Source organism: Phodopus roborovskii, unplaced genomic scaffold (genome assembly GCF_943737965.1).
Source record: "Phodopus roborovskii unplaced genomic scaffold, PHOROB, whole genome shotgun sequence".
NCBI classification, from domain to species: domain Eukaryota; kingdom Metazoa; phylum Chordata; class Mammalia; order Rodentia; family Cricetidae; genus Phodopus; species Phodopus roborovskii.
Genome location: NW_026126567.1, coordinates 32,614,798 through 32,758,976, shown reverse-complemented (window position 1 = coordinate 32,758,976; position 144,179 = coordinate 32,614,798). Strand labels below are relative to the sequence as shown.

The 144,179-nt window shown below is 44.3% G+C and overlaps 2 protein-coding genes across 2 annotated transcripts; both read right to left on the bottom strand.

Moving 5' to 3' along the window:
* Positions 1–22,390: 22,390 nt before the first annotated feature.
* On the bottom strand, positions 22,391–49,832 carry Drgx (dorsal root ganglia homeobox). The gene is made up of 6 exons (XM_051202501.1): positions 49,719–49,832; positions 45,844–45,941; positions 44,482–44,583; positions 41,651–41,829; positions 41,453–41,565; positions 22,391–22,919 (listed from the first exon to the last, which is right to left on the bottom strand). Exons 1-6 carry the CDS (start codon positions 49,750–49,752, stop codon positions 22,654–22,656), a joined length of 792 nt encoding a protein of 263 aa, XP_051058458.1. The 5' UTR covers positions 49,753–49,832; the 3' UTR covers positions 22,391–22,653.
* Positions 49,833–76,966: 27,134 nt separating this feature from the next.
* On the bottom strand, positions 76,967–139,462 carry Ercc6 (ERCC excision repair 6, chromatin remodeling factor). The gene is made up of 20 exons (XM_051202459.1): positions 139,036–139,462; positions 138,330–138,450; positions 136,157–136,268; positions 130,964–131,690; positions 115,501–115,629; positions 109,692–109,850; positions 104,098–104,233; positions 97,427–97,597; positions 96,830–97,006; positions 92,867–92,983; positions 90,453–90,548; positions 88,168–88,383; positions 87,686–87,796; positions 86,985–87,104; positions 86,493–86,587; positions 84,960–85,105; positions 84,199–84,879; positions 79,035–79,239; positions 78,397–78,472; positions 76,967–77,446 (listed from the first exon to the last, which is right to left on the bottom strand). Exons 1-20 carry the CDS (start codon positions 139,452–139,454, stop codon positions 77,030–77,032), a joined length of 4,431 nt encoding a protein of 1,476 aa, XP_051058416.1. The 5' UTR covers positions 139,455–139,462; the 3' UTR covers positions 76,967–77,029.
* Positions 139,463–144,179: the final 4,717 nt, after the last annotated feature.

The window sequence follows — 144,179 nt, the reverse complement described above, 5'->3', positions numbered from 1 at the left end:
AGGCCATTGGTTTCTAGCCTGTGGTGAAAGTGAGAGAATGTTCAGTCTTTAGGATATGCAATTAACTATCCTGGAAGAAATAGGTTGGAAGAAATTGGTTGTTGTGTGGTGTGGCCTTGAGGGGGCTATGGGGACCAACTCCTCCTCCCTCCTCTCCCCGCATCCTGACCTCCATGAGATGAGCAGTTTCCTCTGTCACATGCTCCTACCACCATAGTCTGCCTCACCACAGTTTTGAAAGCATTGAGGTTGGTGACCATGAATAGATACCTCTAAAACCATGAGCCAAAATAAACTTTTCCTCCTTTAGTCTTGTTTCTCTCGGGTGTTTTTGTCATGACAGCACACAGCTGACTAACACAAATAATGAGACCGTTAGGCAAAACAGTGTGGTTTTCCTCTGAAGTTTGAAGATATAGTTACTGGGTGGTTCAATAATTCCACTGTTGGCTATCTGCACAATGAAATAAAATGGACTCAAACAGATACCTGACCACTCGTGTTTATGGCAGTATTGTTGACAAGAGCCAAAAGACAACAGCAACTCAAGTGTCCATTGATCAATGAGAAGACACAAAAATATGGTATGCCCATACAGTAGAATAGTATTAAACCTGCAAAATGGAAGAAATTCTGATACACACTCTAAAACAGAACAACCTCAAGAACCTTCTCTGACCTGTGAAATAAGTCAGCCATAAAGGAACAAATGGGTGAGATTCCCCACTTACATGAGAGACCTAAGACAGGGACACTCACAGATAGGGAAAGCAGAATGTTGTTTGCCAGGTCCAGGAGAGAAAGTAGATGAAAGTTGAAATAGGTAGATAATTTCATTAGGGAATATGAGAAATGTTTGGGGGAAGGATGCATATAGTTAATGATATCTAATTTGCACCAAAATATGGTAAAATAGTAAATCTTAGACTATATACATTTTAGCATTTTGTTAAGAACAATAACACACACACACACACACACACACACACACACACACACCTGTGAGAATGGATAAAGTCCTTTGCCCTTTGTAATGCTTTCCATTCACTCATGTGAAACATCCCAGCACAGGCTAGACCCTCAAGGAAACACCCTTCCCTCCCCCACCTCATCTCCACTTCTCCCCCAGATAAAGGTGCAAGTTGCCAGAGCCATCCTAGATTCAGGTCTCTGAGCCAAAGATAAAGTGGGAGAACCCACTCAGTGCCACACTCCTGTGACAGTGAGGATGGATGCCAGGTAACTGACCCAACTCTGCAGAGCAAATGCAGGAAGAAGCCCTTCTTCCACACCAGGCCCTCCTCTTCTTGACCCCCATGTTCTGCAGCTGCACTTCCTGGTGGTCCAGCTGCCTCCTGATGCTCTTTCCAGCACTCCCAGCCCAATGCAGCCCCAAAGCTATCACTTCTGCCTATGAATATCTTCATCCATCTGCACTTCACTCCTTCCTCCAACTGCTGGGACTCCTCGCTGCCCCTACTTACCATGTGTGCCTTCTCAAATGTTCCACAGGGTATCCCAAGGTCCAAACTAGCACAGTACTCTGATCTCCAAAATTCCAGAATGTTCATGCTTACCTCAAGAAAGAATGGAACTCTTTGACACCTATCTGTCACCGCAGCTATCCCAAACACCAGCTTCCCTGAGCTTCTTTGGACTGACTATATAAACACACACACACACACACACACACACACACATATATATATATACATATACATTATACATAAGCACACACATATATACATATACATATATACATATACATATACATATCATATACATATACATACACATACACACACACACATATATATAGATATATAGATATATATATACTGCACATGCAGAATTCTTCTTGTTGAAATGTTAATATGTGTCCCCACATTTTTGGCCCCTCTATGAGAAAGGGTAAAGTACCACACCACTCCCTTGGCCCTCAAAAACTTTTCAGCTGCCACCAAGACAATCCACAGTCCAAGGTCACTCATCTATAAAGAAGCCCACTAGCCTTTGTGGAGAAATTACCTTGAGACACCCTGAGACCATATAGTGAAAGACAGAAGAGTGTTTAGCCTCCTGCCCAGCTCCATCTAGAGGTAATCAAATCCTCAGAGTCCACAGTCACAAAACCATGAGAGATAATAAAGTGAGGTGGTTTTAAATAATTCTTTTTTAAAGGTTTATCTGTTTATTTGTTTACTGTATGTGTGTGTACCTGTGTAAATATATGTGCATCACAAAATTGCATCTGCAGGCAATATGTACTTCCCACACATTGCAAATATTATTATAATAATGCATGTGGTAAGTGTTTACACTGCCTACTCAGCTGTCACTTTTGAAGGGAGGAAACTGTCCGTCACAGGGATAGATTCATCTGCCACAAGGGAGCCTGTCAGGAAACCTCACTGAAGCCAGTGGGATTCTTCTTTTAAATCATTGGGTTGAAGCTAGGGGAAAGAATCCTTTAGAAAAGTATCCATGGGCATTTCATGTTATCTATCCCTTTTTCCAGCTATGGGATACCATATAGACAGCCCTAGACCCATGACAAAGCAAGCACTCTATTGAATAACAATGATAACAATACATCCTGTACCCCAGAAATAGGGTCTCAGTGACCCAAAGCCCATGAACAGATGTCCCATAATGTAACTTAGAAGAGAAATCTAGACCTGCCAATGAAAGGAGGCCAAAAAGTCTGCCCAGCAACCAGATGACATCCAAAACCCAAATTAGAACCAAATAATTATTTGGCTTTGTGTTAGTGGACTAATGAGGACATTAGGTAAATTGTATTATGTGAAAGTGTTAAATTTGCCTGAGTTTTGTGTTTATTACCATGGGAAACCTCTGCATCAGAATTCAGTCTTCTAAAGTATTTCTCATATTGGTTGCCAAGCATTTGGAGGCCAGTTAATGCAGGTGGGTTCCAACTTTCATGTCATCTAAGAAGATCCAAGGTGCCATCCTTCAGAATCAGGAAGGTAACTCTTTCTTCTCATTTTCCTTCAACCCATTCCAGTGAGTCCATGAGGGGTGGGGGATGTTCTCACAGATGTGAATGGCTCTGAAAGGTAAGTCATGCCCTCCTCACACATCCAGAATTAAATTGGGGTAGTGTTGGAGCCTTACTAGGCACAGGGGAGCTCAAGGAGCATCTTTACAATGCTGGTCACCTATACATCCTAGGCCATTTTTCTGAGTTTTTGAAACATGTGCTTCTGAAGGTTGCTAGAAACTAAACCAGCACTGGGAGATGTCCCAGTGTCCCCAGGTCCTAGGGGACCCAGATGTCCTAAAAGGTCCAGAAACTTCCTTTGAGTATGTTACTTTGTTCCTGTTTGTTTGTCCATTTGTTTGTTTTTCTGAAACAAGGTTTTACAATGTATCCCAGGTTGCCCTTGTACTACAGTTTTTCCACCCCCCTCACCCCTCCATCCCACCCCCCACCCTCTCCCCCACCCTCCGCTTCCTAAGGACTAGGTTACAAGTGTGTACCAAAATACCTAAAACCTGCTCTCAGGCTTCCAACCATTTGAAACCATTTGACACAATTGGGCACATTTGTTGTTAAAGAGGCCCCAGCCATGCTGTCACCCTATAGCATTTTACTTCTTCTGAAAGACCTTTGCCCCCCCATCCACGCTTCACACAAGAAGGTAGGGTAAAAGCCACCAACGCCAGAGAAAGGAAGAAAAGGAGAGAAGAAAGGAGTGAGAGAAAAAAATAACATCAAAATTATCATCACATTTTCATCTAATCTAATTCCTGGAGGCTGTTGATAGGAGATACTAAATGCATATCTTTTATTTGTTTGTTTGTTTTGTTTTTTCAAGACTGATGTTCTCTATATTTCTTTAGAGCCTGTCCTGAAACTAGCTCTGTAGACCAAGCTGGCCTCCAACTCACAAAGATCCGCCTGCCTCTGCTTCCCAAGTGCTAGGATTAATTAAAGGTGTGTGCCACCACTGCCCTGCCTAAATGCATATCTTCTAAGTAAATCCAAGCACTGGGTAGATGGCCTTAGAACAGAATTATCAGGTCCCATGTAGCTGAGTGAGACTCTTCCTTTCTGTCACTCCGGCAAGGATTCCAGCAAAGCAGATGAAATGTGAGTATTTTAATGGCATCTGTAAGTCCATCCATTCACTCTATTCTGAGTAAACCAAAGCTTTCTGGACCTTTAGGGGAAACTCATTATCAAAGGGAAAATGCTTATAAATAATTTTACTATAGCCTATTGTACTGGGCGGTTTTGTGTGTCAACTTGACACAAGCTAGAGTCAGCAGAGGAAGGAACCTCAGGCGAGGAAATACCTCCTTGAGGAAATCCAGCTGTAAGGCATTTTCTCATTTACTCATCAACTTGGGATGGCCCAGTAGCTGATGGAAACAGAAGCAGACACCCACAGCTAACCACTGAGCCAAACTCCTGGAATCCTGCAGAGAGGGAGGAGTGATGAGCAAAGGAGTCAAGACCGGGCTGTAGAAACCCACAGAGACAGCTGACCTGAACAAGAGTGAGCTCATGAACCCCAGACTAATAGCTGGGAAACCAGCATTGGACCAACCCAGACCCCCTGAACGTGGGTCTCACTTAGAAAGCCTGGGCAGTCTAAGGGACCTCTGACAGTGGAACCAGGATGTATCCTTGGTGCATGAAAGGACTTTGGGAGCACATTCCCCATGGAGGGATACTCCTTTAGCCTAGAGATAGGAGGGAGGGCCTAGGCCCTACCCCAAATGACTTGACAGATTCTGATGATCCCTTCTGGAAGGCATCACCCTCCCTATGGAGTGGTGGGGAATGGGACAAGGGAGAAGTGGGGGGGGGCATGGGAGGATGGGAGGGAGAGAGAACTGGGATCAATATGTAAAATAAGAAGATGGGGTATAAAGATAGTTAAGAGCCAGGGGATGTGGGCATCTATAGTAAAACAATATTGCTGGACATGACAGTGCTCATGCACACATGAATTCACAAAGGTGGGGGCTGACGCACAAGACCTGCACACAATTCAAGCCACAAAAATCCCACCATGAATGGGGGATGGGTTCGTGAGTCCCACCTCAATCTGAGGAGCTATTGGTAACTAATGGATGCTGGGGGAAAGGAAAGTCAGTTTTCATCAGGAATACAGTCCCCAAGAGGCAACCCTTGTTTCAGTAGATGGCCCCACACCCATGCACACATAGGCAACACTAAGTGAACTCAGTATATTGTGTAAAAAATAGGGCAGAGGCAGGAGGCACGTGAGCCAGGACAGGCATCCCTGATGGAATGAAGAGAAACAGGAGACACCTGAACCAGGCCAGGTGGGCCCTGACTGACTCAAGAGAAGCAGGAGACACATGAGCTGGGCTGGGTGTCCCTGAGAAGAAAAAGGCAACATGAGCCTAGCCAGGGAGAGGCAGGAGGCAAGTGAACTGGGCCAGGCAGCCCTGACCGAGACCGACCAAGGAGAGGAGTGGTGAGAGCTGAGTAGCCCAGAAGCAACAGCAGCAGCTGCTGCCAGAAACTATAATAAGAAGTTCCTCTGGGAAAGAACACCTGTGTCCCAGCCACCACCACCACCCCCAGTACCAGCAGCATCAGCGACCTCTGGAGCATCATAACCACCTGCACCTAGGAGAGCAATCACCAGAGACATAGCACAGCCTGCACCTGGAGGACTGATCACCGGAGCCACAGCCCCCAACTACATCAATTGGAGAAAGAGGGACCCCCCCAAAAAACACAGGCTCCACCTGTTCTGATCAGAGGAAGAGATGGGTAAACAACAAGGTAAGAATACACTCAACACAGCACCTTCAGAAAGTGCTGGCTCTACAACAGCAAGACCCGAGCATCCCAATACAGAAGAAGAAGAAGAAGAAAATGACCTTAAAAATAACTTTATGAAGATGATAGAGGCCCTTAAAAGTGGAAATGAAAAACTCCCTTAAAGAAATGAAGGAAAAGAAAAACAAAAAAAAAATTGGAAGAAATCAACAAATCCCTAAAAGAAAACCAAGAAAAAGCAATCATACAGGCAAAGATAATGATTCAAGACTTAAAAAGAAATAAAGAGAGGCAATAAATAAAATACAGACAGAGAAAATTCTGGAAATGGAAAATCTGGGTAAATAATCAGGATCTATGGATGTAAACATAAACAACAGAATATAAGAGAGAATCTTGGGCATTAAAGACACTATAGAGGTATTAGTCAAAGAAAATGTTAAATCCAACAAATTTTTAACATGAAATATCCAAGAAATCTGGGTCACCATGGAAAGACCAAACCTAAGAATAATAGGGATAGAAGAAGGAGAAGAAATATAGCTCAAACGCGCAGAAAATATATTCAACAAAATCACAGAAGGAAACTTTCCCAACCTAAAGAAGAACATGCCTATGAAAGTACAAGAAACTTATAGAACACCAAATAAATTGAACCAAAAAAAGGGTTCCCCTTCCTACATAATAATAAAAACACTAAACATACAGAATAAAGAAAGGATATTAAAAGCTGCAAAGGAAAAAAGGCAGACAGGCCTATTAAAATTACACCCTATTTCTCAATGGAAATAATGAAAGCCAGAAGGTCATGAACAAGTGTTATGCAGATGCCAGAGAAGATTACTATATCCAGCAAAGCTATCAAATACACAGCCATAGAAAACAAAATATTCTACAACAAAACCAGATTTAAACAATACCTATCAACAAAGAAGGAGAATTACAGACCTATTTCCCTCATGAACATTGGTGCAAAAATACTCAATAAAATACTGGCAAACACATCAGTAGAGTCACAACTGGATATTGACATGTAGAAAACTCAAGTCCAAATGGATCAAGACCTCAACATAAAACCAACTGAACCTAATAGAAGAGAAAGTGGGAAGTATTGGCACAGGAAACCACTTCCTAAATATAACACCAGTAGCACAGACACTGAGAACAACAACTAATAAATGAGACCCTGAAGCTGATAAGCATCTGTAAAGCAAAAGACACCGTCAATAAGATAAAACGGCAGCCAACAGAATGGGAACAGATCTTCACTAACCCCATACCTGAGGGCTGACCTCCAAATTATACAAAGAACTCAAGAAACTAGACCTCAAAAGACAAAATAATCCAATTTTTTAAATGGGGTACAGATATAAACAGAGAAATATCAACAGAGGAATCTTAAATGGCCAAAAGACACTTAAGGAATTGTCCAACATCCTTAGTCATCAGAGAAACACAAATCAAAACTCTGAGATGCCATCTTACACCTGTCAGAACAGGGAAAATCAGAAACATTGACGACAGCTTATGCTGGACAGGATGTGGAGAAAGGGGAGCACTTCTCCACTGCTGATGGAAGTGCAAACTTGTACAGCTGCTTTGGATATCAGTATGGCGGTTCCTCAGGAAAATGGGAATCAGGCTACACCCAGGATCATCGAGGCCATTCACACAGACTCCACCAGGATGAAAGGACCTGGGGAGGAGTTCTGAAAGGAGGGACTTTAGAACCGCTCCAGAGCCAGACTTGGCTGGGTTGGCATCCTGCATGGAGGGCTGAACTACAATGCTGTCATCTAACCTTCTTCATAAGCAGAGTAACTCCATCTTCTTGCCTCCCAAACCCCATGGCCAGTCTTCCTCATTCTGAAGCTCTCCACACACTGTCCACACCTTCACCAATGGACCAGATGTCTTGTGTCTAGGTCAGTTAGGATGCAAGCCTTGCACTTAGCCTTGAGTCCTGCAGACTTTGATTTCTAGAATCATCACTGTCACTGAGGGCCACTTCAAATGAAGAACATAGTCACTGGAAGTAAGAAAGATTCATCCCAGGCTCATGAGTAGTCACAGCAATGAAGGGACAAGCAATGGGTATTCTTGGTTGGTTTGGTAACAAAGACAAACTTCTCACCCCAGATCTATATCAGGAGCATCTTCCCAGAACAGAACTCTGAAGAGTTTGATATTAGCAGATAGTGCCAGAGAAAGCAAGAAGGCAAACTCAGAGGGTCAGGTGTCCAGTTCTTTAGGGTCTACAGAAGAAAGAAAATGTGTCTACTGATGCCTCCTGGTAGGCGTGAGACAGAAGCCAGCCTGGGAGACATCTAAGCCCAGCCAGGAGGACAGGGATGAGTCTTGACATGAGTAGTCCCTAGTTTGGGAAGCACTGTGATGATAAGGGAAGTCTGTGAGGGGCCAACTCTACCCCAGCAAGCTCCCTTACTCCAAAAGCATCCCACTGAGTAAACAGAGATGAATCTTCCCATAAAGAGGAACTCCGACTGATGCCATTACTAATTGCTGGCAATAAAACTGCTAAATAAAGAACAGAGACGAAATGATGCATCTACGGGAGGCACGCCGACAGAACAATTAGACTTGAGAGATGAACCCGTGCTCACAGGCTGCACAGCCAGGCATGTATTATTAATAAAACAGACAGTGATCCCAAGTCCATAGCAAAGGAAAGGGGACCCCAGCCTCTCTACCCATGGAAGCCATCAACTTCTCTTAACCATGGCACACAGTGGTGTGCTAAAAGGTGGCTGCTGGGCAATGTCTGCCACCAGGAGGCTCTAGACCCTGGCCCCACGCCAGGACCCTGATGATCCCTCCTGCTCCCTCCCAGGTCCAGTCCCTCTACTCTGAGAATTCGATGTTAGGAGATGGTGCTAGTGAGAGCAGTGAGGGTAGCTCCCGCTGTGATTCAACATGGAGAGGTGCTAGTATCGATCTCTCCATGGCAAGTCATCACTCAGCAGCCACTTCCAGTTAGCTCTGTGACAAGGTTAAAAGGCGCTTGGTGGAAGTGGCCCCACCCAGCTATTGCATAAGGAATTAATCTGAAGCTCCTGAGCTCAGACTGATGTGGTGCCAAACAGGGTGCTTCTAGCCTCACCCAAATGGGCTCCCATTCTTGTAGGACTGTGGGCCCTGAGTTCCTGCCTGGTGGCACGCAGCTGTTTCTCCCTCCTCTATCCCTACTGAGCTGTCCAAGACAGAGCAATAGCCTGCATCCAATAGGGGAGCTGCCATCTTCTCCCAGCACGTATTCGAAGCAGCATCCCAAAATCTTGAATAGATCAATCCGGTGTACACTCAAAAGGAAGGGATTATGCAGGAGGTTGGGATCACTGGGGTCACCTTAGAGGCTATCTGCCACAGCCCTGTAGGAGCTGGGGTGATGTGGGGGTAACAGACGATAAAAGATAAGGTGAATGGGATCACCAAGTCCAAGAGTCCTAGAGTCCAGGAAAGTTAAATCAAGGGACAGAAAGATAGAAGGGAGGGGAAGAGGAAGAGGAGTGGGGAAAGTATGAATAAGGAGTCTCCTAGCATATGTTATTAGACAGCTTTACCTGACTATGAGAAAATACCCGGCACAGACTGCTCACTAAGTAGAGAGGTTTATTTTGACACGTGGTCCTAGAGATTCAAATCCACAATGCAATAGCCCCATTGTTCTGACAAAGGCCATATACCTTTGCAGAAGTGTGTGTCTGAGAGTAAGCAGGTTCATCAGGAGCAGGTGGCAGAAACTCTGGAGTCTGGGGTCCCATAATGTCCTTTAAGGAAACACTGTCAGTGAGTGAGCTAATGATGTCCCACCAGGCCCCACTTTACTAAGCCTTTAAGCAAATGAACTATAGCATCGGGACACCTACCAGACCTTCTAGGTGTAGCATCACCCAGCAGCTCCTGAGATGCAGAGAGGGAGACATGACCCTCTGTGAGTGCGGTCCCCTCACTTCTCCCTCAGTGGGTCTGGGCTGCATGGTCTCAGCAGCCTCCGTACCTTCAACACTGTTCTTTAAACCAACGCTATTTCTTTCGCAGATCAAATATTCTACAAGGGAACTACCTTGAAGGCTTGCCATAGAGTTACTCATTTCTTGCACCTTTGGCTGACACACACCTGCATGGCAGCGATAATGCCACAGCAATTGCCAGATATTTCTGGGGCAGTAATGCACTGCAGCCCACACACAGCCCAGGAAGTTCTGCCCAGGCTCCATGCAGGGGACAGCAACCTGCTATCAATGAAGCTCAGGGGCAACCCTGGAGGGGTGGGAAGTAGGGCTCACAGGGAGCCAGCCATCTACTTCAGAATGGGCCAGGATGAGATCCCTGTGCTCCAAGCAGACTCTGTTCCCTCTGCACAGCAGATTGCAGAAACTTCTCTCCACTCCTAAGGCAGGAGGGTTCCTAGCAGGGTCCTGTCATGAGCTGTCTTCCCTGCAGGCCAGCAGTAGCAGGAAGGAGGGGAGTTGGAGTTTGGGTACTACATGCTCCAAGCGGGCGGGAATTCTGGCTGTTGGGCTCGGGATATGTCCCTCAAAGCTGTGAGCCCATTTCCACCGAAGAAAGTAAAATAAAACTCATTCCTCTGACCTGCATGTGTGTCACAATCCTCCTGTGTTGGGAACTTAATCTCCCTTGCAATGGGGAGGGGATGGGGGCTTTAAGAGATGGTGAGAGGGGCCTTGTGGGTACATTTATGTCCTTATTACAAGAGAGGGCTTGTTAAGAAACAACCCTGACTCACTCACATATGGTGTGAGGCTTTCAGACTTGATAAAGCCAGACCAGGCGCCCTGATCCTGAACCTACCCTCCCAGTTTGGGCAATCGTGAGCCAATAAATTGCTGTTATTGATAAATGACTCAGTCTCAGACTGAGCCATTACAGCAGTGCAGAGTAAACTGGTACACCAGCCTCACAGGCACATCATGACCGGCACGTAAAGAGGACCTGGCACTGAGCCAGCAGGTGAACGACACCATGGATAGCTCTGTTTCACAGTCACAGCATCCTTGAAACCCCCAACACTTCTGCCTCCCCTCATAGATTTTTTTCAAGGCTCACAAGCCATCGTCACGTGCCCCAGCCTGTGTTGTCCGCTTCTGCCTTCCCTCTGGCATCCACCCAACCCCTTTGTTCCCTTCACTCAGCAATACTGACTACTTTTAAAGTTAGTATCGTTTCTCTTATGTTAATTTTAATGACACATATTGATTACACATATTTATGGGAACCATATTTCCATACATGATACCAAATGTGAGGGTGAGATTGGGGGTGATGGACTTATCTGTCACCTCTGACAATTTTGTGTCTGGATATAATGACTCTCCACATATAGACATCAGCCTTTCCACAAAGTAAAGCTTCCATACATTGTACAGGTACCCCTAAATCAACTTTTTGAATCAAAGTTAGACTTTGAAACTTTGGTCAATTAATAGACATTTTAAAGAAAGCATTGTTTTAGTAGATTTGTATATGGATGCTCTACCACACTACCAGATTTCATTCTCTCTCTCTCTCTCTCTCTCTCTCTCTCTCTCTCCCTCTCTCTCTCTTTCTCATACACACACACACACAGAGAGAGAGAGAGAGAGAGAGAGAGAGAGAGAGAGAGAGAGAGAGAGAGAATCCCAGTACTGTGGAGATGGAGATAGAAAAATCCCTGAACTTCACTGGTCAGCCAGTGAGCTCTAGGTTCAATGAGCTCTAGACTCAATGGGGAAAGGACTCAGTGAGTAAAAGCATGAGGATCTAAGGTCAAATGCCAAAATTTACATTAAAAGCTGGACGTCTAAATCCAGGGCTGTTGGAGGGCAGAGGCAGGGGGATCACTGGGGCTTGCTGGCCTCTAGCTTAGCTCAAGTTCAATGGGAGACCCTGTCTCAGAGAACTAAGGCAGAGAGTGATAGTTCAGGATTCTTTGTGCCATTCTCTGGCCTCCTTGTACACACATGGGCACACAGACACATATGCATGCGAACACACACACACACAATTAATTAAAGTAGAGAAAGATTGAGGACAACATCCAACCTCTGGCCTCCACACACGTGTGCACACACATGAACACACACATGCACACTCATGGAGAGAGTCATTGGGCATACTGTTACAAACTGCTGCGCTATCGCCAGGGCTCAGTGTAGAGAGAACGCCAGGCTCATCAGTGAGTAATGAACAGTGAAAGAGTCCACATCACAACTTAGAAGAAGTTTCTAGAGGTATAATGTACCAGTAGAGGGAACAGAGTCACATTAATTATGAATGAGCAGCCAAAGAACCACAGATGAGGACAGGGAACTCTTCCCAAATTATATGCTTCAGAGGGGGAAGAGTAAAGACCAACGAGTATGGAAGGCATGCTAATTTTTTCTTGAAAGGAGAACATGTACATACACACACACACACACACACACACACACACACACACTCACACACACACACACACACACACACACACACACACACACACACACACACACATCTCTGCCAGCACACAGATTCTGAGGAAGAGGAGCAGAGAATAGAAGCCTGGCAATGCCCTTCTTACTGTGCTAGTCACCGGGAGCAGGACCCAGTTCAAAGAAAGTTCACAAGGCTTTATTTTAAGCTTCCAAAACACTACAGATCACTTTGCCAAGGCAAGCAGGCTGGCATTCTATCTCCTCTTGATAAATTGTTCCAAAATGTTAATAAGACATCCCCACAGTCAATTTTGCATTCTTCTGCTTCACACTTTCAGGATCCCCATTAGCTAAGCCTTTTCCACATTGAAAATAATTTCCTCCAATCAACATCACTAATCATTATGGAAATACCAATCAAAGTCACACCCATTAGCATGGCCACTTTAAAAATAAAACAAATGCCAAGTGTGATAAGCATACTGAGAAACTGGAACCCTTGCCCACTGCTCGGAGGGGGTGGCCAAAATGGAATGTGATATGGTGCCCCCTACATGAGTAAATGGAGAGCTATCATGATATTAGCAATCCTACTTACAGATGTACATCCAAGATGTCAAAGCAAGAACTTGAACAAATATTTGTACAACTGTGTTTCTAACAGTGCTATACACAAAAGGCAGAGACAACCCAGTACCCAGCAGCAGGTGAATTCATAAGCTAAATCTGGCACATACCTATAGTAAAATATTCTTACATGCTTATCTCATCAAAAAAAAATGCATGTTAAAGTCCTAACCCCCGAGTCTAGCTGCATTGAGAGATGGGGTTATAAGAGAGAAATTAAGATCAAATAGGGCCCAGATCTGATAGAATTAACATCCCCACAAAAGACAGAGGAGATAAAGCTCTTTCCACCCTCTCTCTGCCCTCTCCTCACTCATCATACATGCACAAGGAGGGCAGGTCACATGGAGACCTAAGAAGTCATTTACAAGCTGTAAAGGGATCAATCCACTGGGACTCTCATCTTAGTCTTCCACACCCATACTGATAAAATATAGCTCTGTTGCTTAAGCCATCCAGTTTGTGATGGTATGTGATAGCAACCTGAACTAGTAAATGTCTGGTATGGTTAATGCCAACTTGCTGTATTTGATGTCTTAAATCACCATGAGTAACAAATCATACTTAACTCTTTTTAATACTAGATGATAGCTGCTTCAGAGTTCCTTGTATAAAACAGTCTCAAAACAAAACAGATTGATGAGGAACAGGCCTAGTTGCTAGGAGTTGGGTTGGTATGGAGCAGTTCTGTGCCACAGCTGAAGGGCAGTGAGTGTGAACCTGCACACGCAAGTGGTACCTCATCCAGCTGTTGCCTGACCCATACAGTAAGCTCATGTAAAACTGGTGACACCCCGGAAGATGTGTAGATCACCAGTGCCAGTGTCAGCTTCCTGCCAAAGCCTGTGCAGTCTGCTTTGAGGGGAGATGGGTGAAAAGAATGCAGGAACACTGTTCTGTTTCTGCAAATTTTATATGAGTCTAAAATTATTCCCAAATAAAAACCCTTTTATTCTATTCACTTTATCTCCGGGAATTCCTTGCCTGAGACTATGTTTTGAAATACTGTCTGTTTTTCCTCTAGCAGCTGCAGAGTCTTGGGTCTTATGAAGGTGGGATTTATGCCACTACAGTCTTGCATGAAGGTTTGTGGTTCCTTTTGTCAAAATCAGTTAACCACAGCTGTGTGGCCTCTAGTCTGATAAGATCAGGTGTGTTCAAGGTGACACAGCCAAATACAGGCCCTCTATTCCAGTGACCTAAATGTCTGTTTTTGTGTAGGTGCTATGCTGGTTTTTCTACCTTAGCTCTGGAGGGGGGGAGATAATCTCAAGAGTTTATTAAAATATAAAGCTTCTGCATAGTAAAGATAACCCATTACCACATAGAAGAGGGAGCCTAAAGAACAGGGGAAATCACTTTGCCAACTACATAGCAGACATGTGCGGATGAGCTGTTTTTCAAAAACTAAACATACAATAGAAAACAAAAACAGCTCATCTGTCCAGTATGTGGGCTAATGAACTCAATAGATGGCTCTCAAAAGAAGAAATGAAATGGCCAGTAAATATTTGCAAAAGCATTCACTGACCTTCACTACTGGGGAAATGCAAAGTAAACTGGTTTTCAGGTTTTCTCTCATCTCAGCAAAACAGTTATCAAGAAACAAATGACAGATTGGAGAGATAGCTTGGCCTTTAAAAGCTGAATTTCCCAACCCAAATAACAGCAAATGCTGGAGAGGATATGGGGGAAAAGAAGCCCTTATTCTCTGCAAATAAGAGTTCAACTTGTGTAGCCACTGTGGAAGTCTGTGTAGGGATTCCTCAAGAGACTAAAAATAAAGCTAACATATAACCCAGCTCTGTGGGTAGATAGCTGTAGTGACTCTAAGTCAAGATACCACACACCTGCATATCCATGTTTATTGCTCCACGTTCCACCATAGTCAGGAACTGGACTAGCCATGATGCCCATCAACATATGAATGGATAATGACAATGTGGCATCTGTGCCTGATGCAGCAATAAGAAAAAATGAAATCAGGAAAATGGATGCAACTGAAAAGCATTATGACAAGCAAAATAAGCCAGACTCAGGAAGATAAATACCATTTTTTGTCAGTTGGTCAATCAGTTGGTTGATTGGTTGGAAGAACCTTGATTTTAAATTAATGCACAGGGACTATGATACAGAGGTTAAGAGCATGTGCTGTTCTTACAGAGGACCCAAGTCCAGTTCCCACCACTCACACTGGGCAGCTCACAACTGCTTGTAATTCCAATGCCAGGGGATTTGATGCCTCTGACCTCCAAGAACACATAATGCACATATCTTTGCACAGATACACATAATTATTTAAAGTGTGTGTGTGGTTGAGTGAGTGTATGTGTGTGTAAATGTGTGTATAGTTGAGTGAGTGTGTGGGTGATTGTGTGTAAATGCGTGTGTGACTGAGTGAGTGTGTAGATTATGAAACTAGACAGGACTATGGGCAGGGATGAAGAGATCTTAAGGGCGGTGAGAATGCATGCATTAGAAGAACAGGAAAGGGAAGAGAGGAGCTGTGGGGAGAAGAAACCAGCCGGAGGGGAGAGAGAGCATGGAGGAGGAAGGAGAAGGAATGAAAACGTATGAAGATGCATGACGACACCCATTACTCTCACGCTAGCCTAAAAGGTCATTCTAAAGGAGAAAGGAAATCATGACATTTGCAGGAAAATGGTTGTAACTGGAAATCTTCTTATTAAATAGACTCAAAAAGACAAACAGCAAGTTGTCTTTTATATGTAGAACTTAGATTTTAAATAGTGTGTGTTCATATGTTTATGTGCATTGGTTCTAAAACCGGAAGAGAAGAAGCATTCCTAAGGGACTGGGAATGGAATGAGCAAAGCAGAGGAGGTACTATCAGGGAAAGGGGGGAACCCGCAGATTGGGGGAGCTTAGAGGAGCACAGTAGGGGCGGGATATTTAAGGAAAAGTCTAATAGAGCATACATATGAAAATGCCATAATGAAACCAGTTCTTCGCATGCTATCCCCAAAATCTATTAAATATCGGGCGCAGTAGGTAAAGGGACATGATATGCTACCAAGTCTGAGGACCCCAGTTCAATCCCCAGAACTCCTGTAAATTGTCCTTTGCACTCATGCATGAACAGAGGCACGTGTGTGCACGCACACAAAATAAAATTAAAGCTTAAAAAACTATGAAATGAATAAAGTTTTGTCTTAGTGCATTCAATCCTTGGGAAAGTAGCAGAGGTTTTTTTTTTTTTTTTTTTTTTGTTATTGTTGATTTGTTTTGTTTTGTTTTGTTTTTTGCAATCCTTGAAGACAGAACCCACTGCATAGAGTGTTGGCATGCTGTTCCCATGCACAGAGTTTGCACACCTCCACATGCATTTCAGGAGAACACTCAGTGGATCCATCTCACAGATGGGGAAACTGAGACTTGGAGAGGCCAAGGGACTTGCCAAAGACACACAGCCAAGGGGCAAGCTCAGGCCATCCCAGCTATGCTACTCATCACCCCTTACTAGCCACCTTGACTGCCACCTGCAGTCTGGCCTCTGGCTGCAGGTGTGAGAGGAGCTGACAGGAACAAGGAGCTAATTCCAGGCTGTGGGCAGAGCAGCTGTTCCGAAGTCACAGAGCCTGGGGCCATGCTGCTGCTCTACTGTTCTTGTAGATAAAGTGCCCCACTTAGGAGAAGCGATCACCCGCTCTCCTGCTGCAGAGTCATTAGCTCACTGACTCCTGGAAAAACCATTTGGCCCTTGCTGACAGATGCGGCCATTACAGAATCACTTAGCCCCTCTCCCTGCCCCTCCCGACCTTGGGGGAGGGGGGAGCTCAAGATAGGCAAAGCCCGGGGGACAGTCCAGGCCATTCACTTCCTGGCTCTGCCTCCTCTCCAATCCTAGGCTGGCTGCATTTCAACAGGCCACACCGAAGAAGCAAGAGGCAGCTTCAGACAGTGTAGTAAGCTGCCAATGACCTTGTCCTCCTGAGACCCATTCGGAGGCTGCATCACCTCCTTGGCTCCTCACAACAGTATATGCTGGGAATGAGGATTGTAACAGTCACTCCACAGGTATGAAGAGGAACAGAGGATTGAGTTGCCCAAAATCACGCAGGAAGTACAGATTCCCAAACCTGACCTACTTCCCCAGCCCTGCACTGCCACAGTCCTGTGGGGATGCTAATATCTATGGGAACTCCAGTGTGTGTGGGGGGGGGGGGTCCTGGTCTAGGGCTGGGGCAAGGGCCATTTCTCTGAATCAAGAAAATGGAATGACCTGGTTCTGTAGGGAGACCAGCTCATACTGGGAGGTACGATGGGGCCACCGCTCAGGACAGAGTAAATGACACACGATTTCTATGTCTGTTGGTGGTGCTGTGGCTCCATAGGTCCACCCTCCCATGCAAGAGCTTTGTTGTCACTGGTAGGGCCATCTGGATGCAGGTGAGAGCTGAGAACAGCTGGGTGTTGTGTGACCACAGAATCCATGAGCCTTTTATGGATTTGTAGCAGTGACCAAGTCCTGCTATGAAAAAGTCCCAAGTGCCAAATTCTGAGGAAGTAGATTTCCTGTGTCATGGAGTGGAGCCTGGGTTGGGGTTATGCTGTCTTTTTTTTTTTTTTTTTTTTTTTTTTTTTTAACTGGGGGCGGATCAAATAGCCCAGGCTGGCTTTGAACTTGCTGCGTAGTAGAGGACAACCCTGAAGCCCTGACCCTTTGCTGGCCTTCTCATGCACTACCATACCTACTTTTATGTGGTACCAGGAACCACACCCAGGGCTTCGTGCATTTGAGGCAAGCACTCTGGGCTTCATCTGAAACCCTCAGCTTCCATTTTATAAATAAATCTCTCATCTCTTTAAGGAATGTATCCTTGTGGTGGTTCCTTCCACCACAACTCTACCTTCCCCTGTCTCTAATGCAGCCTGCCCTAAGAGGCACACTCTTTGTCTCCATCTAGATTCCTAGGAACTGCCCTCCGGTAGGGTGGAAGGAACCTGGGCAGCCCTAATTGGCCATATTCCACTGGACCAGGCTGATCTTCTGGGCCCTGGCTGGATTGATCAGTTCCACTCACTACCCAGGTGGTCCTGGTGAAGCTCGAAAACTACCATGGACCAGTCAATGCCCACATGAATAAGACAGATGAGGGGAGAAACAGAGGGGCTGTGAGGCCCAGGGTGGATATCAGAGGCCTCTGCAGAGAGTCACAAAAAGGAGTAGGAAGACCCCCCCCAACTGCCTGATTCTTGATACCTGCCCCCCTGAAATCCAGGGTGAGTCTGAGCCATATGAAGCCACCTATTATCTATCCTTTTACTGGTTTCAACTTAACACCAAACTAAGAGTGAAAGACCTAAAAAGTAATGTTAATGATGGACTAACCTGGAAACCAATATCTGTTCCTTGGAATTTGCTAGCTTCCTCTCACAAGGCCCTGAGATAAGAAGAATTCACACTGCCCCTCCTTTCCTGTGAGTCAACAGGTGGTAAATAGGGTCAAGAGATAGCTGTAACTCTGGTTTGCCCAGACAAGATTAATTAGCACACCTGAGGCCCTAAGGTCTGCTGACCCTAAGAGCAGACCATCCGGCCTCCAAGGGTCACGTACTCAATGGACAAAGGGTCCCACCCCCTCTCTAAGCTTGTGGGTTTGCCTTTAAAAACATCTGGGCCCAGGGGAGGGGGCTTCTCCCTAGCCTGCGTGCTGGAGGAGCCCGTTTGAGCAAACGTTTCCTGTTCATTAAAGCCTCTTGCGTTTTGCAGCAACTGGACTGGACATTGAGTTCTTGAGTTATCTACCGAACCTGGAAGACTCCTCATTCTGAGGGTCTTACAAGAGCATGGTCTAGAGCATCCTCATTCCTCCCAGAATCCTGCTCCCAACCCTCTCAGTGCTGAGGGGCAGGTGCAAGCCTGAGCTTGCAGCTCCTTCTGGAAGTCCTGCCCCTCCATTAATTCCACTAGAAAAGGGGTCTGGTGAGCTCCTTCATCCCCTTTTCCTCCTTTCCTTCCTGCCATGAGACTCTGATACCTATAAGGCATGGTATTGAGAGAACCAGCCTTCACACTGTGCTGTCTCCATTCCAGGCTTCAGGCAGAAATGGATCCAACCATTGCCTTCAAAATACCGCAAAAGCTTGTTGCTATGGTTACATCAGAGCTAAAGTACAGAGAGGTTAGATGACTTCTCAGGGACACACAGCCAAAAGAGCTGGGATTTCAAACACGTAAAATGTGTACCTTGACAAGACTCTGAACTGACAAAAGTTTTACTTTTTCCTGTAAAGCCAGAAAGTTTCATCTCATATATTGGTTGAGTTCCAGTGTAATTTGTGGTAATCACCCTAGAAAAGCCATCTGAGGGGCCCAGGAGCTCTCACTCCCTGGGGCTAGGAATCCCCACTGGGCCTATCCACAGACAGACTTGTACACACCAGGAGGCCAGTGCACTGGCCCAGAGGCAAACCAAGAATTTGCAGGCCTCTGCTCTGGAAAGCTGAACCCAGAAGGGCCTCCACCCTTCCCACAAGCCTTCGGGCCAGAGACCACAGTCAGCAAGCAAAGCAACAAAGCTGCTCTACTTGCCATCTGTCCATCTCTGCCATTCACCTGCTCTCACAGGCCACCTGTGCCCTAGGGACAGGGGCAGAGGCAGGGCCATTAAACACTGCTGTGTGCTCTGCAAAGAGCCCCTGTTCCTGCCACCAAACATCACCGGGCAAGGTCACTTTAGAGAAGCTGTCCAACCTTCCTGCCCTTGGTCTTCACATCCATTAAATGGGAATAGGAATGGAATTTCAGATACTTGTGGCCAGAAGCGTTTGAGATTCAAGATGTTTTCAGATATTGGATTTTTTTTTTCATAAATGTAACGAGATGCTTTGGGGAAAGGAGCCAAACAAAAGCACAGGGTGGTGTTGAGTAAACACTTTACATTGCCCATACATAGTTGTTTCCGTGATTTTCTGTGAGGTATGAAATGGAATTTTCCACTTCTGCAGTGTCAGAGCTTTGGGGTTTTGGAACATCTTGAACTTCGGATTTTCAGCTAGGGCTATACTTATTAAGCAGTACTTACCTTATGAGTAGATTGTGATGGTGTAATGTGTTAACCCCTGTCAAGTTCCCGCCCAATGGGACAGTGGTGTCTAACAGAGCTCTTGCTACCCAGGTGAAAGACCCCTGCCCTGGATACTCCTAAATAAAATGCAAACTGAAGGAGTGAGGAAGCCTCCTGGGAATGGCCCAGTGTCTTGTACCCAGGTCACCCATCACGACTTCCTGTGGCCCAGCTACACTTCCCAGGACCACGGCGTGCTGACCAAGGCTGACCACTCACTGCCCCTGTCATGACTGCAGTGGCTTCTAAGTTCTATTACTATAACTTGCAGTGCCTTGTGATATGCTCTTGGAATGTCTCAACTAATAAATTAATAATAGTCATTAATCAATCATCAATCAATCCCTGGGGCCTGAACCTCCTTCCCTGATCAAAGCTGGATGTCTTTTAGAGTCATATTAGGAACTTTGCAGACAGGGCAGCCCACAAGGGTTCCCGTTATAACTGCCCCAAAGAGCACTTCACCAATGATGGCCCTGATTAGGACAAGGTGGGGCACATGGCCAGAGTCCTGAAGACCTGAGGGAGAGCTCTAGATGCACAGAGGCCTCCAATCTGCCACAGTATCTGCTAAAAGGTTCTTGTGCCTGAGGCTTCCAAGTCCTCCTCCTACAAGCTTTAAGAACATTTCCATTTGCACACTGGCCAAAATGGAGTGTTAGGGAGCACAGACTCCACCCAGCCTGGAAATGTAGGGCCCAGGAGCCAGGAAGGGGAAAGAGAAGTCAAGGGAGGTCTTTAAACTCTAAATTTATTCAGGTGTTTAAACGAACAGAAACAATATCATGCATTGGTTACTTTTTCCCTTTGTACAACAAAACTAAGTGCTCAGATATCTCTGCAGAGGTTTGGCGCTCGCTTTTCTTTCCTTTCTTTCCAGAACGTCAGGCAGACTTTTCAATGTTATCCAGTTTTGCACAGTCACTGGAGTGTCGCGTCATGAATTATTAAATCAGTGCTTCGTGGTAATACATAATTTCTTATCAATTATTCATGCTAATGTGTGTGTAGTTTACTTAATTGTGTTATTGACGATCAAAAGTAATTTCCTGAAAGTCCTCAAGGACACAAAATTTAATCAGCATAACTACTTTTCGGATGCAATGCTGTTAAGTATTCTTAATTTGCCCAACAGTTCACTTATTTATGCACCTTTCTGGAGGAAATACGAGTTTAATCAAACAATTAGATTGAAGAGTTAGTGCGCATAAGGGCTGGAGCATACATTGCTCAACCAAACCTTCGTAATTACAGGGAAATGGAAGCGACTTGGCCGCTTTTTGGCAAATCACTTCATCTTTGTACTCAACAAGCAAAATACAGCAGGAACAAGGATCCGCTTTTTTTTTTTTTTCTTTTTTCTTTTTTCTTTTTTTTCTTTTTTTTGTAAGGAGACAGTGTGTTCTATCCACCGTGTTGCAGTAATCGTAAAGTGAGGCACAATACACTTAGGAGTATTACAGGGGCAGGGGCTCCTGAAGAGTTAAGGGAGAGGCAAAGGGCTTGAAAGCAAAGCCTTTCGACTATCAGAACTGAAATGAAAACAGCCGTCATGAAAGCATGGAAACATCAGCAGCAAAAGCTGCCAAAGACCACCACCCTTCTAGCACCGGGGGACAGGCAGGGCTCACACTATTACACTCTCCCCCAAGATCTCCTCGAGATCACCATCCCCGTGAAAGAGCACAGCCACACTAGACTGAGGCAGAAATCTCTATGAAATTTGGCCCTTTGGAATCCATTCTCTTCCACCACAGGGAGCCATCATCCTGGGTTTCCTGACTGCACATTCACACATGGGCCAGTCCTGTCTCATCGATGGCCCTGCAGATCCCCCTCCACATGACAGGGACATGAAGAAGGGCAGTTCGCTTGTGCATAAGTTACTTCAGGGACCTTCCTGGGGATCTTCCTCCCTCTCTGGGGGCTCTTGTCCTTTTATAGGCCACAAAGCTACTTTCTGATTGGTGACCTTCCCATCATTCTTCACCCTTCTTCTGTAGAGATACAGGGCCTGTAAGTGGACACTCGAGTTGCAGGGGCCCACATTTGTTCCACACCACAGTATCAAAATAGCAGTCCTGGGTCACAGCCCTGACAGGCTATCTGACTGGGACCAGCCAAATGTGCCCAGGGAAATCCACCAGCATCAGGACCACTGTGTACTCACCCAACCAAAACCTCAGCTAATACCTTTAAACAAGAGAAAGGGAGTTGTTGCCAGTCTTGGCTGTGGGGAATGGGAACTGATAGATATTCTACCAGTTCTGCGGTTCATAAACAATATGAGAGCAACTGTCTCATTTTTGTTGAGAGATGTCACCTCTTGGTATCTTTCAGAGGTGATCCATGCCACCGTCCTTGAAGTGACAAGACCTCCCCAGATAGCTCAAGAAGGGTGGTGGGGTGAACAAATATGCTTTCCCCAATGCTGCTTGGCCTGGAAAACAAAACAAAAAAGCCCAAGGGCCTCACCACAGAGCAGTTTCCAACGCCACTAAGAGCCACTGGGAACTGTCACCAAGAAAAGCCAGAACAACCAGAGCCCGCCGGCAGAATTCTAGAGTGACTCTCCAGGCGTCAAATGGCTGCAGGTCTCACTTTCCCTGCCAGATCCAGGAGGAGGTGGCCACTCCCTGTGGTTCAGAGTTGCAGGGCGGAGGCTGAGAGAAGCAGGGGCGGGGAGGGCTCCAGGCTGGGTCACTTTGGACTCTCATACGTTCTTCTCGCCCTCACTCTGTTCCTTGGTCGGGGAGGTCTTATCCTGGCTGCCTTCCGGAGGCGCCTGCTTGGAAGCGGGGCTGGGGCTGCTGCTGGTGGAGGGCAGGAGGTTGGCTGACTGCAGGACAGCTTCGGAATGCTCTCGGGCCTTCATGCGCAGGGCAGCCACGCTGGCAGTGCGGTTACTCTGGCAGCCGTAAGTGGGGAGGAAGGAGAGCCCCATGGGGTCTGGGACACAGCAAGAGCACAGTGGGCCCCCTAGAGGGAGGAAAACAATAGGCTCATCATTGTCCATATCCTGTTTCTTAGGGCTGGGGAGGGGCTGGGCCCCTTTGGTTCCAGATACTAGACTGAGGACAAAACCCAAGATGTCCAAGGATCCAAGGCTCTAGGCAACCATTGGTCATCCAAAGAGCTATCAAGACCTGGTCAGTCTTGACCCTCCCTCTCTCTCACCAGCCATCTGAGTTGTCTCAGTCCAACATTTGTCTCACTGAACCTTGACTTCTTGGGTGAAATGGAACGATACACACACAACAGAGTTGTCATAAGGGTCTGATGAAGTCATCCCACACTCCCAAACTGTGTTGCCAAGCCACCCTTAACAGCTCACTGTGCAGCTCTGCTGGGTGCCCAGCCACTCTGCCAGCTGCCACTCGAAACCACTCACAGCTTGTATGTGAGACCAGAACACATCCCATTCAAGATCAAATCTTTGTGAAGGGGACTGACTGAGCAGAAACCACACGATGGGGAAAGAAATCCCTCGTGGGTTATAAAATGAAAGTGGTGGTGTGATCTCCCTGCGGTGCTGGAGAAGCTGAGCAAGCCTCACCTTTGTGCACCAGCTCAATACAGGTGTTAGCTACTTAAACCGGTTATCTTTCCAGTTGTAAGAATCCCTTTCCAAATGCCCGAGAAGACATAGTGCTTGATAAGTCATTTTGGACCTGATCATTTAATGAAAAGGACTGTTGGCTACTGTTGATGACCCCAGAGCTGAAAGATCTGAGGTTTGGGGCTCTGAAGTAGTTGTTGGAAACACATTTAGCACACACCCAATGCCATGAATTATTATTCTTACTCACTTGTGGACTCTGGCTGGCAAGCCAAAGCTGAGCACCGTGGAGAGAACAGAGTCTCCTGTGTCTCTGATTCCCTACCATCCTGGACATGCCTATTAGCTCATGAGCTGATTTTCTGCTGTCTGGCATGGCTTGAAGTCCCCCTCTTCAGACCACTGAAGAGCAATAATCCAGATATAATGCCCCTTTGTTTTCAAAGCCATGAAGGCCGTTGTCTCACAGAGACCAGCCTCTGGGGGTAATGTCAGCAATGTCGGGTATGTAGGCAGCTGGAAGACCTACATAGTTTTGCTCTCAGTGCTGGGGCTGGGCAACCCTCCTCCTCTTCAGCATATTCAAGGATATTGCCCTTCTTTGCCCATCCTGCTCAAAAGCAACAAGAAGATCCCCTTAGCCCATTCATCATTACCTCTCCTCACCAGTATGACCCTGATAGGGGTGAATATCCCTCCTCGCCCTCTCCTAATTAGGGGTCAGAGGTTCCATGCCTTACACAGGTGGGAGCAACTGCTTCTGGCATCTTCCTTCCTTGGTTTTTAAACGAGGACCTGCTATCTATATACAGGTAGGAGATGGGAGATGTCATTCTGTATATATGTTCCCCTTATTGATTAGTGAATAATGCACTATTGGCAAATAGGAAGGCAAGAAAGGTGGGATTAGGAGACAAGGAGGATTCTGGGAGAGGTAGTAAAGAGGAGTCAAAAATGTAGGACCAAGAGGAGTAAGAGGTCTGGACCCTCTCTCCGGTAAGATAAGACCACATGGAGACATTTATATTGATAGAAATGGATTAATAGCTGAGACAGAGCTAGCCAATAAGAATCTCTAGCCATTGGCTAATAGTTTCATAGCTAATACAGTGTCTCTGTGTGTCATTTGGGGCTGTTGGACCAGGCTGGCAGGAAAGTGCACGTAACAGGTAGGATCTACCAAGACGATGCGGAGACGTACCAACAAGGCCAAGTGCACAAGGGAATTCTGAGAACCCTGACTGCCTGGCTGGCACCTGACCTGAGGTGCATTTGCTCAGGCTCTGAGTCCTGTGTGTTCCTTGTTCCCAGCAGCTTCACATAGACAAGATAGGATGCTAATACAAGTCACAGAGAGATGTCCCTATAGAGACTCAGTTTTTGCCGGGAAGGATGTCTGTGCTGGCACCATGATTTGGGGACCATCCCTAGGAGGTCTCCTCCATACAACTCTCCTTCCAAACAAGGCAGTTGTCTACGAAAACCAAAGGTGTGAAGAAACCAAAATATTGGGGAGAAGGATAGCAAAGAACTTGTGGTTTTCTCAGTTTGGATTGTTTACACTTTTCTGTAATAATCATGAATTTCATTTAAACCTAGAAACCTTCTTTGTTAATGAATGGTTAAAAGAGAGGAGACTGGAGATGACCCAGCACACCTAAGAGAAAGCCAAGTGGCAGGGAACCCAGGGCCACACACAAGCTGAAAGTCCCAGAGAGTGGGCTGGGGACCTGGAAGGAGCCATAGGCTCAGGCTCCACAGGCTCATCCCTGGCAGTCACTGTGTTGAGCTACTTAAGGAAGGCTAGTTTTGCCGCAGAATATGACTTGTTCCAGTGTGTACTGTGAGTTAGATGCTCTGTGGCTCGGGTGACAGGTACCTTCTGTAGAATACAGGAGTGAGAAAGCCACAGCCAACAGTGACCCCAACAAAGTCTCCAGTAACTTCAGTCCCGGCCCTCAAACACCAGGTTTAGAGGCAAACAAGAAATGTTTCAGAATCCAGTTTGTGGCCTGGCTCTCACTCACCCCATCCTAGACAGATGGAGAAACTGAGGACCAAATGAAGTCAAAGTCTCTAAAGGACCCTACGATTAAAACTGCTTTACACACCATAGAGTGGCAGTCTTCTTTGGAAGGAGACACTGACCCATGTTACAAGAAGGGACCCCAAGGGCTTGCTAAGTGAAATTAGCCATTAGGAAGACAGTACTGCAGGATTCCAGTCAAGATAGTAGAAAAATCTATAGGGACAGAAAGTAGATTGTCAGCCCTAGGGGCTTGGGACAAGTAGGAACAAGAAGCTGTGCAACTTTAGTCTTCTGAGAGGAAAAGCATTCAAATATTTCACTAAGTGAACAGTCATCCCTCAGCATTCTTGTAGGACTACCTGCAACACCAAAACCTAATGATGCCTTAGTCCCTTATAAGAGAATGGTAGTGTTGCACAGAAACCATGAGCATCCTCTTACATTCTTTCACCTCTGGGCTATACAAGCTTTGGGCAAGTAGCTGTCATACTGCATTGTTTAGGCAATAATCACAAGAAAAAAAAATCGTATGCCTGGGTTGTTGAATTGAGGAATGGAGAACCCTGCACATCCAGGGATGACTGCACATTTAACAACATTGAAATGTACACTTAACAGTGGTTAAGGGCTTGGAGAGTTACTCCACAGTTAAAACCACAAAATGCTCTTGCAGAGGACCCAGTTCAGTTCCCAGAATCCACATCGGGTGGCTGACAACCACCTGAAACTCCAACTCCACGAGACCTGGCACCCTCTGACCTCCAAGAACATAGCACTCAAATGCATGAACCCTTCCTGTAGACATATATGCACATACTTAAATTAATTAAATACATATTTTGTTTGTTTGTTTTTCAAGACAGGGTTTCTCTGTGTAGCTTTAGACCCTGTCCTGGAACTTGCTCTGTAAACCAAGCTGGCCTTGAACTCACAGAGACCCACCTGCCTCTGCCTCTCGAGTACTGGGATTAAAGGCATGCACCACCATTGCCCAGTCAAAATAAATCTTTTATTTTTTTAATGTGGCTAAGATAATAAATTAGTTAAGTGCACTTTGCCATGATTAAAAATAAATTTTTAAAACTAACACAGGGTCAAAGGATGGGTCCAACTGGTCCAGGATGATATGGACCACATGAGGCTGCTAAGACTCTTTTCCAGTTCTTACAGTGACTGAGGGCCTTCAGAGTTCCTGGGGCCACCCTTCCTGCTTAGCCAGGCAGCTTCACACCCACAGGCTGATTCCCTCCACCCTGCTGGCGTGGTGCATCTCTGACTAAGGCAGCATTGCAGGATTCTAAGAAGGACACCGACTCTGAGATGAACACTGACCACTGAGGTCCTGAGGCATTCATCAGTGGTCAAGGTGACTAAATGAACTCACACATGCCGGAACTACCCATCCAGGAAAGCTGGGAGATGAAACCTCACAGAGTGAAGGATGTCTGATGTGGTACCTTAAAGGGCCATCCCCTCATTCTTCCCTACTCTGCCCTGAATATAAGCATGGAAGATGTGACTAGCCAGGATGGAAATGTGTATGAGACAGACAGGAGACACGCTGTCTATGTGATAGCATCGAAGCAAGCAGAACACAATGGAGACAGTGTGAGATTAACAGGGAGAAGTGTGGAATCTGTGACCTGTACCCAGTGATCCAATCTTTTGCCGTGAAACCTGCTTTGTCCATGAGCACAATGTCAATGTGACTTTATGGGAGACTTGTTGTGACCCCATAATGTCATAAGCTGCCTTAATAGAGGCAAAACCCACATGAATGAGGAGGACAGAATCTTATTCCTCTCAGGTGGCAAACCATGCCTTTAGACCTCCATCAGCTAAAACTTAGATCAAAATCTATACAGTGCCCAAGAAGTCATTTACCAAGTGCTTTGGGGTTCTTGTACATGTGTTTCTAGCAGCTAAAATTGTCTGGTTTAGAAGGTTGTCACAGAAAAAAAATGTGACTGTTGATAGCAAACACGTTAGTGAGTAATAAAGAGGAGACAAAATTACATAAACAACCCTTTACAAAACACAGAGTAACCTAGGGCTGTTTAATACGGGGAAAGCCATGCAAAAGGTTACCTGAGGACTAGACAGGGAGCCCATGGGTAACCTGCTTGCTGAGTAAGAATAGGAACCTGAGTTCAGATTCCCAGAACCCACGAAACAGCTTGGTTCAGTGATACATGCCTGTAACAAAGACAGGCAGATTCTGGGGCCTTGCTTGCCAGTTGAAATGGGAAGTTCCAGGTGCAGTTAGAGACCCAGTCTCAAAAAGTATGGTAAAATGATGGAGGAAGGTAACCTATGACTTCCACTCACTCTTGAATAAGTGAGTATGCACACATATATGGACAAACATATACATATGTGTGTATACATATATGTGTATATACACATTTTTTTTAATTTTAGAAAAAGATGGCTTGAAGATGTCATAACAGAGATTGGAAAACCACACAGAATGAAGTGTGAAGCGTTGAAATCCACACCACACTTGTGACAATTAGTGACAATGACATCAAGTGGGCTGGGAGAGAGGCTCAGCATCCTTCTCTAGAGCATCACATCTGAAAATGCATACAGCAAAATCAAGTCATTGTTGAGTTCAGAAACTCAGAGGGTGAAAGGGCATCTCTTGCTCTGGTGAATTGGCTGCAGGTAATTTTTGAGGTATGACGCTGGCCCAGTGATCCAGGCCAGGACTGCAAATGTTCTTCTGTTTGTGATGGGTTCACACCCCCAATGAACTCAATGCCAGCCAAAAACATTACAGATCGAAAATGCACCTAATAGAGTCAACCCATCCAATGTCCGAGCTAAGCCTGACCACCTGCATACACTGAGAACACTTACATTAGCCCATAGTTGGGCAACAACATTCAGCAGGCAGCCTACAAGACAATTCTGTGAATACCCTACAGAAGGTGAGAATGAAAGTGAGGGCACAGTGTGCCTTTCAGTCAACCATCATCAGGTCCAGATCTAAGCCCAACGCCATCATGACTCTAAGACCTTCCCTCATTCAAGCTTCTTCATTCACGTCCACTTCACGTCGTAAGTTACTGCTGAGGTCTATTCTAGAAAGTAGGGCTCTAAGTCCTCAAACAACTGTAACTTCCACAATCCTGAGAAAAATAGAGAGCAATTGAAAGTCCCAGCTCATGGCTTCCTCCAATTCCTCGTTCTAATCGGCCCGCCTTGTTCTAGTGTCCCAGGGGTTGACCCTGAGAATAGGAGATGGCCATCAAGATGCTGCACTGGAGTGACATTCCCATCTGTACTGCCCCTACCCTGCAATGGGGATAATTCTTGCACCCTGTCACTGCCATGTTCATCCCTCCACCAAATTGTCCATCTGACCCAGAAGCAGAATGTCCATTCTGTTATGAGGGTTTTGAGAAGTAAGACAAAACTAATCCTCAAAGCTCTTCTTGATTTCTAGACCCTGGGAGCCAGAAGGGATTAGCTGGAGAGATTATCATTCAGTCTTTTTGTTTCTTCTTTCCATCTTATTTTGTTATTGATTTAATAAAATCTATCATTGTGATTGGGTCAAAATTAAATTCTCTACAAAAGAAGGTGTTCTGGTGTGGCACATGGCAGTGAGAACTGTAAGTGGCCTACTAGTCAATATTTTATACAAAACATACTGCTGCTGCTTAGTGCCATGAAAAGGCAAGAAGTAATATCAAGCTAAAAGCAGGTTCAGGGACAGGAAGTCAGTGTGGCTCAGCTTTGACACATATGTGAGCCCCCAAAATCTGTATATTGAAATCCTAACCCTCACCATGATAGTATAGGGGAGCAGAGATAGTATAGAGAGAGGCCTTTGAAAGGTAGTTAGTTCATGGGGAAGAGTTCTCAATGCCCTGTAGGAGCTCAAAGGCCTCAGTGGACAGAGGATAGGTGATAGGTAGATGATAGATGGATGGATGGATGGATGGATGGATGCATACATACATATATACATACATACATGATACATAGACTGAAGAAAGAAAAGATAAAGAAAGGAAGAAAGAATAAAGGATTAAAAAAAAAAAGCACACACAGCTGTCCACAGTATCCATGGGGAATTGGTACTGAGATCCCCTAAGAATACGAAAACCTATGGATGCTCAAGGCCTTTAATTAAAGTGGCATGGTGTTTGTCATTTTCCATACTCGTCCCCTAAATGTTAAATCATTGCTAAATGGCTTGTAACAAACACCTAACAAAATATAAATGCTGTGAAGATAATTGTGCTGAATTCTTACTGTACAATGATAAGAAAAAGGTCTACACATGGTAATATAGCCAAAATTTTCCATTCCTTTCTCTGTGGGGTTGAATCTGTAGGTGTAGAACCCTCAGTTATAGGAAGCCAATGGCATACATATAGAGTATTTGCAAATATATACAGCATGTTGATTTTGTATCACAGGTATATATAAGTTTATAACATTTTTAAATTTTAGAAACATATGTATTAATTTTAATAATAAACTTAAATTTGCAAGTATTTTTAAAAAGTTGCACAAATACCAAAGCAAAGTAGTTGGTTCTGTTTGTCAGTTATGAATCATCTTTTGTTTGCATTGTACTGTATTCTCTACATTTTCTAAGCTAACTGGGTATTGCTCTCATCAATAGCAAGTCTGGGACTTCTTGTGGCCTCTGCTTTCCTGTCTGCCCCCATGAGACAGATGTTGCTATGTCCTCAGCTCCCAGCAAAGACTGAAAAGCTAATGGCCTCCAGCTGCACCAGACTATTTGTACAGACGTGAAGCTGAGGATGCACCCAGAACTCACCCAGAACACCCCATTCATCTCCCACTCTATGAGAATTGCCATCAATAAGTCCCTTCACATAGGACCCAAGTAGCCCTCAAGCCTGCAACACCCCCAAAGCCTCCCTCCCTCTCACCCACCAACTTCCACAATCATGCAAAAACTACGTGGTCCTTAAACACAGCCTGAGAATTGTTTTGTTTGGGAAAATACTACCTCTTGGACACTAAATTAAAACATACAATTAGGTTTCCATTAAGTTACAACAAATTCTGCTGAACCGATCTAATCGGCCTCTATCCCTATATGACATCATGCTTTAAAGGCTTGGCCTGAACATAAATACTTAATGTAATAAATACAGTCTGAAATATTTGATCTTCTTGGCAGCTTAATTGATCTACTACAGAGACTGACAGGAAAAATTAACTTAGCTGTGTCTGGTCTCTGCCAATAGCACAGATTCCTCCTAAAGGGCCATGGGATCTGATGTGGGTGGTAGATAGTGTTCTGTTACACTTTTTCCTTGTTGAACATTCCAATTAAATGTAGAAGTTGAACAAATCAGAGGTGCATGGACCTGTGAAGCATTGACCAATGCCATCGTCCTTTTTGCTTCCTAATCAGAAAAATCAATGAAGAACCATATCTCTGAGCCCCATTTCCTATTGCTTAAACTCTTGAAGAGAACTTATGGGGGTCTGTGGATAGATGTACATGATTCTTTAGCTGGGTTCCAGCAGCTGTGGCTAGGTGTGCTTGTCATACCAAATACACTCACTGCAAAGCCAAATTCATGCTCAGACTCTGTCTCCTACCGTGGACCCCTGATTATGTGTTCCTGGTTCCATTCTGAGGTGTTCCAGCCTTTGCACCATGAGATATGTGTGTGTGAACATCACACTTCCAAACTTGCTGTAAGCACTCTTCTCCAGCTCCTGATCCCAGAACCAACAACCAAACAGTCCCGTTTTCACGCAAAGTAAACAGTGAATATTCAGGGGATGGAGAAAGAGAGGGACAATCTGTCCTTCCCAGAAAGTTGGTGTATGTCAGTCTCTCAAGATTTCTGTTGCCCGGGTTCCAAGCCTCCTCATGGAAGGAAACCCTGTGGTCAGGGCAAAGTTGCACATTGTGATTGATATCAAGAGCTTGAAGCTACTTTAGCAAGTTTCTTTAGTGCTGCTAAGCCTGAATCACATACTACCTCAATGCCCTCTACCACATATAAACATGATGTCTTGGCATTCAGAAATCATCTGTGGACAGAGACCAATTCTACTCACAGTCAACCCCCGGAATTTTTATGCCCTTCCAGGGTTAATGAAGGTGCCCTGTTTATTCCTGAATGCTTTTCCAGAGTTAAAAAAAAAAAATACATGAGTGTCTCCCAGATCTGAGAACCCCCAGCACAGGCAAAGCAAATGCAGGGTGCAGGGCCGTGTATGGGCTGTCTTCCCCGCCCCCCCCCCCCCGCTGCCTCTCTCAGCCTCTGGCACCAGCTGAACACTTCCTCTCAGCTCCTTGCACTCCAGGGCCCCATTGATTAGCAGGAAGGGTAAACCCATCAGCACCCATAGGAAATGACTTCCAGAAAATGAACTGTAGGTTTTAAGCTGGAAAATGACAGCAGGTGCCTGTCAAAGAAACAGAACCAGACCAGGAGCCTGGCATGGGGTCTCAGAGAGTGACACTTGGGTCGCAGACTTTGCCTGCCACTGGCTGACTTTGCCTGCCACTGGCAAATGTACTCTGTGACCTTGAGCAGTAATCTCACTTCCCCTGGCCTCAGTTTCCCCACTGTTACATGGAGAGATGTTCAGCGAGGAGGATCCTTACAAACCATGAGTGCCGAATTCTCAACCCCTCTAGAATTTGGAGTTTGAATGTACCCCGCAAAAAGGTCCGTAGTACTGAAAGTTGGTGCCCAGCCTGGGGTGCTGTTGAGATGGTGGGTCTTTTAGGGGGTGAGACATATCTCCCCCGACCCCTGTTCTTCCTTCCCTTCGCTTCTCTGCTGCCCTCAGGTGAACAGGCCCCTTCCACCACATAACCCTGCTCAAGCAATCGAACAAGAAGATCGACACTTTAGAAAGCAGGAGCTGAAACAGACTTCTCTTCCTTTTGAGTTTAGTGTCTCAGACATCTGGTCACAATCCCAGAAGCTAACCCTGATATTAAATAATATTAAACAACCAGCAGGCAGAGAGGGAACTAGGGCTGACCCAATCACTTTCCTCATGAGGAATGACCATGTGCTGTCCCTCAGGTTCCCTACTCCCCTAAACTCTTTCTTGCATTGTGGAATCCTGCGAGGTGGCACTGTTTTCCCAGGGTGCTGTGCACTGCTCACGCACCATGGGCCTCTATTACTGCCCCCTGGGGGCCAGGAGGCCCTTTCCACGGTGAGCAAACATCTGTGGAGTATAAGGTCTTCTTCCCCAGACATCTAAACCCAAGCTCTTACCAGACCCAAAGTGACCTCTGCTCCTTGTCACTCAAGCTTCATTGGCTTCCACTCTGCAAAGGCCATGTTGGGGCACAGGTAAGTGAGTGTCTTGGATGGATCTAGAGCAGTGGTTCTCAACCTGTGGGTTTCAACCCCTTCCACAGGAGTTGCCCAAGACCATCAGAGAACACAGATATTTACATTATGATTTGTTACAGTAACAGAATTACAGTTATGAAGTAGTAATGAAATAATTTTATGGTTGGGAGTCACCACAACTTGAGGAACTATATTAAAGGATCCCAGCTTTGGGAAGGTTGGGAGCCACTGATCTAGAGGTTAGTCCTATATGACAAACACCCTTAATGTGTGTATAGTAAGGAGTGGGAAGTAAGCTAACTTTAAAAACAAATGTCCCAGTTCATGTCACAAGATCAATATATCCCTTATAGCCATGGTTGTTGGTCTCCAAAGAAAGTTTTCAATGAAACATCACTCCCAGTACTCAATTCCTCACTTGAGTGAGGAATTTCCCTCACTCAAGTCTTGGCTGGCTCTAGGATTGGCTTTAATCACTACAATGTAGCAAATATAGTACCTATCCTGGCCTGGTGTGGAAGGCTTGGCAACTCTTTCTACACTCTTGGACCCTTACCACCATCAAATTCAAGCGCAGCCTGGAGTAAGAGGAATTGCAGAGAGAAAGAAGGACTGCCCCTGTTCACCCTGGAAGATCCCAAGCAAACATAGCAGACTTGCCCACAGGAGCCCAGCTAGTCCTCAGAACTGTGAGAGAATAAAGCAGGGTTATTATGTAATGGGCCCTCTGTCTCTGCTCCTGGATTCAGCAGAAGAAACACTCTCTGCTGAACATGTCTAGACATCTTTCCTGTAACCACCCATTACCTAGCATTTAAGGGATCATCAGTAACCTAGTGATGATTTAAAGTGGACAGGAAGGTGTACAGGTTATACACAGACACTGTGCCATTTTATTGAAGGAACTTAGTGTCTTCAGACTTTGGTGCCCATGAAGGATAATGGAACCCAATCCTCATCAGAAACAAAAGAACAAGTGTGATAAGATGTGGGGTAATCACAGCAAAGCAAAGCTAATCAAAACCTGGACTAGAGATTCTAAATAAATAAAGACGTGGGGAGAGAGAAGCAAATACTCACTGCCCATAAGAATGTAAACCCATGAAGCTACCATGCAAGTCATACAGGTGCCTCTAAAAAGAACAAACTACAACTATCATAGGGAGGGCTTACTAAAGCCAGGAAACTAGAAAATGCCTAAAGAAACTGGCTACTTTGTGAGTTGATTCTAAGTAAACAGAAAGACAAAGATGAATCCCTTCAAGATAATAAATGCAGAAAGCCTAAAGAAAATATTAGCAAATCGAATCCAGCAATCTATGAAAGGGATAACATGTCGCATCTAATTTGGGTTTACTTCAGGAATGTGCAGTTGATTTAACATGTTAAAATCCAATCAACATAATTCATCATATTAACATAAAAGAAAACCATGGGACCATTTCAGCAGCTGCTGAGGAAACATCTGATGAAGCTCTGGTTTTTTAAATGATAAACTAGGATAAAAAGGGAGCAGCCCCCTTTGGCAAAGGGCAACTTGAAAAATAAAGACATTTGAAAAATGGTGGCACATTCCTGTAATTCCAGTATTTGGGAGGTTGAGGCAGGAGGATTTTGAGTTTGAGGCCAATCTGAACCATAGCATATATGAAACTCTTTTCTTGAAACATGAAGGGCTGAGACTATAGCTTAGTGGTCAATTGTGCAGTAAGTGTATGAGACCCTGGGCTCAGATGTAAGCACCACACATAGTTAAGTAGATAATAAGGACCATAAACAGTATTGTAAGGCCTTGAGAGCTTTTCCAGGGGAGCAAGAATAGGACAAGGCAGGCGACGTCAACAAGAAGGGAAGATGGAGTCGAGTGTGGTGGCACACACCTTTAATCCCAACACTGGGGAGGCAGAGGTGGATGGAGCTCTGTGAATTCAAGGCCAGCTTGGAACACAGTGAGTTCTAGGTCATTCTGGATTGCAAAGTGAGATCCTGTCTCAAAAAAAAAGAGATGTGATATTGTATGAGTCTGTTCATTTTAAAGGTCTACAATAGCAATCTCAAAATGTCTAGATCTAAGAAGACAGTCTTGGAACTGAGAAAAACAGGAAGTGGTTGCCAGCGATGACCGGAAGATGGTTCCAGTGAAGGCTGGGCAGCACAATGAGTCACATGTTATGTTAACTTTATCTCGACAAATCTTGGTTAGAAAGTCAGAATAGCATGGGATTGCCTGATAGCATCACAGCAAAGACAGGAGTTCAACATAGCAAGACTCTATCTAAAAGCAAAACAACACATAAAACGAAATGAATATACCAGGATTTCTAACCAGCAAATTCAGACAAGAAAAGAAAGAGTATACAATGTGTGGGGGGCGGGGGACAAACAATACATAAAGATGACCTTCTCAGGTACATTGGCTGCCATAAAGGGTATAGCTAAACCTAATTACACAGCTAAACCTTACTAGCACAACACTGAGTCTGAGAAAGAAACCCCTGAAAATGCACGCTGTGTGATTTATTGTCAGTCATGTGTCACTTAAAGATGGAAGCATATTCTGAGAAACACAGAAAATTTCACCACAATGTGAACGAACATCACATGAGACACATGTGATAAGATGTGTGTGTGTGTGTGTGTGTGTGTGTGTGCCCTTGCATGAGCACATAAGCTCACACACAATTCAAATGGCAAAGACTGCCAGAATGCCTGCTTCACAGGGAAAGCTATCTTACCCCAAAAATTAGCAGGTTGACTACATTTAGTGTGAAGCAAGGTGACGTGACTTCCTTCAGGAAGGTCTACTGTGATGCCAGCCCAGAGCAAGCTCACTGGACAGAGAACAATATGAGTCATGAAAACTCTCTCCTGCCAGACTTGGTTCTGCGAATTACAGGTTAGGAGCATCAGGCTAAGCAGTTGAGCACTCCAGGGAACGCCTTCCTCTCCTGCCTTAGGCTTTCTAGCCCCTGATCACCTGCAGCCAGCACTTCCCCAGAACAAACCCAAGTGCCTCTGTGGCCATTAATAACCTCGTTTGCACTGATGAATCATGATCACAACTGTCCATTAAGACAGCATTCTTGGTATTGTCCTCCGGGCACCCACTGCTGTTCTGTAAACATTCCCTGTCTAAGCAGGGTCCTGTGACTTTCTAAGCTGAAAGTCTGCACAAAACCATCAAGCAAGAGCCACACTACGTGTGAGCCAGCCTGACCAGTGTGAATGCTCTGGAAGCATTCCACAGGCAAAGCTAGCAACTAAAAAGTTCCATGACACCACACAAAGGTTGTTAAAGCCCTTTGACATTGCCAAAACTTAGAGTTTTGGGAGATATGAGGAAAGGGTAGGTGAGAAGGGCATCCCATGAGCAACAAAGCTCCAGGACATCGAAGTCTCAGAAGACTTTCCTGTGGGTCCATGAGAGATGCCCAGCCATGCCCCGGGATGAAAACACAAGGCTCCGAGCACTAGAGGCAGGCAGTATATGAGTACTTCACATGTGCCATCAACTGTCCCCACACAGGGCCTCTGTATTCCAGCTCAGGTACACACTCCCCTCACTCTGATAACACACACACACACACATACACACACACACACACACACACACTTCTTTGGGGTTTGTTTGTTTGCTTGTTTGTTTGTTTGTTTGTTTGTTTGTTTAAGACTTACAAAAAAGGCTAGAGCTCAGGCCTCACCAGCCACACCACTCCAGAGTCCTTACTTGGAATCCATGCTAGCCTCTACACACCGATTAAGGAAGAAATTGCCTGGGTTCAGTTATCTGACTCTGCCCCTGGTGAGCAGTCTCCTGGCCAGGAGCCTCTTTGATGGTGGCTACCCAGTGAGCCTGGAGCTGGTCTCACACAAACCCTCTGCACATTCCTCATAACTGCCACAACCTCCTCCTATCACAGGCTGCCACTACTCTCTTTCCCATCATCAGGGCCCCCAGCTGACCAGCTCGGCTGTACACTTCATCATCCCTAACAAATGTCACAGCACTGAGCCTCCTGTGTAAGCACAGAAACCTGCCAGCACCAGAGGACAGAGTGGGAGGCACAAGATGCTTCCTGCCCTCATCTCGGGGCCTGAGGCAGGGCCATCAAGTCCAACCGTCTGTGCACGCACAGCGATGATGGGATGTAGGGATTTTCAGACAGTCACCAATGCTCCCTTCTCCGGCCTTCTAGCCAAGTCCCAGTCCCTGCCCCTCAATGTGACTTTCCAAAGAGGCAAAATTGGGGCCTCTGAATTCCTAAGGAAGCCACCATCTAGAGTTACCTACTACTGACTGCTCAGACTGTGCAGAGCCCAGAGGATGGCCAGGAGACTTCTCACTTTCTGGACCATCCCTCCCCTCAATGATCTTAACATTCAAAAAGCAGGTGGAGATAGCCCCACTGAATTTCCCACAGGATCTGAGGAAAAGCTCGGGACTACAGACACTAAGCTGACGGGGGCCAGTATAGCTTTCTTACTCACAAGGGAGGGATGCTTGGTAATGGCTTTGCTCTAACAGTGTTCTTCACCCACGACTGCTACAGCCAAACATCTGTCCCAACACTGCCAGATGTGAGGAAATGACTTCCTGACCCTGAACTTCAGCAGAGACAGGTTCTCTGAGAACCTGTACACAACAATGATCTTCCTAACTGGCTGATGTAGTCTCCTGCTGGTCAGGGCTCTCGAACACTGAGTTCAACCCCAAGAGAAGGAGCCAGCATCTGGGGGTACAAGCAAAGTGACAGAAAATGAGTCACAGACCAAGTCTCCTACAACTCAACCAGGCCCTAGAAAGTTGAGCCGCCTTCATGGTCTAGGTCCTGCTATTCATTTCACAGGTTGGAGAAAGTCTGGAAGGAAAGGCGGTGGACACTGAGAGACAGTAATCTGACCCCTCTCCAAAGCATTTAACATGGCTCCCACAAAACAACAGAGTGTCGATTCTCAAGAACGGTCAGACACCAACTTACAATAGAAGGACACGTCTAACCCCGCATCCTGATCCAGAGTTACCCCAAACCAACCTCAGGAGCTGCAGAGCCCACCTGGATTTACAGCACAGTGGTGCAGCCCAGGGGATTTCCAGCTCGGAACACATTCTACAGGAGGAAGTGGCAAATTGGCCATTATTTTAGCCATCCCAGCACCAGCACCCTAGTAATCTGTCTGAGTCCCCTCCTTGTATGATGCTGACTGTGTCACTATAAGACAAGACTAAGACTTGAGACTGCCTGGCCAACACAGAGGAGATTTTCAATTTCCCTCCCTTCCCCATGTGGCTTAGCCTGCAGGAGATGAAAAAACCAGATGCTCAGAGAGGCCAAAGGGCATGGAGCCACACAGGGTGGCCAGGGAGAGCCCCGGGAAGGCACTTTGCTGGGGAGGGATCTGTGGAAGAGAGAGGAACAGGAACACAAGAATTCAGAAAGCAGACGGAGAGGACAAAGAGAAAAGTGTTTCTCAGCTCAGTGGGGACCACAGAAGGGCAAGTCCCTAGTACTGCTCATGGATGTGCTGTGTTGGCTCAAAGACATTGGAGACATCATTTGAAACATGGAAACTATTGCGGGTGAGGGACTGTATCCCCCAGATCCATGAGTTGACCTTTTAACTCACTGACAGTGATAGGAAGTAGGGTTCCGGGAGGGACAAGGACACGTCACGACCCCTCCTGGGGAGAATGGAGGCCTGAGAACTAGCTCACTGGTTCTTGCTGCTGTGTCTGCAGCCCAGAGTCAGGCCTCAGCAGAGACCCATGCTGCCAGAACCCTGACTTCCAAGCTTCTAGAGCAACAAGAATCAAACGTCCCCTGTCTATAGATCATGGCCTACATCAGAGGCTCTCAAACTTCCTAATGCTGTAACCCTTTAACACAATTCCTCATGTCATGGTGACCACCCAACCATAAAATTATTTTCAATTTCTACTTCATAACTAAATTCGCTACTCTTATAAATCGTAATGTAAATATCTGTGTTTTCCAACAGTCATAGGCAACCTCTGTGAAAGGGTTGTTTGACCCCCTAAAGGGGTTGCTACCCGCAGTTGGAGAACCACTGGTCTACATGCTTCTTTGTAGTTGTCCAAAGACAGGAATGTTCCAAATAAAAACACATGTCCAACTTCTACAGAAAACTCAGAAATTCTGGCAAAACTGTCCACTCTCCCATTTGCCGCCATCAGCTGGCTTGATGGGCCACTGGCTTTTTTAGGCAAAGCTTCCTAATCTTCCTAACCCCACCCCACCTCTGCCCAGGCCTAATCTTGGGGTTCCTCTGCAGCATCCCTGTCATCACTGTCTCTAGTAATGGAGAATTCTATCTTTGCCTGTCTTGAAGCAGGAAAATGACAAATCAAAAGGACCCCATGCTTCCAGAAAAGCAGGCCAGAGCTTGTTTGTACTAGGAGGCAGAGGGGACTACACTGTTCCATTTTTTCACCTTTGTCTACGTCTAGAACAGGGTTCTCAACCTGTGAGTCTGACCCCTTTGGCAAGCTTCAATGGCCAAAAATGTTTATATTATGGTTCATAACAGAAGCAAACTTACAGTTGCAGAGCAACATGGGGAACTGTATTAAAGGGTCGCAACATTTGGAAGATTGGAAACCACTGCTCTAGAAGCATCCGAGCATGCTGTGGGCTCCAATAGGTCTTGCTGTCCACCCTCTCTCCCTACCTGACCTGCCAGGAAGAATGTGTATACCCAAGGACACTGTAGGCTACCAGTCAGGCCCCTGCAATGTGCAGGGATGTGTGTCTGTCTGGTGAGCACATTGTGATTCCTGCCACCCTTGCAAAGCCCTGCCCATCCCAGATCCCCCAAAGTAAATTCAGTTCCTAACAAGGCAGGCACAGGACAGCCTCTGGGGGGGGGTGCACAGCCCAGCCAAAAGGGACTAATGAAGGGCGGAAGAGAAAACAGACAGATGTGTATAAACAGCTGGCCCAGTTCAGCAACCCCCACCCCCAGCTCTGCCCTCTACCTGAGGACATTGCCAAGGTGGATTCTCCCTAAGACAGGGCAAGTACAAACCTCAGCTGACCCCTGCCCACCCACGGCTGTTGGACTCTACCCTTCTGGTCCTGAAGTTTAGCCTTTGCTCACCCCACCCTATCCCCAGCCACTGTAGGAAAAGCTCCACTGCAGGGTCCCAGCTCTACTTACGAAAGAGAGAGACACCCCAAGAATGACAAGAAAGGAGAAATGTGCAAATCGCTCCCTCTTCCAGGGCTGGTGCAGAATGAGTGAAACACCTTTAGTAGAAGTGGCTATTCAATGCTGAACAGACCCTCACTATAACTGATAGCGTTTTAGAGACAGATGGATGAGGCTTTCGTCTTTGTCAGGGTCAGCCCCTGGGATAGTGCCAAGCTCCTCTGAGACCTTGAGCCTCAGCCCATATCTGTCCAGGTTGTACAGCCCTTATCCAAAATGCCTGAGACCAGACATGTTTCTGATCTGGGATTTTTTTTCTTTTTTAGATACAGAAATATTTCAATATACATAATAATGCCTTGGGGTTGAGCCAGAAATCTAAACACAAAGTCCGTTTCATGCACATTTACACACTGACCCTGAAGGTAATTTCGCACAATAATTTTAGTGCCTTTGCCTTTTCACAGTCTCTTGTCACATGAAGTCAGGGAGGAATTTTCCACATGTTGCATCGCCTCTATTCTCAAGTTTGTGGTTCTGGGTCATTTTTATATTTCGCAGTTTTGAGTTGGGGTGCTCAGCCTGTAGTGCTCCAGCACAGCCTGCTGTGTCCTGCGGCATACTGCTGGAGGTTCCTCAGTAAGTAGGTGTGTGCCGGCCTCTGTGTGTGTGTGAGTGTGTGTGTGAGTGTGTGTGTGAGTGTGTGAGCGTGTGTGTGTGTGAGTGTGTGTGTGAGTGTGTGTGTGTGTAAGCAGCAGGTATCTCAGGAGGCCTCCCCTAATGCCTATTCTCTGGGAAAAGCCTACAGCCCACCAGCATAGCTGCTGGACTGACTAAACATTTTCCAGTAGGGTTTGGTTTGGTTTTAGTGGCCTGGAACTGAAAGGCACTAGATAAGCCCTTACTTCTGAGGATAGTGCCCCCAGAATCCCCCAAGGAACAGTCCTACAAAGGCCTTGATCTGGGCCTGATCGAGCAACTACAGTAGATGTCTCCCTTCCCAAAATACTAGCCATAGCCACTGACAAGACATCAAAAGTCCTACGGATTCAGACCTCTGTCCCGAGGAATCCCTTAAGGAGCATAAATAAGCAGGATGTACAGATGAACAAGTCCTTGGACAATGAGACAGCCACCCCTCCTAGACCTCCCCAGATCAGCACCTAAAATTGTAACCAGGGTGAGAGAGAAGACTAGGGAAACAGGGCTGCCCCTAAGAAAAGCCCTCACTTGGGTGGGATGAAGCAGTCACCTACATTCTCAGACTGTTCGAAAGCAAACAGGACAGCAAGTGTGGCAGGGGATGGTGACTATGACCCTGGCTGTGACTGACAGGAGCCAAAGGTTGCCCAGCAGAGACAGCGGGGGAGACCAGATAGTCTCCACACTCTCTCCCATCCCCACCCTCCGACAGCCCTGCAAATCTTACCTTTCAGAGATGCCACATGTGACAGGGCCTGGGCATAGGTAGCTGTGTTCAGGAGTGTCCCTGGCAAGCAGGAGGGGAAGAAAGGCCCAGCAGGGCCCACTGTTCGTCCCAGGCTGCCAAAAACAGAACATTCCAGTGAGGCCCAGCCTGTCTACAGAGCTACCCCAGACCCATAGCCCTTGGGCCAGCTAATCTCACCTCTGCTGGGCCTCTAGGGTTTCCTTCTTGCTCCGGGCCTGGTCCCCTGGGGGTGGAGAATTGATGTTCCTCACAGGTGGTGGTGTCACCTCTGCCATGGGCTCCTTGGCCCCTGGTTCCTGGTCAGAAGCCCCTCTCTCTGTCTTCCTCCATTTGGCTCTTCGGTTCTGGAACCAAACCTGAATCCCATAGGAAACAGACAGTCAGCCAGGAGGACCCAGCCACGACCCCAGCACAGACCCCAGGAGGCCCATGCAGACAGACCCCCTCAGTTCTCTGCCTCAGAACTTCAGACCACAGATGGACAGCTGGGCTGCTTCTGACAGGCACTTTTCAATGACTAGCAAAGAGCGGAAAGTACCAAGGGCATTGCCCACAGGAAGGGAAAGAGGCATCCTGTAGGAGTTCACAATGCTGAGCGCCTGTGAGAACGTGATTTTGATGTGAAATGTTTTCCCTACAGGGAACACAGTGAAAGCAATTTGTAAAATGCTATTCCAGGGCTTCTCGTCAAAAAAGACACATTCCACCTTCCAGCAAGCCCACACCCAAGCTCTGCCCCTGAAGGATCATTGTACAGGAACCTGTTCCTGACCAGCCACCTACAGCACCCAGGGAAAACTCTCTCTCTCTCTCTCTCTCTCTCTCTCTCTCTCTCTCTCTCTCTCTCTCTCTCTCTCTCTCTCTCTCATCATCATCATCATCATGGCTCAAGAATTCTGAAGTAAATGTGGGTTGGGGTCCACAGCAACCCTCAGAGGTAAGTCAGCCCATTTCACAGACAGGGGGCTCACTAACAAAAACCCCAGAGGGCCAGCATAGTTAGGGAGGCTGACACACATGCAGGTAACCCCTAAGTCTTGGGAGAAAAAGGAATTGCATTTGCCTGAGAGAATCCTGGCAGTTCAAGCTCAAGATGTTCACAGGAAGCAACAAAAGCCCTCAGGTCTTTCCCCAGAGAAACCTCCCCTCTCCTCACCTCTTCTCAGAGTTAATTTCTGTCTAAAAACTAGGCTTGGCCAGGCTTCTCTGCAATTCGAAGAGATAATGTCCCACCCTCTCTTGCTGTGGCACACTGGAACGGGGAAAGAGCCTAGGCCCTTGAGGCTGAGCCCTCTGCAAGCCCACCTATCTCTTAATTTTCTTTCTCCTTCAACCGAGTTTCTTTCTGTTTTTAATCGCCTTGGCTTTTAATTGCACATATCAGCAACCATTGAATAATGATTTTATCTATATTCTAAATTTAGGGCAGTTAAATGCAAAGCAAAATGCAGACACTTTCTTGTGTCTTAATTGAATGAAGGTCACAGCTATAACAACATTTAATTGAGCTATTTTTCATTATCATATTTTAATGACTTTGCACTGACAGTTCGCCTGCTTCTGAGGAAGGAGCATGATGGAGTCGTTTATTTCCCTATTTAGTTATTGTTTGACAACATCAGCTTCGATTAAGACCCTGCTTTATAGAACATTAATCATATTTGAATGAGCGAGTGGTATAAGTGTAAACACATCTCCCTTCCCGCCACCGAGGCTCTTGTCCCCACATAGAAGCTGGCTATGCACAAGCTTGCCTGCCATTGTCTGCCAGCATAATAGCCAACAACGGCCTGGACAACAATTCTGAGCTTTAATTGTCACCACCCCTATCTTACCCTTGCACCTTTCAGGGAGAAGTTATGATCTTCTACTTCTGAATGCTCAATAATTGTGTCATTTATCTCAATTTGCAGCTCAGTCTTTAGGCAGCTATTGGCAAGCTGGCATTAAAAAAAGAAACTATAGACAGGGTCCGGGCCAAAGAACATTTTCATTCCCAAATAATAATCAGTTTAATTTGCCCGCATATGACCAATGATTCATGTTCAGATTTAATAATCAGGATCACATAATCTGATTATAGGGGAAATAATTTGTTTACAACCCCCAATTTACTGCTCAGAATTCCATTATCTCTCTTCAGCCATTGGTTTTTAAGAGATACTAACATGACCCAGGGGAACAGAAAGCAAACTATTATATTTCCTACAATTAGATCTTTGCATAGTCTTAACCCCAAGCTCCTACATAAAAAAAAAAAAAAAAAAAAAAAAAAAAAAAACAGAAACAGCATGGAAGAAGCCCCATAAATAAAATGAATATATAACGGTGTGCAAAGAATAACTGACCTGGAGAGGCAACACTGTGAGGCTGCCTCTCTCCCGTACTCACTCCGGCACAGCTGCTGGGCTCAGTCGCCACTTAAAAGCAGCTTCCAGAAAAGCAAAGCAGCTTAGTGGCCGCCACCCTGGGCCCGCTGGCCAGCCCATATCTGCTCAGCCGTTTTGCTGCTGCTGTTTAAAGATTTTTAAATTGCACGTGTTTTTCAGGTCCACTTTGCTCAAAGAGTCTATGTGCAGGGGGAAAGTTGGGCATGATGCAATTTCTGGAAAGCAGATTCTGCCCTGCTTCCCATCTGAAAACGCGGTTCTCTGCAATTGACCGGCCTCACCCCGGAGCGGTCAGATTTGCTTTGCGAATGGCATCTCAGCTTTTTTTTTTTTTTCCAAAGCAAGGAAATGGATGTGCATTGATGTAATTTAGTACCTTAGAGACGCGGACAAATTAGTGTAGAACATTATCACTAGTTAATTATGAATGACCGATTAATCAACCTAATCTAATATTCCACATTATGTTGATGTTATTAAAGTGCATCATGAAAATGACAGATAGTCTTCATTTGCTTTCTTTGGCCAAATGTGCACTCTGCAGTCATGATGTCAAAAAAAAAAAAAAGTTTGCCAGTTTTAATATTAGAGAGTTAAATAATTTAAGAGAAGGTTTACCTGCACTCTGGCTTCTGTGAGGTTTATTTTCATGGCTAGCTCTTCTCTGGTGAAGACATCTGGGTAGTGTGTTTGGGCAAAGACTGCCTCCAGAGCTTCCAGCTGGTAAAAGAAAAAAAAAATGTTTACTGGTGAGAGACTGCGGCTAGGTGAGGGAAAGGATGCATATTTCAGAGTTGCCAGGAGTGGTGAGGAAGCAATTTCGAAGATCAAATCCAGGAAGGAAACGAAGAAAAGAGCTGTCTATAAAGATTCCACAAAGGCCTGGGTGAGGGCTCAGATCGTAAAGGCGCTCGCCCGAGCCTGAAGAATGGAGCCAGGTCCCAAAAATGCACGGGGTAGAAGCTGAGAGCTAGTACCTGCTAGTTGTCCTCCGACCTCTTTATGTACACAATGGCATGCACGTGCACACAGGTTCATTCACTCACTCACACACACACACACACACACACACACACACACACACACACACTAAATAAAGTATAATTTTTTTAAAAGATAAGGAAAATTCCACAGAATGGCAACTTAAATCCCAGTTGATTTCATAGCTAAGGCTACTAACAGCCACAGTGCGCCCTCTCTGAGACACAGAAACAGACAAGTAATAGATATTTTTTCTGTGTATTTACACTTAAATTTTTCATGGGAATAAAGAGTCTCATGAATAGAGTAATCTCCATGGTGCCACCATGGGAGTAGAAATGGCTGTCCACCTATGGAACCCTCCATAAGTCAGCCCCACAGAAGCCTTCTAGGCATGTGGGGTCACCTTCACGCTGGCTGCTCTTGGGACACTCAGTTCTGGGAAGCCCAGGAGAAAAGTTGCAGCTGTAGCCTTCCTTCTTCCAGCCAGCTACACTGTCTGCTCATGAGTCACACTTGAAGGTCTGTCTTCCCACCTGTCTATCTGGGGACAAGAATGCCCAAACTGAGGCAGAGTGTGGTGGTGCACACCTTTAATCCCAGAACCCGGGAGGCAGAGGCAGGTGGATCTCTGTAAATTCAAGGCCAGCCTGGACTACAGAACAAATTCCAGAATACCAAGGGCTACACAGAGAACCCCTGTTTTGAAAAAAGTTACAAAAAGCAAAATGCCCAACTTGCATTCTGCTGACAGGGAAACGTGCCTTGGAGCATCTGTCTAAGACATGTGGAAAATTCCATGCTCCCTTAGTGATTATCTGGAGTTACAAGGCCCAAGTAACTATCCTTTCCCCAGGCAAACACAGAAGTTATTCAAGGGAAGGAAGACCTAGTTAACTCAACAGTTGGCCTCCTTTTAAAAGGCAAAGGAAGGTGGCTCCTCTGCAACTTTGGGGGAGGTCGGAAGAACCTGGTTCTCACATTGGAGTCTGTCATTACCTGCTGAAGAGTGAAGGTGGTCCGGTTCCTGCGCTGCTTTCTTCGAAGAAACCCATCATCAAAATCCCCTGTAGAGTGGTTGCCAAAAGGTGCCGTGCCTACAGGGTTAGGGTTAGGGTTGATCAGTGCCGGGAGAGAGAGACGCAGGCCTGCAGACCCTCACACACATAGTAGCCCTCTTCCATGCTTCTCTGCAGAGAGCCTGTCCTTCCAACATGTTTCTCTGTGCTCTCTTAATAAGGCTCCTCTTTTCACTACCCCAGGTTCTGTGTTTCCACAAAACCTTTGGCTGCAGGAGCAGGTCCCCCTACTGCATAGGACAATGTCGACCTTAATACCCAAGATGTTTAAGTCCACTTCCTGTGAAATTGTGGTCTCTGAGTGAGGAGAAGTCGATGGCTTGAGTGAACTCTGGTCCTCATCTGCCTTCCTACTCCTTATTACCCTCTGTCCCCTGTCTGCCCATCCCCTACTTGGACCCTCCTACAGAAGACAGAATATTCCCTTTGCTCACCTGTCGGCCTACTCCCCTTGTTACTATAACCACCAAGGGCTAAAGGGTGGGGAAGAAAGAAAATACCAAGGCTTTTCACACCACTTTCCTTCTAGAAGTACAGAATTCGAGGAGGTAAGAAGTTTATAAATGATTATTAATTACTGTTGGTCACAGCTCATCAGCACCATAGTGGGCCTATTACATAGACACCAATTAACAAAAGGCCTGCACCAATGAATGCCACTCTCCAAGGGCATTCTGCTAGGTAACCAGACCTTATACAACATCCTGCTGTCCCTGGAAAAAAGAAACACACTATACTTGCAAGCAGCCTCCAATGCTCACGATAAAGCCAGAACAGAATCTGGCCCCAAACGTGCATTTGGATCGTTTTCCAAATGGGCACTATTTACTTGATAGTCCACAATGGCTTCTTAGGAAAACAAATGAGTAGGTTTCCATTAACCAGTGAGTGTTTCACCTGCCATGGGCACTACTGTCAGAATCACCCAGTGCTCTCAGGCCACAGCATCTGAGCAGCAACCTCCACCAGCACCTCAGCCCTAGCAGACCAAGTTCTCCAGGCCTTCTCATATTCCATCTATACAGGGAGTCCCAGTGAGTGATGTTTAACCCTACCTGACCACAACTTCTCAAAATACCGCCCCTTCTCTAGTAAGGCTTTCTCCCACCTATCCAAATTGCATTTTTTTCCCTCAAAACCCTAGTGACAAGAATTTCTCGTAATCTTGATAGAAACCGAAAGGGACTGATTGAAAGCAGTCTTGTTTCCATTGCTTTGCAGAAGGCCATGCTGTCTCTTTCTGAAGTAAAGTATTTGAGTGGTCAGCATGGAGCACACTCTCGGGCTTCCTGGTCACTGTCTCACTGTCCCCTCTCTTACACCTTGCTTCCCAGCTGAAGCCTGCAAGAGCTGATGCCACCAATCCAGGAAGAAAAAGACAGACAACCCAAGAGTAAAGAAAAAGAGATGAAAGTGGACTTATTGAAAAGAAATAGAATGCTCGATAAAGTTATGCACAGCTCCTCAAACAGAATATAACAGGACAGTGAAATAATATGCCCATTGCTTTTTTTCCAAAAAAGTGCATAATGATACCCAGAACCTATAAATTGTAACAAATTGCATATGTGCATTTATTTTTCATATGAGAATCAACTGGTGAAAGTGTATTAGAAGGCAACTGAATAGTAAGCATCAGAAGTTTAAGTGCACAGGTTTTTAACCTATGACTATAGCTATAAAGTATGCTGAGAGAGAGAGAGAAGAATGTTCTTTGTTATGTTACAATTAGGAAATAAAACAAGAAACACACAGAGCACACATCAGTGGATATATTCCGCAAAACAAATGCTAGAATACTACACAGCAGTCTAAAAGAAAATAAGTAGATCCATACACACAGCATGGGAAAATCTCAAAGATGTGTTATGAAATAAAAACAAAACCGAACTCCAGGATGACTAGACATTATAATCTCGGTGCAAATAAGACATAGCAGACATGGAATGAAATGCTCAGGCGACAATGGACTCATGAGAAACACTCAGGGAGCAAAAGAAGGCTTCGCTAGCCAGTGTGTGGGCTCTTGTCCTAAAAACCCTTGAGACCCACGCACCACTCTCTAATTTAATCTATACAACGTATCTAAGAAGTAAGATTACATCCACATTTTGCTTCCTCCTTTGTACCTCTCCCTAGGATCCAAGGTCTATCCTCAGTCATTCTCAACTCCCCCATCATCTTTCCCCCGCAATACTGACCTAGATGCAAACTCCCCTCCAGAAAAATTGGCTGGGATATATATATATATGTATATATATATACATACAAAAGTCGGAACAGTGCTTGAAGTCCCTCTCTCCTTCTGGTCACATCAGTCAGCGTCAATATAGGGTTTGCACAGAGCTTGAGTAGCAAATGGAAGCCCCACAGAAATAAGCTAAGAGTAGTAAGCAAGTCAAAGAAAGCCTGAGCTACTCTGATCTCTAAGTCACTCTGTAACCCACCCCTCCAAACAAGTTCCTGCTTCAGTCACCAGAAAGAACACAGCTTGCTAAATGCCCAGCTCTCTTTCTTTCCCAATTGACAAGAGCCCGGGTTGGGCACTGGCAACCAGTGCTGAGGTTGGAGTCAACAGCACATAGAAACTACACATCACAGGTCTCCTCCAGCCCTGGGTATAGTTGTCAAAGTCTGTGCCTTTCTGATTCTGCCATAAAGCTTCCTCTGCCTGGGTCTTTCCTGGTGTTAAAATGCAGGCATGCAGAGCTCAGACACTGCCTTCCCACTAGCTTTCTTCAGCAAACTCTGCTAGATGCTTAAGGACTTTTATAGAGAAAATGAAAACAAACTCCCAAATCATGGCTGAGACTGGAAGCTGCTTAAGGTAACTTACAGAAAGGTGGGCACGTGTCCCAGGATTATAAAAGTTCCAGTGTCTCAGGGCCACAGCACAAGCCAGAGTTTGGGGCAGCATATCCACCTGATGGCTACAAATTACCACCAGGGAGAATTCACCCTTGGATCCCCCACACCAGGTTTAGGGATACCCAGATGCAAGCTCTTCACTTCTGACTACCCCTGCCCCATCTAACAACTGGAAGAAGAGACCACAGAAGGAATAGGGAAAGGCGTTTTTTTTGTTTGTTTGTTTGTTTTGTTTTGTTTTTTTGTTTTTTTGTTTTTTCCCCCCTAAGGTCGAAAGACCTTAAACAACCAGAACCCGGTCCTGGGTGTTAGTGAGAGTGGGCACTTGTGGTCAGAAATTCAGTGAGTCGCTGAGGTGAAGCTATGCCTAGACACCGGAGCAGGTAACTAGCAGGAAGCTTGTCTCCAGGGACAGCTTTGCCGCTAGGAACTGACATTATTAAGTCGTCCAGAATTAAGTGTGAGATCCTGGAGCATGCTCGCCAACGCCCAGGGTGAGGGCAGCCTAAGCAATCAGGCCCTTCGTGGCTAGCAGTGGAGCCCAGGACGCAGTGGGCAGTTCAACTTGCTTTGGCTTTCTGGGATGTTAGCAAAACCCCGTGAAAGATTGATGCGGGCCCCCTGGGTAGAGGAGCCCCGATTAGAGGCGTGACACCAGCATCTGTGCTGGGAGGACCAGGCGTCCCCGAGGCACCCATAGCCTGGGGCAGCGCGCGACCCAGGCGGAGAGGGAGGTGGGAGGCAGGTGGCACCCGGGCGGAGGGATGGAGCTGGGTGTAGGGAGGGGGCTAAGGGCGCCCCCAAGCACTGCCACGCGGCTGCCACCTCGAGGGACGAAGACCCCAATACCCGTCAGCCCTGCTGCGCCCCGGTCGCTTTTGGCTGGCTTGGCCTGGCAAAACAGCCCTGAAAGCAGCGCCTACTCACCTTCTAGCTGTGGCGGGCAGTGGAAATAAAACATCGCCGACGGTTGAATGGGCCTTGACGGCTGGACCAGGGCTGGTGGCGGCCTGGCAGACCTGTGCCTGTGTGTGGCTCCGGCCTGGCTGCAAAGCAAACATCAGTAGAGCCTGAGTCTCCTGCCCGCGAACCCCGAGGATCACGGGGAGTGCCCCTCCTACAAAGCCCTTCCCAAAGTCTTTGGCCCCCTGGGGCCACCGCGGGCTGTGGGGGGAGGGGTGGGGGATGGGGGGAGTGGTTGCACCTCCAGTCCCAAACCGTGACCCTATGGTCAGTCTTTCGCCTAAGTCCGGCTGCTAAACAACCGCGCCCTCACCAAGCTGGGCACAGTCTGGCTCCTGGTTCTCAGGGGTCCCGGCTGCAAGCCCTGCACTTGGCCACCGCAGCGAGTTCAGGCGATCGCGCGAGGCCATCTGCACGCGCAGCAGCTCGGGCCAAGAAGCCGGCGGAGCCCCAAGGCCCAGAGCAGGGAGCAGGGGAAGCGGGTCGGGAACCCTGCCTACCTCCGCGGGAGGCGGGCGAGAAGGCCCGAGTGTGATCGCCTCTGGTCCGCACGCGAGGCTCGGCTGGCGGCGGGCGGGGCTTGGCGCTGCTGGCGCCCGCAGGACCAGAGAAGTGACTGGGGAAGTGGCCAGATGTCTTGCTGTCTGTCTACAGCGCGCGCCGCCGCTCAGCACTCGCCTTTATAATCTCACGCATAATTGGCCTTAATCTGATTATTTCCAGCGCTGTCTACAGCGAGTAACTTGGATAGGTCTATTGGGCCTTACAAATGGCCCACGTGGTGTAAGAAAAAAAAAAAAATCCGTCACTTCTCAGCAAACATCAGGAATCTTTTTTTCCTCTTTTCTTTTAAAAGAAGATAGAAAGAACAGCTACTAACAGTCTCCCTCCCCAAAGAGATTATGCTCTAAACCCCAACCTCAACCCTTCTGGGTCCCCTCACACTCAAACCTTCTTTTTCTGAGTGAGATTGGATTTGAGCTCGCCCTTGTCAGAGGCCTGGCGACTCCTGGACTGCAAAATTACCAAAGCGCTGCTAATTGTCGCCGCCGGATGGGTTTTGGGGGTACTCTTTGCACACGGCTTTTCTTTCCAAGCGATCGTACAAAAGGAAAGTTTGATTTTGTTCTCAGCAAGGGGTCCCTGAATTTATGTTCGCTTCTCCCTGCAAATGATATGCAGTGGGACCCTTCGCAATTACTTTTAAAATGCATCCGAGGCAGGCACTCAGCGGAGAGAGACCGCCCTTCTCTCTGCCTGGGTGAAAATTAAACTCTAAAGTACCGGGTTGAAATTTTCAAGTCAGGGGCGCGGGATTGGATCAAATCACATAAACTGCAAAAAAAGCAAGTCTAATGGCGCATAATTGGTTCTGTAATAGCATTACACCAGGATAATAGCCCGTTACGGCCCCCTGCACTATTAAGTGCTTCCCTGGCGGAAAGCCTTTATGATATTAAAGGGGGAATATAATGATATTTTGGTTATTAAATGCGTGTAATTAATTTATGCACCACTGAAAATAAAGTTGGTATTATGACCCACTCAAGATGCATCAGAAAATGAGAGTCAGACAACTGTTGATAAGTTCTGGTGTCTGTGTTCCGTCTAGACTGTTGATTTTATTTTGGGACGATGGCTTCTTGGACAGACTGCATAAATTGAATATTTTATAAACATTCTAATGCTGCGTTTGAGAGCCTTGGCGAAGCGGTGGGTCGGGTCCCTGCCTGGCCTGGGATCCAGCCTTGATCTTAAAGACACAGAGCTTTGGAAACAAAAGAACTAGCGGGCCCACTCGTGGACAAGCGCCTGGGGCGAGCAGCGCGGAGCTGGAGAACTGAGTGCTAAGGCCCTGGACGAGCGGTAGACACCCCAGGGAAAACAGCCTAGAAGAAGAGCAGCATTGCTCTGGCCGAACCTCTTTCACTGAAGCGGCCCTTTCTGGGCTCAGCCGCCCCTGGCCGGATCCGGCCCTACTGGGAGCAAAAAAAGGTTGGAAATTCCTTCTCGGCTTGGAGCGGACAGTTTCGCCGCGCCAGCTCTCTTCCAGGGCCACAGACTCCAGGAGTCCAGACAGCTGACCCGGGTGGAGAACGCGGGCGAAACGGGTGGGCCCCCGCGGCGGATGGCGCGGTCAGCGGGGCAGTGCATAGCTTCGAGGCCGGGATCAGACCCTTTCTCCGTCCCAGGTCACTGCTGGCTCGCGGGCGCCGGCTTCTCTCCAGGTCCGGCTAAGAGAGCATCCCTGCTCTCTGCAACCAGTTCCAGGAGCCGAAGGCCCCCTGAGCTCCGGAGTCTGCCGAGAACCCCCTCGGATGTCCTCCTACCCTGAGCTGCAGCTTCCCGCGGGTGCTCTGTGTGCTCCGGGAATCAAGAGCCCGAGAAGGGAGGTGAGGAAGGGTTCCCCGCCAGCTCGGCTCAGCGTGCACTTACGTTATCCGCGGGAGCCTCGGCCCCAGCAACCTAGCGCCGACTGACGCGTTGGCCCCAAAGAACAGTGACTTCCAAGCTTCGGATCAGCTCCCTGTCGCGGACACTGAGCCGCGGACGTTCCTGTGAAGCCTTGACCTGGGCCTGGGCCGGGTTTGAGTAGACTCGTACCGAGTGTCTGAGCCTCTCTCTGGATCAGCCGACTGATCAGAACCATGGACAGCGGCAAGCGTCTTCATCCTGCCTGGCGTTTTTGCTGGCCAAAGAAGCCCCCAGTCCCCAAGGCCCCTGTGAGGTTCTGTACTGCATCGCATCAAGGCCCATGTAACCAATTCCAGGAGATCTTAATCCTCTCCCGGTCCAAACCTTAGAAAGTTATTTGGGATGCGCACTTAGCGCCGGGAGCAGGAAGAGAACTCCCGACTCTGAAATCTCAAACGCACCGCTCCTATCGGTGGTTGACAAACACCTCAAGACCCCCTTGCCTCCTGGCCCGACCCTCCCAGCGCCCCTTGACGCGAGCCTGGCCAAGTCCTTGGCTGGACAACCAACCCAGCTCCAGGAAAACACCCACCTTGCGAGGGGCTCCAAGCCAGCTCGGGACCCTCAGCCTCAATTCACCCAATGTCCCTTTTCCATAGCTACTAGGCTGGGCTCGTTCCTATGGCAAAACAGAATAAACAGCTAACCAAACAATTGCGGAAACGAAAAAGCTACAGTAAACTTTGATGACGTGAACCCCTTTTCCCCCAATTGCCTCCCATACTTGGGGTCCTGGAGAAGGTGACTAATAGATATTCGTTATGGTCTCCCCTCCCCAAAAAAGAGGGGGTGGAGGAGTTAGCTAGGAAACTCTTATTTTTCCTTAATTTTTGTGCAGCGAAATATATTTCCCAATTAACCAAATTTGCCGATCTGTCCCGCTTGGACACTCTGATAATTTACAACCTAAAAGTGTACTTTCTTTATCTAAAGACCAAGGTGACTGCTTTTAATTTTCTCTAACCTCTTTACACTTGATGTTCACCAGACTCATAATGTTAATTGGCTTCATATACGGATCATCAGTTTAATGAAGAAATAAATCCTGTGTTGCTTTATGTTTTAACAGTGATTGCTTTAATGAGGAATGTGACGTGTTCCAAAATCAAAGCTGCGGGAGACATTAGATGGGACTTCTATTAGGACAGAAATGCTTATTTAAAGTTGAAACACAGGGTGATATTTCAACATTTTTCTATTAGGACCCTCCTCACCCCCACCTACCTGGGTTGCTTCCAGCCTTTACAAGGAGACACTTCTGTGGGCCTGGAGGCTCCTTCTCGTAATATTTAACTCCATCAGCTTCAAGCTGCATTCCCTATAAGAATCATATTCTGGTTATTGCATAGGGCATGCTAGCTTACCTCTTGTCCAGCAGGGCTTAGGGAAGCCAGAATAGAGTGGGGAGTTCAACTTTCAAGGTTGCTCATGTTCTTACATAAAGGAGGAAGAGAATAACACACACACACACACACACACACACACACACACACACACACGATTTGTGCAGATGTGTTGCAAAAGCAGCTTCCCTGGTGCAAATGTATTCATAGTACTGGAAACCCAATGCTGGGTTCCAAAAGGCAGCCAGCTCCCAGATTAGGAGAGTGGGCTCCTGATGACCAGGGCTCCACAGGGGAAGTGCTGGCCCCCACCCAGATGGTGGGAGATTAACATCCCCTATCAATTAATAGAAGAGTAAATCTGCTTTCTCTAATGTGTGTTTGATTTTTCTAATTTTAAACTGGTTCTATTGAAGGGAAAACTGTCATTGCAAAAACACTGAGAGCAGCAATAACATGCTGGAAACGAGAGCATCCTACATGCGAGCCCTCAATTGTTTGCAGTTATGTTGTGAGTCATTTTAAATTGATTCCTGGAAAGAATCCTATATCCCTAGAAAATGGAGGAGTTTGAGTCGCTGGCTTGAGATCTCCAACACCAAACACAGCCGTGTTTCTTCATGTGGCCCTGTTAAAGGAAATTCAAGGAGACATCTGTAAGCACCTCTGTGCATGACTTTGTGGCCCCTAACCCACGAGTACAGACTGGACCTGATAACTCAACTGTGCTCAGTGGGGATATCCCAGCTTCCCTTTCAAATTTTATCTTTAGCAAAATCAATCCCAGTAAATACCACTTAGATCCCAACAACAAGAGCAAATAAAATACTTCAATTAACCAGGAGAAGGAGGAAACTATACTGAACTCCTAACTACTTATTTTGAGAGAGTCCAAGATAGTTGTGTTGCTGTTTGAATGATAACTTAGAAACTGTATTTCCATGCTGTTCTGAGTGAGCATGCAGAGCTCCAGAAAGGGAAGGGAAGCTCGGGGTGTGCTTAGCTGTGTGTTGTTTAGAGAAAGTGTGGTGTTCTTCCTAGTTACAGGCAGAAATGGGGTCATTTTGGGGGTAGCTTTGAAAATCACCAATAAAGCTTGGGTTAGCTACACATGGTAGCTTTTTAAAAATAGTAGCTAATTGGAATTCTGAACGAACAGTTAACTTACGAGCAGGATCTGTGTGTGTAAAGGAAAGGATTGGTTATACTTTTTTATTATCTTAATAACTCTTTTTCACCCACGAGTTTATCTGTCATGTGAAAGTGATGAAAGTGTTCAAGTGCAAACCAGGTTCTAGTAACTTCTCTTGCTGTCGTTTACGGGCACAGGGCATCAAAGATGTTATATGTGGAAACCAGGTTCTAACAACCTCCCTTGCTATGGCCCAGGGCCACAGGGCCTCAGAGATGCTACATGGATCCCAGGAGTCTTGAAGCTCAGCTTCAGCTCTTGGCCCTGGCCTTAGAGGGTAGACCAAGGACTCCAGTCCTCAAATGCAGGAAAGCAGGTCCACTGCTCTGGTCTCCAGAGCTGCAGGCACTCATTTTCTGCCCGTTGTGTCACATTCTGTGAGTGGGACAGCAGTACCTACCTCAAGTTCTGATGAGAAGACCAAAAGACTACACTGGGACATTTCCAGAACCTTCAAACCATTGCATAGGGTGGAAATATGTCACTTGACATTTATACAAGCCCATAGAACGTCGAGCACCGAGCGTGAACTGTGTTGTAAACCCTGAACCTGGATGATAATGTTATGTCACTATAGCGGCAAAAAGATCCTTCTAGTGCTAGGTATCAATTATAGGAGAAAATATGAATTTGTCAGGGCAGGGGGGCATAAGGAAACTCTCCTTAGCATCTGTTTAATTTCCCCACTTGTAGAAAAAGCTTTAAAAAAATAAAAACCACTTTTAAAGTTTTGAAAATACAAATTATATATAACACCCAGCACCCAGAAAATCACTCAGCGAACTACATCATCATCATTGTCATTGTTGTTTGTCATAATTATTGTCCAGCTACTGTGATGGTGTCTAACTTTCCAGACCACTAGGGACCATATTTCCAGAAAGAGCTACATGGCTTTGCGTGGTCAACATGGCTCCTGAGCCTTCTATGATCTCCAAGATGAATTTCCCATGGGCCAAGGCAACAGTCTGCTGGGGAGAGACTGATTCTGTGGCTTCTCAACCTTTTTGCTTGTCTGTCATGCTGGTTCCAATATTTCCTACTTTTCACAATTACATTTGTTCAGTTTCACTTGGCACATTTATTTGCCTAGAAAATGCAAACAAGGGCCTTTGTGTTAGATTAAAGGTATTCTATTTGGCAATAGAAGTGTTCTAGAAGTATGGCTCAATGCCTTTGACCTAAGTATAATACCTCTGCTTATATACACACTTCACTATTTTGTATGTCAACTATGGGATTCTCGATTTACACACTGATAATGACCTCTTGTCAAGTGTTAGGATAGGAATAGATTGTGTTGAGGGAACAGGGGACATCCACATGAGCTCATGGCAACCTCAGGTTCCAAGCCCTGGAGGATTTGGCTATGAGAAGAAATAATGAATCAGGGAGAAAGAATCTGTATCTCCAGAAAAGCACCAGATCTCCTAGAACTTCAACTACAGCCAAAAGGGCAGTGTTCACATCCGAACATCTAGGGCTTCACTCGTTGATCTGCTGGAGTCACTGAATTAGAACAGTATCTTTGCATAAGCATTTAGTTGACCTGTCTCCACTGTTATTAAGACACAGTCAGAAATGCTACTAAGAAATGAAATCAATCCAGGGAAATCTCAAATCCAATTCAGCCAAGCATAGGGAACAGCTTACCTTCAGAAACCAGTAACTTGGAGTCAGCTCCTGGAAACAAAGCAGTAACAGCTCTGTGAAATGTAGGACTGGAATGGCTTTCAGAGCTGGTGAGGCACAGAGGCAGGCTGCAGCTGGCTTTCCCAAGTCAAGGCCCACACTCCCCACCACACCTCTTAAATAAGACATGTTTCTCCTAAAACATAAGCGCAGTCAATTGCCCATGCTAAGTGCTCAATAAACATACAGCATTTAATTGAAATGACTATTGAACAAATGAAGTAAGTTTACTACATGAATGATTAGTAAACACAATGAGCGTTTCCCATTTCTAAGAGACTTGAATTATGTAAGCTGTGGTGGTGGGAGGGGCAGGTTTCCAATCAGGCAGACTTGGGGTCAAATCTGGCTTCTTAAACCTCCTTTATTGGAAATGCTTACTGTTCAGTGTCTGACTCAGCATTTACCTCACCTCCACCACCCCCTCGGTCTCTCTCTCTTACAGCCAGACATACCTCTCTCTCTCCCTCTCTCTACCCCCTCTCTCTGTCATGCACTTGTGCACATGCGCGCACACACACACCTACCTCTCTAACACATACATTCTGTCAAACTCCTTTCTCCCCCTCACACACACACACACACACACACACACACACATTTTTCCCTCGCTTTCTTCTCCTGTCTCCTCCCACACCCCACCTTTCCCTGCCACAGGTGCGACACATGCACGTGCGCGCGCGCATGCACACACACACACACACACACACACACACACACACGTGTGTTCTCCAGGGCTCCGACTTTTCTGTGGGGTTCATGAAAACCTAGACTATAGACCCTCCTTCGTACCCCACAGCCAGCTCACTGTACCGCTCCCATCTGCAGTTAGGCAGATCACGAGGGTGTCACCCACTACCCATGCTCCACTACTCCGTGTCCACTGAGGATCTCTCTTGACAGTGTGGTACAGGCGCTCTTGCCTACCATAACTATACCACAATAGAACCTCTCAGTGCACTCCAGAGGCGGTTACCACCTCCTCCACCCCCACCCCCACCCCCGCAGCCCAGTGGCCTCATGTGACAGCAGCCTCTGTGGAACACATGTGGATCCCAGGAAAAGTGAGACTGGCTAGTGTCTGGGCCAAGCTGGGTCAGTCCTCTGCCCCTCTCAGCCCTTCGCAGTTATCTCATAGCCCCAGCTGACGGGGTGGAGAGAAGTTAGGTCCAACGTGACCATGACCTACAAGGAGCATTCCTTTATATTCGTCTTGCTGATTTCAGAGCGTTGGGTACCAGCCTGTGGAGCTGCGTAGCATCGCAGAGATACTCTGGTGGACTCGCAGGGTCCAGGGAGGCTAGAGTGCAGGAACACTTTATGATGAAACCCAGATCTCAAGTTGTAGTTGTGGGTTCTGGCATATGCCCCTGGAGACTGTAACTGCAGCACCCTCATCCCGCAGCTAATCTGAATGGAGAAGATGAGGTTCATCCCAGGACCCACACATTCTTCCTTACCTTCACCTTCTCATTTCTTCAGCAGGTGCATGCCAACAGCCACGTTCATGCCAGCTGCGGTGGCTTAACTCCATAGGCCCCTATGTTTGGATACTTGGTCCCCAGGTGGAACTGTTTAGGAAGGAATACGAGGCGTGGCCTTGTTAGAGGACCTATATCACTGGAGGGTGGGCTTTGAGGTGTCAAAAGACCATTCCCAGTGTGCTTCCTCTACTTCCTGCTTGTGGTTCAAGGTGTGAGCTCTCAGCTGTTGCCCCAGCCCCCTATCACCATGCCTTCAGTCTGCCATCATAGATGCGAACCCTCTGGAACCATAAGCCCAATCAAACTCTTTCTTTTATAAGTTTCACTGGCCAAGGTGTCTTATCACAGCAACATAAAAGGAGCTAATATGGAATCTGGTGCCACAGAGTGGGCTATTGCGGTGGCAGGCCTGACCCCATGCTAGTTTTTAGAGGATTGTGGAAGACTTCGGGGCTTTGGACTTAAGAAGCAGTAGAACACTGTAAAAAAGAGCTTACTGGACAATTCTAGGGTGCTCTCAGAAGACAGGTATGCTGAGAGCTATGCAGTGGCTGTTTGAATGAGAACAGACTGCCCCTAAAGGCCACATGTTTACATACTAGGTCCTTATTGGTAGTCCTGTTCAGGAAGGATTAGGAGGTGTGAGCTTTATTGGAAGGGGTGTGTCACTGGCTCTGAGATTCAAAAGACTTACATTATTCCCAGTGTACTCTCTGCCTTCTGCTTGTGGATCAAGATGTGACCTTCCAGTTACTGCTCCAGCCACCTGCCTTCCATCCACCATCAAAGCCGCTAACCTTATGGAACCATAAGTCATAACACCTTTCTTTTTTGTAAGTTTCCTTGGTTATAGTGTCTTGTCACAGCAACAGAAATGAATGTGCCAGGTGTACTATGCCAGGTGCAAGAGAAAGACCCATATTTTATTTTATTTTATTTTATTTTATTTTATTTTATTTTTGTCCACAGTACTTTTCTACAACACTATGTGCATATGTGTGCATGTAACATGTACCACATGTATGTACATATGTGTATGCAGGTGCGTTCATCCATACATCCATGTGTGGTGGCCGGAAGCCAGGTGTCCTCTTCCATCACTCTCCACTTAACTTTTTGAAGCAGGGTCTCTCACAGTACCTGGAGTTCATCAATTTGACTAGATTAGCTAGCTGACAGTAGACTTCAGCAATCTGCCTGTCTCCACACCCCCTAGTGCCAGGGTGAAGCAATCCACCCAGGACCTTGGCTTTGTGTGTGTGTGGGGGGGTCAGGTTCTCCAACTTTTGCAGTAGACACTCCACTAACTGAGCCAACTCCCTAGCCGCCTTATAAAACTTCTGTGTGGTTTCTCCTTACTATTAGATTGTAAAGGTTGTGAAGGTGGGGAGCATTGCAGCCTGAGCTCATCTAGTAGGTACTCAGTAAAGACATGTAGATCGTTCATCTGTGCAAGGATACATAGACCAATCACAGAGACCCTATGGCCTCAAGTCACAGAGAATGGGGACATGAACAAAGCATATGGCTGCAAGTATCTCCCTGCAAGTACTGCCTGTGCCCTTCACTGTGGCTTAGGCCATGTCAGAGTTTTAATATGTTTACGTAATAAGGAGAGACGTCAGTCAATCATCTCTTTCCTGTACCTGTTGGTCAATTGCTGCTGAAGGCTTTGAAATAATCACAAGGTAATACCTCAAGGTGACCTAAAGGACACTGAGTTCACAAACACAGAGACACCCTGTCTGGTCCTGCCAGAAAGACAGGGAATACTTCCCTCCTCCCATTCCCCCAACTTCCCCACAAGCCACTCCATGGGAAGACGGATCTGGTACCTCAAGGTCAACATCCTCATGACTATTTTCCAGCTCTGGGCTCATCTGAACTTCCTGAGAATCCCTCTTCCCACCTGAAAATGAGAACCGACTCCCATTCAGGAAGAAGTTCTTTATGAAATGGGAATTGATCTCCCACAGTGGCAGGGGTCAGCTAATGTCATCTCCTGTACTGAAAACAAAAGAGGGTGAAGGCACAGGATGCCGATAGCCTCCACCTCTGTGACCTGTGCCCGTACACCTGTAGTAGGACACTGCCTCTGCCTACTTTCCCGGCATTCTCTCCTCCTCCCATCCTTCTCCTCCCCTGCTTCCTTTCATGCCCTTGCCTAGCATTTCTCACCTACCCCACCACCTCAACACAGCTTCGGTTGGGCAGTGCCTGAGCTAAGCCAGCTGTGACCCATGTCTTCTTCTCTCTGCTGTCCCGGGAACACCTTCAGGCTATTGCTGAGAAGGGAGAAGGAGCAACGGAGAGTGGGTAGCAGAGTAAACGGTCCTCTTGTTTGGCTGGATTCAGCATTGGCTTTGTCTTATACCTGTGTTAGGCTCGTGTCTGTCATATGAAACAATTGCACAGTGCGTCATGGGCCATGTCTCACACGCTGCCCCTGTGCAGCGTCCTCCCTCACACAGTGCTGATTGCTCTCCAATGTCTGAAAACATCTGAACTTACAATCCTTGAATACATTTTAAATGCCAGGTTCATGGTTGAGTTTCCTTTTATTGTGCTCTTTTGGAAAGGGTTTCTAAAATGAAATGAAATCTATCAATGAATTAGCTCATTCACACCTTACTACCCAAAGATAAACAACGCTAACATGTTATCAGGTAATCTGCCAATGTTTTATATGAATGTATCGCATGCATCATTTGAAAAGGAGAAATGAGAAGGCAGTATCACATATTCCTATTGAGCACTTTTCCATTTAAGGCCATATTGCAAATATCTTTCCGTGTTATTAACCATCATTGCACATGTTCTGAAGGCTTCTGTGAGTGTATCTATTAAATGGCTGTAACATAGGCCACAATAGTGGCTTAAACATTGCCGTTTATGATCCTCAGAAGTGGATGTTAGGGCCAGCACAGCTCTGACCTGCCCTGAGAAAATGCCAGCCTACTTATAACCTTTTCTCTACCATCCCTGAGGCAGACCCACTATCCATGTGGTCTCAGAACTCACTCCCAAGGACATAGCCATACTTAAGAACACACTCTTTCTTAGCTCTGAAGCTGTTATCTCTGCCTTCATTCCACTAGCCATAACAATGAGACACACCCCATTGGTAGGGATGCTTAGTAACAATGTCTTGGCATGCACGTGCCCTGATACAGACAGCCAGACAAACAGATCAGCAGAGGCCAGCAATCTGGATAGGAACCGCTGAGCTGACTAGGAAAGTCCAGGAGTCCGCAGTCACCGCTCAAGGCCAAAGGCTATGAGATAAGCAAGGTCAAATGTCACAGGACTCCAGGCAATGTCAGCTGGCAGGAGTTCAGCAAACAGTACACAGCAAACTTCTAAGCCCCTCAGTGCCTTTCCTACATCTAAGGGGGCTGTTGCCAGCACATGGGGCTGACTGCCTATAGTCCTCAGTGGTCCCTCTAAGCTCCCTCAGTGGTCAGAGTTCCTGCGTAGCTAGGCAGTAATGTCAACCCTACAAAGTGTCAATGTAAAACAGCAAATAGTGCCAAAGTTGCGGGCACGAGGGGAGACATCTACCAACCCTATAATGGGAAGCACAGGCGTGGAGGCAGACAGTGATTTCTGCTTCCCCAGCATTTTCCAAGCTCCATGTCCCCAGATGGGACAGAGGCAAAGGCATGAATCAACCATGCAAAGTTCTGGAACAGACAGTGCTGCCTGTAGTCCTGAAGTCAAGGAGTCACCCAGCTCAGAATCACGACCATCTGTTTCATTCGTAACCACCAGCTGCCACTAGATGGCACCAAACTGCAAAAGGGAGCAATTCCTTTTTGTTAGCTGCTGTGGCTTCTTCAGTACAAGACAGGCTACTTTAAAGATTCAAGTGTTCTTGACTCCTATCTTGGTCCTGGCATAGGGTGAGTTCAGACAATGTACAAATGTATGTTGATCGGAGGGATGGAGGGACAGAGGGACGGAGGGAGGGAGAGGGGAAGGGAGGGAGGATGAATGGGTGGGTGAGCAGGTAAATGGAGCTGATTTTTCTCCTTGAGGAAGCTGGACACTACTTCTCCTTTAAGGTAGACACTATAATGAAGCTGTATATGTGCCCAGGTCTTTCTAGATGTCTTATCCCCTCACTTCACATGGGTTCTGAGGTCTGGAAGGGGGTCATGGCTGCACAAACTGATGGAACCAGGTCTTCTGCCCTTTGTGTCAGAGGATAAAGAGCACGAGAGCACTGGGAATGTCCTCACACTGCACCTCTGTCTCCTGTCTCCTGCACCGCTGTCTTCCCTGCAGCCACCCAGCGGGACAGCCCCATTGAGCACTCTTCCCTTCCACCCTGTCAATATTCCACCAGAAGATCACCTATGACTGGCCTTCAAGGCTCTGGCCCTCCCTTCGTCTCCTCTCAGCTCAAATCATCTCCTTAAGACTTACTGGACCCTTGCCTTCCACCCTTCTGAGGAGCACCTTATCCTGCTTTGAGTTCCTTCTTGGGAAGTTTTTTGCATGTTTTGTGGGTACTTACTGAGAGCCTTCTCCGGTAGCCTGCCAGCTGCATGGTGTCCCCTGACATCTATAACAGAATCCTATAACAGAATACTGAAATGTGTAATCTAAATGGACCCCAGCCCCTCTCTGAGAGGGCCATCATTAGGAAGCCTCTGGTCTTCCATTCTTAACAAGAACTCCGCACCACCAGGTGAGCGAGCGGGTTTTTTTGTTTGTTTGTTTGTTTGTTTGTTTTTGTTCATTTGCTTTGAAGAAAGAATTTCTAACTTTATTGAAGTCTGATTGACAAATACATTGTGAACTGGTATTTAATTAATGTAACTGCCATTTTGCAAGTTCCTTTTTTAAAATAAAAAAATAGCTAGCATACTTACAATACCCTCATTCCTCAAATAGCAAACACATGAAACGATGTTGTGACCTATGTTCACCATGCTGTGTGCACTATAGCCCCAGAACTTGGCGGTCTGCACACAGAAAGGTGCCCCTGGACTGACCAGCGCCATTTCTCCCAAACCCCAGATGCTGCCAAACAGTGCCAAGTGCCATCTGGATCTGAGTGTGGCTTTTTCAAATACCAGGAGAAGCGAGCAAGCCTTCACAACACACACACACACACACACACACACACACATCCCTGGTGACCCTGACGACCTTGAGTCCTATAGTCTTCCATCTCATTTGCATACAGTGGCTAGAATAAACAGACCAAATACAGTTGTAGTTTTGTTTTCTCCACTCAATGAACCATTATAAAAATAGACAAAAAGATGTCCTTCAGCAACACCTCCAGGGCCAAGGCCAATGGCGAGGGACCAGGCAGGGTCCCTGGTGATTGTAGCCTCAAGATTCAGGTTTCATTAACTGTAATTCTGGCTGGCTCTGCCCAGAAATGCCATCATTTATTCATTCCTTTGCCTTTGGACCTAAGCCTGCCACACTGGCCGGATAGCTGCTCTTCTGGAGAGCCACCAGGAGCCCAGGGACAGGGACAATGGAAATTCCCCAAGGGTCAGGTCTGGAGCTGTTGGCCATATTCACAGAGCCTAATGACAGCTTTTACAGTAAACTCGGAAAGCCCACGAGTCACAGAAAGGGCATCTCCCTTCTCTCAAGTCTTTTTGCCCCCTCATTTTTCTGAGTTGAGTCAGTTTATTGTCTCTGCAGTCTATAACGTATTTTGGAGGGGCTTCGTTTGCAGAATAGGGAATCTTCTCACCCCATTTTCTATGGGAGTTTTCACCATGTCAGAGTTCCTCATGCAGATACCACACCGTTTATGTAAAGGACTTGAACATCCATGGATTTTTGGCGTCTGTGGACGTGTCAGAACCTAATGGGTCCTGAGGGCTAAATGCATGCAAATAAACTACACAGACTGCCCCTGCAATCACCCAGTATCCTGGCTTGCCTCAGTTGTAGCTTCTTTTTTTTTTTTTTTTTTTTTTTTTCTTTCTTTTTCTTTTGAGACTTCTGCACACTGTGGTGGCCTGTTGTTTAGTGATGGGAAGGTTGGAGGTGGGAGCTCCTTTGGGCACCTGTCATCCACTGAGATTGGTGGAAGCTGTACCAGCTGCAGAAAAGATGGGTGGACCCCGGAGAAGTGTAGGCTACAGGTGACATTGGGCTCCTCACAACAGAGAGCCAGCCTCTCTGTATGGGTTTTCTGGCTCAGCCGAAGGCTAGTCTTAAGCTCATGGAAACTTGGAGGAGGCTTCAGCAAGCAGGAACCTACCTGACCTCCAACAACAGTCAAGGGTCCACTGCCCATGCTCCTAGCTATTGAATCAGCAAGCTGTAATTATATGCAGATATGGCAGTGGGTGGCAGGGGTCTATGTTGGGCTGCTAAAGAAGCTGTCCCTTTGCGTGTTTGCGATCATTTGTTATGGAATAGAGAAGTTTCTCTCAGGAGATAAGGAGCCTAGGGACCTGTAGGCCAAAGCCACTGACAGTCACTAAGCCTCACAGACCTCCAGGCCTCACAGAGGGTAGGTGAGGGAGGTAAGCCATAGAGCAATGGAGGGACATGCCGCTGCCGCCACCCCCAACCACCACCACCAACTCCTGTGTATGGTGTGGAAATTACTGAGCTGGAGCTATCAGCTGGAGAATTATGCCTTCCTTGGAGCCCTGCAGTTCACTGCTGGGGAACTGTGACTGAGAGAGATGGGGGAGAACAGGGAGAAGTGGGAAGGGTGTGAGCCAAATGCCTTCTCTATCAGGGTGGATGGCTAGCACTGCCGCACTTTGGTCTTCTTGTGCATGTGATCTGCACCACCCCACCTTCATCCCACCTGGGAGAATTCTACTCTTCCAAGATCACAAACTCCCAATTGTGCGAATTTGGTTGACTAGTGGACACTTAGCAGAGTTTGTGATGATTTTGTGTCTCGTGTGCCGTAGGGAGGCAGAGACTGATGCTGGTGTCTAGTAGACAGGGCAGGGATGCTATTAAACCATGCAGAGGGCACCCCCATCTTCCCAACGGAGTCATCACCCAGCTCCCAGGGCCAATGGGAAACCTGGTTGCAGGGCCTGAAAGTCCTTTCGTTCACTCACTCATTCACACACTGCCTGGGTACCAGATCTCAGGTCCCCTCCCCTACCTGCTTCACACACAGGATACTTCCTCTCCCTTCTGATAGCCCTATTGCCCCCTATCGACATCATTAAGTAGAAGCCCTACCTCAAATGCTAGCTCTCAACCAGGCCTGCCTGCAGAGCTTCCGGCCCAGCCTACACCATCTTCCTTACCACCTGTCCTGTGAGCTGCTGACTCCCCTTCAATGGAGTTGAGGGTCACCTTGCTCATCTGGAATCACTGAGAGATGCACTATCCCACACTCTACAGGGCAATGTGCCTGTCACTCAGAGAGGCAAAGGAACATCCCTAAGGCCACATGGCTGGCTGAAAAGGGTACAGTGAGGCTCAAACACAAGACTTTGACTTTGTCCTCAGCATTAGAGGTCTGAGACATTGCGGCCTTCATTTATGGGTTGGGAAGATTTGTGATCCATCTTCAAATGGCATCTTAGGCTGGGTTGGGACCAAGAAAATCAAGAGGCCTTAAGTGAAAAGTTGCATTCAGGAAGAGCCTCCTGCACTTTTGTTTTGTTTTTAAGGGTTTTCAAGACAGGGTTTCTGTGTAGCCCTGGCTGTCCTGGACTTTTCTCTGTAAGTCAGACTGGCTTTGAACTCAGCTCTGCCTCCTGAGTGCTGGGATTAAAGATGTGTGCCACCAGCCACCACCACCCAGCTTTTTTTTTTTTTTCTTTTAAAACGTTAAGTTCAGTAGAGAGTATTAGAAAGACTGAAACCCTGTCACCAGTGTCTACACGGACAGAACTGGAGCATTTTGTTTAGTGAAATACACCAGGCACAGAAAAACCAGTACTGCACGTGCTCATCCATCTGTGAAAGCCAGAAGTCTGATCTCACAGAGGTATAGAGCAGAACAGTGGGTAGCGGAGGCTGGAAAGGGATGGGGTGAGAGGGAGAGAAGAAGGCTGGGTACCAGGCACCGGAATATAGCTGCATAGGAGGGGCACGCTCCAGTGGATGGTGGGCAACAGTGTGAGGTGACCTCAGCTCACAATTCATGAGGAAGCTTATAAAGCATGTAGAAAGGGAGAGTTCGCAGCCTCCCAAGCAAAGGGGAAACATCTAATACCTGATATGATCTGTACAATACTGTGTACCAAGTAGCCACACTGTACCTACCCCCACAACTATTAAAATTAGCATGTGCTAATTAAATACCTAAGGTAGAAAGAGACAAGTAAAAAGCCTTTAATGGCAACCAGTTCTTCTTAAGGCAGACCCACTCCCGTACACATTTCTGCTGGAAACAACCCCAACGTCCAACGCTCACTTTTCGTGTCAGTGATACAGAAGACGTCCAGTTTGTGCCGCCCCAACATGCCACTCTCCAAAACAGAAACCAAAGGGACAGCACTCCTGGACACCATTACTGATAAGTTCCTGTAGCACCAAGGAGCCCTGTCGCACTGTGTGGCCTGTGCCTCAGTTTCTCTATCTGTATAACAGCAATTGTGTTGGCTAATTTTTGTCAACTCGATACACACTAGGGGTACCTGGGAAACGACACCCTCAAATGAGGAATTGCCCCCATCAGATTGGCTTGTGAATGTGTCTGTGGCACATTCTCTTGAGTAATCATTGATGTAGGAGGGCCTGGCCCAATATAGGTGGTGCCACCCCTGGGCAGGTAGGGTTGAGCTCTGTAAGAGAGCAGACTAGGAGAGGAAGCCATGGGGAACAAGCCACTAAGCAACACCCCATGAGCTCTGCTTCAGTTCCTCCCTTGAGTTCTTGCCCTGACCTCCACTGATGATGAGCTATAACCTGTGAGCCAAATGAACCCAGTAGAGTTTTATCACAGCAACAGAACACCATCTAGAATGGTGATAATGATGTAGATGCCTCACAGGTCTGTGGAGAATTCTAGATTCACGTGTACTGATAGGAATGCACTAAATCTCTTGGCCCATGCCAGCCTTTTCAACAATTGTCCATATACTGCTGTAGGAAAATACTAAAGTACATCTCTATATTAGAGAGAGAGAGAGAGGGAGAGAGAGAGATCCATCAACACAGGGCCCAGGGCTTCTCTGGGGTTTTGTCTCCACTCCCAGATGTCAATCCCTCCTGTTCACCATGGCAGTAATTATCACATCCACAACCTATTACTGACCTCACATTTTTCTTCCAATTCTTTCCATTGGTCATCAAACACTCATTTTAAATGACAGATGCTTTATTACAAGATCATAAACTCAGTACCCATTAGTTCATGAAGATAGATATAAAATAAACACAGAGGTGATATTCCAATGGCAGGGAGCTCACAGGGCAGTCTCTGAACACCATTCTCCACTGAATCAGGAGCCAATTCTGCAAACATTATACAAAGTCAGAATTATCCCAGAATAAACAGCTTAGAACAAGGATAAAGGTAAGAGGAGGAGACACAACTCCTTAGAGAGATGAGCATTGGCTGATGCCAGCAAAGGCAGATAGGTAACAAGGAGCCAATGCCAGGAGGGAAGGTGGCAGCCCAAACCTTGGGGGCCACATAAAAGGCTGCAAGAGCCAGCTCGGAGAAGCCGTAGCCACAATTGGGTCTATCTGAACCTCACAATAAAAGACAGCACCGATGGATTATAATCTACCAAAGAACAGAGCATGCTCTGCATCCATTCTGATGTAAGAACATAAATAATAGAGCCAGCTCCTCCTTCCAGTAAATGCCAATAAATGTGAACGATAGCATCAAAGGGTGCTTTGGCAGGCACCACAGTCATAATGGATTCAGGAAACAGCATCAATGAAGGTTAAAGCAGCGGGTAAAATCCGATGAGAAACAAAATACTCATTTATTTTCAAAGGAAATTTCCCTACATGTCACCTACTAAACCCAAAGGGGACAAGAACTTCTGATGGTAAAGGAGCCCACCATACACAGGACTCAACAGGAGCATCAACAGTCCAGAGATAAATGAACCCTATACTGAAGGTGCCATGCCAGGTCAGTTCACCCTGATGACAAACAGCCTCATCCTGTGATGGCCACAGGGGATGTGATGGGAGATGTCATTCTTTAAATACATTTCTCTTATTGGTTAATGAATAAAGTACTGTGGCTAATAGGAGAGCAAGATAGGCAGGACTAGGAGACAAGGAGGTTTCAGGAAGAGGTAGGGGGAGATTCAAAATGTAGGACCGAGAGAGCAGAATGCCGGGCCCTCTCTCAGATAAGGTAAGACCACGTGGAAATACTTAGATTAATAGAAATGGGTTAATATTTAAGACAGAGCTAGCCAATACGTAATGCTAGTAATAGATCAACAGCATTATATCTAATACAGCTGCAGTGTCTCTGTGTGTTATTTGGGGCTGGCGCGGCTCTGGGACCAGGCCGGCAGGAAAATCTGCTCGTAACAAAATGGCGCTGCAACATGGCTATTAATAACTTCCACTTAAAACTTAACAACAGCTTAAAAGGGGGTTTTAGAAACAAAAGAACAGAGACAAGCAAGTCTTCTTGGTAGCAGCATTTTTCTCAGTTGGGCTCTGATTTGCTAGAGACAAGCAGAGACAAGCAGCTCCTTTAAGGGAGGTTTCCTGACTCATCATAAGTGGCAAAAACCACACGGCTTTTAAGAAGCACCGCTAACAATTCAATGGTTCAATGGTGTGTATGAGCAGCTGGTTTAAAAAAATGTGGCACACACCTTTAATTCCAGCCCTCGGAAAGCAGAGGTAAGCAGATCTCTGTGATTTCAAAGCGAACCTGGTAAACAGACAGCCAAAGTTACACAGAGAAACCCTGTCTCAAAAAAAAAAAAAAAAAAAAAACCTAAAAGAAATAGAGTAATAAAAAAGCAAAAAAGCCACGTGAAGATGGAAAACACACAAAGGGTCTGCTATTGCTTTGTCTTTAAATTGCTCACTTGCGCTAAGGAAGAAATAATTGCTACAATACACTTGATTATCAATGCTACTAAATTAATCCAATTTACATATTTTAAAAATGCTTTGACTTCAAAATTTAAGTCTAAGGACAGGTTACTGGGGGAAAAGGATTTCTATTTTTGTTTCCACAGAAAATAAAAAGCTGTGGATTCCTTCCAGACTAACATGGTTTAATCAAGCAAGACCCCCTGAAACAGTGTCCCAGGTGATCCAACATTCAAAACACCTGGGACAAGGCAGCCTTGCAGACCACTACAGCCAGGATTTCTGCATCTTCTTAGGATCCCCATGACAGCGTCCCCTACCAGCAGGAAGTAGTTTGAAAAGAATGACGCCAAAATTTCCAAATATTGTCTATAAATGTTTGTTTTCATTTAAATGGGGTTGGTTATAAATGGTTAAGGACCATAAGCAATCTGTTTAAAGGTAAAAAGGGGATTATGATATAAATATGAATGCTTTGTTTTGGAATGATTTTCATTTACTGATATAATTTAAGGTCAATTTTGTGATATGTATATTTCTCCTCTGTTTAGGTATTGTTTTTATATAGCTCATTTAAAATGTATAATTTAGTACAGATTTTAGATAGTTACTTAAAATAGTCAAAACTTTATTTAGCTTTTACCTATTATAGTCAAAACTTATAGTTAAGTTTGTTAGGATTTCTAACTTATAGTTAAGTTTGTTAGATGTATTTGAGATGAATAGGCATTCTTCAAACCTTTCAAAGACCTACAGAATGTGGCATTTTAAATGGTTTAGGGTTTTTCTGGCAACACCACCTGCATCAGAAAGGAAGGTGAACATCGAAGAAACTTGTTATGGGGTTTGCTTTCAATATGGCAAGATTAGCCATTTGGGAAAGATACTGCTCTTGTCTGGACTGTTTGACTTTATGCTGTATAAACTGGACATGCAGGACACACAGAAAAGTGACTGCTGAAACAAGATGGACATTGCTACAGCGTTCCTGCTTCATGGAAGAGTCTGCCAGACCATCTGCAGGACACAGAGAAAAGTGACTGAAAAACTGCCAATACAGGTGAGACATTTTGAAATACCTTGCTTTGCTGAGGAGTCTGCCAGATGCATTACAGCCTATAGGCTGAAGATGGAACATTATAGAAGAACTTCAGGTGACTGATCAGGTAACAAAATGTCTGTCATTTCTAGAGTTTATATATTATCCTTCTGTAGTCTTTGAAGGAGTTGAAGACAGATAGTTATGGTTATAGTTTTCCTTAGTTGGGATTAAAGATAAGCTACACATAGGACTTCAGACTCACAAAGACAAGATAGATAAAGAAATAATTTCTTTAAATCTTACTTAATGTTAATGGACTAAATATTGTTAACTGTGGTTCTTATTTGATAACTGTTTTGTTATATATTTCACTAAGTTAAAATTTAAAACCCTTTTTTTTTATTTTAGGAGATGATGGGAGATATCATTCTGTAAATATGTTTCTTATATTGGTTAATGAATAAAGCACTGTTGGCCAATAGGAAAGCAAGATAGGCGGGACTAGGAGACAAGGATGTTTCGGGGAGAGGTAGTGGGAAATTAAAAATGTAGGACCGAGAGAGGAGAACGCTGGGCCCTCTCTCGGATAAGATAAGACCACATGGCAATACTTAAATTAATAGAAATGGGTTAATATTTAAGACAGAGCTAGCCAATCAGTAATGCTAGTAACAGGCCAACAGCCTTATATCTAATATAGCATCTCTGTGTATTATTTGGGGCTGGCGTGGCACTGGGACCAGGCCAGCGGGAAAACATACTCATAACAGGGATGAGGACAGTGGGTGCTGTCTTAGCCACAGGTGGCTGCAGATGGGTTACCAAACACAGTGCTGGGGTTCCGGGCAGACAGCAGAGCAGCTGCAGAGGATGGAGTCCCGACGGCCGGGGAAAGCTTCCCGGCCTACATCTCAAATGCTACGGCTGCCTGGTGTTCTGCGTACCTGTCCACTAACTGCTGTGGCTGTAGATGCTGTCTTGTTCTTCAGGAAAAGGACAGCACTGAAATATCAGGGGTCAAGGGAAACAGTCTGGCATGGAGCCTATGACTCATCTGCAAGACTCAGAGGAGCGGGCTGCGGAGAGCAGAAGCAAGCAAAGGAGAAATAAAGCAGAGGGCCAGAGACAGGAAGGGAGGTAAGAGGCGTCCAGAAGCTGAAACACATGGTTCTTAACAAAAAAAATTGGGGGGGATATCTTTTGTTACTCTTTGACCATTTCGTCCACATGCGCAACGTATCTTAACCACCTCTACCTCCATTTTCGCTTCTCCACTTACCCCCACCTTCACATCCATTCTCTCTCTTTGATCCTCATAGCCTCTTTCATGGTTTTGGTTTTTTTGTTTTTGTTTTGCATTGAGTAATACCTTGTAATACAACATTTTAAGTTCATTGATGACTTTCCCACTGTATCTCTATCATCATTTTTTTAGTGGTTGTTCCACTTAGGACACACACTAACCCCAGAATCTACTGCAAAACTTACACTATTTTAACAGCAACAATGTACAAAACTTCACTTCCATAAAGATGGCTATATTGCATCTACTAATGTTAAAAACAATACATTTTGATAATTATTACTTCATCAGTCACCATTTAATCAAACCATTTCATCAGCTTAGCCCCCACCTACCTCCTTTGTGATGTTTTAAAGCATATTAAACATATATTGCATTTCTGTGTATTGGAGGACAGAAACGCATTAGATACACATTAGTTTGAGTAGCTCCCTTTTAGAATAGTTTAGAGAGGAAAAGAGAAATATACAGCAATGTATAGCATTCCCTATCATTTTGTATATTCATTTACAAGAGTTCTCTGTGTGGCCTTGAACTGTTTCAGATCCAATCCCTTGCCTTCATCCTGACCAGCTGCTTTGTGTTTCTTGCTAGCTCTATTAAAAACTTCTGCTTCACTTTTACAGTAGAATACGATCTTCTTGGACAGATGCGGGGCTGGCTGTTGTTATTCCTTTGTCTCTTGTCATCTGGCCGCCACTGCTGCTTTTCCCTGAGAAACGACATACTGTGCCTGCCCTCTTCTCAGCTCTGTGTGTAGACAAGTTAATCACTGAGAACTGTTTTATCCAAGACTGCTCTAGTTTCCTCGACCTGAACTTGCCTTGGCTCTCTCTTCCCACTTCCCACTTCAAAGCCAGACACACCAGCTGCCCTGACCACAAACATCAGACCAGGAAAGAAAAGAGCTAGGTAGTTCCTGGAGGGTCTCAACCTATTTCTCATTATTCTCTATTAGCTGCCATCTCTCCTCTATTTCTATGTGTCTGTAACCCTCCACCCCTGGAGCTGAGGAAAAGCCTCACTTCACCCTCTGCTCACTGAATCGTCTTTTCTCCCTTCTAGTGATCTCTTGGGCTTTGGTTTTCATGTGGAACAAGCTCTGTATGGAGGCATGACCCTGGTAACACCTGGCATTCTGTCATCTTTTGTGGAGTATTTGTACACTGTATGAAGATGTATGGCTGTGATTGGTGTAATAAAAAAAGCCGAACAGCCAATAGCTAGGCAGAAGGTACAGGCAGGATTTCTGGAGAAAGGAAGAGATGAATGGGGGTGGGGTGGGGGGACACAGAACAAGTCAGACACACAGAATGGGAAAGAAAAGAAAAATCCACAAGGCAAAAATGTAGATTAATATGAGTGTGTTAATTTAAGTTATAGGAGCTAGTGTAAGCTAAAACTGAGCTTTTCTGTGGTCATCTGGGAGCTAGCAGCTCCCACAGTTGTCACACAGAGGAGGTAGACAGAGGGGCTGTGGTTTGCATCAGACTCGCTGTTCTCACCGAGGCTTCTTTCGTTTGCAAGCACGATGCGCGCACGCGCGCACACACACACACACACACACACACACACACACACACACACTCACACATATATTCTAAGGACATTATGTGGTTTTGTTTGGGAGGGGGTTATTCTTCCAGTTTCCCCAGTGGTGGCTGAATTTAAGCTAGTGTATCTGTACATCACCCCCACACACACTTTCAGGGTTTTTTTGTTTTGGTTTTGTTTTGGGGGTATTTTTGTTTGTTTGGTTTTTTGTTGTTTTTTGAGACATGGGTCCTCTGTGGCTTTGAAGGCTGTCCTGGAACCGGCTCTTGTAGAGCAGGCTGCCCCACTTTGAGTTTTAAGAGCAGTTTTGATACTGGAAGATTTGACTGTGTACTTCACCAAACTAGGAGAGGTTGTCAAAGAAGAAAACTATTGATACAAGCAGAAGAAACAATGAAATACAGCACTGGCTTCAATGGGGAAGACTATTTCCCTAACCCAATGTAACAATCTATTAGAAAGTATCAGCAACTGTAGGCTTTAAAGCTTCTCTGGCAGGAAAGAGATGGTAACCGGGATGCCAACTTTGAGTATTTATATTCCTTATCATAGAGTATACAGAGAAACACAATCATCATTCTTATAGCTGATTCAGCAAAGCTGATAGATACATATAACACCAGTTAGCAAAGCCAACTTACAGAGAGCCAGGAGACACGCCTTTGTAAGGGAGAACAGGTGGGGTTTCAGGTGTCCTTTACTACAGGGACAAAATAAGGGTTGGGACTAAGTCTAAGTTATACGTGACTATTACAAAATGTGAGATATAATGCAATTATTTCTTTATAAAAAGTATTCAGAAATGCATGGAACTCAGCATTATACATAATCCTCAACCAGTTCACACATTCATTGTAATTACAAAATACAAATGTGACAAGATGATCTATATACACAGAAGCCCGAAGAGTTGTCCTGCAATCTCTGACAACCAATCAGAAGCCAACATGATTAGAAGTGGCTTATTGATAAAGATGCATGGACACATTCCCATAATTATATGGACATGGTGGCAGTGGTGGCTTCATAAATGTATAAACCAGGAGCGAAGGGATAACCTGTTTTTCAAGTATTGAAAATAACTACCTCTATATAATTGTATTTAGCCACTTTCCTCATTGCTGACAAAATACCCAGATAAAAGAACCTAAGGAAAGAAGGGTTCATTTGGCTCGCAGTTGCAGACGACACAGTCCATCATGGCGGCCTTCTGGAGGTCCACCGGTGCATTGCATCGACACTCAGAAAGGAGCAGAGAGGGAAGTGCCGCTGGACTATGATCTCCAAGGCCCACACCCAGACTTTACCTTCAGTTTTTCTACAACCTTCCTAAAGAATGCCAGCAGCTGGGGCCAGGTGTTCAAACATATGAGTCTATGGTGGGGCACTTCACACTCAAACCACATAGGTAACTAACCAAGGACATTTATGAGATTATATTTATGACCTTGTTTTCCAAGACAAGGTTTCTCTGTGTATCCCTAGCTGTCCTGAACTCACTCTGTAGACCAGGCTGGCCTTGAATTCAGAGATCTGCCCACCTGCCTCTGCCTCCTGAGTAATGAGACTAAAGGTGTGTGTCACCAGTGCATAGCTAAGTAGCGACTTTGTAATAAGGAGACAAAACAGAAAAAACTAAATATAGAAGCTTCTGGGTGACAAGCAACAAAAAGTTGATATAGGAACATCCATCCCAATTATCCAGATTTTTATGTAAAAGTAAATGATCCTTAACCTAAACTAAAAGTCTTAAAACTAACATAAAATGTGCAAAATCCTTATGAGGAATGTTACCCAAGCATATAAAGGACTTAAATAAAATGAGGCCTATCATAACACTAATGGGAAAATTGTATTAATTATGAGGAAGTCTATTATCCTCCAATTAATGGATAAACTAATGCAATCCTGGCCAAAAGAGCAAAACGACTTTAGTGGAACTTAATAAGCTAATTCTATCATTTTCTTGGAACAGAAAATGCACAAAAATAAGACACAGAAGCAGAGAGAAAAGGGAAGACTTTTCCATAGGCAGCAAAACCAAAAGCAGCGTGTGGACAGAGAGAAAAAGCAGACATGGGGTTTGACGTCAGCTCTGTACAAAGCACCATACGATAAGTCAAAAGTTGGTGTTTTGAACGGGTGGGAGATGGACTATTCCATAATGACTTTTCATTTTTGCCTATTTCATTTCTGTTTAGAAAACTGGTATGAATAAACAAGATAAAGCAAAGGTCTGCACACAACTAATGCTCATGGAAATGTCTGGTGTTAAATAAGTCAGAGAAATTCAGGTTAAAATAAGGTCATTTTCGATCATAAGACTGACTTTAAAATACTCTACCAAGATGGAAACCAGCTGCTGTGGTCAAGTATGAGGAATGAAAGTAGAGCTGTATCATAGGAGTGAAAAGGCCTACATACTGTGAAAGTTGGCTATAACAGGAACATTTTATTCCATTAATATGCAACATACATTAAACAAATTAGGTGTTAAAACCATCTCTGAAACAGTGTTACGTAACAGGTCAAAGACAGATGTTTTTGACTGGTAGACCAACTACTAAAACCTCAACACACACACCCTCCCTTGAAACACCAGGAGCCCTACCGAGGCTCTCAACCATTCCAGCCAGCAAAACAGGGAACTTTCAGGGGACTGCACAGCGTGACTCTTTGTTTAAGCTTCAAAAGCTGGAAGCTTTCCATCTCACTGCCTAGAACTGTCATGCAGTCACAATTATCTGCCCTGGAAGTTGAGAAGCAATTATTAGCTGAGCAGTCATGTGTCCAGGTAAAACTCAGAGAAGGCATGGGAAGGAGCAGCCCACACCAGCAGCCACGTAAAAGCCTGGACAACTGCACAGGGCTCTGGCACAGCAGCAACATTGTGGGAAGGCTTTCATCACCAACAAGACAGTAAAAAGATGGTATCTTTAAAAATCCTTTATTTAGAATTATATAACATGTTCAATACATTTAATCCATTTACACTGTGCAAAGTAATGTTCAAAAACTCAGACTGCAGCTCAGTTTATAAAAGTGCTATGTATTATTAAAAACTATCTAACTTAGAGATGGTCTCTAAGCTTCTCCCAGGTTGGCTGGATGGCCATGTTTACAGGGCAGTGCCCTGAGACTCAAACTACCTAACAGGGTGGGCAGGGCAATGGCAGAGCTGGAACATGGACTTACCCACAGTTAATTAAAGGGATGTCCATACTTTCTCTAGCTCGCTATAACTTAGATCTCAGACATTACGGGCATAATGCACTAATGCTCCACACTAACAAGTCAGGTCAGTACTTCAGCCCAAGAACAAGGACATCATCACTTCCCTGAAGGCTAATGGCCAGAAGAAAAAATTAAATTAAGAGCCCCCAGAAACAAACAGGTGTTGAGACTTCCTTCTGAGCCAGGTATGAATGTGTACAACTTATTGACTTATTTAAACAAACCTCTTTTACAATCTTTAGATAATGACACAGAGCAGAAAATAAGACCCTTCCTTCCTTCCTTGAGGGGTGTGTGTGTGTGTGTGTGTGTGTGTGTATGTACAGAACCGGGGTGGAAGTCAGTGGTAAAGCACAGGCTTAGCATGCACAAGGCAGCACCAGTCTGTCTCCAGCACCATTTAAAACAAACGAACAACAAAAACCAAGCCTGCTAATTGAACAGTGCTGCAAAGAATTACTTATAGGTGGCTGATGATTTGACAGGTAACAAATCTCTTTCTATGTGGCCAGTAGGACAGAAACATTTACAGTTCTGAATCAAGGTACTGAGGTGACTTATGGGCGAGGGTAGGATAAAAAGAAGACATGTTCCCAGCACCTGTAAGAACCAAGGTTTCTATTCTTAAGTAGTATGTGCTCCCCGACAGGGTCTTTTGGGTTAAGAAATTTATTTGCTCCAACAGGCAACTGTTAGGTCCCCGGTTTTATAACATAACTCACAGTGCCACCAAAAAGAAAAAATCTCCAAGTATTTTCTTCTTCAAGTTCTAGTCTTGAGGTAGATGACACAGTAAACACCAACTTCAGCCATGCACACGCACACGCACATGCACACACACACACACACAGGCGCACGCGCGCGCGCACACACACACACACACACACACACACACAGGCACACACAATCACTAATCACAGGATTGGTGAGTCAAGATTCCCATTTGAAAAAGCCCAGGAAGCAAGGCTGTTCAACAGTACTCTGGCTTCAGTTTCCAAATCCCTTCACCACCAGGAGTTCTATGAAAATTGCAGAGATTTCTCAGTAGTTCTCGGAAGACACAGGACTGTGTCACAGACAGCTTGGATTCAAACTCCTGTAGGATCTCCTGAGTGCTGGCCTGACCATCCACCTGGGCCTGGAAAGCAATGAAGTTCCTCATCTCCACCAGAAGGTCGTCATGTTCCGTGCTGGAGGGAGGCAAGGCAGCAGCCTCAGCGAGGTGTCCGCTGTCACTTTCCAAGCGCTCCGGCAGGATGAGATGGTTTCTTGCTCGCATTCTGGCCAAGAGTGAGGAGGAACAGGGGGCTCCAGACAATGACGCTCCATCTTCTTTGCCACTGAAGTGCTCAGGGGCAGGAGCTTTCCCCTCCTTTTTCACATTGTTCTAGAGGAAGACGACCACACATTAACCAACTGAACTTCTAGCTTACTCCCCCACCTAGTTCCCCAAAGGCTGAGGACCCACAGTACAACCCAAGTACCATGTTGTGAGACATGGGAGAGACTGGTACCCCATTTAATGCCAAGGTTAAGCATGTGGATCTACCCATCTGTAAAGGAAATTTCCTAAATCCTCGTGCAGGAAGGGATTAAACGAAGCCATCTCCTGGATGGCAGAGTGAGGGAAGAGGAGCTGAGGGAGATGCTGCCCTGCAGGCCTGGTGCCTGAGAGGATCTTATAGAGGCCTACGACAGCTTCCAATGCAGCCCAGCCCACACCACGGGACAAGGAGCAGCTGTCACTGTCTTCACTTTTCAGCCTTCTTCCTCTTTCCCATCCGGCCTCTCAAGTACTTCTTTAAAACAACACAGATCTGACCTGGAAAGTGCCTCAAGCTCCTGCTGCTAACAGCACGGAACACAGAGACTGGAACAGGGCTCGGTTCCTAACAGAGTTCATGGGGGTGTAGAACTAGAGTCTCGGCTTGAGAGGGAGACTGAAAAGGGTCTCTGCTCCTAAAGGAGTCACGTGGATCTCGAACTAGAGTTGCAGCCTGGGAGCTTTCACGTCTGAGAAAGACTGGTATTCTCCCACTTTGGCCATTGCTGCAGTGGCGAAGGATGGGTGCTTTGCTCTCTGGCCATTTACATTCGGCTTACACAGTGGTGCCTCTAGAGCTGACACTAAATCTAAGCTCTGAGCAGAGAAGCTTCGAGTCTGTGTTCTAGGAAGTTAACTGGTCCTTAGACTCAAATGAAAGTACATCACAACTCAGAGCCTACAGTATCAGCTGCCACTCCATGAGTTACAACCATTTTCTTCACATCTAAATGACATTCTCCTGGGCATCCAAGCAAATCTCAAACACGAGAGGCAATCGGGCTTCCTGTTACCTGATACTTTTCTGTTAGTGATGAAGGAGGGCGCTGCACAGGGAGGTTGGAGTTCCTCTTCTTACCGAACCTATTCCTACACAAGGAAGAAGAGTCAGGTCGACAGACGGTCAGCTGCCGTGACATTGAGGGCAGAGTACTTTCAATGCTATACGCTTCCTGGAAAACTGCTGCCTTCAGATCCATCTCCTGCTCTATCCCCTTGAACTGCCACACTCTTGTGGGGTGTGAGCGCTCTCTTTCAGAGTGAGAGCCACTAAGCATCATCACTCAATACTAGACATGAGAAAGCATCCTGGGTGATAACTACATAATAATATGCTAATACTATAATTACTACTGATGGCTACAAACTGATGCCTTACTAACATTTAGTCATTATTTGTATTTCTCACTATTTTGAACATCATGTCTCAAGCAAAAGCAAAACTGATCACTTCTTCCCCTGAAAAGTTGTCTCAAGAAAGCAAGAAATGAAAGGGAAGACAAAAATACTCTCCCAAGTCACTCAAGCCTGACCCAAATGATGCTCCCTGAGGGAACTCCCTGTCCCACAGAGACAAGCCTGTGTGCCTTGACTGTGCAGCTTGCCTCAACCTTTGGTGCCCTTTGTGAGCATGCCAGGGGTGGTCTCTTACTTTATTCCTGCTGGTGCACCAGAAGAGCCCCTGTGTCCAGTCCAGGTGGGAACACCAGATGCTGCCCCCAGGCATTGCTGACGGGAGAACTTGAGAGCTTTCAAGGCATCCTGAGCCACTCGGGTGGCTTCGGCCTCCACCAGCACATAATCCGGGTTGGTCCCATCCACAATGGCATCGTGCTTCACGACACTGTGCACTCCCACTAACCAGAGTCAGGAAAGAATGACAATAGCTCAGTATACATGCTAACACTGGTGTCACGAGAGGAAAAGCAGCCACAATACTTTTAGCTGCTATCTTCGGGGTGGCAGTCATGACTTGGGAAGGCCACAGATGCTTTCTGTTCAACTCACCACTGCCCTACGATGGACAGTTATGAAATGCCTGAAGCATTGCTTTTAATCACAATTTTAGCATTTAATCTCTTCCTAGCGATACTGTGAGAAAATTAAACTATTAATGAACTCTTCGAAGGAGGGAAAAAAATATAAAACAGACATACAGAATCTCAAACAAATTAACATTCAGTCAGAACTACCAAAATACATTTAATGCAATAATCAGTGGGAAGTTCATGATCCCGAGTGTCCGCATCAGTGAAATTGAAACAGCAATGCAAGGTAAGGTAATGTAGTCTACAATCCCAGCACCCCAGAGGCTGCAGCAGAGGGTCAGAAACTTCAAGGCTGCATGAAACTCTCTCAAAAATAAACAATAAAATTAAATTAAAATTGAAAACAAAAATGAAATAAATTTCTAAGTAGACATAAATACAAGGAACTAATTATGCCCAAAACTCTCACCAAAGTATAATAAAAACAGAAACACTAGAAAAAAATTACAAAATAATGAAGTAGAAAATAGATGAACTATGGATCTAGTCCTGGATTATTAGAAAAATTAGCAAAATGGACTACTCACTTAAGGTTAAGAAAATGAAATATTTATGGAATAAAGGTGAAAGAGAAGTTATCTTTGTAAAAACGCAAATCTTAAAACTCATTATAGGCATACTATGTGTACCTGCATGTCAATTTGAAAACCACACAAAATAAATAATCTTCCAGGAAAACCGACAAGTACTGTAGAAAAAGATAAAGTTACTGACAATAAAGCTACAGACCAAAATTATTATGAACATCAGTGAGAAAATACTAGGTACAACATTAAAACAGGAACCAATAGCCAAAAAATACAGATATCTCAGGTGAGAGTCATGGTAATTCAAGGTTGGTTAAAGTTAAGAAATCCACCACCTAATAAGCTTTCCATTGCTCTTTCCAATGCCACCCATCCATGTTTCTATAGTGAAAATGCCTGTGACAAATTTCATTACCCATGCCCGTAAAGCCATTCCCCAAATCAGGAATGTCCTTAATAAAGCACATGCCTGACCCTAACTCACAACCTTACGTAATGAATAAACACTGCAGGTCATTTCTACTGTAGCGATGTCCAGCTCCTCCAACACTTACATAACATTCTGCTAGCATTATTGGCTAATAAACTAATAATAGAAAATCAAAGACGTGACAGAAAGTGAAAAGAAGCACAATTTTCCTTCTTTGAGTTAGTTCTCTCCCCACCCCTCCTCATTTTCTTACCTCCCTCCCTCCCTCCCTTCTGGGCCTGGGACATGGTGTATGCTGGACACGTGTTCTGCTGTTGATCAATACACAGTTTCAGTCCCTCTCTCTTTTCAAGTTTTTAATGGGTACAAATCTAGAGGGCTCTAGGCAATCAATGACAAAATCAAAACTGTAAAAGAATGAGATATAAAATAAATCTATAACCTTCCAATTAAAAAGCAGTTAAAGAACATAATGGTGGGGAAACTCCATGTACAGTAACAATGAACACAGAACAATTCACATAAGAACAAAAAAGATATGAATGGATGTATTACTTTTATTCAATTTCACTAACAAGTGCAAATTAAAATAAAAAGGAGATGCCAATTAGAGTCAGGACAGAAAGGAAGGGAACTTATAGGAACACAGAAGAGAAGGAAGGGAGGTTCACCACTATGGATTGACTGTGGCCTCCCTCCTGCTGAGAAGCAAGAGCCCCAGACAATCCACACTTGCCTTAAAAGCTGCTGACACTTCTAGGAATTTTCAAGAAGCTGTGAGCCTAACAGCAGAAAAACACATCACAGTCTAGAGTGCTCAACGTGAACAAACTCTGGTGTGTCCTTGTAAGAGCCACAGAAAAGAAGAAGGGCCTCTATGAACTACTATGAAGGGACAATCAAGATATGCAAGGCTTTTTGTTTGTTTGTGTTTTGAGACAGTTTCTCTGTGTAGCTTTGGAAGCTGTCCTGTCACTCGCTCTGTGGACCAGGCTGGCCTCGAACTCACATAGACCCACCTGCCTCTTCCTCCCAAGTGCTGGGATTAAAGGTGTGCGCCACCATTGCCTGGCATGCAGTGGATAGCCTTTTGTGTCATAGTAATAAAATATGAAGTTTATACATGTACCTACTCTGACAAAAAGAAACACAGGAAGGAAACGCAATATTCAGGGAGTAAACAAGGGGGGGGGGAGCTGGTAAATCTTGACTTTTGTAATGTAAAGTGCTACAGACTCAAAAAGTAAAATACAATAACATCAAGAAGTGTAAGAGAAATCCTTGAAACAGACACAAATATATTAATCTAACTGTACTATGAAAGGGAGGGAAAAAAAAAAAAAACCCTAAGACTCTTTTGAACAGCGTTGCAACTAAAAACTTCAGATTGGAAACATATATATACTTTTGTTAGTATGTTTTTTGTTGTGGTGGTGGTATAGTCTATCTATTCTAATACAGTGCATGGTATGGTGATACAAATACATTATCATGAGAAGAATGATGGTCAGGAATTCTCTCCCTCTGGAAGAAGGCCGCCTAACACATGGGCAGGGCTCTATAATGTTGATGAGAACAAGACAGAACAGTATCAGTTCCTTTGTTTTGATTCATGGGATTTACTGAAGTATATGATGTACCATGAGACACACCTACTTAAAACATACAATATGACAAGTTTTGACATGGATACACCATGGAGCTACTTCCAGTCAAGGCAATGATAGCATGGCTTGCAAAGTCCTCTTCATGGCTCATGGGCACGTGGGACCTCACTCTCTTACATCGTGTGATTTCTGTCCTTTATCCACTGAGGGGACTCATTATCCTCTTTGTTTCTTCTAAACGCTCTCTGCTGCTGGCATGCCACATTTCATTGTTTCTCTTTACCTTCTACCTCGGCCACTTTATTATTATGCTCTGGTATGTTTTTCGTTTCCAGGCTTGGGTTTTTATATTAAGCTTCTTGAATGTGTGGATATACATCTTTCATCCAATTAGGAATGTTCTTTACCAGCATTTCTGCAGACTGACATACTCTCCTCCTCTTTCTTCTTGGTCAGGATCTCAGTTATCATTAGACTAGGCTGTTGACATCTCCTGGTCTTTTTGCTTCTGTGAGTTTACTGCACTCTTCTTCTCATAGCTTCTCTCATTCTATATTCACGTTCACTATTCTCTTCTGCTGTGTCTAATATGCCTTCATTTCCTACCAGGTATTTTTCACATCAGATATTGCATTTTCATATAAGTTCACTTTCAACACATGTGAGCATCTCTCATGCCTCTTTCTGAGTTCATGGGAACAGTTATCATTATCTAATGTTTGTGCCAATTTCTCCACCTGTGTTAGTTCCAATTTACTGCCTCACTGTGAATCACATTTTCCTACTTACTTCTGTGTCCAATCATTTTTGTATTTGATGCAAAACATCATAAATTTTATATTGTCCGGTGCTTACTAGCTATACAGTCCTATAAGAATTCAGGTGAGATGCCAGGCAGTGGTGGCTTACACCTTTAGTCCCAGCACTAAAAAGACAGAGGCAAGCTGATCTCTACAAGTTCGAGGCCAGCCTGAGCTACAGATGGAATTCCAGGACAGCCAGGACTATGTTACACAGGGACACCTGTCTCAGAAAATCAAAGAAAAACAAAAAAGAATTCACATGAGGCTGAACAGTGCAATACTATACTTTGTTCTTCTGTAATACAACAGGCTACCTGGTAGGCACAGCCATTGTCTCTGCTAAGGGTGTACACAGAACTATTTCCTCTAATTCTTTTGGGGATCCTTTTTGCAGCCTCAAATAGCTTCCTTGCAGGATGTGCTTATGAGCCTCCAGCTGAGTTCTAAAGGAGCCCTCTGCAGATGAGAGCAGAGCCCTTTCTCTGGGCTGCTCTCACCACTCTTGCATCAACACCAGCACCCAGGTCTGCCCAGGACTCCGCCTCTCAAGGCAACAAGTACACGTTCAGTTCACCTGTTGCCCATCTCTGAGAGATCACCGCCCTCCAGTGCCCTCTTGGTATGCCTGCTTCACACATGGTGTCAATAATTTAGTGCATCATGGGAGGTAAACATCTCTCCATCCTGACTGGAGTCTAAGTCCATGTTCTTATCCACAGATATAGAGAAAGGTAAAAGGATGCATGCATATCTATTTGCACACACAAGTGCATGCATGTATGACATGTTCACATATGCATGTGAACAATAAAGTAAATGCTGGAAAATGTTCATGGTAGCACAAAGGCTACAGTAGGGTTCGTGTGCTCTTCATGGGAATTTCTTCAAAAGACTTTCGGAAGCAGTACATAACCTGCCTTCTCAGACAGCGAGCCTTGACTAGGTCTTTGGTAACTATGGCCATCACACTGGACATAATGTGGCAAAGGATAAAGATGATAACACTCGGGAGATACCAAAGATGAACAGGGCATGCTGATGTCCACTGTCTTAAGCAACTGTTAGTGGATTTCTCTAATGCATCTCTTTCTGCCCGCCCCTAGCCACAGCCCCACCTCTCTCCCATGGTTTGTTTCTCTACCTTCCTGTAGTTGGAAAAGCATAAATGTAAGGAAACTGCCCATTAACATTCAGGCAGCACATGTCTATTCATGGTATCTGATCTGATATAAATGGTCATATGTTAAACATTATTGTTTCAAATTCTTTCAGGTCTGCAGAAAGGGGAATACATACAATTTTCAAATTCTCAGCACCATTAGTAAAGACTACTGTGCTAGGAATGAGTCCCACATCTGCTGTTCCAATCACCCAGGTGAGAGACTCATCAAAACCATTACCTGATTTTTTGAAAAGCTTTTCCAAAACATAGTCGTCACTGCTTCGGTCCTTGGCCTTGCTCTCCTGCTCAGAGTTTTGCTGGTGGTATCGCCGTCTCTTCACCAGGTGTGGGACTCGAGTTCCCTCAAACTTGGCATCCCTGCAATGCCTGGAGGACTTGGCCTTTTGCTTGGGCTGAGGACATTTCTCTGGGGTCTCTTCCTTTGCTACATCGTGTTTCCTTTTTGATTTGTGCTTACAAAAATGACCTTCTGTTTGTTCACTCCCACAAGCAGGTTCTGTCTGACCCTGGCAGCCTTCCCCTTTGTAGGAAGGACCCTGCTTCTCACTGGCGTTTGCCTCACCAGGTGGCCTGGATGTGTGGTCGACTGTTGGAAAATCTGAACACTTCCCATCTCCACTGATCACTGACAGCTTGGACCCTGCACCTGTCTCTTCTCCAAATGCAACACTGCTAGCTCTGCTCCCACTCAGGCGACAGTCACCATTCAAAAGGTCACCTTCTCTAGAAGTTGCACTTCCCACAGTCCCTGTCGCCTTAGATTTTTCTTCAGTCAGAACTGCACCATTTGCAGACATGTCAGAAAAGGGGGACTTCTTGCACTTGGGATCCGTCCCGAGGGCTGGTGGAGTCTTTTTTTTTAAATGGCATTTGGGTGTCTGAACATCGGAGCCAGTTCCTATAACAGGGAAAACATGGCTAATGTCACATTGCAGAACTGTCATACCATTGGTTAAATTAAATGACTTAGTGTAATACCTGCAAAAATGGCACTTGTTTCAGTGCTCTGGGACACGTCAGGACTACTCAGGGTAAAGAGCTCATAAAGGTCATTGGATTTGAAGAAGCGCCTTTGTTTTGGATCTTTTAGCACTCTGTTTGTCAAAAATTGCTTGAAGATTTGGCTAAAAAGATAAAATTACAATGGTATGAAACAATGTTCAACTGTAATTCAAACCTCTAGTTATAAAACATGAGAGATGGTACTAGAGGAATGGCTCAGCATTTAAGAACACTGGCTGCTGCTCTTCCAGAGGATGTAGGTTCAATCCCCAAGACACACAAGGCAATTCCCAACCACTGGTAGCTCCAGTCCCAGGGAAGAATGTAATGCCCTCCTCTGGCATGGTGGACAGACATAAATGCATGTTGAACACCTATACATAAAAATAAAGGGTTTTTTATTTTTAATTTTTTAAATTAATTTATTTGTTTATTTATTTTGGTTTTTTCAGACAGGGCTTCTCTGTGTGACAGTCCTGGCTGTCCTGGAACTCACTTTGTAGACCAGGCTGGCCTCAAACTCTGACATCTGCCTGCCTCTGCCTCCCAAACGCTGGGATTACAGGTGTGTGCCACCACCACCTGGCAGGCTATTTATTTATTTATTTATTTATTTATTATTTATTTATTTATTTATTTAATGTGAGAGAGATGCCAACAGCAGAGCTATGAATGATTGAAAACTCCCCAAACTTTCAGCCATGGAAAATTACAACTCAATGTATATAATACATCAGGTGATCTCACAAGTTTTATAATTTTAAATGAGAAATGATACCTTATTATTTATGCCTAGTGAGTTTTTTTTAAACCTCCAACACCTATCACATTTCAAACCCACCTTTCACATGCATGTGCCCAACCTCTACAAGCTGTAAGGAGCCAGTCAGCCTCCCTGATTCATGGGCCAGGTCTTGCCCTGACCTGCTTGGTCTCTCTTGTGACATCAAGAGGAAGGGACACATGCTGCAACCTCTCCAAAGATTATCTGAGTACAGAATGTATCCCTCACTCCTGTCAGTTCTCAGTTTTTCTAAAAGTGGGACACTATAAATTAGAATGTTCCCGTCAGAAAACAGTATCAAATTTATAAATGAGAAGTCCCTGATTTAGATTAAGGTATAATAAATTTAAAAAACAGTAAGGTTGGCTGGCTGTGGTAGCCATGTCCTTAATCCCAGTACCCAGGACGCAGAGGCAAGTGGATCTTGGAGTTCAAGGCCAGCTTGAGCTACATAGTGAGTTGTGGGACAGCCAAGAGTACATAGTGAGATTCTGTTTCAAAAAAAAGCAAACACATTAAAAAAAAAAAAAGAGTAAATAATCAACCATATTTTAATGGCAAAGAAAAAATAAAAACACAAAAAAGTCGGTGATACCCCTTAAGTTATAGTGATCATTCTTTTAAGATGAACAAACCTTTTAAACCAACACTTGGAAATAATAACAACCCTTCTTGGTGAAAACTCTAGGTTAGGAGGCTGAGGCTCTTCAGCCATCTATACTGACCGGTGATAGATCTTTTCCTCAATGGTTCCAGCCGTCAGAAGCCTGTAGACAGTTACCTGCTTCTTCTGACCTATCCTCCAAGCTCGTTCCCGGGCCTGGGGCAAAGAGAGGTACATTTACAAGGGCTCTTCCAGAGCAAGGGCCAATAAGAGCAAACAGTAACTGATCAGAATTCTGTCTCAGAAGAAATGTACACTTGAGGCCTAGGCAAGTGCATGAACAGTCAGGCAACAAAAACAGAACCAAGACAGCTTGACTGAAAAAATTATCTGACTTTTTACACCACGGCTTGCAATGGATGCTGTGGATAAATGAACAGCTGAGGACTCTCCCAGTCTGTACGACTGACTGTGTTCCTTCATGCGAGAGAATAGGATGTAACCAAAATGCTGACTGTACTTGAAGTCAGGTGTAACATTAGAGATACTGATGACAACCGTGAACAACAAGCTGTCTTTCTGTGGGTGCCTTCTCTTCTTGGAAACGACAGACCTGTGTGTCAGTGCTTGGGTTCCAGTCGGGGTCATAGATGATGACTCTGTTGGCCCCGGTCAGGTTCACTCCTATGCCACCCACCCGTGTGGTCAGAAGAAAGACAAAGATGGATGAGTCCTACAGGAGAGATGCAGAACAGATTAGGTACAGCTGAGAGCTATAGCTCCGCACTCCCCAACACAGGTCCTACCACAGCCTCTGCTGGCTAACAACACACCCAAACCTCACTTCCCATCACGTTCTCATCTCAGAGCTCCTACTGTGTCAAGTACAGACACATGCACAGACATTCTCACTGGCCACACTCCACTAGATTCTTAGTTTCTCCTCAAATCTCAGCATTTCCTTTCTAAATCTCGTATGCCTGCTTCTCAAACCCTAACATGCACAGTCAAAGGCAAAATTCACTAGGCATGGTGGTGCACACCTTTAGTCCCAGCACTTGGAAGGCAAAGGCATGTGGATCTCTGTGAGTTTGAGGCCAGCCTGGTCTACATAATAAGTTCCACACCAGCCAGGGCTACATAGTGAGATCCTGTCTCAAAGAAAACTAACAATACACCCAAAAGGATAATGACCCCCTTCACCTGCTAGCCAGACACAAAGACCTTTCAGGGGGCTATGAGAGAAGACATTCCCACGCCTTTCTCTCTACACACTGTCGCCCCTTCTGCGCCCTCTGTCACATCCCTTGTTACCTCATTGTATTTTGTAATCAGTGGCTGTCTTGATGCTATGGTAGTGGTCCCATCCATTTTGAGGTAGGAATACTGGTGTGCCCTCAGGAACACTTCCAGTATGTGCAGCATCTGTTGGGGGGTGAGGGAAACAGTCTGCAAACCACACATACTCCAAGCAAGTGCTTTTGCTGTATAAGTGTGCATTCCCCAGTCAGTCTATATTGACAGGGTTTCATGCTTTGAGGAAGAGAAATAATACTGCTACAAAATAATGTTTGCTAATTCCTTATGAGGTAAGTATTCCATCCTTACTAGGATACCAGAATCCCACTGTGACTTTTTTTTTTTTAAAAGCTAACTCCTTCGGTCAAACTCCCACACAGTCCTGGCAGTGACCCCTGAGGGGCTGCCACCTCAGCAGTATGGCAGATCCCTCTTAACATCTTAGGTCATGAGTCCTAAGGACCGACTTGCTTGCTGGATGCAGCTAGAACACGCACCTGCCTCGACTGGGAAAACAGCAGCACTCGCTGACCCTGCTTATGCCATATTTTCAGCAAAGACTCAACAACGATCATTTTCCCAGAACGTTTCCAGTAACCAAACTGATCTTCTTCTAGTTCATCTTCTGGAAGACCACTGAGATTCTTGGGACCACCAGAAAAGAGATCAGGGTGGTTGCAGATCTTCCTCAGAGCTACAAGCCCAGAGAAAATCTGTGATTAAAACAATAATGACACATATGAGCTCAGATACCCTGTGTAAACAAAAGGAAAGGAGGGAGAAATGTTACCTGGATTACAGACATTTTACTAGCTTGATTTCTTTTCTAATGCCAACATTATGAGAAACAGTCTGGATCTTGAATGTCCTGTACAGAAGGCTTGGTCCCCAGTGTGGAAGTGTCTAGATATGGGGCTTTTTGGAGATGACTGGCCCATGAAGGCCCACCTCTCTGCCTCTAAATCATTTTCAAATTTTCACTACATATTAAAATATTTGAATCTGCAAATGAAACAAAATATATGATCTTCATTTCACTTGTTTTTCTTTTAAACATGATTCTAGAAATTTTAAGCCTTCACTTGTGTATCTACTAGATAGAGTGGCCTAGATTACCCAATCTGGAGGCACATAAGGGAAAGCTGATAGTTAAAAAAAAAAAAAAGACAGACTCTTGGGCTGAAGAGACAGCTCAGCAGTTAGGAGCTCTTGCTGCTCTCACACAGCACTCAGGTTTAGTTCCCAGAACAAATGGTGATTCGTATCCATCTGTAACTCCAGTTCCATAGGAAGCAGGCATACATGTTGCATGTAGGCAAAACATTAATATGCATAAAATACTAGAAAATGGATCTGGAGAGTTGGCTTGGCAATTGAGAGCATTAGCTGTTTTTTCCAGAGTACACGGGTTCAATTCCTAACACCTACATGATGGCTACCAACCTTATAACTGCAGTTCCAGGTGATCTGACACCCTCTTCTAACCTCCACAGCCATCAGGCACAAATGAGTGCAGAGGCATACATTCAGGCAAAACATCCATACACAAAAGATTTAAAATCAAAACAAAGAAACTGCTGAGAAGTGATTAATAGGACAAATGACTAAATCTGAAAGTACAGGTGGCCACTACAAAGCCTGGGACCAGGCACATGGTTCATCTCTGTCCACCTCAAAGACTGGGAGCAGGACAGAGTGGAACTGTGAACACACTCAGATGTACCTACAATGCTGCAGAGTGAGGACCATAGTTGCAAGACTCAGCATGCATTTAATGGCATGCAAGAATGCACCTACTAGGGGGAAGGCATAATGCTCAAGTGCACTGGACTGCTAAGACCTGCTCTTCTCCCACTAGACCACCATGCTGGATTCAAGTGCACCAGGCCTACAGTCCAGCAGAGGTGAGCAGTGTCCCTCTGGTGCAACAAGCTCTGTCACTTCTGGAAGGGCTGCAGATTCAGTTAAAATTCTCCCAAAATGGCTTTACGAAGGTCACAGAAAACACCCGAGCCAGTGGCACCATGTTCCAGCTAAATAAAATTCAGATGCCTAGCTTCTGGCACTCATGACTCAACTGGTCCATGATGTTCCCACCACTGTGCAGTCCCAGCATTCCATTCTTATGCCAAGTGCTTGGGGACACACCACAGTGACAAGGCATTCTAGAGAGCCAAGCTCTGTTTCTGTGTGAGCTACATAATGGGATTTTCTGAGAAGACACTGTCTAGTAGCTTCCGAATTCTAGGCGATATCGGGGAGTGATTGTACAGTACTGAAGGGTAAAATGAATGAATGAATTCCTCTCATGCACTGAGGACAGTAAGAGTGAGAGCCTGAGACATCCATCTGGAATTCTGCCTGGTTGCTAAGATGGCAGTGCTCAGCAGTGTTTATTGGGCACGAGTCACTGAGAAGCCATTCAATTTAGAAACCTTTGTAACCATGCCCTGGTAATTTTGGTTATATTTCTGGGAAAACCCAGCGCAGTGCTGGACACCACCCCTGCCAGGCTGAGAGCCTTAGGTGGAGGACTCATGGTCACATCCCCACCTTAGGCCCAGCTTCCTAGCTGAGGGCTCCACCCTCACACTAGTGGCCTTATTCCTCACACCACTCCTGTCCCCGGCTGTGGCTATGACTCCAAGGCCACCACAGATGCCAGGTGAGTGAACAAAGGTGGCATGGCACAAGAAGCTGGCACATTCCGTACACCGCTTCTTTTCCTGCCCCGCCCTCCTTGGTAACAGCTTATTTCTCTGCCGTCCGCTCATTGGCTGACCTGATTCTCTCCATTGAGAATCCTGTAAACTTCTTTGGAATCAATGAAATTCTGGTAGACTTTATGCTGCTCATCAGTTAGACGGCAAAATAAGACCTGCAAGGGAAAAGAAAAGAGACAATAGGTTTAAAAATACATTAATAATCAGTAAGAGTCCCTTAAAAAAAAAAAAAAAAAAAAAGCACAATGTACACAAGTTTAACTATGATGATACATCTCTCAGTTAAAGACATTTCTCCCTTTTCCATCTACCTTCTAGTTCCAGCCCATCACCCAGAAGTCCCTCCAGACTGGCCTCCTGCTCACAGGCAGCCTCAGGACCCAGGTGCACAGCCTTTCAGCTCAATGTGATGACTCTCCCCCCGGCTTCTCACCTATACTCTGTATGCCTGACTTTGCAGGAATTTACCTCACCTGGAACCAAGGTTACCAGGCCCTAATAGCCCCTACCCTCCCAGCCCACTGGGTTTAATTAATCCATCGCATTGCCCACTTCCTGCCTTTCAGTCCCTTCTAAGTCTACTCCCTCCACCTCAAGGCTTGACTTTCTTCACAGCCCATCGGATTCTCATGGGATGCTTTTTAACTACCCTTGTGCCACCCACTTGCAGCATCATTCCACCTGCCTTACAAGCTTCCAGAGCCAATCAAGTCTCCCACCCACCCTGACTGCTATATAGCCAGTGCCCAGCAGCACCCCAATCCTGCTGCAGCCTACCACTGTCTGCCCTAAGAGAGACCTCCCCACACACCCTGTCTAGCACCATCTAAAAGCCCAAATAGCTGTACTAACACCCTGGGGCTTCCTAAGCCACTCATCTACCAGCCACCTTTGTCTCAACCTCTACACACACACAATCAGACAAATAAAAAACAAAACCAAATGTGAAGCTACCAGGATCCATATCCCTAGGGTTCCCATCCCTAAAATGCATCTATGTCATCTAAGTGAGTAAGACAGTCCAGTGCAGGACCAATCCTTCAACCTCGGTGCTGCATCCTGAGAAAACATGGGACAGCCTCACCTGCCAGTTGCTGCCCACATCAGCACCTGGCCCAAGTCACCGATGCCACTGAAAATGCTCCAAAGCATCAGAATTGACTTCAGAACTGCCATGTGCACCAGGCTTTTGACAGTTTAGTTGCTTGCCCTCCACTCTGCCAGCTCCAGCCCTGCCTCCTCCTAGCTCGCTTCAGCCTGTCTGCCTGGGCCTCTCCAATCTTCCCAGCTAGTTCCTCTTTTTCTGCCTTCTCCTCTGAAGCTGCTGAGGAGAGCAGCTACTTCTCCTCTGGATCTCCACATACTCTTAGGCAAACCAGCCTTTGCTCAGAACTGTAGTACCTCACCAGCTCACTGTCAGCTATGACCAGCCTAGAACCTTCTCCCGTCTCTCAATTTCTTGTGTAAGTGGATGTTGTAAAAGTTCTTCAGCATATCCTAAATTAAACTCATCAACTGGTTGGCCTCTCTGTGGAAGCCTTTATCACAGCAGATCCATCCCAGTGTCTAAGGGCTTTGAGAGGACACAAAGATAGAATAAGATGGGCTGTGGGGAAAAAAAGAGAAGCAGGAATGAAGGTGGCCTTGGTGACAGTCTGAGATGCTTCAACATAAAATCTACAATGTGTTTAACCTGAAGGCCCTGAGCAGAAGGTGCATTGATTAATTACAGAAAATCAGGACGGATTCAATGTCATCCTTGTAACACCAACTCGGATGCCATCGATGGCTCCCATAGAATATTCTCAGGAATGTATTCACAAAGAGTAAAACTGGTCGTTCTTATGACCAGCAGAACCCAAAATCTGACCTCTAGGTGGCCATGTGACCCCCTCCTTAGCTACCCTCTTTCTTGCTTCTGGCTTCAGGCACCCTGGTACCCCTCCTGCCCCATGAGTACCAACACACTTCCCCACCCATCACCTGCAATGCTCTTTCTCCAGATCCCAAACAACTCATTCTTTGACCCTCCTTAGACTTGAACACAATTAACTGATCAAAGGTCTCCTCTGACCATCCATTAGAGAAAGTCCACTCCTTCAACATGTCTTATCCTCGACTTAGTGAAAACACCCACATAGCCCCTGCCACCTTACCTATGGTAAGGTTTATGGTAGGTAACGAGGCTGCTCTGCTCACTGCTGTATCCCAGAGCTTACAGTACAATGCGTGGCAGGAATGCATGGAGCTTAAAACATGGAAGTGTTTTCAAGCTGTTGTAGGGTTAGGCCCATGTGTTAACAGAGGGAAACCAAAGCCTGTGGACTGAGTATTCTCATACAGCCAGGAAGATACCACAAATGGATACAGTCACTGACAGAGCAGGCTGTCCACAATCTCAGGACCAGAGCTGTTAGTTACACAGACATACTCATGCTCGAGGAATGCTTGGTTACCTCCCAAACTGACAGACCTGTTCATTTTTATCTGGCAAAGAAAGGCTCATCTTCACATCCGATTTCATTCTCCGTAGCAGGTATGGGTTAATGGTGTCTCTTAAGACACATGCACACTTATAGGCAGTTTTAACCTTCAGTAAAAGAAAAAAAGAGACATCAGCTTAAAGAATACATTTGTTTTTCTAGGTTAATTCCATGTCTTCAAAATTAAAGAATGATCAACTAGTATATAAATTCAACTTTAGAAAAGTCAAGTAAGTTCCACATGCTTCAATGATGACCTCTCAAAATATCAGGAAAAAAAAAAAATACCCTACTAACCAAAACAGCATGAAAGAAAACCTGTTTAACCGTGCTTTATCTCCTCTTCTATACGTGTTTTAATTATTACTGTACTATTTAGTTAGGCCCAAAGCTAGAGATTTATTTGGTTACTGACCATCCTCTAGGGGAAAAACTAGTTTCAAGCAAATCCCTACTTATAATCTTGTATTCTCCAAAAGCTACAAAGGAACTGGCCTCGCAAGGGCAGAGATCAAAAGCTAAGTGTTGGGGGAGCTGGGGCAGTGGGACCCACCAGCTAATAAGGGGAGATTAGGCTTCAGGGAATAAGTTCAAGAGGAGTCCTATGATCCCAGAAATGAAAGGTCACTCTGGCCTGGCCTAAAATGGAGCATATGGCTCCATAATGGACATGGCCACATGAGAGGGTATTAACAGTACATAGAAAAACAAAGACCCACAGCCCAGGAAGCCACACCCTCTGCAATTCACTTACGGGCAAGCAAAGGCTTCAATTAATTATTGATACTTTTTAAAAAATTCTAAATAGGTTTAACAATTTAGTAAATTATCATTTCATAGAACAAAAAAAATCTAAAACTTAAAGGTCAGAAATTTATCTTTAAGAGAAGTTTGAGCATAATAAACACAGACGTTCAACTTAAATACATTAATGTGTTTAAAAAGATAACATTTGGAAAGAACCTAAGCACTCCTCACTCATGGCTGCATCATGTGTACACACCTATCCTCACACAGGTGCTGTGTGAATGGGCATGAATAAAACCCAGGCAGTACCTGGAGGACCAAGCTAAGTGATAATTTCTAGTCTCAGGGCTGGAAGTGACATCTCCTGTAGTTACACTCTTCACTGCCTTGTTCTAGGTATCCCTTACCACATTCCCCTCGCTGCATGCCATGGTCTCCAGCCACCTCCCATCATATTAGCCCCAGTCTGACACAGAACTGCCTGTGGGCAGACTATCTTCACAGGATGCAACAGCACATGGAAAACACAGCCTTGAGCAAAAGGAACAAATGAAAGCAAGGCTCCTTTCATAGACCTTGCCATCCAGAACTAAGAATGATATGCTCAGCAATTTCCTCTTATCTAGTTCTGCTTTCTGTGAAGCTAACTGCTACCCAAAAATATTTCATGGAAAATTACCAAAGGAAACAGTTCACTAGTTTTAAATTGTGTGTTGTTTAGGTAGTTTAATAAAATCTTGTACAGCCCTGCTCTATTCCATCCAAGAACAAATCACTCCTCTGCCCAGTGTACCCCACCGTGTATGACACCCACTAGTCACCAGTAGTGGATTCAGTTATCAAACTGCCTATCCTGTAGCATGGGACTTGCAGACAGTGAGAAACAGTCTCCATAATTCCGGGCATTCCAGGAGATACAACTGAAGACATGTATTCCTATATACAAGGACTAATATACACACAAACTCCTGAGACGAGGATTTCAAGAAACCACACTATCTTCCCACAAATGACCTATTAATTCCCAAACAAAAATATTAAATCCAGAGTTTAGAAATCTGTCTCATAATTTTACCAAGCAGTCCTCAGTAACAGGACAAAGCAACAGATTCTACACACTGAGAAAAAGATGCGCCTGCCACAAATGTGTGGCTTAAACACAACATGGAAGCCACGACAGACAAATCCAAGAGGAGTATAGTGCACAAGTAACAGGCGGATAGCCTTCAAAGCTATCATGGTCATGACAGGCAAGGATGTTTAGAACTGCTCCTCAATAAGACAGGATACAGAGGCAGGGATACTGGACACCACTGGCAGAATGTGGAAAGAGGACACTGGCCTGCCTCCTGATGGGTGTCGTCGCACTGGGTATGTAAGTGGCTGCCATCACTTTTGAAAGCTTGCTGATGGCTCCACCCCTGACAGCACTGGCTGCCCTTCCACAGGATCCAGGTTTAAATCCCAGCACCCACACCATGGCTCCCAACAGCCTATAGCTCTGGTCCCAGGGGATCCAACACCCTCCTCCAGCCCCTTTTAGCACTGCACACATGTGAAACACAGACATTCATGCAGGTAAACACTCAGAAAAATAAAATTTAAAAAACAAACAAACAAAAAACCCCACAGATCCACCCCAAAACCCACACTGAAGAAGTTGGAGAATAGGTATCCTGCTTGAACTTATTCTCAAAGGATCCAACTCTAAAAAGAAATGATTTGTGCACTATTGTGTGACTGATGAGTGGTGGTAAGGCAAACGCCCTGAAACATTAGTGAAATGGGTGAAGTGCATGGAGAAATTCAGAAGTTCTTCCAACTTCATCTTCAGTTTGAAATGATTCTAAAATGCAAAGTTAAAATTACAACAACATAAACAAAGGACACAGCAAAGACTCAGAGAAGGGGAGTACTTACAAGTTCGTTAATAACCATTTAGTGACAAAAGATAAAGTGATTATTGGTTCAGACAGCCTCTTGGTTTTTTTGTTTTGTTTTGTTTTGGTTTTTTTTTTGGGGGGGGGTTGTCAATACAGGGTTTCTTTGTGGCTTTGGAGCCTGTCCTGGAGCTAGCTCTGTAAACCAGGCTGGTCTCAAACTCATAGAGATCTGCCTGCCTGTCTCTCAAGTGCTGGGATTAAAGGCATGCACCACCAAGGCCCAGCCGCCTCTTGTTTTAAAGGTATGAAATTGCTTTTGTAATTAAATATTCCAAAACACAAGATCACATAATCTTTGGAGGAGAATTTTATTCCTGGTCCAGCTAGGACCCATGAGGTTCACCCCATCCGAACAGGCATGCACAGATACGCCCTCAGGAGAGCACCAGCCCATGAGTCTGTAATAACCCAGAACTACCTGTGGCCTAGGCATAAAGCCTCGGTCGGGTACAGCAAGCCCAACCCTGTTTCTTTTATTCTATCAGCATCTACATCTTGCTTGCCCTGCCTGAAATGTCACCTGGATCTCCTATCCCTTACCGCTGAGGTTATCCTCAGACCACCACCTAAGCCTTGCTCTAGTTCCTCACTTCCCCCTCAAAAGCTCCAAGTCCTCTAATGCCAGCCTCCTCAGGACTACCTACAGCCCAAGCATCTCCCATATCTTCTATCCGCCAGCCCGAACACCTTCCTGCTGTCCCTTAGCAACCACTAACTCCCTTCCCAGGCCCCTAGTCCCAGCTTTCCCACACCCACTCTAAGGAAACAAAGAAAAAACAATGTCTAGCACAGTCCAGCAGGCTCTTCCGCTGCTCCAGCCATCGAGCAAGGCTGTGCTCACACACGCCCTGACCCAGAGTGCCTGCATTCTCTCCCTGCTTTCAGTCCACCCCTTCCCACTGTGAAAGGCACACCACCTGGTTGGCACTACTGTGTACACTGTCCAGAACAGCTCCATCTTTTATGTGATTTCTCATTACTCTTGTGTTCATTTCCAAAACTACTTTTAAATATCTCATCTGAGAGATACTTCCCAGGAAAAGCCAACAGAAAAACATTTCATTCCTACCACAAAAAGAGAAGTTTTAGTCTAGGGCTTTCCTTAATACTTGGGTTTTTTATCTGCAAAAATAAAATAGACTAAGAAAAGATAATTTCTGATTTTTATTAGACACCAATTTATAAGCCTGGCCATTTCCCTTACATTGTCAATGACTTGGCTACAAAGTATAGTATTTGATGAAATACCAGCTACCACATTACCTGTACTGGGGAAGCATTGGAATAGCCCCCCATAGTGATAGGGACAGAGAATTGTTCCATAAACACAGGCAATGTGCCTAGTTTCCCTGGGAAGATGAAGTCAAAGAGCGACCACAGCTCTCGGAGGTTATTCTGCATGGGTGAGCCAGACAAGATGATCCGATGAGGGGTGCGGAACTAGTTGGGGAAATGAGACATCCTTTTATGAAATTGACTTTGTAACAGATGAATGCCATCCAACCCCAAAACACTCCCAAGTAATAGTTATTTAGCACATTTAGTTATCACCTTTGTTTGTCAATTATTTTGGTCCTCCCAAAATGTGGATATTTTGTCCAATTTTCTAACTACGTATGAATGAAAACACTGGAAGAATTCTAACTTTTCAAGATGAACACCACCTATTAGAGTTGGGTGTGGCTACATTCTAACAGTTGAGCTTTATAAAGACCTGAACAATGAAAATCACAAAGGACAGGCATAAAGAACTTTCTACATTAAGACAGAATTCAGTAAAAGTATTCACAAAGCAAATAGCCTATTCAAAAATTAAATGCCACTGCCCACGGGAAATCCCCTCACTGTAAGCAGCCATACCTGTTTGCAAGCAAGGGTGACTGCAGCATTTGGATTTCGAATTTTGTGTCCTTCATCTAAGATCACATAGTGCCAGTCATGCCTGCTAATTTCATCTTGCATCAGTCGGATGTAGGAATAGGAAGTGATCAAAACTCCGTGACAATGAACAATATCTCTGATCAACCTCTCCTATAATGGCATAGAAGGGCAGATTTAAGTAAGAAGCAAAGAAAAACAAACCAAGAAACCAAGCATGACCTAAAATGACAATCTGAAGGTTAAGTTTGATTACTGTGAGACCACCTAAAGCACACTGTAAGAGCATACAAACACATACAATCTAATAGCACACGCCAGTGCTTTGCATTTGGTAAAACTGTGACAGTGTAAGCGCACTGGCATGGAGTCCTCACAGAGGGCTGATGACAATGTAGTCATTTACTTAACTGTTACTTTTCTAGATCACCCTTCGTGTCTGTCCCTGTTACATTTCAAAAACAAGGTTGATGAAGAATGATTATCTTACAAGGAAATGAAAGAAAATGCCAAAGACATAAGACATACTGAATGGCATGAGGGTGAGGGCAAAAAAGATGTAAAGGCAATGACTTAAAGAATAATAGAAAAAAAATTTTTCACACAACTAGGAGCCCTGGGTGTGTGGAGAAAAACATCTCCAAATGTCAAGCGAAAACATGAAAAGGCCTTAATTCCAGATATAGCCACCTAGATGACTGGATCCTAAAAGTAAAAAACAATAGAGAAAATGTCTGGGCATGAGAACATAAAGAAAGAGATTCCTTCTGAGGAAATGGCCCACATCAAGCAATTTTTCTGAGACCTAGGAATGTCAGAAAGGAGAAAGAAATACATTAATTCTTAGCAGGGAAAGGTCAAACCTGGAAATCTGCTTGATCCAGACTTTAGTCAGGCAAGGTTTAAAAAAATAAGCCACCTGGAAGCTGGCTAGGCACACTGGTAAGTGCAGTGGAGTAGTCTTACAGAAAGCTACCGGGGCAGAGGGGCCAGGGTGGGTGGGGCTCCCAACAGAGAGCATGTGCACACCAACTCCTGGAGCGAGGACAGAGTGACCACTGTGAACTCCCCATCTACAATGGGAAACTGTGCTTGGATCTGGCCCCGCAGCTGCTGTGTGGTGGAAGGACAGCCCACTCCACAGCTACAATCACCCACAATCAGGTTGCACACACTGCTGTTCCCACCGTCTTACAAAAGAGTGAAAATTCTGTACTATGTGCATGCTACTGTTTAAAACAAACAAACAAACAAAAAAAAACAGTAATACATATAGTACGAAATACTTTTAAATAATAAAAAAGGATATGTTTTAAGTATTACTGTAATTCCTGTTTAATTAATAAAACCTAGGGGGGAAATCAGGGGAATGAATATAAAAGTGGACCCAAACCTCCACCCTCTCCAGACACATACACACTTGCACGCACACATGTGTTCACATGCATGTGGAGGCCAGAAGACAACTTCCAGTATTGTTCTCCCGAAGCCATGAGAGTAGGAAGAGCATGAAGTGGCAACAATGGACCGCTCCATGACTGACTGCTGTCCAAGTGTCAGCCATATGCACATTGAGGGACTGGGTTGGAAGGGTGGGGGGAGGACGGGACACAGACGGACAATTACAGTTGCCTGGGGCTTGAAATAAGAGCAGAAGCTAAACCACCACTCACATGTATTAAACATTCATTGACTGTGTTTAACTAAGCCCTGCAAATGTGGGTTCACTTGCTCATGGACCCTGGGGCTTCCAACTGTTGCACAGGCTACCATAGTCACCCCATTTACCCCAAAGTGTGCCCAACCCCAAAATGAGTTCTTGGAATCACTTGATGTAGCTAGAAGCTTTGTCATAGTTAAGCTGAGGAGACGCTGAGCCTGCTAAATGCATGCCACTGGAGCAATGTGCAGCTTCTTGTGATCCTTTAAGAACTTACATGCTTGCTGGAACCACAGAATTCCTATTTCTACCATGTTCACAAAGATGTATAATGATTATGAGAAGATGCTTTACAGAAAGAACAAGAAGTTGTACAAAATGTTCAGAAATGAAAACACAGTGTCCACTGGGTAACAATCCTTGAGTGACTCTTGATGTTCACCTGATTCAATCTCAGAATTCTGTAACTGCCTGGACTGGAGTTTCAACAGCGGTGAATTGTTGAATATTATGGACGTCTCAATCCAAACACTTAAGACAAATCATCTCGGGCGGTTTCAAATTAAAAGCTTGTAAAATATGTAACCTCTCCTAGTTTTTGCAATTAATAGGGTACATCTGCAATTAGCCTGACTTACTGAATGTAGTGCTGTTGTCATTAAAAGATGTCTGAGGAAGTGCTGCCGTTATTATGGAGGCTCAGGAGACCAATCCCTCCTAGAGGGCAAACAGTGGACTGGTAGAAAACAACAGCCATAAATCACACTGTCAGGCAGTGGGGAGAACACTGAAGCACAGGCACATGAAGGCCATTCACAGCAAACACGGCGGCGGGCGAGGCAGCTTCCCAGGCAGGATTTACTGCACCTGTAATTAATTAAAATTTCCTTCAAGCTAAATCTTTAATAAACAAGGATTTGTGCTGACAATGGAGAAAAAAGGCTCTGGCAACGTAATTTTACAGTATACCTCACAGAACAAACCGAGCATCTCTGGCTTCCTCTGTCAGGTGCATACAGCAACTCTGAAGTTAATAGGAAACACACTGCTCTACAGCCCTGTGCTTGGAGGGGGTCTAAAATGCTCAGAGTGCTTGATGGGGCACATGGTCAGCCACCCTTTTTATTCTCACTTGTTCTTTTCACTTTTCCCTTTCCACAGTTAGCATTCTCCTGTGTGTGCATGTGTGTGCATGTCTGTCTGTCTGTCTTCTCTTGCCACCTTGTGAGATCCAGGGACGGAACTCTGATCAGTAAGCCTGTGTGGAAGCACTTCTACCCACTGAACCATCTCAGCAGCTCTCCCTTTCTACTTTTGAAAAAGTCAAATGTCTGGCTCCTCCTGTTCCAGAATGCAGGTCTTTTTAAAGAAAACAAGTTGGCAGTTTCATCTGATGGCCAAGCACTGTTGTAATTTACTTTTGAACCGTTCCTAACCTTGTACTTTCCAAAAAGAACTGTAACGTTCTAATTCAATCTTTCCCCTTAGGACATGAGAAAAAACATCTAGACATTGGCTATGCACATTTTTGATAAGAAAAGTATGAACTTTTCTATGTAGAATTGAAAGACTTAAACTAGCAAAGAAATGAAATGGAGCTCAAATAATTGAAATGAAGGGCAATCTGACCCAGAAAGCTGGCCAAGGCCACTGTGACTTAGCTCCTGGAATTTGCTAACCACTGGCCCTGAGATAGCAGGATACCAAGAATTCACACTGCCTTTCAGTGAGTCAGCAGGTGGTAAATAGAGTCCTTAAGAAACAAAGAGATAGCTGCAACTCCCGGTTGCCCACACAAGATTAATTAGCACTCCTGAGGCAGGGCCCTAAGGTCTGCTGACCCTAACAGTGAGAGCATCTGGCCTCAAAGGGTCACATACTCAATGGACAGAGGGGTCACACCCCCTCCCTAAGCTTGTGGGTTTTGCCTTTAAAAACACCTGTGCCTGGAGACTGATGCTTCTCATGCTGAGGGAGACCATTTGCACAAACATTTCCTGTTCATTAAAGCCTCTTGTGTGTTGCAGCAACTGGACTGGACATTGAGTTCTTGGGGGTACAGACCGAAACTGGGAGACTCCTCATTCTGAGGGTCTTACAGAATGTGCACTGAATAGTTGGCAAGACCACCTTTCTCGACTAAAGATCAAAGCCTGTGATATGCTGTTACTACCAAGAAGTAACTGAGTAACTGTTATCAGGGAACACACATGTTCTTCATGCATGTACATCAACCCAATAAACCTTCACAAGATTGTCAAAACTCCCACTCAACAGACCCTCACCAGGCTCAGAGATGCCAAGGAAACTACCAGTTTCAAAATTCCACGATGGTGGGTGTGCAGCTCAAACCCTGCTGTGGTAAACAGACCTTGTCCTCCTGAAACTTTAGGAGATGGGTGTTTGTTTTTTGTTTTGTTTTTCATTTCTAGCACTTGAGTGTTTGAGTTGATCAAAATGAGACAAAACTCTGGATTATCTAAAAGGTCTAAAAAAAATGACCCTACCTGTCAGGAAAAGGTGGGAGACAGTAACAGTTGTTTCAGAATACAAGCAATCTCTATTACACGTCTTCTAGCAAACTGAAAAGAAGCTCCTTAATCATTAACTAAGCTTTCCGGCACAGTGCTAAAGAAGCTACCACCCACTGTGAGCTGTGGGATAAATACCACAGACTGCCTTCTGTCATTGTCTTTCACGGATGTTCTTTCCCCAAGAAAAGAGTTGGCTTTTCAAGGTTAATTAAAAACATCATATCCTCTTTTTCTCTGAGCCCTAACAATATGAAACACCTGGAATACAGCATTCATAGTTGCTCCACAAATATTTACCAACTCATACACTATAGTTTTCTGTTAGAAAAAAAAGAACCATAAACTGTAATGAAAAGCAATGACAGGAAGGAAGGAAGGAAGGAAGGAAGGAAGGAAGGAAGGAAGGAAGGAAGGAAGGAAGGAAGCAAGCCATGTGCATGCTCATGAGTGTAGGTAAAACTTCCTTAGCAAGGAAAACCTCAGCATGAAGGAGCGAAGGCAAGAAGGTCATAAGTTCAAGGGCACCCAACACTACAAATCAAGACTCTAGCTCAAAAATAACACACCACCACAAACGAAAGCAGCAAAGAAGCTGCAACTACTGCTACTGTACACCAAGGTAGACATTATCCCTTAGGTTTTACTCAGCAGACAGGTAAAGGTGCCAAGTTTTCCCAGTAGGCTCACTATCAGTTATGATTCCACTTGTTAGTCAATATATCTGGTGTACATGAATGAAGACTACTATTTATATGAGTTTGCAACATAAAACATTAAGAGTTATCAAGAAATAGTAAAATGAAAATACAATGAGAAATGTTTCCCATGGGTGAAACTATGGTAGTTAGCAGCTGACAGTTTCTATTTTCATACTGCTAAAAACATTTCCTTTAAATCATAGATAGCACTTATTCTATTTTCCTAATTCTCTCAACTCAATTTGTTTTCTACTTATCTTTTAAAATCCTGGGCTATTATAAGTGAGACTCCAACTCACCTTATTTGAGTAACTACATCATAGGTATATTTAATCCTATCAAAAATTCTGCTTACCGAAGTCATGAATGCATGGGAATTTGCAAGAAAAAGAAGAACACAGCAAAATTACAAAGGCCCAGTTGCTCAGTGGCTGCAGAGCGCCTCTCAGTGAGGAGAAAACCCCGTGGTCCTCACAGTCAGCACTGCATGGTTGTGGTGCAAGGGAGCTCACTCAGAAAATAATGAACCCAAAACACAGTAGAACACACTGCCATGCCACTTGACAGTGCTACAATCTAAGAACACAGTAAGACTGAGGCTTTTATTTATACTATTTACCAAGCAAATATTTATTGTATCTACTCCACAGTGAGACATTAAGACAGATGGGAAGGGAAAAAGCAGCCTAGCATAACACATCTACAGAATTTAGAAGCAAAGGAAAGCCTTCTTTCTGAAAAATATATCTGTAGCCAGGTGTGGGGGCATACACCTTTAATCCTAGCACTTGGGAGGCAGAGGCAGAGGCAGATGATCTCTGTTTGAGGCCACCCTGGTCTACAGAGCAAGTTCCAAGACAGCCAGGACTATCTCAAAAGAAAACAAAAACAAAAAGAAAAAGACAGTCAAAAGGAAAGAAAGAAAAGTATCTGTTACCAAATCTGCAAGCAAGGGAGGAGCTACAATGTCCAGTACACTGTGATCCAAGAGTACAAAGAAAGAAAACTAAACTATCTGTATCTGGGAAAGTCTCAAAGTAGCAGGTTACCTCTCCTGCAACAGAAACATATTTGAAAAGCATAATTACAGATGAGTTTATCAATAAAGTTAAATATTTCTTATTCAGGATGCATTGGGACCAGGGCTATGTCAGATTTTGGAGTATCTGCATTTATGTGCTAAGTTACCTTGGAGACAGAACCCAGTCTAAACACAAATTCATTACATCTCATACAGATCTTCCACAGGTTAAGAGCTGGTAGTTTGGTGTACCTGTAATTTCACGGTGGCCTATCATGAGTCAGGTATGGACTCTGGTAGTATCACTGCCCAAAGTTTCAGGTTTTGGAGCATTTCAGATATCTGATTAAGGATGCTCAATCTGTATGGTACTTTTCAAACCCACTTTCTCAAATTGTTTACAGCTTCTAATGACAAAGTCCCGTTCCGTCCTGTCCCCCAATCAACTACCATGTCATAGTCCACCTGATCAGTGAGCCTATGCACACAATCAGCCTTGTGGTCCCTGCCTGTGCCCAGCTCTCTTTTGTTGGACATCAAAATACCATACCACTACCAGATTATTTGAACAAGAAAGCCTTTGTTCATATCTGTGTGATGATATGGAACTTCAAGTCAATAATTAAATAAATAAAGATAAATGAAGCATACATAAACACATTTGAGACATGTATGGTTTAAAAAAATACAAAACAAATACGTAGAGGCCAAACAAAGGTAGTCAAGTACGGTAACATTACCTTTTTGTGGGCATAGGAGCCTGTTTCATGTAGGATTGCCACTCTGAATGGAGGCCACCATGTGTGGAATTCTTTTACCCACTGATGCATCACCGTCGTTGGGCAGACAATTACAGTGGGGCCCAGTCCCTCGAACCTGCACTCAATAATCCAGGAAAACACAAGCATGAGAGAGAGTGGAGAAAGTGACCAACAGCCAAAACCAAAAACCCTGTGTGGTTCAAAGGAGAAAATAAATAACCTATGGAGATGTGTTGAAGCTTTCTGTGAGGAAAAAGCTGCCCAGGCTCACAGTAACTGGAGCCTGTATGAACCCACTCATCACTTAGTGGATGCAGGGATTAACAGCAGCAAATGGCACACTCAGAAGTCAACAGCTACAGTAAAAGGAAAAACAAAGAGTACACAGCAAAACATTTTCTCCCTCCTGTTAGATGTTAAGACAACTAACATCTGTGAAATGCTTACAACAGTGTCATTTAATAAACACTAAAGGAGTTTATTGAATAAGACAAGAATATCAAATAACCATTAAAATAGTTTTTGAGAATTATTTAATAGTCCTAGAAAGTGCGTATAATAAAGTTTTTTTACAAACCAAAACCTTAGAGATCACATGGGCAGTGGGAGGCGGGAGGAGGCACTGGTCACCATGGTCTTCCTCTCTCCTGCCTTGCTTCCTTTAATCCCACCAGATGCGGATGTAACTCTGGCTCCCAGAGAGATTTATTGTATGGAGTCCTAAGCACTGGTATGCCTGCCATGAAGCGGGCATCCCACCTACCCACAGCCCATCAGCACAGCATGACCTGAAACCCCTACAGGAGAACTGCCTGACTCAGGAAGGAAGAAAGCACACTCAAGGTTAAAGAAGTCCTTTTTCTTGCTCTATCCTGTGTGTATGGATGCTATTTGGTGCTTAAGATGAAGCACACATCAAAAATCAATAATGACATATCCACATGCCACCCTTCCCTCATAGCTCTCCAATCCAAAGGACGGAACTGTCATCCATTCTTCAGGGCACCAAACCTTTTCTTCTTTGATCAATCCTCTTGCTTCCTGTCATAAGATACCTGTACAAATTCATGACCCTTTTACCTCCTACGTCTCTCCACAAGTCACCATCCCCTTCCCTGTACAGTGTCACTTTCTGAAAGTAAAATCTGGATGTCCCAGGCCCTCCCTTCAAGGCCTCCAATGGCTGCACACTGCTCTTGGAACAGCATCTGCACCTTGGCCTGGCCCATGAGGCCATGCAGACCTGGCTCCTGCCTCACCTCTCTTACTAACACTGTTAGCACCTGACTCTGAACTCTGCCAGCCTGCACTGCCCTCATACCTATGTGGCACATACTCCGTCTTCTAGATCTTAACTCTTCTCCCACCACATTATTTTTGCTAGAGCTGCCTTTCTCCCCAGACAGGTAGGTAGATGAGCCTTCCTTGATACACCCATGCTAACTCTGCTATAACGTACACACACCTCTTCAGCTCCTTAGAAGTCCTGACAATCTCTTTATGGTATAACCTCAGGGCCCTCAGCATATAAAGGTGAAGATGACGATATGTATTTAAAAACTGGAAGGAAATGTACAAACGTGAAAGAGAATATTTTTAAGTTGGAAAGACATGCATAATTTTTATTTTAATGTTATAGCTTAGGAAATGATTCCTAAACTTAAAATTTCAATATGAGCCACACAGAACTTGAAATTTTAAACATCATCTACATAACTGAAAAAAAAAAAATGGTCTAAACAGAGAAGTAAGATACTGGGCCAACTCTAACTAAAAGCTTTTTTTTTTTTTTTTCCTTCGTGATTTTTCTAGACAGGGTTTCTCTGTGAAACAGTCCTAGCTGTCCAGGAACTCACTCTGTAGACCAGGTAGACCTCGAACTCACAAAGATCCACTGACCTCTGCCTCCTGAGTGCTGGGATTAAACGTGTGCAACACCGCCGCCCTGCTCTAACTACAAGCTTTATCCCTGCACTCCACCCAACATGATGGAATGCTCATGAACCCTTAGGAATACTTATGTCCACTCATGAACCCTTCGCTTCTGGTTGTATGTGGTCATTATCCTGTGGCCCTCAAGGTTGGAACAGAGAATCCAGAGGTCATAATAATAAACTCAATCCTTCCCACAGAATTTCCAAGCCACGTTGTCACCAAAGGCAGGGCCCAGACAGGTGTCTTTCACTCTCCCTGGGGAGAGCAGGACTCTGCCCTGCCCCCCCCCCCCCCCCGGCCCTTGGCTCTTGGCTCCTGGTCCCTTCCATGACAGCATTCCTTCTTAAAAAGATTAAATGTGCCAGCTTCATTATATCCTCCAGTGAGAATAAAAGGGATTTGTCATCAATATGCACTTGGCAGGGACAGGAAATAGCCAGTCAACAGCTGTCTAAAGTAGTCTAAAATAAGTAAGTCTGAACGCCGTTTCAGGGTGTACGTACTTTTCTTTCCCTTATAACATACCTTGTATAAACTGCTAGGCTGATGACATACTTACTCACCCCCCACCCCCATCCCCTCCACCCCTGTCAGCTGAACTGCTACCTGGCATTACTGTGTCCTTTACTTTCTAACTCCCCCTCTGTTAGAATAACAGGGAGGGGTTCATGCAGAGTTGAAATCCCACAGCCAAGCAGGCTATTCCTGGACCACAGAGGGAGCAATCAAAACCATTAACAGGCAAGTGAACCACTTTCCCAGCCTCAATACCGGTGAGATGATACGAAATGGCTAAATGTACTGGAGTGATTTGCATCAATTACCAAACATACTATAGCTCCTTTCATCTTTGATTATCATTGATTACTTAATGAATTTAGGAAAAGTCAATAGCTCTATGGTCAAATACTTCAACTTATGAATGGGAAGCCTACTAGTTATGGCCTAGAACTCATGGGGCATTACAAATCATAATGTTTACCTCCCAAAGTTTGCTTTTTTAGGACAGTAACTCTTTGTAGAAAATTATTAAATGACAACCAAGTCAAGTATTAACTGAAATGTGAGCAGTAAATCATTTACATCTTCTCCATTATAAAATTCAGAGGGCTCGTCCGTATAAGGACAGCCAAGTAAAAAGTCAAGTGTATCCACTGGGACCATACCTGCCAATAATCACTTATTTATTCAGGCAATATGCCTTTTCCTCTTCTAAAAGCAGTTGTGCAATCTCCCTCAAAACATAAATGAATACAACAAACTGCTTTTACTACAAGTTTCTTGATATCACAGAGCCTTGCAGTTTCACAGTGTTCACCTTAAAATTAGGTCCCCACCTCCAATTAGGACTCCAACATCTCTAACCTGTACAAAATGTACAGAGCAACAATGCAATCCCAGCTTACACAGATGTTCCTGTTGCTCTAAGGGCCATTTTTCTTTAAGACATAAGTTCACCTAGCACAGGAGGACACGATGCACAATCATTCCTTACAAAGCTCCTCACTACACCCTCCTCAGTCAGCTCTGCAGTTTGGCTGATAATGTTGCCACATTCTCAGAAGCCAGTTCCACCAATACTATTTTAATAAAGATGATCTGGGCCCCAATCCAATATGCCACACTATTTCATTATAGAAAGAGAATATGAGCATTGATAGTTAATTGATTGCAGCTGATGCTCATTACAAGCCCTAACTTCACTCCTCATAGGACTGCTACTACTCAAGAGAACATGTTTTAATTTTTAGATCAAAACTACACTGCAGGGATGAATGAGATCCCCTACGTCCAGCATGCTAAGACTCCACACAAGGGTCATGATAATAGGACAGGAAGAGAAGAAAGAAATGGAGAAATGTGAAAACTGCAGGAATCACTTTAGGGAAAAAAGCCCTAGAAATACCTGGGACAGTCAGGACATTCCAGTCACCAGAAACCTCAAGAGCTGTGGAGACCAAGCCCATTTGGAACAGAAGAAGCCATTGTTAAATTCTAAATGACAGTCACAGATAAGAAAACCTTAGATGCCCATTTTCAGCTGACTTTTTTCATAAGCTGGAAAGTTTTCCTACTTCCAGGTAAAATCTACCCTACATCTAAGTATCCTGATAGCTACAGAAATTCTTCTGCTTCAATACAACTGCCCTACAACAACAACACCATGTTTGGTTTTTAAAATTCTTTTTAACACATTTCCTACTCCTACAAGAGGCTTTCAAAAATATCTAGGAGTGAGAGATGACTCATTGGTTAAAAGCACACACTACCTTTAGAGAGGACCTCAATTCAGTTCCTAGCACCTACTCTCATGCCTCACAACCTCCTATGACTCCAGCTCCAGGGGATGCAACACCCTCTGCTGGACTCCACAGGCACCTGCAGTCATACACACACATCCCCAACATGCACACACACAGTAAAAATAAATACATACATTTTTTTTAAATCTGAAAACTTGAAACATTGCTCACAAGAAATGTTGACCTGATAACTGAGAAAACTAGTACAACATTTTTTTTTTTAAAAAAGTATAACAAATAAAAGCAAACCAAGACGCTTGGGAGACTCAATAATAGCCTTTAGGCAGGAGTTTACAGTCCATATAAGCTTTCTGTTGTACATTTCTATGCCAGTTCCTTGGAATGTGGGCAATAATGTTCTGCAGCTGTGGACTTTGAACACATCAACGCTGTTTCAAAGATATCTCCAAACTGTATACATTGAGTGCCTCAAGTGACAGGACACAGATCTACTTGGTAACTCCCATCACTGCTACTCACAGATAAACCTACTGAAAGGCAGGGAGCTCTTAGACTATATGTGTCCAAGATCAAACATCCTATGAAGCATAATTTACAACTTAAACAAGGCTATTATTTACAGCTCTTTATTGCAAGAACAAACATATCAGTGTTACCTCCAAACAGATTAGACATTTATTCTTTCAAAATACTAATGCTTTAACAGTATATTAGGAAAAAAACAGAAAAAGACTAAAATTACTTCTTATACATTCAGGAAGTCATGTAGGTGTTAACACTGGGAGAGGAGTCTAAAACATATGGAGAAGATTAAGAAACTTGACTCCAAAAGAGTGAGCATGCCTCCAAATGCTATCACACACACAGACTCTAAAGGGAACCATAGAGAACAGCTTCTTCAAAGCTCCAACTTTGCCCATGAGCAGACTTGTACTTACTGTAATGCTCACCTGGTCTTCTGCCAGAACAAATATTTTAATGTAAAATTTAATAAATGGGACTAAAGGTATTATGTCTAATTTAAAATTCCATATTGTGTAAACTATTGATATTAACATAATTGAGTTTGTAAACAATCCATTTGCAAGAGCTAACCTTAGACATCGTATTGACCCAAAATATCTAGTGGGGCCCATCTGCAAAATGAGGCATCAACGCCTGGAATTCATTACAAGTGTTACATGTTTAATTTCTCCTGCCCTACAGCTCCATTGTCTCGTAAAATTTTTCCTTTGATGTCCCCCACTAAAAGAATTAAAGGAATATTGTAATTGAAATGTCATCAATAATTCACAAGACCCTCCTCCACAGCAATACATCTGATGAAATATTAATTGAGCTCCACAGACTGACAGTCTGCAGAGGAGCACTTGCCTGTAATTTGAACCACGAGTCCTGATCTTGCTGTAGCTCAGACCTGCCAAGAAGGCAATTATCTGGATGGTCTTGCCCAATCCCATTTCGTCTCCCAGAATTCCTCCTGCCTGCTGGCAGTGCAATTCCCACAGCCACCTAACACCTGTCTGCTGATACCTACAACAACAAACACCAACAAGAAAAGAGAAAATGGCAAATGGTGGGTGATACAGATTGTAACAGAAAGTACTCATGAATTAATCATTTGGTTAGGTTCTAGTACCAGTCAGAGAAAAGTGCCGGATGCGTGTTTTATATGATTATTATATTTATAAGGTCATACATTTTTGATCACTTAGACATAAAAAAAATCATAATTTTTTGTTATAGAATGTTAACACATTTCTAATTAAACTGATAGATGGGTAATTAAGGACTATTTTATTTCTTTTTCAACATTAGATATAACTTGATAAACAAGCACGAACTTACTAGCTTTAATTCACTTTCTGGAAAATAAGAATTTCAAATAGTCTAAGTATATAAAGTTCTGCAAATTTTTCTACAAAAAAGAGGTGATGCTTCTTAATCTAAATAGCATCAAAAAAGCATGGCAGGGAACACCACAATTTATAGCTTACACAGTTGTAAAGTCACTTTGAAGTCATATTATCTTTTTATAGGGAAAATTAAATTAAATTTTAAGGCCATAAACAAGTATGAATAATGGGGCTGTTCTTAAAATTAATGTATAACAGATGATACTGTTGCATGATTAACAGATGTAAAGATGAACTGTTTACAGAGGCCAAACAGCAGAAGAGGTCTCTTAGTATTCTGAAGCACAAACGGATTTGAGGATTTTAACAAAGATATAAGATCGGAGCTATTAAAATTTTAAATAAGAAATGAAAACTAAGAAACAATATCTCCCTCACCTGTCTCTCTCAAAGAAAAAAGAAAAGAACAAATAAGCAGTTGGTGTTTCCCTTTCTTTACCAATCACACATTCAAGTCCATCAACCTCTAAGGTTTTTTGCTTGTTAGTTAAGTAATAAAGCAAAAATATTTTCAGGAGTGAATAAGGACCTGATATCATGGAATAGCATGAAGATTATATGTCCATGTAAATGAATTAAAGCAAAACCCACTTATGATAAAAGCCAAAGGACAACCACACCCAAAGAAAACACCATGGCCACAGAGCTACCCCTAAGAGACACAGGTTTATTATTCCTGATTTACTGCCCCAGAATTTACCAATCGTTATCTGCTCTGCCTACTTAAAATCCTCTTCTGAGCCAGGTGTGGTTGCACCTATCTGTAATCTCAACACTTGGGAGGCTAAGGCAGGAGAATTCCAGAAGTTCCAGGTCTGTCTTGAAAGAAAGAAGAGGAGAAGTGAAGGGATAGAGGCAGGTGACAGACACACAGACAGACAAATAAGCCATCTCATTGTGGACCTCAGTTCCTGGTGCTGTTATTTAACCTCCTTTCAAGTACACCTGCCATCATTGACTTTCTCTTTTGTAATTCAGCTTTAACAGTATGACTCTAGGTGGTAATGTCATTGCCCACAGTATAAGAAAAAACTTTGGGATGTTTCCTGATTATTAGTTTGGCTAATTATATAATAAATACATTGAATATGTACTTTGGGAGCAAAGGATTAAAAATCAAAACCCAATGTAGTATGAAAATAAGATTGGTTAGTTTGAGGAGAAAGACAAACTCCATAAATGCATGGCATGTCCAAGAGGACAATGGCTTCCACTCAAGAACCCATTTGCAGTGAGGCTCTGGACCAGCAGTCTTAACAGGGCCTCACAATTAACCTGCACAGGGGAGTTAGTGGCATATTTTACGGGCAGGAAGCAAAGGCTCAGGAAAGGAGGGGACATGAGAGAGGAGAAGGAGAGGCTAGGAGAGGGGACAGGAGAGGGGAAGAGAGGGAGTGAGACACAAGAACACAGGACACAAGTGACCAAATTGAAATCCAGAACTGAATGACTCCAAAGTGATCCCACTTCGGAAATAATCCATCAGAGCAGCCCTGAACCAGGCATAATTTGTTCCCTTGGGGCATTTGGCAATGTCTACAGACTTTTTTTTCAAGTGGAAAAGAACAATTAGGGCCTAATGGGCAAAAGCCAGAGATGCTATTCATTCTCTAATGCTGTGGTCAGTCCCTACAGAAAATTATTTGACCCAAAATGTCAAATGTGCCAAGGCTGAGGTAACCCTGACTTGGAAGAAAACCTAGTCCTGACCTGGCTATGCACACCTATAATCCCAACCCAAAGGCTAAAGCAGGGGGCTGTAAAGCTTGAGGCCCCCCCTAAACTACATGATGATATCTGTTTCAAAAGAATGAGAATTAAAAACAACAAAAATAAAACAGATGAGATTTGCTACTCATGTTCCAGAATGGCTGGATTCTAGCAATTGGTCTTCTACCAAAGCAGAGAAGCCATGGGGGCAGCTCCAAGCAGGCCCTGGGCTGCCTCGTGACCACCCTGAAATCAATCCACCCAACACAGGCCAACACTCTTCTCTAGGGCCCAAACTTAATTAAAATGAGGAGATGTTGGAATCAGCAGCTGGGGAATTATGAAAGGAATACTTATCAGTTTGGTGTCTCTCAGAAGGAACTGGAAGTGAACTGGACACTGCATTCCCTGTGGCCCTGGAGAGTCAGCAAGAGTGGGCTAGGTGTTTGACATCTCCCACCTGACACTTCAAGGGTTTTCACAAGGTGAGAAGTATGTACTACGGAAATAATGTAAGGAGAAATACTTACGGGACAGCCTAGGAACTGCATCTCAACAGCCAAAGATTATACAGGGACTGGGTAAGGTACCACACCATAAACACACCCTCAGACCTCAGCTGGAAAATATTCACTGGTAATGGAGGAGCACCCACTAGCTGGTCAGCAGGGGTGTGAGATGAGCAAGGAATGAAAGACCTGGCTCCCTCAGAACTAGTAAATGCCCTTGAGTTTTACTGCTTTACATTCTAAATAGTAAATACTACAAAACAACTACATAGTTAAAATGAAAACAGGATATCTGCTAATTATAATAAATACATTGAATATGTACTTTGGAGAAAAGGATTAAAAATTAAAACCCAATGTAGTATGAAAATAAGATTGGTTAGTTTGAGGAGAAAGAGGAGAAAGACAAACTCCATAAATGCATGGCATGCCCAAGAGGGCAATGGCTCCCACTCAAGAACCCATTTGCAGTGAGGCTCTGGACCAGGGAATCTAGTTTGCAAAATCTTTGAGAAGCATATAAAATTTACTCCTTAGAAAGTTAAGTGATCTTTTAAGTTACTGTACAACGGTGGGGAAATCACTAAACTTATCCCTGTGAGACCAAAGCATCAGAAAATAACCACATATAATTGTTGGATCTTGGCATTGCCACACTAACCCATGACTGCATTTACTAGTTTGGTAGAAGATAAGGTCAAAACAAATTGAAGTTTGTCATGAGGCTGTTAAATTATACAGATGAATACATTTGCTGGGCAAACTTTCAAAACTGAAATTTAGAAGTTAAATATTATCTTGCAGAAAATAGCACTTGGAAAACTGTGCCTCCTGATTCCCAGGGGTGCAACTATACCCCATTAATTCAATTCCATAGTAAATAGAATAAAAATATATCCACAACTTAAAAGTAAACTTGACTTGGCTAAAACTTAATCATAAAAAAGGTAGGGGTCAGGGGCTGGGGAGCTGGCTCAGCAGTTAGGAGCACTTGCTGCTCTTGTAGAGGACCTGAGTTTTGTTTCCAACACCTACACAGAAGCTCACAACTGGTAATTCCATTTCCAGGGCACCTAGAGCCCTCCTCTGGCCTCTGTGGGAACTACATGCACATGATATACATACATGTAGGCAAAAAATCCATACACATAAAATAAACTTCTTAAAAACAGGGATTCTTTCCATCCTCCTTTTTCTTCCAATAGAAGATGTGAAATCTAATAACATTTATAAAGTATTTTAAATTATTTTTGTAGATATAAAACAGAATACTTTCCAGAAAGATATAAGTAAGACAAATTTAAATCACTAGCAAGCATGTATTTATATTAACTAAAATACAGTTGCTAGTCAATAAATACAGTGACTCTTACATCCACTCAGTAAAGTGGAACTTGGTTCTGTTACCTGTGACACCTCTGTGCTAGAAAAATGTGACACTTAACAAAAGTGCCCCTCCACCCTACTCCTGGGGACGTTTGCTCAGTCACTAACTAAACATGCAGAAGCTCGTCCTTGTAAAGTCAGCTTAACCCATTGTTTCTTTTTGCTAGTAGAACATGGGCACTATTTTACTTGTTCCTTAATAAACAACTACTTCAGAGAAAATAAAAAGAGTTGTCAATAAATGTAGTCTTCATTTATCTTCCTACAGTTAATTTTCATCAGGGAGTAGTAGTAAACAAGCTATTGGCCCTCCTAGGCTATGAACGGACTTCTTTGCAGAAATGATCAGAGATGTAGATTTTGCCTCCTATGTGGTTCTTCCTCTTAATCTAGTCAGTTCACCCAGCCATGTCAGTTCAGCTAGGATCTGATTTTACTATGTGTTTAATGGAAATAAAATACTCCCCCACCTCAAATGTCTTTCAATGCAAAGAGAAATTAAACTTATAACATAAAATATAATATGGAGGAGGCTGAGTAGTAGAGCACTTGCCTACCATGCACAAATCCCAGACTCCATCCTCCTGGCACAATAACTAAGTAAATAAATATTATTTGTAGGTTCCTGATCTTGCCTGGTGATGTGACTCAGTAGTACAGTGCTTGTCATGTACATACACATACATACCCCATGCACACAGAGAAAAAGCTCTTTGAGAGGAAGCAGGAAGAGCTTGCTATTTTTTAAGTCGATATCATCCCTAAGTGAAGGGCATGGCTGACAGTTGATAGAAAGAAGAGAGAAGTTTGTGTGCTGCTCTATGAACTGAGGATGCAAAAAGCAAAGACGCTTAACTTTCTCTACACCTCTAAGGAAGCCTTCCTACAGCATCTGGTTAAGTAAATTCACTAGTAAGGAGACTGGACACGTCCCTGGGCATGTCCATCCATCATGAGAGAACTGCGTAGCCATACAGACTACTAAGCATGCATCTATGATGCAGCATCTAGTGGTCACGGCACTCAGCCATGTACATACGGAACTTAAGTCAGCTTCCAATGCAACTTAAGATTCGAGGTGTTCTCTATGTCTGTTGACATTATGCAGAAAGACATCCACATAAAATATTTAGATGCACATTTGGTCAGCCCCAAAATATTATACCCATAGGTATGACATAAAATCCTCAGAAAACAATCAACAATTTTTATTTCCACACAGAAGTGAAAACAAAAAGCAAAAATCCTCCCCAAGGTTTGATTTTAACATATATAACTCCTCATAGTGATTTTAATACACAAGTCTTCTTAAATAAATTAATCCAATTTTTAAAATGAGAGGTTTGGTGCCTTAGAATTACTAAGAACAAAATCCTAATTTGATGCAGAGGCTTTTAAATGTGTTGTTTTTAGTCTGCTGAGACAAGTCCATACAGATTCATCAGTTTACAAACATACCCAATGCGCACCTCAGTCAATTTATTATCATCTAATTTTAATGAACAGCATGTGGCTAAAATTTCATTTGACAGTGTCTGGATTTGCAATAAATTGCTGCAAGTACCTTAAGGGCCCACAGGTAACGACTGTGTAATTTCTAAGTGTTAATTTGTACACAATGGCTCGATGACAAACATAAAGGACAGAACAAATGGCACATACTTAAAGAGCTTTTTGAACAGAAAACCTGGCACTTTGAAGCCTTCATCAAATTCGGCATCACTTTCCTCAGAATCATCTTCAAGCTTCAGGCGTTTCTCTTTGTCCTGCAGCCTCAGTTTATTCCACCTCCTATAATGAAAAAGGAATCACATTTCCATTATCTTCATTATAAACTAGATTAAAATAGACAGCTCTGGATTAGGTACTAGGAAGAAACAGGCAAATCAGAATGGCCTGTGCTGCCATCAATACCTAGCAATAACAGTCTAGGAAAACCAACTCTACCTCCTGCCTCCTCAAGTCAATTCTTACTTGAATTATTACAACTCCTCAAGAAAGATTCCTGTATCTCTCATTTCATTATCAAAACCACTTATTCCTCCTCACCCTAAGGGGAGACTTCTCTACTAGCTTCTAAGATACATGACTTTCATCCTAGAACAGACTTGGGAAATTTTCAATGTAACTGAGCATTTCCAAATGGTAATACAGCTTAACAAGAGGATGTTTTATTTAGAACTGGTGTTTCTCTGCTAAAAATTAATAGTCACCAGATAAAAACATACTGTTTTGAAAAGAAAATTAATTTTTGTTCAAAATTGCTTATCTGGTATTTTTTCTAATTATTCAACTGAAGAGGATCAAAGGTACCACTGTACTGACAATCACACCACCCAGAATGTGTTAATCAGATAAACAATATTTTAAAAAGAGGAACATTTGTATTTCAGAAGAATGATGCCATGTTTGTTCAGACAGTGCTAGCTATGCAAGCTATGAAGGTCCTGCAACACACCACAGCTGTGCAGAGGGTGCAGCCATTATGAAGGTCTTATAACACACCACACCTGGACAGAAGGCACAGCCATTTAACTAGGCTAACTTTACATGCCCACAACTGTAACGAACTCTGATGTTGCAAGCAAAAAGAAAAGCAATTACAAAAATAAATAACCTTGGATTCCGTTATTATTTTTTTTTCAAGTACTTTCTTAGTTAGCATGCATACAACTGACATTCTAAATGTTACAAAGTAGTAGAGATGGATAAAGCATGGACTGGTAAATGCTGGAACTTAAACTCATAGGAAGACAGCACCACACAAAGGCCTTTAACTTCCACTGACTATGCAAGAGTAGCAGACGCTGTCCAAGGGAAGACAAAGAAAATATGAGAGGCTGAGACAGACACAGTGCTGGCTAGAGAACCAATCACAAAAGCTTCCAGGCCAAGCCGGAGTGATGGGCAACCCACTCAGAAAGCTGCTAGCAGGTGGTAAAGCACATCCTTCAAAAACTCAGCTCTTCAAAGCAACTCACACTTGTGCTCAATAATAAAGCACTAGGTAATGATGTGAAACTGTTCTCTGTGGTGAGAACTTACTTAGCAAAAAGAGCAACAAAGTCCTGTCAGCAGTTTCCAGAGAAGAGCCGCAAACAGCAGAGGCACTATCCAGCCAAGCCGAGAGGAATAGCTGTCACACACTATGGTACTTCTTTACATAAAACACTTCCAAAGGCCACCTCTTCTTCCCCTTTATTAGTTTTCTTCCTTAAAAGTAACCTCCATGCAACTGACCAACTGAGTTCTTTAGGTGGCCACAACTGTTAGGAACTAGCAGCCAGCTGACCCCCGCCCCCGACGATGGGCGGGATGCTCATGGTGTGTCATCCCTACCCTCCATCAGCCTTCCTGGTGGCTCAAGCTTTACCTGGCTGCCAGAGGACTCAGTTATGCATGCGCAAGACCCCCTTTTAAAGCAAGCATGCCAAGAGTGCCTCTCTCTCTGGTTCCTCTCTTGCTCCCTCCCCTCTCCTGCTTTCGGTTGGCCACCAGCTACCCCCTCTTTCTCTCCCTTCTCTCAATAAACTCCACGTGGGCGCTGAGTCTCATGTTTGTGTTTCTTAGGCATTAGCTGCACAGCAAAAGAACAACAACAACAGTCTGCTGTTTCTTCAATTTTCGTGTTACTTACTGTTTTAGTTTTGTGAAATGGTGTCCTGCACTGGTTCTAAATAGGGACAACTGTGCCCCTCATTCCCACCCAGTGCAATCCGGCAATGCTTAGAGACATACCTGGTCATTATCAGGGCCTCCTATTGGGGGAAGGAGGGGTCCAAAGCTGCTGGACATGCTACCACATGACCTCCTCAGGAGTACACTGACTATTCCCTGCCTATCATGAAGGTGACTGGAGTTCAAGTCTCAGATGAGAAGACTACAGAAAAGTTAAGCCATGATGGCAGACTTAGGACAGGTCAATCCTCCAGTAAAAATGTTACATAACTACCTCACATGTCAAAAATGTCAAGAAAGCCTCATGTACAGGGATGTCGAGACCACGAGCTGGAAAGGTGTAGTCATTCTCCTGATGCACATCCACAGTTTCAGGTAATGAGATAATCATTGATACCCAAACCCTGAATGCCAGAACTAAGCATCAAATATCTATAAAGATGCCTCTCTACACAGCAAATCCTGTTGGTAAGGTGACTCTCCAAGAATCACAAAAGCTACCACAAAAGCTGACATATTTTCTTCAATAATCTGGCAAGAAGGGAAATAGAAATCCCAGAAGGTACTGGCTTTAGTAGTTAGCACAAGATAAACAACGGCTTTTCCATATTACACAGTACATTTCACTCACAGATGACAGCTATTTCCTTAAAGTCTACCACTCAACATTTGTGGCTGTTAAATTTCTCACCACACCATCCTGCATTGACAAGATTGCATCTTCTCCTCTTGCCTTCTACTCTCTGTCCTAAAATATACAGGCATCATATTGCCACAGAACTCAGCACCTAAGAAACCACATAAGCCACCACAGAAATGATTATATCCCAGAGCCTTCCGCTTCATAAAAAAAGATAAGAGCCCTTAACATCCATTCAGTTTGGCCAAAGAATGAGTAAAGGTGGTGAGGATAAATCATTATGGTCAACAAGCACCTGAACCACTGTGAAGACAAATCACCCGAGAAAAATCTAAGACACAGAAAATACGACCTCATGCACATCTGGCTCAGGCCATAAGATGGCAATATTTCCTTGTGTGGCTTAGGGATCACTATCTAAGGAGTGCCCACAAACAGGACATGGCACACCCAGGAAAGGCAGGAGAGCTGAAGCTGCCCAGATACAGAGAGAAAGATGTTGCATAGTGATGGGTGCTTGTCTGACATGGGAGTGGGGACCTTGATTCTACACCAGATCTTCAAGGAAAAAAGAAAGTAGAGCAGAGGAACAGTGGCTTCTCCATCTGAGGTGCTGCCAAGCTCCTTTCTGTTGTTGTTGCTAATTATTCTGCATGCATAACTAGAAGTGTAGGTACACATGTGCTGGCTGTGGTGTGCAAGTGGAGGTCAGACGGCAACTTTCACTAGAGGGTTCTCTCCTTCCACATACACAGGATCAAACACAGATGGTCAGGCTGCTGCAAGCATTTTTACCCCCTAAACCACTGCACCAGACCAAGAGTGCCCTTCCTACCATGACCTCTAGAATCCAGCTTGTCCCGCAGCCTAACAAGCTAAGCAATCTGTCTGGCCAGCAGATGTGAAGGGGATAACAGTGCTATGAATATCCTGCATAGGGAGACAGAAGCCCAGAATGGCTAGAAGCAAACCCTGTTGCATTTATTAGTGGTGTTAGTCACCTTTCCATCATGAAAAACAAAAACAAACAAACAAACAAAAACTAAGAAAAAAATCAACTGAAAAGATGGAGACTTATTTTGATTCACGGCTTCAGAGTTCACGCTCTAGTCACGTGACTCCAACGTTTCTGGGAAAGGCATAATGGCACAGACCATGAGGTGGGGTAAAGTTGCTCATCTCATGGTGAAGGTAGCCAGGAAGCAGAGAAAAGGCAGGAAGGAAGTAGGAACAAGGCATAGCTTATTCCCTTCAATTAGGTCCCACCTTCTAGGTTCCTACCTATAACCTCTCAATAACCCAATAAATTATGACTGACCTTCAATAGATGAAAGTATGAATGAGGCCAGAGCCACTTCTGCAAAACCCTACATCTGAGCATTGCTATAGGGCATCAAGCTTCTAAATACATGAATCTCTGGAAAACATTCCAGATCCAACCATGACAGGCATCCTTAACCCTCCACAAAAAAACTTAACCTTGCCAACTAAGTGTTCCCAAGAGCCTTAGGAAGTGATGCCTGCTTCTCTGAGCTACATGAAGGACTGTCTGAGGGTGCCACATGCAAAGCCATCCACACAAGACTGAGAACCGAAGTGCTTAACTAAAACACACTTGTATATAATCACGTACACTTGTTGAAATCACCACACTTATTCTATAACGGAAACTACCACTGGTTCAGGTGAAGAAGCAGAAGCAATATGCATTTCCACACAATCTATATGCAGTAATACAGTGGCTCTCAAGGGTTCACAGAACTACAAGAAGGAATGTACATCAGCAAAAACTATAACAGCTGATCAAATACGTGTACAGCAAATTATTATCAATGATGTGACCAAACAAAGACACCTTCGGAAGACACCTGCTGAAGACCTAATTTTTTTTTTTTTTTTTTTTTTGGCCATGGACTAGGGATACAGTTCAGTGGCAGAGCACATTCTCAGAATGCACAAGGCTCTGGATTCACTCTCCAGTACCCAAAGCCAAAATAAAAATTTGACCAAACATTTGTATACTATCTGAATTATGGCTGACTTATATGACAGTAACAAAAGGCACATGCAAAATTACTCATCGGCTGGTGGCAATAAACGGTCCAGTATCTATGTTTTTCAGAGAAGAATAACTTTTTTATGTTCTCCATCCTCTCATTTAAAAATATCAAGGCATGTAATAGTCACAGCTGCAGCCACATAAAGCGAAAGTGCCTGGTGTTCCCTGGCAGAGCTTCTAACTCCTCATACAACTGCCATGCTCAGCCCGCTGCTGACTCCACTGGCTGCCACTTAGAGGGGAAGCCAGTGAGAAACATAAACTTAAATTCTCATCAGATGCAAGCACCGAAAACATTCCTTGGCTTCCCTACATCCTGCAGGAATGAGACCCTGGCCCAGGCTCTGGGGCCTGGGGCTGATGCTGCAATAATGTCTGTCAGAAGCAACCCAAATGCAAGATAACTGGCTGAACTACACCAAGGCTCACATAAACTACTGGAGTACTTTGTCAATGGAACCCTAAGAATATACCTGCAAGCTAAGTGCCACCATTTACTGTTAGTTTTGGATTTTCTAGTATTCCAAGGACAGTCAAATTATGTGAGAAGAAAAATATAGCTGGCTGCACTCTGCCATGTGGCCTGGATTCCCTTCAACTACATATCCAGTGCCCAGCTGCTGTCCTCCACCATGCACATCTTCACCTTTCAGACACCGTGCTTCCTTCCCTTAGAGGAAGCTTTTCCTGACAACTAGTTAGGCATGCTTTCTACCAAAGGTCATCCTGATCATTACTGCAACCTCCCCGGCTCAGCAGGAGTGTCCTCCATGGTGCCCAGAGGGCCAGCAAACAGTGAAATCCTTATCTGTCTCCCAATTTGAGTGGGAGTCATCAGAGGACAGTGAACGGTGTGATGCCCTAGAGCTCACAGTAGATACTCAATAAATGCTGAGCAATGAATGGTGTTTAGAATTGGGCTCGGGATGGGGAAGAGGCAGAGAAGCCTGATTTGAAAAGTATCTAAATGAGTCATCCAGAAATGTCTCTAGAAACTTCCTATGCTACCACTTCATTGAGAGACTATCTCTTGCTTGCTTCCTTAATCCCACCAACCTTACCCTACTTTGCCTACTAGACAAGAATGATTACATCTGGGACAAAGCCTGACCCAAGAAGCGGCCAGCTAGCTACAATACCAGGGACATTCATAACTTAGGATAATAATAATAATAATTATATAATAATAATAATAATTTAAAAAGAGATAAAGGAAGGTCATTACCTTCAGCAATTAAAAACAAAATACATAAAACAAAATTTCTTATTTTCTAAACTGAGTTCCATTTTCTGATTCCCCAAGGAGTCCACTTGGTAACAAAACTGTACCCCAGACAGTAGGAAGAATCAGGAGCCCCAATTTGAGTCCAAGGTTTTCCAGGACCAACTGAAAAGGTTGGGTAAAATATTCCTCTACTTCAAAAAGAATTCTTGGGATGGGAATGGAGCCGCTAGCTCTAGCCTCTATCTACGTGTAACTCTATAGGAAGGAATAACAGGTTGATGAACCATCCTAGGGTTTCCCTTTATGCCATTCGTGTAACAGATGCTGCTGCAAGCACACTGAACCATGAGGGTATTGTATTCTTTTGGGGTGGTCCTACTTCCTGTAACCCCTGGACTCAGTGGTGGCCATTACAGTAGGACCCACTGAGATAAGCACCAAGAAAGAAAAAACAGATGTAGACATCAAGCTGTATTAGCAGCCTTTAACTGGGAAGGGGAAGCCTGCACCCCAGACAATGCCATTCCCCACTGCTGCACTTATGTGCAGTGGTCTGTTATAAACTCAAAACCAGATAGGGTATGTACAAAAAAATATCAAAGAAGCCACACATGTAGTACATGACATCTGACAAGTCTACTATGTAAATCTTTACAAAAGGTACAAAATCAAGGGCTAGAGAGATGTCCCGGCAGTTAAGAGCACTACTTGCTCTTACAGGAGATCTGGCTTCAGTTTCTGGTACCCATGTGGTAGATCATGATCACTGTAACTCCAGCTCCAGGGGACAGTGCCCTCTTCTGACCTCCATGGGTACCAGGCACACATGGTACACATACATCTATTCAGCCAAACAAAACAAATCTTTAAGTATTTATTTATTTATTTATTTATTTACTTATTTATTTGGGGGGGGAGGGACACAGGGTTTCTCTGGGTATCAGCTCTGGCTGTCCTGGAACATGCTTTGAAAACCAGGCTAGCCTCAAACTCAAGAGATCTGGCTGCGTCTGCCTCCCAAGTGCTGGGATTACAGGCGTGTGCTGCCACCACCTGGCTTTAATTTTTTTAAACTTCATTTATTTATCTTTATTTTTATTTTATTGTCTGTGTATGGCTATTTTGCCTTCAATATATATCTGTGCATCACTAGCACACCTCACGCCTACAGAGGGCACAAGAGAGTATCTTGCCTGCTGGGAACAGAGTCCAGGCCCTCTGGAGGGTCAGGTTCTCTCTTCTGCTCAAACTATCTCTCCAGAAGATAAAACAAACACACACACACATACCACAAAACAAAACACACATGCAGTAAAATCAAGAAATATTAGTTAAGTGTAGTTTAAACATGAACAACAAATAAATATCGAAGCACCTCCTGCAGCTGGGATCACAATACAGGCCCCTGGCCCAGCACTTAGGAAGTAGAGCAGGGAGGCTCAGGAGCTCAAGGTAGACTCAAATATATAATTTGAGGACAGTGAGGACAGTCTGGTCTACCTAAGCCTGTCTCAAAAATAGAAAATAAATAAATAAATAAAACAATAAGTAAACAACAAAAACTATGCAATGCAAGTCTAGGCCTGTGGGATTTGACCCAGGCCCCCAAGGATAGAACACTGCTTTGCTACTCCACTCCATCTCAGCCTGGGAAATGGGCAAGCCATTACAAGCATGCCATCCTACATCAAAGATGACAAGGGGTCTGGAAATCAAGCCACAGAAGACCACAGAAGAGCTCAAGTGGGTATTCCTTAGAACAGAACTGTGGGGACTCAAAGTACAACCTTGACCTACCTGGACAGGGGCCTGGTGCCCCCTACTGTATGCAAAGGAGAAACAACTACAGATAATGAAATGGTGCCCACATTCATGTTAACAAAAAAGTAAGGAAGATGAACGAATGAAACTAAGTTTGTAACAGCTAATATTTACCCAAACATACGTATAATAGGTAAGCTACTTCTACTTGAGAAAAGCCACCTCAAAACTTCAAATGCAGTGTCTGAGAACAGTCACCTCAATGCAGTGTCTGCAATGTCTTTCCAATTCTCTCAGAACCTCTTTTCAAGTTTCTTCCTAGTTTGCTAGAACCTTTGCCCTCAGTTTTGATTTGTGGCATGAGAACTCAATAATAGCCAACAATTACAAGCTCCTACTTGTAGTCTTGTCTGTTGTAGTCTTGAACCCATAGACAGGGTACTACTTGGATCTGTTTTACAGATGAAACCCAATCTCATGGCTTCCAGTTGAGAGTTTGACATCCTGACTTCTGACTTCCAACTTAGATGTGGCGGGGCAGCTGGCTAGCCCTAGACAAGTATTCTGTTGTTACTGGTAGAATTGATTTGTTTTTTTCTCTTGGGGGCACATAGACAACTTTCAGGAGTTGGTTTCTCCATGCACCTCGTTGAGGACTGGCTTGGTTGCTGCCACTGTGCAGGCAGCATACCCCAAGCTACCCAGCCTGTGAGCTCCCAGCAGACTGTCTCTCTCTTCCATTTCAGGAGTACTAGACCACAGATGGGCAGCATCACAACCAGCTTCCCACTTTGGGGAACTAAACTCAGGTCATCAGGTTTGTATGGCAAGAGCTTTTACCCCATGGGCCATCTCCCCAAGCCCCTGGACAAAATTTGAGATTACACATATATTTTATAAAAGATTTTCCTATTTTTTAAAATATTTCTACACTTTACAGTTTAGTAAAAACAATGAGTGATGGCTAGGATTACTGGTGTCCAGGCACTATAAGGAGTTCACATTTATTAACTCCTTTAATCCAACAGGACATGTATTTTACTTCTTCCCCAGAGAGTCAACTGGGGGAAATGAAGGGGTACACTGGAGGTAGGGGACACCAGCCCAGTCACTCAGGCTCCCCAGTCAGTCTACTTTTTGGTTACATTACAGCATCTCTGAATGGGTGTTTTCCAAACTCCTAGACAAGGGTCAGTGATGACCTTTGTAATGAGGGTAAACCAAAGCTCACACCTTCAACATCTGTCCTAGCATCTGCGGCACTCAATGACCTTCGGTACAGTTAGCTGTATACTCTGGTTAATCTCTGTGTGTGGACTGTTTACAAGATTTTATAATAAAGCCTATTATTTAGAAAAATCAGCAATACTACAGATTGCTTCTGTGCAGGAACAGGACCCCACCCCCCACCCCACCCCCCCCCCACTTACCAAGGCACAGGGGAAGTCACAACCCACTGTCACCTGACACCCACAGACTCTTTAAAGTAACAAAAGCTGCCTGGCAGTTCTGACTACAGATGATCTGAGCTGAACCATCCCACGAGACATACTTAACACCAGACAAATCGATGGACACAACTGCCCACACCAACCCACTAACAGGACAAAGTACGCCTATTAACGGGAACTGGCAAACATGAGGAGCCTCTGGTTGTCCAGTCAAAACATGAGCATCTCCCCCTCAAATTCCACTGTCCTCACTGCCCTCCTCTCTACACTCTTTACAGCACAAGGATCACTGGACCCAGCACCATTTCAAGACTGTATGGGGAAAAACACATACAGTCAAGTCACTGTTAATACTGTGAAATTTCAAACTCAAGATCATTCTCCACTCACTGCAATTTCCATGAAGGAAATTCTACAGTGGCAGCACAATGAATGAGATCTGATTTTTGAAGGTATACCCAGACACCACAATGGGTATTACATGCAGCTTGCATTTGTGTACTGCGATGGGTTTTCCATTTCAGACAGCTAAGACTCCCTTGCAAGATTAGCCTCATTTGCAAAATTGAGGGGCTCAGTGTTTTACTTTCCTTATCTCCCTTTTTACAGTCTATCTGGGTGGACTTAATTGGTGCATCTGAGCAGATGAAATGCCCTCAGTTAGGAGTCCAGACCTCACGGGGTAAATTAAGACTGATGCACACAATTATGCCCCGAGCCGAGAATGAAAGGTGTGCACAGAGCAGAAAGTGGAATTAGTCTTCATTTGTGTCTTGGTTTTGTCATTTCAAAGCCAGCACGCTCTCTAAGAAAACATGTTTTTTTTGGGGGGGGACATTATTTTCTATTTAAAATCTAGATTCCTAAGAGGAAAGTTAAAAAAAAGAAGAAAAGAAAAAGAAAAGAAAAACTTATTTCCTTGCCAATTGACCTCCTGGAAACATGCAAAAAACAATTTTCAAGTTGTTATATTTAGGTCTCTAGAACAAATCTAGATTAAACTTTAATCTTAGATTTTGAGAAATCGAATTTGCTTGCACCTTTCTGCAAGGAAAACAATTTGGCTTTTGCTTAAGTAAGTACAGTCTAAAACTGTGATTGCCCACCATGTTCAAGCAAGGATCAGTCAATCCAGTGCAAATGGAAGTTGGCAGGAGAAAGAGGCCCCACAGCACCAAAGCCTGGAGAGCAGGCTGCAGACAGGGCAGAGCTGAGCCCCATCCCACCCCCACCCCCACCCCACCAGAAGAAAATCCATGTTGGAGACAATGTTGTGAGTCCTCTGCAGCAGCCCTAGATGCAGCTGGATTCCTCACAGCCTTCCCCTTCCCAGGGCCCTCAGGGCTGCAGCGATGAGGTAGGGTGCAGCTAATCAGACTGTTCTTACTGCATCAGATGCTATCCTTCCACAAACCATAGGACTCTGACCTTACAAATAAGACTCCTCAAGGTTCATCCCAGCTTGCTTGAACCCTTTCAGGATCTGACCCTTGGCAGCACAAGGAACAACCTGTTCCTCCTCAGAGATGTTCATGTGCACTGTCAAATCTCCACACTAGGATCCAACGTACCCACCACAAAGAAGCCCAGTCAGAGCCCAGTGAAGGACAGTAGGGAACATTAGCTTTCCTAACGATAAAGCCTAAGACAACTAGAAGACATTTTGTAACATTTACACAATGAATGGAGCCTTTATCAGCAATTTCAACTCTAGTTTATTCACATAAAATAAAGTAAAAAAATAGGACATAAGAAGATAAAAATTTTAACAGAATGCACTGAAGTGAGTTAAATCTGTTTCTGAGCCACTGTGTCTAATGTTTGACTCTGAAATAAACCACCTCTGCTGTTCTTTAGAGGTGAGAGCTGTTTGTTTCACTGACAGTGAGCATAGCTTAAGAAGTCAACTCCCTAAAGCATCTTCAACTCCCGGATCCTGGATTCTGGTCTGGTCTCTTGGCCAGCAAACAGGCAGCTATGTGCTGCTCTTGGCACCACCTTGTGGTCACACGTTGACATTGTCCTTCCCACCAACCCCACAAAAAAAGGTAACATTTCTAACAGTGTCCAGCCTCCAAGTCTCAGCTTAGCAGTGAGACCACAGGCAAGTTAATTATAACATATTTGTGAGGGCCACCATGACTGTATCAAGGGAAAAACAGGTATGTGCAAGCTCAAAGACTGGAATAATGAAGAAAATACGTAAATATTTCCCCATCTTAATATTGCTATGTATTTGCAATTAAAAACAAGTGGAGCAAGACGGAAAGCCTGTGAGCCCAGCAGGGGATCAACTGGAACCAACTTTAGGCTGCAGCCCAGTGTGCCAGATGGACTGAGGAGACCAGCACTTGAAACTGGCCTCTCCTGTGTTGAGCTGAGTCGAAGTGAGGGCTGGAGGATTATCTCGAAAGCAATGCTTTAGGGTTGAATAGAGAAAGCACTGTACCTCAAACCCCACCGTCCTTACCAATTTTTTCCAATGGCTTCAAAGGCAGAGACTCTCCTCTACCCCAGGCCCTCTGTTAAATACACACAATTATCAAGGCTCACAGGGGAAGATTTTAGGAAAACCAAGTTGGCCAAAAGCTATGGTCTCAGAAGGGAAACAGTAACGAACATACACATCTTAGCAGTTTCCAGCTCAGGCAGTGCCTCCCACTGCACACCTGGACACGCTTTGGGGTGGAATTCCCATGCTAGACCTGCAGTCATCTCTGGGAGAAGAGCTCCCAGGGGTTTTCAAAACCAGCCTGGGTGCTACTAAGCTCTGCTCCAGTGCCTGCTCCTTACTAAGGATGCACAAGGCAGTTCACTGAGCAACTTGAATCACAGCTGGCCAGAACCAGAACTAAGAAATTCAAGGTGTGAATTAGAACTAAATAATGTATGCTAACCCTACTCCCACTGGCAGAAACCAACAACAAAAAGTCTTTGGAAATCCATGCTCTCGCTCCTATCTGAGCAGTGCTGACTACTGCTGGGAAGGAAGCCAGAGCCAGGACATTTCTGTTTTACCATCTCAAGGGTTAAAGAACCATCAAGAATGCTGCTTATGCCCCTTACCTACCCAGTGGAGCCAGAATGGGCATCACTGAGAGACAATGGTATTCTTCCCCAGCCCCCAAGAAGGCCTAGATCTCCTGGAAAACAGATAACTACTCCCAGAAGCTGGAGCTGGCAGGTCCAGGGGATTCTAAATTTCTGAAATGATGGGGAGGGCTTGGGTATCAGGGCCCTCCACAGATCACCACCATCACCCCGTCTCTAAAGCAACACAAATCAGACGCTGAGGAACTGTGAGACAGAACAGAATGAAAACAAACTACAGGGTCAGCATGATGGACAGAGATGTTTAGCAAGCACATATGTCCCTGAGACAGGGTTTGGGCTTCTCAATAGAGAGATGGGCACTTAGGTATCTTCACAGTGTTTTATATCAGTGGCTGTGTGGCTTTCTAAATTACATTATTCAAAGGATATAATTTATAAGGATTAAAGATTAAACGGTTTAAAAAATAAGTAAAAATTGGTTTACTTATATAAAGAATTCCCATTTGTATATGAAGTTGTATTGTAGTTTAAGAGGTGTTCTGTTTGTGTTTAAAGAGGATAGAGGAGTGCTGATATAGTTAAATCAAAGTCACAGATACTCTGGCATCAGCTGTGTATCAGCTCCAAAAAAGTCTATTTAGCTTGGAGATCTCTGAAGCACCAGCATTATGTTAAGAAAGATAACCCTAATGGATACCTGCACATATCCAGCAAGAGTTAGAGCCAACAAACATCAACACCCAGAAATTTGATCTGCAGCGGCTCCTAGGTCCCACCTGAGGATCTCAGGGCATGAAGGAATAAGAAACACAAGGGAAGGTACAGTGTAGGCAGTTTACAAATGGTAAGAACATCTCAGACTGACCTGAGAGCTTAGGCCTAATCAGAGAGAGGAGGGCTGTGACTGCTCTTGTCTAGTCGAGAGCTCACACTGCAGAAATGGTTTACGAGATTCCTACAAAGCATCTAACTAAACCATCGGCTTTCAACCTGTGGGTCGAGACCCCTTTGGGGGTCCAACAATCCTCACAGGGGTCATATATCAGATATTCTGTGAATCAGATATTTATATTATGATTCATAATAGTAGCAAAATTACAATTATGAAGTAGTAACAAAATAATTTTATGTTAAAGGGTCACAGCATTAGGAAGGTTGAGAACTAAACAAAGACAGCTTGAAAAGATAAGTCAGGAGCTAGTGAGAAGCCTGTGACTCTCAAGCTGAGAAAAACCTATGACCCGAGATGTTCATTCTAGGAGTTTCCCACCCTCCCATCCAAGAGCGAAACAACATTGTAAGGAGCAGGCTATACTCAGTATGTACTTATTAAGTTCTATATAAAGTTCTTAGCCTGGTTATAGATGCTTAAATTTTAACAACTTTAAAACAATGTTTTCTATACTGGAAACTATGGATTTATTCTGATCATTCTATTCTATGTTAGCAACCCTAAACTTCTTTTTCAGTCCTAGGACTACTACTACAATTCAATCTGTCTAAAAAGATCAGCATCATGTAACAGAATTCAGTGACTGACAAATTTCAAACATTAATATGCTTCTCAATACTTAGCATTTTATTTTCTCTTAATATCCCCCAATCGAAAGCGCACCGAAGGAGATGTAATATAAACATTTCAATGTGTATATCTGCAGCTTAAAAGCCTTAATAACTAGCTATAAAAATTTAAGAGCTATCGTATTTTCATGGCAATTAAGAGTTATTGATATTTCTAAAATTCATCTGAGATTTTACTGTAACTTTAGCAAAAAAATGGAATATGATATGGCTTTAGAAATAATAAATTGTTTTACAATCTTAACATTATTAAGAAAAACTTATTGCCATGAAATTAAACTATATCCATATTTAAAATTCAATCAAAATAAATTGCTATGTTTAAAATATATTTAATATTGACCCAGTTTAATAAGAAGACTATATACTGCTCCATTTATAATCAATATGTTATGATTAACACTTTTATTAATATTCTGCAGTAAAGGCTGACACTATTCACTATTTGAAAATATTGAGCAGTATTCCTCAAACATAGCTAATAGGTGTACACACTAATTAATGTCTTAGTGGGAAATGACAACCATAAGCCCCTCCCCATCAATGTATTACCACACAAGGAGTTACTAGAATGGCAGTGTCACTAAGCCTCAAGTTATTTTTAAGAAACTGGGCATGGTAGTACACGCCTTTAATATCAGCAATGGGAGGGCAGAGACAGGTCAATCTCTGTGAATTTGAGGCCAGCCTGGTCTACAAAGTGAACTCTGGCACAGCCAGGGCTGTTACATGGAGAAACCCTGTCTTGAAGAAAAAAAGAAACTCTGAAAAGGTTATGCACATATGTTGAGCATGGACTAGAGTTACAGTAGTTCTGAACTAAATTAAGTCAACTTTCACCCAGAACGCCCAATGGAAATCTACTGGAAACACTATCACTCAGGACACCTCTCATTGAAAATAAAAGCACTGTTGGCTGGCCAAAGCCATCCCAATAGTAAATATTTTAAAAGTACTGGAGTTCTTTTTCTCCTCTGACCTCTGCAGACTTCCTACAGAGGTCATAGAAACCTTGCGCTGTCATGTTATAGAGTGCTTTTCCAGGCTCACAGAAACTACCCAGAAATGGCAACTAACTCCATGCAGACACTCACCTCCCTCTTCTCTTACACCAAGTGCTACAAAGCCAACTCAGTCGCAGCGATGCCAAGTGGGAGCAAGGGGGGATTCATGCTGTGCACATAGTTTACCTTCAGCATTACGGTGGTCTATAATTCTGTAGACAACTATTTCCTCAAAATCAAGGAAGGGGGTTTCTGAGAGAAAGCATGTTTGCTCGTACCACAGCACAAGCTTCAGCGGGACTTTCTCTAAAATGAATATCCTACCTCATAAGGAAAAAACCAAAGGCACACAGCACCTTTTCCTTTCCAACACTACATGCACGGTGACCATGCAGCTCCTATCAGTCCTCTCAGCTCTTGCCCAGCCTTCCCCTCAGCTCCTCATCCCAGACTGAAGTCTCTGCGGCCAGCTCCACTAAGGAGTCCACGCCCAGGCTCTTGTGGCTTAGGCAGCAGGTTCAGCTTCTGCACTTATGGGTGTCTAGTGCAATATGGATCTACAATGCTAGTCTTCAAAAGGCTGACTCCTAATCCAGTAAGTGGCACAACCACCCCCCTACACACACACACACACACACACACACACACACACACACACACACACACACTAACCTTAACCGCTGCTTATAATAATCTTCATCTCCATCATCTGGGCACCTCGCTACCTTGCGACCTCCTCCTCTTCCTTCCATAGCTTCATCATCGTCTTCCCCAGAACTTGGAAAAAAGTCATCATCAACCTCCTGCACTGGGACTTTCTTCTGGTATTTCCGGCCCTTCCGCAGAGGCCTCAGTTCATAGTCATCAGAAGACAGGTTGGCCACCCCTTCCTCTTCCTCCTCCTCTTCCTCTTGTTCTTCTTCTTCCTCCTCCCCAGACTCCTCCCCCTCAGTATCTCCCTGTTCCTCTGGCCTCCCCTGGGACTCCAGAGGTCTCCTCCCCTGGGACAGTCCCACTTTCCCCTGGAACTGCAGCGCCCTCTTCTGGAGCTTCCTGATGTGCTTCTTCAAGCGCTTATCTGCCTGGGAGAGGCCTTGGCTGCTCTGGCCTGGTTTGGTCTCCTTTGGTCCTGCGCTTGACTCATCAGATACGACCACCGCTTTTTTAGCTGCTCTTTTGTTAGCGGCTTGTTTCTTCCTTTCAAAAGACAGTTGTGCTTGGTCAGCCAAGTATTTTTCAAAGCCTGATACTTCATTGAGCATTATTTTTCTAGGCTTTTTTTCCTGTTTCTGAGGGGCTGGGGTGCCAAACGGTGTCATCTGACCAGTGCGGATAAGCTCTTCCCAAGCGGCCTCCTGGGCAGGCATGAGCATACTGCCAAGACATGATGGCCCTGGCTCTGAAAGGGAGACAATGAAGAATGGAGTAAACCTCTCAAAGGCCACAGGGTACAATCACTCACTCACAGACAGTAAGAACTTAAGAGTAACTCACAAAATAAATCTCAGTGCAACGAAGCACAGAGTAAAGTTTGTTATGGCGTTCACATCCCACGTGGAATACATTCCTCTTTAAAAAGGTTAATTTCTCACTAACTTGTCCCCAAAATATGACACTGTATGACTATGGTACAGGTATGCCATTTTTTTCAAAAGATAGAATTACTATACCTATGACAACACAGAATTAGAGACTAGGCAAAATGAAGCAAGCCAGGCGTAGAAAGACAAGTCCTGTGTGCTCTCCCTCATCTAATCTAAAAGAGAGTTGAGGGTAGGATGGTGCCTATCAAGGGCTAAGAAGAACACTGGGGAGGAAAAGGGAAGGCTGATCCACGGTACTAAATCCCTGTCAAACAGAAACAAGTCTGTAGTGCCATTCCACAGTAGGAGGAGTGTACAGACATAACTACTATGTGTTTCAATAGCTGAAATAAGGGCTCTAGATGTTTCTACCATTAAAAAAAAAAAAAAAAAAAAAAAAAAAGGTAAATGCTTGGGAAGAAGCCTATTTTAACCTAATTTACACATTGCACAATAATATGTATGTATTGAAATATCCCAACACCTCATAAATACACTAACGGTTTACTATATACTAATTCTCTTGTCTAACTCTGAATTTGAATAAAAAATATACATTATAGTCATAGTCTCTGTACAAATGCAGGCTCATCTACATGTCATTGGTTACAGACAAATTTATCTGTTTCCTTATCAGTTAAGAAGTAGTCTATGAGAACAATCTCCCACATTTCCATAGCATTGCTTTGGCCTACTTTAAGATGGACCTCGGTTGACGGAATCAGCATGCCTAGCTAATAGAGACATAAAACTAACTTGCACTACCTACATGTCACTACCAGCCACTTGTATCAGACTGCCTAACCTTTTGACACTGTCACAAGGCACTGGCATCTACACATGTGCTGGGCTGCATTCATAGCTATCCTGGGACACATGTGGTCCACAGTACACAGGTGGCACATGCCTGGCTAACCTCCAGTAAAGGAAAACTGAATTTCACAGTTGCAATATGGTGAGTGCTCAATAGCTATATTGACCATTGGCCAGCACAACAAAAGGAGATTCTCCTCACTGCAGAAATGTCTATGAGGAGCTGCGAAGGTGGCTTACTGTGAAAACAAGAGAATGTAGTTAAACTCTTCAGTACCCATGGGAAACCAGGCATGATCACAGTGTTATAACATCAGCATTAGGGCATCAGCTTATTAATGACTTCTATCTTCAGCCTACGTATCTTATACTTGTCATTTCCCATTTAAAAAAAAAAAAAAAAAAAAAAAAAAAAAGGTTAAAAAGGCTCAGAGCTGTACTGGGGTAGCACTGAAACTACAACTGGCTAGAAATGACACCTTTATAATAATATGGTATCAACCACAGAGTATCTTCCCACTTACTTAGGTTTTTCTTTGTCAATAACATTAGATGTTTAAGACATTGCAGAACTACATTTTTTACTAAGATGTATTTCTAGATACTTGGATTACAACTGGCACCTTTATTAAGTCCTCAAATACAAAAATGACTTAAGTTTTATGCATTTCAACGCTATCACTAAAAGTTATGGGGTAATTCCACATCAATTCTTTCGACTTTTCTATATAAAACACCATAAGACTATGAATAATGACGGGTTCTTTCTCTCCCACCTTTATCTGCCAATACCCAGAATGCTGCTGAACAAGGGAAGGTGAACAAGCATGCCTGGTGCCTTCCAGATCACACTGACAAAGCTAGGTCACTACTTGTCATCTGTCCCACCTACACTCAGGAAAGGACTGCTTCTTAACCCTCATAGTCGGGGCTAAACAATGGCTCAGTGGTTAAGAAGAACTGGCAGGTCTTCCTGAGGTTCCGAGTTCAATTCCCAGCAAGCACGTGGTAACCCTCATAGTCACCACATAGAAATGCCTCAGGGAAGCATGTGAGCAGCACGATTCCCTGGCCCCTGAAGGGCTGACAGAGGTCCACACCCAGCAATAAGGAGCTGGGCCCCCAAAGCCTGGCCACTCTGGCATTCAGCTCTATGGCCTCTGCAGACAGGGCAAGAACAAAGACAGGAACCACCAGTCTGCAGTGATGGCTAATGGTCAGATGTTAAAGTATCCTGGAAACCATGAGTTCAGAAAAAAAAAAAGGGGGGGGGCTACAGATTTGTAAGACATCAGATCCTAGGTGGCTGCAAAACTCACGGGAAATGGATGAGCTAGCCAGGGAGAGGAAACAGAGAGGAAACAGAACCAGAGCACTAAACAAGTCCTAAGAAGTATCAGCATTTAAGATACTGCTGGACAAGCTAACCAAAATAACTAACCAGAACTAATCAGAGGACAGAAAAGAAGCCAGGAGGCAGAGACCTGACACTTTCTCAAGGCACAGGCAGTACCTGTTGCTGTCAACAGGTTGAACTCAGCAGAGAGGAAAAGAGGCTTCAGAATGGGGAGCTATCTATGAACTCTGCACCAAGCTTTACTCTAGCATCAAGAGAACTAAAGAACAAATGGACGGAAGATATTTCCTTTACTAGTGGGAAAGCTGGTGCCCAAGTGGCAGAAAGCACTGATGTAAGACTAATGGATCATACGAGATTGAACCTTAAAAGCAAATGTAAAGCCATGAGTTGAGAACACACAATGCGGGTAGATCACAATTCCGAGTCTAGCATGGGCTACACAGTGAGATCTTATTAAGAGAGAGAGATGAGGGAGGAATGCACATTTTTTTTTTTTTCTGTTGTCCACTGTTACATTGTTCACATCAATCCTCTTGTCTACATGAAGAAAACATTCCAGGAGCCAATAGAGAATGTTTCCTTCATCAGCTAAATTCTAAGAAGCTTCAGTCTTGACATTTCAAGCAGGCACTGGTCAAGCACCAGCCAACAGTGTGTAAATACAAACACAAAGAAAAACTATTTAGTCCAGAGCTTACACATTTTCCCAAGAGATTTTCCAAAGCAAAACCACCACCTTGAAGAGTACTTTAAAGGAATCCTGGCTATAGTCTAAAATGAAAGTCTTTCCTTAATAGAATAAATACTTGGAAAGCTCACCATGCACCTTAAAGCTAAGTGAGAACAATTCTATCAAGACTGACTGACAATGCTGGACAGTGAGAGCATCTGCAGATGCTGACTGACTGATGGTGCTGGACAGTGAGAGCATCTACAGATGCTGACTGATGGTGCTGGATGGTGAAAGCATCTACAGATGCTGACTGATGATGCTGGACAGGGAGAGCATCTACAGATGCTGACTGACGGTGCTGGATGGTGAGAGCATCTACAGACGCTGACTGATGATGCTGGACAGGGAGAGCCCGTGCTGACTGATGATGCTGGACAGTGAGAGCATCTACAGATGCTGACTGACAGTGCTGGATAGTGAGAGCATCTACAGATGCTGACTGACTGACGATGCTGGACAGTGAGAGCATCTACAGATGCTGACCGATGGTGCTGAACAGTGAGAGCATCTACAGTGCTGACTGACAGTGCTGGATGGTGAGAGCATCTACAGATGCTGACTGATGGTGCTGAACAGTGAGAGCATCTACAGATGCTGACCAACGGTACTAGACAATGAGAGCATCTACAGATGCTGACTGACAGACGGTGCTAGACAGTGAGAGCATCTACAGATGCTGACTGACGGTGCTGACAGTGAGAGCATCTACAGATGCTGACCAAGTACAGGGAATGAGAGCATCTACAGATGCTTACTGACGGTGCTGGATGGTGAGAGCATCTACAGATGCTGACTGATGATGCTGGACAGTGAGAGCATCTACAGATGCTGACTGATGGTGCTGAACAGTGAGAGCATCTACAGATGCTGACCAACGGTACTAGACAATGAGAGCATCTAGATACTGACTGCTGCTGATGTGGGAGCATCTGGATGCTGCTGGAGCTGGACAGGAAATGAACTCAGATCTACTATATGCTGGAGGGGCATCTGCTTTATCGTAGGGAGGCATCTACACACGTGACTGATGATGGGGGGGGGGGGGTTTTGGTTGGTGGTGGTGCGGCGTTGGGCAATATTTATATCTCCAGAAGCTGATGATGCTGGGACTACAAAGTGAACTCAATCACAATGCTAGTTCTCTTTATCAAGTTACACACATAAGAATATTTATATTTCCAATTTGTTAAACCTAACACAAAGTGTCTCTAAAAAGCTTGTGTCACTTAAGGGCTCCGGTTCTGCATGAGGTCAAGATATTCTACGGAAAGCAATGTGTTACTCTGAAAACTCAGAAAAAGACTCACATGACACCTGCCCAGAACACAGGCACCAAGCACCAACTGAGAGCATGAAGCTGTCCCCAGCATCCTCACCTGCGTCTTCATCCTCCAGGCTGGCATGATCCATTTCTACTTGGACCCTGGCCCCTCCAAGGATGGCCTGGAGACGTTTTTGTTTTGCAGTTATCTTCTTTAGCTGCTGTTCCTTGAATAGTAAACCCCAAACACAAGATATAAACTACAGTGATTTATTGTTAAATACAAAACATCGCACCACAAAATTTTAAAACTTTAATAGAAGTTTAAGATAAACATGAAAGGGGAACCCGACTGTGACATCACTAGAGAGCCATACTGAGCAATCCCACTGTCCTGCAGCATACTGGCCTTAAGTGTTCCTGGGCAGCCAGCCATGTCCACAGACCGCCCTCACCCATGGGCCTAAGTACTGAGATCACATGACTGACGTGGGAAGTGGAAATGTTCTCTGGGTTCCCGCTTTATACTTTAGAAACATCACTAAACTCTGTTTCTGATCCTGGCAGCCAAAAGGCTATGGCAGGCAATAGCCTAGCGTGATAAATAAAAACACAAACTTTTAATCAGTTAAAAAGTCATGCCCACTGAGACCTGGTCACAAATGGCATCCTTTACAGTACTCTACCCCATCAAAATCTTTGAAGACATGGTGCTATGCCTTTTCCCCCATTTTACCTCAGACTGCTTCTCTGTCTCCCTTGACATTATCAGAATCAGAACTAAAGCCTCCCAGTTAACCAGACCTTAAGTGCTCAGCTGTCTTCATGGGGAAGAGTTCTTGCCTAGCACAAACAAGGCCCTGGGGGTGGGGGCAAAGGGCAACAATAGTGAGCACAAGCATATGTTACCATGACTTGCAATCTGTTGTTTTCTTAGTCTTCCTCTCAGCAAGAGTAGCCTACTTTAAAAAAAAAAAAAAAAAATTCCACCAAAGACTTGCTAAAGAAAGATGGGGAAATTTAATTAGGTCACACCATGACCCAGTCACCTAAAGTTTGGTCTTCTCCACCTTTAAAATCCCAACCCTCAAGAAGCCAAATGTCCCCTTAACTGATTTATGTGCACTAAACTACTGCCAGCTCCGATGTCTCCATGCAATAATGGACTAGGGCATGGAAAATAACTGAGTTTGCACACAGCCTTCCCATGAAACTTAAAAGCACAAGTATTCCGTGGGCTGCAATGAATCAAATGAAAGCACAAGAGCTGAAAACATCAACGCCGGTCACTCCTAGTCACTGCCGTGAATTTTCACAGGGAGGTATACAGAGCACAAAAAAACGTTTCAACCTTCACAAAGATATTTATAAATCCTACTCTTCAAAGTTTCATGCCTCAGAAAAGCAGGATCGTTGGTAAGAGACCCTTCCTACCCCTGAGTTCTCTGCCGCTAAAGGCAGCCCCAACGTGCCTGTGCCAACTATACCCAAAGGAGACAGAGATGGAAGCCTGTGAGGGGCGATGGCTGCATCCACAAGAAACAAAAGGAAGACTCTCGGGTGAGCAACCTCTCGGGTGAGCAACCCCTAAGCAGGACAGGGACATCCAGACAAAACAAAGGGACTGAGGGAGAGGCCAAATCCCAATCAGAGGATGGAATGGCAAGTAAAATAGTGACAGGGAAGATCATGAAAGAGCACAGAAGTGAGGAAGCATACAAAACCACAAAAGAACTACTCACAAATACACTTGGATGAATGGATGTATGGGTGGGTGGGTGGGTGGATGGATGGATGGATGGATGGATGGACGGATGGATGGATGGATGGATATGTGTATATACACAGATGTGTGTCTGTATGCATGGGTTATTAAAAATACAAATAGAAGAGCTGTCAGATCACATGTATAAAAGGCACCCTAAATTTTTCTCTTGTGAGGCTAGAAGTGGTTCAAGGGTTAGAAACAATTACTACTCTTACAGATGACCTGGGTTCAGTTCCCAGCACCCATGTGGTGGCTAACACATCTGTAACTCGAGTTACAAGGGATCCAACGCCCTCTTCTAGCCTCTGCAGGCATCAGGCACACACATGGTACGCATACATAAATGCAAGCAAAACCCACATACAATTAAAATAAAAATAAATCTTTTTTAAAATGTTTTTCTATTATAATATTGTTTCACATAACATAGTACTCTCCAGAGCACTTCTTAAATGTTAAATGATCTTGAATTGCAACCTTTTTTAAACGTAATACTTAGTAGTCATTTAGCATCCATCACCTTGTTATATTTCTGCCGTTTTACAGAATCTAGTTTCCTGTTGATGTCTCTGTTGCTGGCAGCTTGAGGGCTAAGTTGCTCTATAATTTTATTAATTTGCTTCAGGGATGTTGAACATGACCTGAAAAATAAGAAGAATTGCCTGTTTTTCTCCATGGTAACATTTTTATAGCATAAAGTAGAGAAAATGGTAAAAATGTACCAATTTTACTTATGATCTGAAACATAAACTAAAGCAGAATGCATTCTTCATGGCCACAAATAAATTAGAAGCATAAGATAAGTACTAGTGCTATTTTCTTCTCTCTATCACACAATGAAGACTGGATCTTTCTTTAGAACCAAAAATGGGACAAAGGAAACAAAGGGAACAAAGGGCAGGAGTTTATTCTCACTATTTTTATACATGAAAAATTGCCAAAAGAATAAATATTAAGTTCCTGGTATCTGAGAATGAAACTCCCATCCCCATCTCCTCAGAGCACTCTGCAAGGGCTTTCAGAGCAGGCTTTCTCCTCAAGACCCTAGGCCAAGACAGGACTTCAGTAGCTGATCTGAGCCCCTAACTATAGGCAATGTTGTTCCTGAAGGGAGGGGCAGGAGCTTAAAAGGCAAATGGACGACTGTTCTAACCAACTCTGTTTCCCAAGTGAAATCTCGGCTTTCTATTTATTACTTGAATTTTCCTGTCATATTTCACACTCACATGAGGTCATCCAGGACTGACTGATACTCTTTCTCCGCATCAGCAAGCTGGGCCACACGGCTAGCTTCATGCATCGCACTGTCCACCTGCTGAAGCACACCTTGCTCCAGGACGGCTTGGTCATAGACGTCCACACCCAAGCCCTGCAGCTCCAGGGCCTGAGCACTGGGCTCCACTGCGGGGATCTGATGCCGATCAATGTGTAGCAGGGTTGGCCCTGGCCTTGTGGCTGCCAACGCACAAGCTTCGGCAGATGTGGATGGCCCATAGTCACAGGAAGTAGAGCCGAACTCCCCAGCCTCTGAGTCCCCACCACTCTCCTGCCCGACTGGCATGTCTTCATTAGTACTGGCATGCTCATTTGGTGAACAGTCTTGCTCCTGAAGTTGAGGTGAGTTGGAGATTTCCTCATAGGGCATCCTCTACAATCTATCTAAAAGGAAAAGAAAAACACTAATGAGTCTTTTGGTTATATAGAATTGATCAGTATACAATTTCTCAAATATGTTAAATGTACTATTTCTCAAAACATCAGTAACCTTCCAATTAAATAAATTCAAGTTTCTAAGTGTTAATGTCTTTTAAGAGTACAAATGATGATAAACAAGAAAAGCTATCCAAAATAAGTACAGTAATAGCAGCAAAAAACGCATGGCCAGTGACTGAGAAAGCCAGTGGCCTGATCCTGAGTGACATCCACAAAATGTTCGAAGACAGGTGAAAAGACCAGCTACTGTCTTAGCGGTTAGCATTTTTGATAGGCTGTGACACTAATGCTTTATGTTAGAGTGGCATGGCCAACTGTGGCGCACACCATCAGCAGTGGGAGAACTTCTGTGGGCATCACAATAAAAACCTGTACATCGAACACCCATCCAGTAAATGGAACATATCAGAATCTCAAACATAAGTAAAACATCCTCAAGGCTCAGTGATCTATGTGGAAGAGAAAGAAGAAAGACTGAGTGGGCCAAAGGTGGTGGACGACCCAGAGAAACAGTGTCTTCAGACACAACAGGACTGGCACATGTGAACTTGGAAACTGACAGTAAGCACAAAACCGGCACAGGTTAAACCAGAAAAAATCCCAGCTCTAAGAAGGGGACATAAGCACAAGTCCCACCCCTAACCAAGAAGCTATTTGCAACAACCTGCTAGGAAAGGGAAACTCTATTTTCTTCAACGCTTGTCACTGGGAACATCAGCAACACTACAAGGCGGGCCTCGTGCCCAGGAATAACTGCTGAACACAAAGCATACCCCGTGCTTTTGCGCACTTTTATTTTGTCTTGTTATTGTTTTGTCTTATTGATGCTTTTTTTAGTTTGTCTATTTCCACTTTTGGTTTTGTTTCTTTTTTTCTGTTGTTTTTCTTGGTTTTATTTTTTTAAGCGAGATAAAAGCAACATGAGGTTGGGAGGGTAGAGAGGTGGAAATGATCCGGGAAGAGTTAGAAGCAGGAAAGATAATATCAAAATATACAGTACTTTAAAATGTAAATACAAATTTTTTAAATAACTCAATTTTAATGCACAATATAACTTGTCACCTATCAGGTTGGCAGGCACAACAGATACTGTTATAAGCAAGAAGAATCCCTTTGCATGCTGTTAGTGGGAATATACATTAGTATAGAACTTTTCAGAGACAATTTTGAAGTATCAGGTAAAAGTTTAAAGATACCTAACTTTTCCCAGCAATTCCAGTTCTAGACATTTATCCCAGATAAACACAAAAGGCTGTTTTCAGTCTGTTTCAGCTGGTTTCGGTTGTTCAGCCCGGAATCATGTGACCGCCTGGGAAACTGTGGTTCACTGCCACTGCCTAGCATCGTTAAGAGAGGACTGTACCACATACAATCAAATTCAAGTGCAGTTTCATCTAAACATGCTCGGCTTTACCCCATCATCACATCAATGGTATGTAAGTTATGTGACAGAGACTGTTTCTACTTGCACAGGTACAAAGATGCCTAGGGTAACATGAAGGTACCAACTATTTCCTACAGTGTAGGTAGATGCCATGTAAAGTGAAAAAGCCATGGATATAGTACACGTGTGTCTATGTTAAAGAAACGTACGTGCATCTGTGTGCATGGATGCATACAAAACATCTGAAAGGACACAGCTGCAATGCTGCAATAGCTAGAGGATGCTTCAGGAGCAGTGGAGGGGGGAAATGACCTTTCACATCTTACCACATACTCAGGAACTGCTCACAAGAGATCATACTCACTGTATTGCTGGTATAACATCAAATAAATACATTTTTAAAAAACAACCAAGAGACAGTCATGCTTCCTATTTCTTTTCGCACTGAAGCTTTATTTCTAAGAAATGATCATAAATTCTACTCCCACAAGCACAATAACCCACTCATTCCTCAGCCAAACACTAGGATATAAAAATGCCAATGACTGGAGAAAACAATCAGTACAAGTCAGTTGGTGGGAATGTGGACAAGACACCACATGAGCTCAGGGACAGGAACCACAAACCTTCTCTAGGACAAGAATACCAGAGATGGGTTAATCTCCGGTATTGAATCCCTGGCCATGGGTTAATGTGTTGCTGAAAGACAGGTGAATTCAATCACAAGACTCAGAAAGGAAGTAGACAGGAAGTTAAAGGTGGGGGGGGAGTTGCTGAGTCTGCTGCAAGTCATAGCACTGATACACTGTGTGGTCTGAATGCAAATCTGTGTTCACAGGGGAGGGAAGGGGGAAGGGCTGAGTAGATTTGGACATAGTTCTAAGAGCAAGCAACCCCAGAAGTCCCAAAGCTCTGACAGGAGCCAGAGATCATCATTGAGGAGGGTAAGAAGAACTAACACTAAACACTGAATAGTAAAAGTTAACATCAAAAGAGAATAGTCCTCCCTTTGGGGACTTTCTGTCTATATCTAGAGGAAAAGTCACCCTCCCACAGAGGGGTAAAATTCTGATTCAGAGCCTTGTAAGAGTTAGAATTCAAAACACACACACTCAGAAATTAAAATGCATCAAGTAAACCAAACTTATCAATAGTGTTATTATAGTCAAAGATAAGTTAACAAATTTTGAGGAAACATGATTTTTTTTAACTTTTTGGTTTTTGTTTTTCGAGCAGGGTTTCTCTGTGTAGCTTTGGAGTCAGTCCTGGAAATCGCTCTGTAGACCAGGCTGGCCTCAAACTCACAGAGATCCACCAGCCTCTGCCACCCAAGTGATGGGAATAAAGGTGTGTGCCACCACTGCCCAGCAAAGAAATGTAATTTTTAAACAGAATAAAGTAGTAATTAAGAGAAATAAATTGAGTAGATTACATAAGGAATTAGAAAAGTAGACTGGGACACTAAAAGAAGTTTCTAATTCAGCATGGTGGCACACACTATAATCCCAGCACTTAAGAAGTTGAACCAGGAGGGCAGTGAGTTCAGGGCCAGACACACACACACACACACACACACACACACACACACACACACATAGTTGTTAGTGGGAATATACATATATTTCCACTTGAAAACCATATATATATATATATATATATATATATATATATATATATACACACATACACACACATATATACATATACTATTTGAAAACAAGAACAAAAGGGGGAAAAATGAACAAATCAGTGAAGCAACAGACACAAAAACAAAAACCCGGTCAGCAGGCAACACGGCAAAGGAAGACACAGGGAGACAACCTACTCTTTAAAGACCTTGGTTACACAAGGGAGGAAGATATAGTGATAATGCATGGTTTTGCTGGAAAGTGAAGAGAAAAAAAATTATGGGAAGAAAACAAAATATTATGATGGGTGGAGAGAACATAAGGAGACACCTCAAACAGAAAACTGTGCAGCAACCAGGGACAGTCCCAAATAGAAGTGACCAGAAGACACAGCATGTTTATCTGCCTCTGGATGTTTCCTCAGTCACAGTGAGAGTATGCTACAAGTGACTATAAGGACAGCTGGTGACGAGAACTGAATGGCGTGTGCTTTCCAAAATTATGGATAGCCAATATTTCCAGCATCGTACAGTTCCCTCCTCCTACATGAGCAGGCCTTGGGGAAATGTCAGTTCTTAGGATGGTCAGAGTAGGAATAGCAGAACAAATGAGTAAAAATTGAAGATGCCAAGAAGAGCAATTGAAGTAACAGCTCATTGTTCACGGTGGATGGAGTTTTTCTTTTCAGTCAGAAAGGAACTGGAAGAGGGCAAAAAAGCCATTTAGCTTCTAGCTGTAGCCAGAAAAGCAAGTTTGGGGTGGGGGTGGGGGGACTTGAAGGCTTTGATGGAAGTGTTAGTCTCAGAGGTGAAATAAATCACACACTAACAAACTGCTACCGACTCAATTACACAAGGCTTTAGGCACACTAGTTCTCTGTGAAAAAAGCTTCGTCTCTTGGGAGGCCAAGTATTTTTTAAAATAAAAAATGACAGGATAGATATATACAAATGCAATTGTGGTGATGGCTATAAAAAGAAAGTACAGAACTCTACAGTAAAAGAGACCCAAGAGAAACTGTGAAGGTAGGTGTGAGACCGCCTCTGACAAAGTAACATTCAAAAGAATGAATGGGATTTGATCAAGGTCAAAAGCAGAGTTAATATTTTGCAATGAATGAGAGTAAAAAGAGGCTGGGACACAGTGAGAACTTATTTGTAAACAAGTTAGCTGATTATAGTCGCACTTTCTGTTTAAATCTTACAGAATCACTTCAGATACATCTAACTTACAAGGCTGGGAATACAGACTTCGTTTTGGGGTTTCTGTGGCCACGATGGAGCTGGATTAGGGTCTGGAGAGTTACTTGTTAGTAAACACGATTTTGAGAACAGGCAGGCAAGAAGGGCCAAGTCACACAGGTCTGAAAAAAACGAGCTGGAAAAAAATTTTATTTCAAAGTGTGCACCGAAATAGCTCTCAAAAGAGTTTCAAGATGAGGGACAATGGCAAGACCCAATTGATACTGTCAGAGACGAGTTGTACCACTGTACTGGAGAAAGAGCAATGCAGCGCTCATAGGAGGTGGTCTAGCAACAGAAGCTACCAGGAACTGGTCAGGAGGCAAACGACGAGCGCTTGGAAGAGAGACGGCAGTGGAGAGGACACGCGAGGGAATCCAGGTCACACAGCATTCACATCTCAG

Coding starts and splice junctions, on each gene's coding strand:
- Drgx (XM_051202501.1), bottom strand. CDS start 49,752: ATGTTTTATTTCCACTGCCCGCCACAGCTAGAAG. Junction 44,584..45,843: donor CCACCTTCACTCTTCAGCAG/GTAATGACAGAC, acceptor TTCTTTTACCAG/CTGGAAGCTCTGGAGGCAGT. Junction 41,566..41,650: donor ACCCTAGAGGCCCAGCAGAG/GTGAGATTAGCT, acceptor TGTTTTTGGCAG/CCTGGGACGAACAGTGGGCC.
- Ercc6 (XM_051202459.1), bottom strand. CDS start 139,454: ATGCCCTATGAGGAAATCTCCAACTCACCTCAACTTCAGGAGCAAGAC. Junction 78,473..79,034: donor GGTGCACCAGCAGGAATAAA/GTAAGAGACCAC, acceptor TTCCTTGTGTAG/GAATAGGTTCGGTAAGAAGA. Junction 77,447..78,396: donor CACTAACAGAAAAGTATCAG/GTAACAGGAAGC, acceptor GTCTTCCTCTAG/AACAATGTGAAAAAGGAGGG.